Raw genomic sequence first — 126,386 nt, 5'->3', positions numbered from 1 at the left:
CGAGGGGTGTGCGTGATGCGCTGGGGCCTCAGAGTGTCGGGGGCTTCTGCAGGTGGGTGAGTGGGGGCTGTGGCTGGTTAACAGGGAGCTCGGGCCCTGGGTTGGCGTCAGGTCCTTAAGTGTCACCTGCTCTGAAGGCTCCCTGCACCGCGGTTGTCTGCCTTGCCACAGCTACCGGTGCTTCAGAGCACCTGGTTGCAGGGACTCAGTGCCCCCAGGAGGGAAGACAAGAGTGGGCTGTGGTGAGGGTGGGTTGGAGATGTCGGGGGACGTTAATGTGAGCAAGTTGCAGCCAGCCCAGCCTCCTGTGGCCCACACACAGCCTGCCACGTTAGGGTTCCCAGCTTCCACGGTGGGTGCCGTCACCCGCTGTCCTCTCGGAGGTCCCTCTGGCTCTAGGAGTGTCCTCGCAGGCTCTGGCAGTGGGTAGACGGCAGGCAGCTCCCTCCTGGTGGGCTGTCTGCTGCTGCCCCTGTGGTATCCCCTGACCCCAACGGGATTGAGGCAGCCTCGGGCCAAGGCCCCCAGCCGGACGACTGCCTGTCTGCGTCCTGGCTCTGGGCCTCCCTGTGCCTGCGTTGGAGCGGCAGCCGGTGCAGGGACGTGCCCTTGCGGGCCCCCAGCTCGCCCCTGGGCGCCCCCTGCGTCAGCCCTGCAGCCTCTGGTGCAGCCTGTAGCTGCTTTTGACGGTGGTGGTGAATTATTTTTTGAAACCAACTGGTTAGAAAAACATTTGGTCCCAGCTGGTGTGGCTCAGTGGACTGAGCGCCAGCCTGCAAACCAAAGGGTCACCGGTTCAGTACCCAGTCAGGGCACAGCCTGGGTTGCAGGCCCGGCCCCCAGTGGGGGTCACATGAGGCAGCCACACATTGGTGTTTCTCTTGGTCTCTTCCCCTTCTCTAAAAACAAGTGAAATCTTTTTAAAAATTTTTTTAAAGAAGAGGCATTCTAACAGCTGTCCCGCACCACGGTTCTCCTGTAATTATTCTTTCTGTGGAGGAGTCGCACGGTGACTTTTTGGGGCTGAAAGAATACACTGCAGACTGTTTCCTGTCCGGGTTCATCTTTATTTCCTGGAAAGGGCCCAGAGACGAAGGCCCAGGTGAAGGGGAGACTGCCTTCCGAGCAGGAAGCCGGACGGCCTGCCCCGTGGGTTCTGCCCGGCTCTGCTGGGAGGGGGCTGGGGCGGGTGGTTCCTGTGTCCAGACAGGTCTTCCTGGCTCCGGGAGGGCTGTCCCCACAGGGGACATGGTTGGATATTGCCCAAGGGTCAGCTGGGGCTGGGGACTGGACTGATGTCACACAGCCCGCTGACTCGGCCTCCCACAGTCCACTCAGCTCTTAGCCCTGTCTCTCCGGTCTCCTCAGCATGTGGTCACCCCCCTGGGGGCACGTGTATCTCTGAATGACCACTGCGTGGCCACCGTCCCAGGGGGTCTGCTTCCTCTTCATTCTGCTCACCCACCCCTGCTGTGGTACCCACCTGAAAATAGGACCTCCGTCCTGTGAGAGTGGGGGTGATGGTGATGGTGATGGTGGTGGTGGTGTTGATGGTGAAGGTGGTTATGATGGTGATGAAGGTGACGATGGTGAAGGTGGTGCTGGTAACAGTGGTGGTGATGATGGTGAGAACTGCTCGCCTTTACTGAGCAGACGTGTCTTAGCTCACTCTCCAGCACAGATGAAGAAGTGAAGACCCAGAGATGCAAAGCCTGCGGCCGCCGGTGCCCAACAGCTGAGGGCCGCCCCTCCTGCCCTATGTCATCAAGAGGCACGAGCTCTGCCCCAGGCTTGGCTCCCACCAGGTTCCTGGGCAGAGAATGAAGAGCCCTCAGCAGCTCCAGGCCCCTGGGAGCCAAGTCGGTGGTGGCGGGGGCCGCCACCGCCACAAAGATGGCCTCCGGGCCCCCCGCTCTCCAGCTGGCGCTCGAGTGCCCTGGCCGTGGGCCTTCCGTTCCTGCAGACTCCACTCACACGGGGCCGGCTTCCGGGCTCGTCCCAGACCTCGGTCCCAGCCTGGGGCTCTCGGGAGGATCCAAGTGGTCCCACAGCAGGACAGCCCCGGCGCCATCCCCATGTGTCTGGAGCCCTGGGCACAAACCTGTGGGAGGTGCAGCTCTGGTGCCAGGCAGGAACGTCAGGTGGCTGGACTTGGGGTCCAGAGTGGTGTCCCCTCCAGGTGGTGATCCTGGGGTCAGCCGTGCCAGGAGGCCATGTGGTCCCTGGAGAAGGGGGCACGGCAGGGGGCCCACAGGCATCTTAGGGCAGTTTGGCTGACTGCTGACTTGGCTGCAGACCTGGCTCCTTTGAGCAGACAGGGCCTTGCTACCTGTTACAGGGGCTGGGCCCTGGGGAGGGGCTCAGCTGCCTTGGCTGCTACAGGGCCTCTTCCCCATCATTTCTGGCACCCGGTCCCCAGCACAGGCCTGATGCCCGCCCTGCCCCCCTGCTGTGAGCTCCCTGGGGCTGGGGGCTTGGGGCTGAGCTGGGCCTGCTTGGGTGGGTGTCGGCCTGGGATGCACAGGTGAGTGCCCATTGCTGTGGCCATTCTTTCCTTGGCTACCGCTGCCAAGTGCAGGGACATGGAGTGCTGTAGGACATCGTGGGGGGTAGGTTTCTGGCCATGCAAACGCATTCTTCCCAGGCCCCTCCTCAAACACGCCCCAGCTCTTGGCTGGTGGCTACCTGGGCAGCCTCTCTCCTGGGCCCCTGGGAGCTACACAGACCTTTCTCCTTTGTGCAGAGAGAACAAACAGGGTGCTGAGAGGGGAGGTGGGCCAACGTGCAGGGGCGGGGGTGCAGACGTGCAGTGCTTTGGTCCGAGCGGGGCGGCTCCTGCTTCCTCACAAGGGGTGAGGGCCTGGGGTGGGGGAGCATGCACACGCGTGCGTGTGAGAAGACCGCACCCCTTTGGAATAGGGGCCCTAGACTGAGGCAGACCCTCCCCTCTCCCATCACCTCCAGGGGCAACCCCCCACCATCTCTTACCATTCTCACAGTTCCCCCATCAGCTGCTGGGAGTCCAGGGGTGAGGTCTGGGCTGATGCCCTCGGGGTCCCAGTCCCCCACCTCCACACACACTCCCGCCCCGTGTCCAGGCTCAAGCCTGGGCCAGGGGTAGCCGGGCAGACAGCCTGAGAGCCTGGCTCCCAGCCTGGGGCTGTACTTGAGGGGCCCTGCCTGGGAGGTTGGGGGCAGTGGCCACCCCAACGAGGGCTGACCCCTGCCTGGCCCTCCTGCTGCTGGTGCAGCAGGCCCCCCCGAAGCAGGTCCCCCAGGGGGCATCTGGAGGAGCTTGGGAGGGGGCCATGGGCCGTGGGCACCAGCCTCAGCTGTTTGTGGGGTTTTATTCAGAGCAGCAAGGTGCTCTCTGCAGCGCTCGGCCCTTGGGTCGGCCAGGTTGGGAGTGCCTGGCTGTCTGCTTGTGTCCCTCTCTGGCCCCACACTGGGTGGTGACCCCTGCTGGATAGCCCTGGGCTGGACCCCAGGCTAGTGCCCAACTGGGCCTTGGGGTGTTCAGCACCCACCCAAGCTCGCTGCCCCTCAGTGGGACTCCCCAGCACCTCGGCAGAACGCGTCCAATGGGCCAGGAGCTCAAGGGCAGTGAGCATGGGTGGGGGCCCAGCGACCCCTCTGCAGTGGGCACAGGTGAGTGCGTGTGCGTGGAGTGAGTGGCCGTGGGAGGGAGGGAGGCTGAGTGTGGACATGCAGGGCCGTGCTGGGCACAGAGTGCAGGTTCTGGGCATGTGAACCAGCCCGCACTGCGGCAGCTGCCGGGTGAGGTCTGCTCAGGGGAGGCCCAGGAACTCAGCAGAACCTCGGACCTGCCCAGGGGCCTGGGGTGCAGCGCGGTGCCTTCAGGCTGTCTTTGGGGGAGGGATTAGGGGAGGAAGCTGCCCAGTTTGTTCTGGGGGGCCCTCCCCAGAGACCGACCAGCCCAGGACAGTGCCAAGGGCCGGCCCTCCTCCCTGCCTGGCTGCCTGCTCAGAAGACCACTCTGGTCAAGAGCCCTGTTCCCAGGAAGGGAGGTGGATGGGCGAGGAGGGCAGAGCCGGGGGACGGGGGCCCCTTTCCCTCAGAGGGGCCTTCTGAGCAGCCCTGGGAGACGCCTCAGACTGGACAAGGGCCACGCTCCTTCCACACCCAGCAGGGACACCAAACCCTGCTGCCCCAGCCCCCTCCACACACCCAGACCAGAGGAGCCTCTGGGGTGCTGTCCACACCCCTCGCAGGGGAGAGGCAAGGAAGGGCCGCCATGCCCGAGGCGCAGCATGCCACGGACATTCGGCTGGAGAGGGGCAGGAGACAGAGGGACCCTGGCTGTGGGCTCCTGGCGGCGCTGCCCATGGAGGCCCCTGGCTTCTTCTGGGGCCCAAAGCGTGTCCCGGGAGGGGTGCAGGTCTGAGCTGGGGGGAGAGGGCGAGGGGCTGCCTGACACCAGAGTCATCCTTTCTGTGCCGGTTTTCTGTCCCTGGCCTAGGGCCCTCGAGCCGGGGGAGTTTGGGGGGAACCGAGGCCCTGCTCAAGGCTTGGAGCCTGGCCAGAGGGGCTCATCCCAGCACCACGCAGAGGAGAAACTGTGCAGCTGCAAAGCAGGCTGGGGGCTTGCTGAAGGGGGCGGCAGATGCCCTCCTCTGATCCTCGAGGAGTGCCCTGACTTCCCGAGGCAGCCCGTGACCCAAGGGCAGCCGGGGATGGGGACCCGGGTGGGTGCAAGGAGGCAGGAGGGGCCCTGGACAGAGCACAAGCCAGGTGGCCTGCAGGTGGCGCCGGCTCCGGAGGACAGAAAAAAATGCCTGCAGCACAGCCGAGTGGGTGTCACTGCGGCTGTGGAGGGCGGGGGAGGGGTTGCCACCTTCCTCGCGCTGCGCTGCTGCGGAACCTCACGTGCCCGCATCCTGCAGGCTCGGGAGTCCGGGTCAAGGCGCGCTGTGGTCGGGCGCACCCACCTGCCCTTGTTTGGACCCCGAACGCAGGTGTTGTCTCCTCCCCCTTCCCCGTTTTGAGTGTCGTCCTCGAGGCTGGGGACAGCAGCAGCAGCTCAGTGAGGTCCACCCCCACCCCGCGGCCCAGCGGGCACTAAGGGAGGACAGACTCTGCAGGGACCTCGGACGCTACACCGCCCCGTCGTTGCCATGGCAACTGCCCAAGGCGCCCAGGTTTGGGGCAAGTGAACCTCAGGGCACCACTAGCCCCGAGCCCGTGGCGCTCCTGTCCCGCGGGGCCGCCCCACCGCCAGCACCGCGGACAGCTCCCCGACCCGCCCGCGAGGTGGCCGGACCTCCCCAGACCTGGGCGGACCGCACCCCCCGCCCGCCGCTGCTCCCGCCGCCCACTCCGCCCGCCCCGCGGACCCTGCCTTTGTCTCCGGGCCCCCGAGCTTCCTCGGACCCCCGCCCGGTCCCCGGTGCCCGCTGCAGGCTCCTCGGCGCTGCGCACTGCGGACGCACGTGGCCGGGGGCGAAGCCTGGTGGCCGCAGGCTTCCCCCTCGGTCGCCCCCACCCGCCTGCGACGCCTTTGTGTCCCGCGGCCAGGTCCCCGGCCCGGCAGCTGGGCCGCCCTCTGGGCGGGCGCATTGTTCGCCGGATTTGTCCGCGGCGCGAGGGGCCGCCGGGGGCCGGGCTCGCCTTCCTCCCGCGGGAGGGGCGCCGCGCTGGCCCGGCTTGCGGGCCATTTCCATGAGAAAGGAGCGGCGGAGGCGCCTCTCTTGGCATTCACCGCGTGCCTTAATTGTATAGACATTAAATCAAGGTCCGCTGTGAACACGCAGAGGGGCCCTCAGGGCTGCGGCGGGCGCCCGGGGCGGCCGGGGTCGGGGCCGCGGCTCCGGCTCGCGTGGGGTCCGCGCGCAAAGGGCGCGAACGCTCCGGCGTCTTCGCCGCGGGGCGGGCGGGCGGGGCGCTGCGCCACTCCGACGGTGCTTCTCGGACTCCCGCCCGGATCCGCCCCCAACTCCGAGGAGCCCACTCTTCTCTCCGTTCCGCATCAGGGAGGGGCGCCCGGTCCAGCCCTCGCCGCGCGTCTTGGGAGCCTGGCGCCTTGCGAAGCGCGGCGCGGAGGCGCCGGGGCCGGGGGTGAGCGAGCGTGTGCGCGCCCGGCCGCCTCCCGTGGGCCGCGGAGAGGCGCAGAGCCCGCTCCGACAGCGCAGCGCCGGCGTCCCTCCCCGCACTGCCGCCTCTCCGACCCGACCCGCGAGCGCGCCACCGATGCGGGAACGAGAAAGAGTTTCGATGCTCGGAGATGAAAACCAGTCTTTTTACAGCCCAGCAGCTCGCCCTCCGCGTGCGCCCGGGCCCGGCGAGAAGGCTCTGGCGCTGTCGGCGAAGAGAAATACGGGAGACCCGGAGAAACCGCCTGCCGGGCTCCCCCCGGCCCGGCCCGAGCGCAGTTACCCGTCGCGGGCGGGAGCTGCCGCCGCCGCCCGCCTGCCGTTCCTCGGCCGCCGCCTCCGCTCCCAGCGGCGCCCGTTCCCGCCTCCTACTCGGTGCCTGTGGACCCCGCACGCCGCTGCCCCGAGTGGAGGAGGGTGCGAGGACGGGGCAAAAGGAGCTGGGGCAGTCTCCACCGCCGTCGGCCTGCTGGGAGCCGAACGTCCGCGGAGACAGCGCTGCGGGCGCCCAACCCCTGCTCGCCCGCCCGGCCGGGCACCGCTGTCCCCGCGCCCGCCGCCGCCGCAGCTGCCTCCGCGCGTATCCGCGCTAGGCTCGGGCACCGGGCGATTATCACTGGGGCGCGCGGTGACGTCACCCGAACACCGGCTCCGCCGCCGCCTCCCCGAGGTGTCCTTGAGAACTGCGGGGCACGCGCGCCGCGCACACGCGCACACACGCGCCGCTCGCCGGGTGCCTCCCGCGCACCCTGGCCTCATCCCGCCCCGCGAGCTCCTCCACTCCCACGGACTCTGCCTTGGAGTGCCCTCCACCGTCCCGGCGCCCTTGGGCCACGCGCGAGGCCACGGAAACGCCTGTCTCTCACGCACAGCCTCGGACCCCTTTGGAGTGCCACCCGAACCCACGAGGACGCTGCTCCCGCAGCCCAGCAGCTGCAGCCCCTCTGGGCGCCCACTGACGCCCAGTGGCCGCACCTGGCCCGCACCTGACCTGGCCCACACCTGACCTGGCCCGCACCTGACGTGGCCCCACCAGGGACACACCTCCCCACTCCGGCCTGTACCACAGGTTCTGCCTCTGGTGTTGGGTACTCGGCCCCTCGAACCTCCAGGGACTGAGCTCCACACCATCACACCCCAGGGGCCCCTCCAGCCTGGGAGGAAGGGTCTTTCCGAGAACCACACCACTCTGGCCGCAGCCCTAGAAGCCGTGGGCCCTGCTGGGGTTTCCAGCCAGGAGGGAGACAGGATCCAGGGCTGCTCCCCGGTCTCTCGACGTGCTGACTGGGGTGGACAGTTCTGGCCCCCAGGCACCTCAGAAGCACATGGCCTGACGGCCCAGATCGGGACCTGGATCCACCCCTCCAGGGCCAGGGGTCAGGGGCTTCCCTAGGCCACCCCAGCTCCCGTGTCCCCCATGGGCCTTTGTTCTGGGGCAGAGAGAGGGACCCGCAAGCCCAGGCCCGGCCTGCAGGCCTCTGCCCCCTCCTCCCCTCCAGGCCACCAGCCCTGCCCCATCTGCCCTCAGAGAGGAGCCGCCGACCTGCCCTCCTCTGGCCGGCGCACCGGCCTGCTTCCTGCCTTTCCGCTCACCAGCCTTGGGGGACCCTGGAGACTGCTCCCTGAGAAGGAGGCCGGGACTCTGCCCCCCAAACCCGATGGCCTTCATTCCCCCGGGACGCCTCTCCCCGTTGCGTTTGGCGTCAGTCTGACCCTGCCCTGCCCCAGTTTCTTTGCAGGGTCAGGGCGGGCCCTTCTCTCCTGCAGTGGGTCGCAGGCCCCCCACTGTCCCCACACACACGGGAAGGCGGCGCCTCGCCCACCCCCAGCCCAGCGCCTGGGAAGCAGCCCCAAGCTCCCAGGCTGACAGCCCAGCAGGCCTGACGCAGGCAGGGGTGGGGGTGGCGGGCAGGGGGTGCTGGGCAGCCCTGATCCAGCTTCCTCAGACTTCGAGGGGTAGGCCCGGCACCTGGCCCAGGGCCGCGGGGCGGTCCCCACGCCGCAGGGCTCGCTGTCCATGGTGTTGAAACCCAGCCCTGAGCCCCAGCCTCAGGTCCTCCTGCCTCCCTCTGGACTTCCCGCCCAGTCCTCTCCCAGGAAGGGGGGGCGGCGCAGGGGGATCTGAGTGCAGACCCCCACCTGCCCCAACCTGGATGGGCTCAGCCCGCTCTGGCTTCCAGGTCTCTGGGGATTGTTTGCGTTCTACGGGGAGGGCTCCCCGGGTTTACAGACCCAAAATGTTTCCTCAGATGCCATTTCCGACAGGCTGGCCCCGCCCCAGGCCAGGGGAGGTCTTCACAGACCTGCTCCATGCCCGGGCTGAGCACCTCTACTCTGCTCCCCCCGCAGGGCCGGCAGACCTCTCCCCAGGCAGGGCAGGAGGGGGCACCCCTGCCCTTGGTCACGCCGGCCTTCTGTGCACACCCAGCACAGCCCGAGGCATTTCCTCTCGCCATTTTTACCTTGCACACTCCTGGCACCGACAGGGTCAGAGTCTTGCCCCTTCTACTCTCAGCAATCTGCGGCCCCCTGGGCATGGTGGGGGGGGCGGAGCTTACTGGTGGGTGCTGTGTGGGGAAGGGTGCCACTTCCAGCCTTTACCCACCCCCCTCCCTGTGCTAGCCAGCTGGGGACATTCCTGGTGGCATTGGCAGCTCCATAGATGCCATAAAAGTCAACTTACCGCTGCAGGTCCCAGTGCTCGACTGCTCCGCTGGGCCCCTCGGGGGCCAAGCCTGGCCGGCCCAGCCTTCTGCTCTCCACCGATGCCCAGGCTGCGGCTTCTCCCCGGCACAACGAGACTCGTGTTCGTGGGTGTAGTGAGCTGCCTGCCCCTGGAATGGGAGTGAGGGGTGCGGGAGCCGGCAGCTCAGGCAGGGCTCTCAGTTCCGGCGGCTGCCTCGGTGCTACAAAGGCCCGGAGCACAGGCCAGCAACTTGGATACGGGTCAGGTGGCTCCTTGGGGCGGGGGCAGCGAGGAGGAAGGGAGGGACCCGTCCGGACCCTGTCCCCTCCCCGTTCCTCCCCTCCCTTGCCCTCCCCTCCCCTCCGCCACCATGAAAGCCCGAAAATAGCGTGGGATCAAACGAATCCCCAGAAACCGGCTACGAGCCCCCTCCCTCTCTGCTCCTGCTTTCTCGTCACACCGCCACCCCCTCCTGGGTGCCAGGCCCGGCACTCCTCCAGAACGGGGTGGGGCTGTGGCCACATCTGGGAACAGCTGGCTCCTGGCCTGGTGACCCTGCCCTCCTCCTAAGGTGGGGGAGGAATGGGACGGGTCTTGCTGGAGGCTGGTGGCAGGGGCCTGCGGTGCAGATGTGCGTGGGGGGAGGTGTGGGCTTCCGGAGGAGGGGACAGTGCTGGCTGGGCACAGGGCTCCAGGCCCAGCCCCTGCTCTGGGTCCCCTGCAGCCTCAAAGTGGCCCAAGGCTTCCTGGCCCCGGCTTGGGTGGTCCCGGCAGCTCAGAGGCCCCGACCCTCTCACCCGTGACTCCAAACCTTTTCCTGAGGGCAGCATCCCCATGCGGACGTCTCCCACGGTGGGACCCTGGCACCCGGACATGGAGCAGGTGGCAGATGTCGTGGCACGGCTCCACAGGACCCCGCTGGGACCCTGTGCTACCCCCACCTCCCTGCTCCGGGGACACGTCACCTGGTATGTCACTCTGTGTGGCTGGGGGGGTCGCCTACACTGCACGACCTGCCCTTCCAGCCCGTCTCCTCAGGATCTGAAGAGAAAGGGATTTCCTCCCCTCCCCTCCCCTGCGAAGCGGGTGGGGGGCCGGGACCCCTGCCACCATGAGTGCAGAGGGCGGGAGTGGCCACCACAAAGGCCTCAATTGTGAGCAGGGCCAGACTCACGAGGGGGCGGGGTCTCAGGGGCCAGGGGCAGGCAGGGAAAGGAGGCCTCGGCCCTCTCCCGCCACCCCGCCCCCTCGCTCCCTCCTCCCCCACCCCACAAGGAGGGACTGACGGACAGCCCAGGGCCCTACAGCTCCAGAGGTTCAGCCACCTCCACGCCACCCCGGAGACATGGGTCACGGGACCGTGGGCCAGGGGACCTGCTGGGCCGTCATCACGCTGGGGAGGCCAGGTGAGCAACGCAGTGCACCAGGCCAGGTGCCTGGCTGGAGCTGCCCTTTATCTCCTGGGCGCCCCTGCCTGGCAGAACCAGGGCCCAATGTCCTCCCCATGGGCTCCCAGCCCCACCTCCAGCGAGACCCCCCCACAGGCTGGGCCCCGGTTTTGGAGCAGCCCCCATGGCCTCCAGGTACAGCCTGGGTCCCCAGAGTGTGTTATGGTGAAGGGACCCAGGCTGGGCCCCACTGGCCACACCGAGGGGTCTTCGTGTCAGTGAGCCACTTCCAGGCGTGGGGGGGACTTGCCTGCAGCCCCACAGGACCCTGGGGCAGTGGGCACCCATTTAGAGGCGCCTTCCTTCTGCAACCTGTCCCCACGTCCCCAGCTCGCACCCAAGGGGACAAGAGCCCGTGGCCAACCCCTGGATGCTGGCAGCCCCCAGGGAGGCCCGCCGGCCCGCCCGCAGGATGCACCCTGCTCCCTGGGCCTCGGGGTCCCCGGTGTGCAGGACCCGATGCCGGAGTGGCCGGCATGGCATTGTGGGGCCGGGGGAGGCCCCACTCTGCCTCCTCCTGGGTGACGGGCGTCCCCAGAAATGGCTCCACCCTGGCGGGAGTGATCTGGCCTCCTTGGCCAGGCTCTCGGGCCAGGTTTGCCCCAGGCTGCTTTGCCCCAGGCTGCTTTGCCCCAGGGCAGGGGCCAGAGTGGCCTCCCACTGGGCCTGGCCTCCAGGGTCCTGCCTCGCCCTCCCTCCTGTGTCCCCCCATCTCCGCCTCTGAAGATTCTTCCTGCTTCCCAGCCTGAGGGTCGCTGCCTCTCCTTCCCTCACTCCTCCCTCCCACCCCATCCCGGTCTCTGTCCCCTGCACCTCCCCTCAGTCTGAGAGACTCTGTCTCCCTTTTCTCCTGAATCCACACCTTCCTCCAGGGTCCCTGCCCTCTGCTCCCGGGTGACCCCAGCAGGAAAAGGAAGGAGGATCTTTGGAGGGGCCCAGGAACACTTCAGACTCCCACCTGCTCTTAGGGACAGGACGGGGACGGTGACGGTGACGAATGTACCTGCAGGAGGCAGAGACTGGACACTGTCCGCCTGCCCATGTGTCTCCCTCGCCTGTGGCCATCCCTGGCACCACTCAGAAAGGCTCTGTTTTCACGGCCTCCAAGCCTACTTTCTTCTCCCCGTAATTACCTTTGGAAGGGGTCCCGGGCACCAATTCTCACTAACATGTGACTGACTGCCAAGATGTGCTGTTTCCCTTCCAATGCAGGTCCCTTCCTCTCCCCTCCCGCCTGTGGGGTGTATCTGGGGGCCGTGTGCCCGTGGCTTTCAGGCGGCCTTGCACCGGAAGGGTCTGAGGGAGGAGAGCGCAGTGAGCTGTCAACTTCACGCCCTCCTTTCGGGACACCGTGTTCTGGACGGGCACGCAGCCTAGATCACGCATGTCTGGGGCTGCAGTTGGCTTCCCCAGGAGGGGCCGAGTTAATGGAAGGCTTTCCTGCCCCCACCCCAGACCAGAATGAGAGAGACTGGGGCCGCGAGAGGCCTCCCAGGGTCCCCTCCAAGGTCCAGGAGGGGGAGACCAGCCTGCTGCTGAGGGGGGTGGAAGGACAGGGGCGCATGAGGGCACACTCCAGGGGCAACGGCAGGGAGTGGGGTGGGCCTGGGTGAGGACGAGCCCCTGACGGCGCCTCCGGTCCTCTCTAAGCCCCACCCGACAGGGTGGCTGGGTCTCTGGAACCGAGAGACTCAGCACCCAGGGGTCGTCCTGCAGGGGGTGGGGAGGGGCTGAGCACCCCACCGACACCCCAGGATTCCGAGGGTGACTCAGGGGACGCTTGGGGCTGCCGCAGATGCTTCCGAGGGCAGACACCCACCACGGCAGGCTCCTCCTCCCGTCACGCCCACCTTCGGGGGCCTGTGGCAGCAGTGACGGCCAGGCAATTCCCAAATGTGCCGAGAGCCAGGCCCGCAGCCTGACCCCACCTCCGAGGTGGGGGACGGGGAGGGGTCCCAGCTGCATGGCCCGGCTGTGCCAGGACAGGAACCAAGTCGCCACCTGTTCCGTGTCTGGAATCAGCTGAGAGAGAGTGGGGGCTGTTACAGCCGTGCCCGGGGTGCAGGGTGTGGCCAGCCAGCCTCCCGGCGACTCAGACTCCCGGCGACTCAGACTCCCGGGGACTCAGCCTCCCGGCGACTCAGCCTCCCGGCTTTGCTGCGAGCAGGGTGGGCCCCCGGGCCCACGGCCTGCCTCCTTCAGGGGCCGAGCCGGGTGACTGTTTTCTCTTCTAAAGGCGACACGCTGAACAGCCGCCCTGCTTGTCCCTGCTGACCCTCCCCAGGCCAGGCCCCGGCACCGCCTAGGGTGCCACACACCCTCCGTGTGCTGGGCACAGGAGGGGGACCCTTCTCCCTGCAAATGGGTCACAGACGGGGGAGGGACAAGCCAGGTGCTGGGCAGTGTCCTCCAGGGATGGGCTGCTTTGCCCAGGGTCCCTTGGCTGCCCGATGTGGACAAGGCCCTCAGGGACCCACTGATCCTCAGCCACAGCCCCTCCGTGCTCCCCGAGGGCTGCTCCCGGCAGCTGCACGGGCCCCTCAGGCTGCCCACCCCGCCTTGGGCGGCTTGCTGGGCCGAGTTCATGTTAACAACACTGATGAAGACGATCGACTCCAGTGGAGTGAATGACACCCTCACGCTTCCTTGTGGCTGCAAACAGATTTTTTTGTAAATCATCTCAGAAGCGGACGACTCCCGGGGGAAGGGCACCACTGCGTGAGGCTCCCGCCGGCTCTCTCCCCGCCCTCTGCCCTCCGCCCTCCGGGTACCTGTTGCTCCAAGGTCCTTCCTGCAGGAGCCTGGCCCTGCACCCGCCCCCTCTCCAAATTAGGCCAACTCGGAGGGGCGTGTTGTCCGTGAGGGGTCTGGACACCGTCTCCCCGGGCTCAGCCTCAGCCTCAGCCATCTTCGCGGGGCCTGTTCCGGCCGCCCGAGAGCGGCTCCGGGACTCAGGTGGGCGAGCTTCCTTCTGAGCCGCTCTGAGTCCCCCTGGGCCTGGGCTGAGAAGTGGGGGCAGAAACAGCCCCTACATGGGGAGGATGAGGACAAGCAGCTGTTTCACTTGTAAAAGTGATGTTTTGATGAAAATGTGCCCGTCTGAGCTACTGGCCACCCTGGACGGCTTTATGTGTTCAAACCCCCTCTCTGCCGTTTTGAGGGTCCCGCCTCGTGTAAGAGTCCAGGTTCCCACACAGACGGGGTGAGGGCAAGGGCAACGGAGGCGGCCCTAATGGGCCTGGGGGTGGTCCCGGAGCGTGGGCCGCCGTAGGAGCACTGGCAGCGGGAGGACAGGGGTGCTGGGTGTGTGGGGGCTGCTGCTTTCTCCCCTCCCCAGACCCATCAGGCCACCATGGGGACCCTGGGTGAACCGAGCTGCTAATGAACCTCCAGCCACAGGATGGGGAGGGAGGACCCCCAAGAGGTGAGCCCAGGACCTCTGCCTCCCGGGGTGGGAGGAGCTGTCTGCTGGGCACTGTCCGAGGTGCTGCCCAGGTGGTCGGGCTCGAGGAAGACACACCCTTGGGGCATCCTCTGGGTCACAGCAGTGCGGTGACAGACCTGTCAGGACCACCCACTGGAGGGTAGAGCAGAGGTGGGGGTCGGGCCTGGACCGGCGGACCACACAGACGCACCTGGTCTCAGGCACAGGCCTCAGCCCAGTCTCGGGCCAGCAGCTCACCTGGCCACCTCCAGACCTGGATGAAAGGCCACCACCCAGGGAAGGACCTGCCTCCTCAAGTGTCCCCTGAGAGCACAAAGGAAGGGGTACAAGTCAGCTCCCAAAGGCTGAGCCTGGGCCAGAGGGAAGGGGAGATGGGGGCCCGGGGGGCTCAGGCAGAGAAGCCCACTGTGCCCCGGGGGCCACTCTGAGGGGCAGACCCTCTTCCCAAACCCTCAGGAGGAGCCTGGCCCTCGGTGGCATCTCTGCCATGGAGCTCCTCTGGGGTTCTGGGGCCTGTACGTCTTGCCTCAGGCCCTGCGTTCTGGGCACCTGGGCCGAGATAGGCTGGGGCCCTGGGAGGTGACAGGGTGTCACCAGCGAGGCTGGCAAATGCCTCGGCCGCTGCCGTCACTACCCTCTCTGGACAGAGGGAGGGTGTGAATGGTTGGAGGGTGAGATGGGAACCCTACTGTGGGTGCTTGGCTCCTGGTCGGGAACTTTAGTCCTGTCGGGGGTGGGGCGCCAGGGGCCCAATTGCAGGGTGGCGGGGACACCCAGTATCGGGGCTGGAACTGGCTAGAGCAAAGGGTCTAACCGTGCAGAGAGCTCCCAGGGCAGCCAAAGTCTGCGTGCCTGCTCCTGAGCCCGCGGTTAAAAAACGGAGAATGGATCTGAGAGAAATCGAGGCTCCAAATGGTTAATTGGCTTTACCTCAATCAGTGCAATGAATATTCATGAGATGCGCGGCCCTCATCAGCCTTGGTCTGCGCCCGCCCCGCCGTGCTGGAGCGCGCAGCCGCCTCACTCCCCTCCTCCTGCGATGACTGACAGCAGCCTGCACTCGGCGCTGATTGGCCCAGCAGCTTTCGGAAATGCCATAGCAACCCCTGGCTGGTTGCCTAGCAATTCTTCCCTTCCTTCCTTTTTTCCCCCCCAAAGCCCAAGCCAGTAATCCATAGGCTAGGGTTGGAAATGCCTTTGTGCTGCGGTGCGTGCATGCGCACATGTGTCCACTCGCAGGTGTACAGTTACCTGTGGGTGGGCGTGCAGGGAGGGGGCTGGCAGGGAACGTCCCCTCCCCCAGCAGATCCCAGGGACTCGGGGATGAGCTGTGCCCCCGAACTGGCCAGCTTGCCCGCCCAGACTCAGTCTGGGTGCATCCCTTGCTTGGGAGGAGACAGCCCCACAACCCGGGGCAGGCGGGATGGGGCGGCTCAGCTCCCGGCTCCCTACTGGCGAGGGGTCGGAGGGTGTCGCGCAGCTTGGTCCAGGAGACAGCATGTCAGGTTCCCGGCGTCCACCGCCCAGGTGGCCTCAGAAGTGCCCACTTGGCTTGGCCGGTCCCATCTGTAGAGGAGGAGGGACCCTGCTGTGTCCTGGACCGGCCCCTCGGGGGGGTTTCCAGAGGACATCGAGGGACCAGCCCCTTGGGAAGAAAGCAGTGGGCTTGGCATTGTCCCTCCTTCTCTCAACACAGACCGAAGGGGGATTTCAAACCAGGGAAGTTGGAGAGGCCACCCAGATGCGTTTTGGAGCCCAGACCTGGGATGGCAGCGGGGAGCCCGGGCCTGCACCTGGGTCTCCTGCAGCCCACCGACTTGTCCTGGGCTACCTTCAGGTCACTGGGATGGCAGTGCCTGGCCACCAGCCTGCCCTCGGCCGTCAAGTGTTCAGACGTGCATGTCTGGGAGAGGACCACCACCGGCAGCAGTCAGGGGTCACTGGGGACACCGGGTCCCATTTGCCTTGCCCGGGGCAAGCCAGGCAGAGCAGGCAGCCCTGGAAACTCCAGGGGCTCTCCGGCCATGGAGGATGCTGGGTGGGTGGCCAGTTCTCGTGTCCAAACACGTGTGGGGGAGGGTGACTTTTTCTCCTGGGAGAGGGTGGGTGAGAAATCTCAACAAGCTCCCTGGAGGCCCGTTACAGTCCCTTTATTTCGGGACGGCAAAGATCTTGGATGTCCGCGGCAGACGCACCAGGACCAAGAAATCAAGGGAACTGCACCCAAAGTCACCCACTGACATTTCATCACAGCATCATGAGACATAAGAAAACCAGCTGCCTTCGGAGGCAGGTGCTGCTGCCTAACCCGGAGGCGGCGTCACCGCCGCTGCGCCCAGGACCTCGTGTGTGGGCCGTGCAGCCAGACAGCGCGAGGAAAGCTGGTTGGACGCCCCTGGTGACCAGCAGAAGCAAGCAAAACGATTTGCGTCCTGTGCTGAGCCCCCGCCGGCTGCCCTGTTCCACAGCTGAACTCTCTGATGGAAAGCCAGTAACGTGGCCAACATTGGTGGCCAGGGAAGGAAGTCGGCTGCTCCCCCGGGTCCCAGGAGCCTGGGAGCAGGTGTTCTGGGCATGTGGCCGGTCTGTGGTGACAGGATTAATGTGGGGTCCTCCTGGGGCAGGAGGGAGCCCCTGGTCAGTTACTGCTGGGCACCCTGCCAGTGTCTCCCAGTCCCCTGCCCATGCGTCGGGGGGGGGGCAGCCAGCATGGTGCCAGCCCAGGTCCCAGTTCCAGACGTCGAGGAAGCCTGCTGGACAGAAGGAAGTGTGGGCTCCATGGAGGTGCTCCGGGTGGGGAGGCTGGGGTGGCGGCCCCCCAAGAGGGTCCGGCCACCCTTCTCCTCCTCCTTAGGCACGGAGCCCCTCGGGAGTGAAGAAGAGGGGGACAGACAGACTGTGCAGGGCCAGCTGGGCATCTGGGCTGCCTGGTTCCCCAAAGACCTCCCGGGAGCGATGGGCACCCCTGGGACCAGGGTGGGAGTTGCAGTGCCTGGGAGGGACCCCTGCCTGGGGCTCAGGCCCACACCTCAAGGCAGGTGGTCCGGAATGGCCACCCCTCCCGGAGGGGAGGTGCCGCTGGCAGTCCCCTCACTCCGCCCTGTTCGCTGGTCCTGGCCAGACCCCCCTGCTGTGGTGTGGAAACTGAGGGAGAAAGGCCGTCACCATGGCGACAAGGTGTGTTCGGAGGTGAACCTTCCTGGGTTCCCTCCCCTCTCTCCACTGCGTCATCACGCATCGGCTCAGGGGCGGGGCCTCGTTTCCCCAGGCAGAAGGGGCCTCGGAGACGGCAGACGCCTGAACCCCACCAACTGAGGGCTCCCGGTCCCAGTGTCCCCTGATCTACCACAGGGGACCACAGCTGGCAGGTCTGGCGGGGGAGTTCCGCGGGCTGTGGAGGGAACCCGGGCCACTCCCAGCATGGAGCCACCCGTGGTCCTGCAGGCTAACCCAGGGCCCAAAGCTCGGTCCCCAGAGGGGACCCAGGAGGGAGCTGCAGCCGCCACCCACGGGCCTTTCCGGAAGGAGAGGACGGCTCCGGTGGCTCCTGGTGGCATGTGCCCCGGCGGGCAGCCCACCAGCTGGCAGGCAGCAGGGCGGGGGCGGACGAGTCCACAGCCCCCCAGCTCCTCACTTAATCCCTCCCGATCCCCTGGGCCAATGGCACCACAAATAGCACCACTCGCACCGTGGGCTTTGTCCTCAGAAACTAATCCAGCTCAGAGCAGAACTAACCAGGACATCCTTTCCGAGAACAGTGCCCAAGGTCAGGGGACCCCGGGGCTCCACATGGCAGGCTGGGAAGCCAGGGCCCTGGTTTTCTGAAAATGGGGGCCAAGAGCAGCTACCACCGTGGGGCAGGGGACTGGGTGTGGGTGGGGAGAAGTGGACAAAGGGGCAGAGTGCGGGGGGGCAGAACAGAGGTGAGGCCAGGCTTCGGGTCAGGGTGGGGGTCACAGGCATCCTTGCCTGAAGCCACTGGGACCGGAAGTGTCTCCCTGTGCAGCTGGGGCAGCTGGAGGGGCTACAGTCACAGGAGAGGGTCTAGAGGTGGGAGGCCTGCAGGGGCCGGGAACCTAGGCGCCAGGGGCCCCCCAGGCGGAGCTCCTTCCTGCCCAGTGCACAGTGGTTCCTGGGCCGGGCCCCGCAGCCGCCCTGCTGCTGACCGGCGCACCTCGGGCTGCAGCCTTTCCTCCCCACCCCCCGTGGCAGGTGCACGTGGGCGTGGCCCGTGGGGAGACGGATGTCCGTGCCTCAGACTGGCCAGGTAGAGCTGCCCCCGAGGAGCTTCAGACACCCCCCTGCTGCTGGCACACGCACCTGGAACCCTGGGAGCCCCCCTGGGGGGGGCCGCCCTCTTCTGTCTCACTGGCCGGCCCAGCCGGCCTCTCTGGGGGGGGTTCAGGGTGGGTGGGACGTGTCTGCAAGGCTTTTGCGGGGGGAGGTGGATCCCCATTTCTGAGAAAACAGGGTTATTGGCTTTAGTCTCTCCTGGAACTTAGGGTGAGTGGAGATCGCTCTCCTGCCACTTCCAAATGGTTCCATCCTGGGTGGGTTTCGGAAGGCACCCTTTGCTACCTTGAAAACCGAGGGCAGCAGCCGTGTGGTCCTGGCTGGTCCCAGCTCCCCACTCCGGCCCCTGCAAACAGCAGAACAGAGAAGGGGGAGGAGGCGGGGAGGGCACAGGAGGGGCGCCAGGGGTGGCAGGCCCGAGGGCAGTGGATCAGCCCCATGCTGGGCTCTGAATGGATGTGGGGGGGAGGGTCCCCAAAACCGCACCTAGGCAGTGCTCTTGCCCCCATCATTACAGATGGGGGAGCTGGGGCCCCCACTCCCACCCCCAGGCCCCCATCTTCCTGGCACCCCAAGAGCCACTGTCCCAGCTGGCTCCTCCCTATGGCTGCCCCTCCCAGACTGGTGCAGGCTGACCAGCCAAAGGGCAGGCAGAAGGGCCTGGACAGCTGCCCACGCTGTTCCCTCCTTCCCCTCCCCCCCATTCTTCTGGCTCTGCTTCCCCTCCCCACCTGCCTCCCCATCCCTGTGGTCCAGCCGCTGGAGAGGACAGCCCAAGGCAGTTGTGTCCCTGGTGTGGCTGTGCACGGCCACCCACCGCTCGGGTCTCTGTCCTCGGAGAGGGCCGGCGTGGCCGAAATGAGAGGGCTCTGCATGGATCCGTGCGGGGCTGTGGCTGTGCGTAGTGACCGGACAGATCCTCACTATGTCTTTGTCCATTTTCTTAGACTGATTGACAACCTGGCTCATCAGCCGCCACAGAAGCCTGTATGTCACCGGGCACCTCGGCGCACGGATGCGAGGGACGCACCTGTGGGGGGACTGCCCTGCCCCCACGGCCTTTATTACCTTGTCAACTTGGAAAACAGGTCATGGGAAATTAAATTGCTTAAAATAGGTCACCAGTTATAACTCCGCATTTTGTTAAAGGAGAACATCTCTGAAATCTTGATTCCTTTATGGTAATGAAAGGCCGGCTACTTGGAGGTGGAGCCTTGCCGGCAGCGACGCTGTGGCCACGCCCCTGCTGGGCGGGGCAAACACGGGACTGACCCCTGTGTGGCCCAGGTCCCAGCAGGGCAGAGGACAAAGCAACAATAAACATATTTGCATTGCTATGAGCACACAGGAGACCAAGTTTCATCCCTCAGTGAAAGGGGGTCACTGCCCTGAGAACACCCGCCCCTTCCCCCCACGTGGAAACTTGGCTCTCGGGTCCCCCAGCCCACACATGGCAGCCTAGGGGGCTTTTCAGCCTCTGTGATTGTGGGAGCCAGCCCGTGTATCGATTGCTTATCTGCCTGTCCTCTGTCTCTCATCTGTCTGTCTGTCTGTCTGTCCAATTCCAGCCGATCTCTCGGGACAGCCAGCCTGCCTGGGCACAGACCCCTCCTGGTGGGCCGTGGCCCCAAGTGCAGTCCTGGCCACGGCGGTAGTCACCCGTTCGCTGTGCGGCTCACTGAAGTCACCTGCCCGATGCCTCATCAGGGACACAGGGAGGGGGGCCCGGCCCTCTCCAGGCTTCGCACCTGTGAGTGAGTTTTCGTGAAACGCTGCTGCACTGACCGGGGTGGTGGCTCTCGTGCCGTCTAACCTTGAGAGATGGGGTGGTGCTGACTGACCAGGGTGGGTTGGTCGGGGGCGTGAAGCCGCCGCTCCTTCTCCCAGAAGACACCCATGTGCCCCCTCTGAACGCTCCCCCCACTCTGAGCGCCCCCCAGAAGACGAAGGTCCCCTTTCACGATGCCCTTGACAGAAGACACCTTTGGTTTCAGCAGGTCTGGGAGCCAGAGGGCAGCGTCTCAAAACCGCCCTTACTGAGGGAGCCTGTTGCCGCATAAGACCCTGGCACCCCGGCCACAGGTGTGTTCGGCTGAGCCCCGCACTCTGCTGTGTGCGGCCTCGCTGGTGAAGGGCTGGGGACAGGAGGGCTGAGTGGGGGCCTGGCCTCGGCAGGCACTCAGAGCATCGGCCTGAGCACGGGGCCAAGGACAGAGCTGTGGGGGGATAGGAGAAGGGGGACCGGTGATGGGACCAGGTGGGCGTTTGGGAGTTTCGCCAGAGGGAGCAAAGACAGCCAGGCCCCCAGGGCAGGGGGGCACTTGGCTGGACCCCAGAGTGACCCGGGGTCTGCTCAGGAGCAAGACTGACGTCCTGCCGCCTGAGGGCCCGCTGCAAAGTGTCCGCAGCCAGACTGCGATTCAATGGAACAAGGAGCGTGATTATACTCCAGTCGTCCCCACCGACACCTGTTAGGGTTCCAGCAGCTGCCCCTGCAAGATAACGTCGGCTGCAGCATCCCTGAGTGTCCGCCCTGCGGCCAGAGAGAGGCCCTGACGGCTGCGGTTGAAAGGCTCGGCTCGGCCGGGCACGCTGGGGCACCGCACTGTGGCCACGACCTGGGGACCCTCGCCCCCGTCTGCGTCCGTCTGGAGGGCCTCGTGCTGAACTGCACTGTAGGACCGCGGAGCCCGTGGAGCCCGCGGAGCCTGAGGCCAAGTGGTTTCCTGTCCCCCCCACCCCCCCACTTCACCAGGAGACGGTCGTGGGCGGCTCTTGCTGCACAAGCAGATTTAAAGATGGCTGCTTCGACTGTGTGGCTCCTTTGTGATTTTGAGTGAGGGATAAGCGATCCCGGCAGAGTGGTTACCGCACGTCAGATTGTTCCAGTGCCTGGCAGCGCCCGCTCTTCCTGCAGCTTGGCGACATCTGCGGGCATTTGGAAAAACACCTCTTCTGTCGAAATAACGGGACCAGACTCCCAGGAAGCTGCAGACAGGTCACACATGGGCGTCCCGAGCAAGCTCGTCCTCCGTGACACGGAACATCCTCCGTCACAGCAGAGCATCGTGCTGGGCGTTGCGGCATGCACTCTGAGTGTTCGGTCCTCCGTCTGTCACACACGGGGCTGTCCTGGGCCCCTGACATGACCCAGGTTTCGTAGCCGCCCCTCTCTGCCTACCTCCTCCCGGAAGGTGCCCACACCTTGCAGCCACCAACCTGCTCTCCAGCTCTGCCATTTCGTCATGTCGAGAGTGTAGTGTGAACAGAAGCAGACATACATGTGTATGGTCATGCGTGTGTGTGCACAAGATGTGTGAGTCCCTTCGGAGCAGCCCCTGAGCATGGCTGGCATGTGGGCACCAACCCCGGGACCCGGTCTCCCCAGGACGGATGAGCCCATGAGACCTGGGGCCCTATCGCGGAGGAGACAGCCTTTCATACATGGGCAGGGGTAGCCCTGGGCCTGAGCAGGGGGTGAATCCCCCGAAACACGGCAGGTGATGAACAGTCCACCTTCCCCCAAAGGAAGAATGAGGTAATGTCCGAGACCGTGTTTAATGAAGAGAATGGATCAGGCTTAACCGCCCGCTGCATCTTCCAATGCTGGCTGCCGCTCCCCACCGGGCGGGAGTTGCCAGTGAAGGACAGCGGGGATCCGGGGCTGTCCACTCCCACGGTGCTCCCAGCCCCCGCCCAGCAGCTTCATCTGGGGCTGGGGACAGAGGCTCTGGGGAGGTGGCCTCGCCTGCACTGGGTGGCCTGAGTCCAGGGTGAGCATCGACGCCCCCCGGGCCGGCTTTGCCTTTTGTCGCCTACTCAGGGAAGCCCTTCCTGCAGTGTCAAGCTCACGCCATGGCTGACGAGAAACCAGCGAGCACTGCCCTTACCCTTGGTCAAGCAGCAGTTATGGGAACACACCCCTCTGCCAGGGGCAGCGCCCCTCACAGGGTCAGGACGAAGCCCACAGGGGCAAAGAGCCCATGTAGGACCCTGGCTGTTGTGGCTTAGTGGGCTGAGTGTCGTCCTGCAAAGAAAAAGTCATGAGTTCGATTCCCAGTCAGGGCACATGCCTGGGTTGCAGGCCAGGTCCCCAGTAGGGGGCACACGAGAGGCAACTGATGGATGTTTCCCTCCCTCTCTTCCCCTCTCTAAAAATAAATAAATAAAATCTTTTTTTTAAAAGGAACGCATGTAAGGAAACACATGTAAGGACACGACACCAACCTGAACACACGTGGCCCAGTCCCCCACAGGCCACCCTGTGCCCGTGCCGGTGCCAACGGCACCCCCGGCCCCAGGAAGAGGGAGAGTCGGTCCTGGGTGCGGGTGCCATGCTCAGCTGGGGTGTGTGTTTTGCAGGTAATGAAACAGCCCTGGGGTTTATTTCCTCCAAAATGGGGCTGCAGGTGGTGAAGTTGTCGAGAGGCCCTGGGGCCCTGGGGCTCTGGCCCCTCTGAAGTGGCCCCTTTGGTCTTTGAGGGCGGGGCCGTCCCCAGCACAGGTCCTGGGCCAGGACCTGCACGTGCCCGGGAGGGAGGAGGACAGTGTCGGGTGGTGGCCGCCGGCTCCTTGCCTAGGCAGGGGAGGGCTCGCTCTGCATCTCAATGGGCCGCACTAACCCACCTGCAGGCACACACACATCCCTTTGAGCTGCGAGGGAGACAAAAGAGGATGCGTGATTGTTACTCTCAATATACAGATGTTTGCCCCCCCACCCCCAGCCTCACTGCTGTCTAGTCGGTGACGACGTAAGTAGGACGTGTCTCCCGAGGCTTTGTGTTCGGGGACAGCAGCCTATTATGATGTCACGCGGTGGGACAGTAATAATCCCCCCACCCGAAAGCCGTAACTCAGGGAGAAGTGTGGTGTGGGGGTGGGGGACCTGGTGGGCTGCTGTCGCCTCACCCCAGCCCTCAGGACTGGCGAGGGGGCTCAGCCAACTCACACCCAACACCCCCCCCCCGCACACGTTTAACTAAATTGCTCCCATCAGCAGCAGCCCCCCACCTGCCGGGTGGAAGCCCTGAAGTCCGGCTTCCAGTCCACCCACAAGGGCAAAGCCCCCTAGAGATGCCCTGGCCGGTGGGTGGCCCAGAGCTCCTGCCTCACCCGCCCACATGGGCCCTGCTCTCCGGGGGGGCCAGTCTCCTCTGCTGAACCCCCACTCGGGGGCATCGATGCCTCAGCCTCGGGTCAGCCGGGCTCGGGCCCCAGCCTGTGGGTCACAGGAGGGGCGGGCCACAGGGGGGTGCGTGTCCCAGGACCCCGGTGCCCCTGGGCCCGCTGGCTCAGCTGCTGATCCTCCTGGCGGTCCTCACCTGGGGGCACCGGGACATCTACTGCCCCCCACCCCAGCCAGAGGCGGTCCTGAGGGTGCCTCTCCCAGCCCCCACCCCACCCCCACCTGGCGGGTATCAGGGTTGTTAGCAGTGCCCGGCAGGTGAGGACGCTGGCGCCTGGGGGTGGAGGCAGAGGAAGAGGGCGCGTCCCCCACCCTCCCTGGGACCCCCCACACGGAGGCTGGACTTCGCTGCCACCCAGGTGGGGAGGGTGAGAAGGAAACAGCGGCCACAGACCTCGTTCCTTTCGTCCTTTGTTCTGGGTGGTGACAAGGGCTCCCGGAGAGACGCAGAGTGCGGCTCAGTCGCCCGCACCCCCGAGGCCAGGGTCCCCCCGGCCGGCCGAGGGCACCGGCACCCAGCTGGGGGCAGGTGGGGGAGCTGGGGCGCAGGCCTGGGCCTGGGAGCAGAGTGACAAAGAGACAGTCTGTCGGTCCCACCTTCTTCTTTACCCCCCGGGGGGGGCGGCAGCTCCCGGCCCAGTACCCCCAGCCCCATGACAATGCTGGGGTCCTGAAGGGAGGCTGGCTCTGCAGACCCCCCTTAACTGGCATTTCCCAAGCGCTGGAGCCAGGAGCTCAGAACCCTCCACCCTGGCCCTAGGCCCCATTCTCAAAGGGACTCTGTCCCCAACTGTCCCCTTCCCTGCATCCCAAACCCGTGCACCCCCTCCCACACCACCTGCCCCATGGCCGCCACCCCCCTGGGAGAATCTGCAGGCCTGGCTGAGCTCGGTGCCCGGGGCACGGCAGCACCCCACTGGTGTTCGGGGCCAGCGGGCCCATCACTGGCCGTCCGCTGTGTCTGGGGAGGTGCCCCAGACAGGGGGGTGGGTGAGGGCCCCTCACGTTGGGCAGAAGCTGCAGTGGGCTGAACAGTGGCTTCGGAAATCTTTGTCCAGATCCCAACCCCTAGAACCTGTGAACGGGATTCTATTTGGTTGGAAAAAAAGTCATTCCCGATGGGGCCACCCTGGGGTTGGGTGGCCCCAAACCCAGCGATGGTGTCCCTCTGAGAGAAAGACAGGAAAGTTGGAGACACAGAAGCAGACAGATGGCCACCCAAGGACAGACTCAGAGATGGGGATACCGAGTCTGCAGGCCCAGGGTGGCCCCCACTGTCAGGAGTGGGGTGGGGATGCCTGGAGTCGATTTTGAGAAGGAACCAAGGCCGCCCACACACAGACCTTGAACTTCTGGCCTCCAGAACTGAGGGAGTAAGTTTCTGTTGTGGCCACCACAGAAACATCAGGCCGGTGCCAGGGGCACGGGGTGTAGACCCCGTTTACACCCCTCACACCAGCCTGCCCCCAGTCGGGGAGGCAGGTGCTAGGGGACGTCACGCTAAGAGCACAGGTGGCCCTATGGCGGGACGCCAAGTCTCTGCCTCAAGGTCATCTCACTTTGAGAATTCCCAGCCATCCTGAGCCCACCCCCAAGTGCTCCCAGCACCATCTACCATCCGCATTCAAAAGCACCCTAAGTCGGTGGCCACAGGCCAGCCTGTTCCCGAGAGTCACCCCGGCCCATGGGAAGGGACAGGAACCTAGGTGTCCCTAGGCTTGGCCAAGTGCCAGACCCTGCTGGAGAGCCAGACAATTCGCAGGTGTGCTTACTTTTCTCTCTCCGCATTTACACGGGACTCTGCTGGCGCCCACGCAGGCTAGGTCACAGGAAGGAGGGTCGAGTTCTTTCCACTCGACCACAGTGATTTATTAGCTCCTTCTGCGCCCCGGCTTGGAGTTAGTTACAGGGGCGGACTGGCCGGCGTGGCTGTGGACAGGGGCAAAAATGGGTTTCTGAGCAGGGAGGTGGAGAAGATGCGGGAAGGGGAACCAGTGACTCAGCAGTAACAACCAGGGACCCAGAGAAGCTTGTTCCCAGTGTACAGCCAAGGGGACTCAGAACGGGGCTTCCTGAAGCAGACACGCTGGCCCCAGAAAAACTACACTCACGGTGGCTTTGGGCAGCCCCCCACCCTTCTGACCCTAACCCTGGGACACCCCGAGAAATCAGGAAACTCGGGAACCACGGCAGGCGCTGTCCGGGGTGCTGAACGCTGCCTCCTGGAATCCCAGCCTCGCTGGCCAGACCCTTGGCACCTGGTCCCTGACCTCGGCCTCCCATGGACCTGGCTCCGCCGTTACTGTACCTGCACAGCCATCCGCTCCTCACAGGTGCGCCCACTAGGGCGGTGGGTTTCGCTGCCACAAGCTCCACTCCAAGTTTACCGATTATTCTCCGTGCTGGTATGTGTGTGCCGGCATTTCACCGCACAGAAGGAAACGAGACGTTGGCCAAGGGCTGAAAGTTGGGGTGTTGTCATAGTCTGCCTGGCTCTGGGCTGCATGGGGGTTCGGGTGGGAAAACCCCAGGGCTGGCCCCTACCCGTCTGGAGCTCACATCTCGCCCCCGACCCCCAGACACCTGCTAGGGAGCCTGGCCTGGGGGGCCTGGGGGCCTGGGGGGCCTGGGGTCGTGCGCAAACCCAAACAGGCCGCTGGCTTCCCACCCGGGCTCGGCCGGTGCACCAGCGACGGTAAGGCCACAAAAATGCCAGAGCTGCGCCTTTCGCCCTGCCCCCAGAGGTGTGTCCCGATGCCTGTGAGAGAGGCCAGGTGTGTCAGGAAAGAGACCAGGGTCCCCACAGGGGGTGGTGGACATAAAAGCAGCCTGCAGACATGGGGAAGCTCACAGCCGGTCGGAGCAGAAGCTCAGTGGATGTGGTGGGGGTGCTGACCCCTCACTGCACCCTGAGCTCCCACGGACAGACATCCACCTCCTGCCGGCCCGGTGTTGCTGCTCCGGTGCTCCTGGCCTCAGCGGGGCAGGCCGGGGGTGCACACACCTTGGCTCCTCTCCTCCTCGGTTGGGACATCCACAGGGCACCGCTGGGCTGTCCCCTGACCTCGCCACCTCGCCACTGGCTCCTACCACACCCCTTGTCAACCGCCCACTTCCCCACACGCAACCGGATTTCCTAAGATCACCTCCACATAAGCGTGTGTGCGCATGCGTGACCGTGTGTGCCTGCACAGGCTGCTGGGGGCCCACAGTGGGCAGCAGGTCTCAGGCACCAGTCCTAGAAGGTGACAGGCCCTCTTCCAAAGCATCGTCACCACCTTGGGAAGCCCGGCCTCCCTAAACCAGCCATCTCAGAGGTGAGCGTGGCACCTTGTTTCATCTGCTAAAAAGAAGGGAGGAGAGAGGGAGGGAAAAGCCCACTGGAAAGAGGGCGGACACCCGCCTTGAAACTGCTGGCTCTTAAGGACAGTGAAACGCCTGAATCTGCTTCTCCTGCGAAGGTTTTTGAAAAGAAGATTTTTTTAGAGCCATATTGGGTTCCCAGGTAATTACTTTTTGGAGTAGCTTGGAGAGGGGGAGGAAGGGCAGGAATCGGAGTCAAACCCGACAAAGAGAGCGTTTCCGGGGCGGGGCACCAGGCCTGGCTCACGGACTCGCAAAGGGGGTGGAGGGTTGGGGCGATCATTCCAAGGGTTTCTGGGACCCCCACAAATTCCCCCAGTCTGATGGGAACTCTGGTGCAGTCCTGGCCGTCTGGGGTCGGGCAGCTGCAGGGAGACCCCACCCCCGCTGCTCTGTGGGGGCGGGAGGAGCAGGGGGTGGAGGAGCCCTGCCCAGCAGAGGTCCTCGGTCAGGCTGTGAGTCTGGCGAGTCCATGGCAGCGTCCAGGACACAGCAGCTGGAGGCCCTCTGCCCGGCCGGGGTGAGGGCCGGGTTGTCTTCAGCACAGAAACGTCACATCCTGTCCCCTGGTCTGCAGTGTGAGCCCAGCCCCCGAGACGGCAGCTTCCCCGACACCTTACCCACAGGGCATCGGGGACCCGAGGACCCACCGAGAGCCCCTGGACGCCCGCTTACCTGTGGCCAGGGCCGCACAGGGTTGGAAAGTAACAGGCATCGTCTGGAAACGCAAACACGGTGCTGGCTGCTCGCTGGGCACCGGGCAGTGAGCACCCTCAGACCGACCGCGAGATACTCAGAACTCTAACCGTGTGAGCCCTGGGGTGTCGTAGTGCCGGACTCCGGTGCCTGGAGACCTGGTGGACACCTTGTTCTTCAAAACGCGCTCCGTGTGGGGGGCAAACCCAGTCAGGAATCCGTGGGGACAAGGCTCAGGGACTCAGTCCGGTGCTCCTCGGCCACAGGTGTCTGGGAGGTGGCGCCCCTGGGACTCTGCGGTGTAGGGGCCAGCCAGCGGGCCATCGGGGGTGTCTGAGCCTCAGGTTCATTCATTCGAAGACACGAAGGAGCCCTGGCCAGGTGGCTCTGCTGGTCGGAGCGTCATTCTGTCCACGGGGAGGTTGTGGTTTGACCTCCGCTCGGGCGCGTACGTGTGCTGCCCCCGCGTCTGCCTCACAGGGACACTTCTCTGTCCCTCTTGGTCCTTCCCGCTCTGTCCAGAATCAATACACATATCCTCGGGCGAGGGCTTCAAAAACAAATACATAAAAATAAAGACACAAAGGACTGGAAACAAATAAACAGAGTGTCCCACGCACCAACACCGACGCAAATCTGAAGGGAGAAGATATATCAAGAATTAATTGTGCAGAAAGCAAAGAAGCAGCAGAGAGGCCAGTAAAACCGACCAGGGGGAGAAAATAACAGAGGGAAGAGAGGATTTCAAAAACAGGACACACAAATTACGAGGGCATCTGCTTGTGGGCACAGTGGAGATTTTAAAAACCGCAAATCACGCCGAGCACTTGCATGTCAGTCAATGTGAAAATGTTGATGAATTGGTTTAACAGAGAAACGATGGCAAAACTGAACTGAAAATGCAGAAGAAATGAATGAACTGACTCCCGTGAAATAAATCGGGTCCGTGACGGAGCCTCTCTCCACCCACACCTCACCATCGGCATTTTACAGGCAAGTTTCACCCGATGTTCCAGGAATAGAAAAGTCACCTGTACGAGCATTTCATTAAAAAGATAAGAAGATCACCCACATAATTTTGTGAGGCTGAACTATCTTGATTTCAGAACAGAACAAGGGCCAAAGAAAGTGCCGGCAAAGCCGGTGCACCGGCGCAAAACAGCACGCCGCTCCCGGAAGGCAGAGCTGGCTCGACCTGCAGAAGCCTCCGGCGGCATAAAGCGCGTCAGCCCCCGAGCGGAGAACCGCGTGCGACTGTGTCCCCGTACGGCCCACGGACCCGGCCTTCACATCCCGCTCGGCCGGCCCGGAAGACAGCAGGGAACACAGCGCGAGCCGGGAGTTAGAAAAGACAAACGCTCTGACTTGCGTGAAGCAGAGTGCGCAGCAGCTCGGGGAACCGGGCTCACGCACCGCGCGCCCTGGAAGGGCCTGTGCCGGGCAGCCTCGGGGGCAGCGGCAGGAGAGGCCCCAGGTCCCAGCTGCACTGCGGGTGCCTCTGGGTGGTCCTGCCGTTAAAGCCGGGCGCCGCTGCCGTGCGGAGAAGGGGATTTGCATAATTTAGAATTGAAGAAAATCTCTAAATACTTTAATTTTGATGGAAACTGTTTCCACGGCTGACATGTGTCTACACCTATAATTTCGGTTGATAAATTGCTGTAATCTCTCCTCCATCCGTGCTCTTTCGAACATTAATTGTCAGTTGCGGAGTCAGATGCTGTCTCGGAGACAGAGCCACGCCAGGCGCAAGCCTCGAGGGGCGAGGCGGAGCTCACAGAGTGTGTGGGATGCCCAACACGCACAAACAGGGGCTCAGACATGAGTGCGTGTCCCTGGCTCTGAGCCTGCCCTTTACCACTGACCTGAGACAGGTGACAAGGAGGCCGGGGGCTGTCCAGAGTGGGCTCCGAACCCCGCGACTGCTTCTCTCCGATGGGTCCCAGCTCCCAGCATCTGCGAAGCTGGGCTGGGAGGTGCCCCCCAACCCGGGAGTGGTTTCTGGACCCACTAACAGCCCTCGGCCCCCTGGGACCCCACAGCCCTCCCGAACCCCACATCTGACTTGATGCGTCTCTCGGTCACATGTACCACGCCCGCCGCTGGCCCCCTCCCCGTGGAAGGGCTTGGGGCCAGTCGGCCCGGTACTGGTTTCTTTTCTGATAAAGCAGAAAAGCGGGAGAATGTGGGTCACTGTCCCAGCTCTGAGCGCAGGTCATTTCCCGACGAAGCTGGAGGGCGATGGCGAGGACGTCACGGGGGGTGTGGCCTGTGGTTATGGCTCTTCTGGTCACCTGCGGCTTGTCTGCGTCACAGGATGGCCCACAGCAGACCAGGGGAGCGGGAAGCGGCCACCCCGCCTCCAGGTGCGGCTCAGCCGACACTGAGCATTCCAGACGGAATCCCAGCAGAGGTCCTGTCCCCGGCAGGGACAGACGCCCCAGTGACCTCGCTCGGGCACTCGGGCTCTTCTCCCGCCAACCTGCAGATTTTTCTGAGGAAGCGTCTTCAGATTTGGGACCCCCTAAAAAGTGCCTGCAGGCTTTGTCCCCGCCTGGGACCACTTGGCCACGCGGCTCTGAGTGCGGCGTGTGAACAGCCTTTCGGGGAGAACCGTGTCCCCCAAACTGTCCCCCTCCTGCCAGGTTCAGTAAGATGTTATAATTAATTTCTTCAGCAAGAAAGCAAAGCTGTTTTTAAATTGCACGCCTGATGAATTAACAAAATGTTAGACAATTAACAGGCCAGCTTTCTAATTTTCTCCTGTCCTTTAAAATGCAGATTGAATCTCATTTTTCTGCCACGTGTCCTCAACGTCAGTGGAAGGGGCCGAGGCAGGGGACGGGCACGGGATCGGAGGTGCCACTGCCCCGTCCTGGGCTGCCCCGAAGCGTCGACGTGCGGTTCAGGGAGGGCCCCCTGTTCCTGCGTCTCGGCTCTGAACCCCGCCCCGGTGTCCGGCATTGCTCCCGCTGAACCCCCACCCGCCTGCCCTGTGGAACGCCATCCACTCCTCTGGGACTGGGGACGGGGAACAAGGGGCCTCGGTCCTGGTTCTGTCAGCAGGCGGGAAAGGTCAGAGTCTGGGAGCTGCGGGGCCAGACCTTCTGACCCTCGGGGCAGCGTTTGGCACTGGGCCTGGGGGAGCCCGGGAGCCAGGGCAGCCTCTGCTCTAACCTCCATCCGCCTCCCTCCCACTGGGACGCTTGTCAGTGGGTGCAGGGGCCCCGACCCAGGGCCCAGGGCCTCAACTGCACCGATAAAGACCTTTGCCCAGATAGAGTCCCACTCATGGGTTCCAGGTGACACACCTTTGGGGGCACCATTCCACCCCGCGCTGGGTGACATCAGCTACTTTTGACGTATTTATGGGTTGCGCCCCCGCCAGGGAGTGGGTGGGGGGCAGGCCACCGAGGTGCCAGGTGACGCTCATCCTACTCTCCGTACTGGAAAGCTCTGGCTTTTAAAACCTCAGTGATTTAAAAAACAGTTTATTGAGGCAAAACTCACGTGACACAAAAGTAAGCATTTTAGGGGGTGCAGTTTGGCGGCACCTAGCAAAGCCGTGTGATCGTCACGGAAACCGTCCCCACAAGCACCCGCCCCGCCCCCACCCTCGCTGGCAGGCTCGGAGCCCTTCTGGGGGCTGGCGTGCTCCCCTCACGGTGGCCAGGGGGACCCCGCCTGTGTGGCCGCCCCACCCCCACCCCACCCCCACCCCCGCCGCGGAGCCCACCTTTCCGGTTTCCTCCGGCTGCTAAAGAGGGGGTCTCCCGAGTGTGTCCCTGACAGAAAGGAGGCGGTCAGTCTCATTTAGGACAAACATTGGTCTTTTCTTCTCGCCCTTTTCTTTGTGACTAAATTACAAGGTGCGGCCGGAGGTGCCTTTCATGGTGTGGCACCCAGCCACCCTGTGTTGGTGCCCCCACTTCTGCCTGGAGTTTAATTAAGGGGGGGCGGCCTCACTGCCCGGGGAACGGGAGAGATTGGGGGCGCTGCACTGGGGTCTGTCGTGGGGACGAGGGGCAGAGGGACCTGGGCTGCCGGGGCCCCATGTGCATGCTGGTCCCCAGAGGACAGAGGGGGGCCACACTGGGGTCCTGCGTGGCCGTCTGGGGGGACCCACGGGTGGAGTGAGACGTCTCGTTCCGGTGTGAGAAGGCTACAGGAGCGTCCCCCCAGATGACCAGATGGCTGGAGGGCGAGGCGGCGGGCGTGCTGGGGAGACTGTCCCACCAGAGGGGGACAGGAAGCAGGCCCTTCGGGTCCGTGACCTCAGAGTCCTGAAATGGGAAGGGAAGGGAAAGGGCCGGGCCTGTTCGGGACAGGCCCGAGGCCACAGCAGCACCCCACCGGGCAGCTCCTTGCCCACACAGGGAGCGCCTGCTGAGCCGGACGGGGTGTGGGCATCTCCGGGGGACACGGAGCTCCAGACAGAGGGACCAGAGGCCACGGGGACGCGCAGCCAGGGTCCGGGTCTGGTGCCCTGGTCCTCAGCGGGCGCCCGAGGTGGTGGTGTTCTTGTCCTGGTTACCGCTGTCACCAACAGCCCCCCTGACGAAGGGGACTTGGCAGAACAGATGACTTCCCCAGGGCCCAAGGGCCCAGAACTGTGGCCGATGGACCATGGCCTCCGGCTCCAGGATGAGTTTGCTGTGGCCTTGAGCTCTCCGCAGTCTCTAAAATAACCGGGCACGCGTGTTGGTTTGGAGCATCACAGAGCACAGGCTGCCACTCTTCCTCCTTTGTCTGAAGTGAGAAGACCGAGAAACCAAGACATCGCTGGAGGCTGCGTTCAGCCTTTGAGCTGCTCCGGCCGAGAGCTGCTCCCCGACTTCAGCCGGGGAGGGGCAGTGAGCATGTACTTTCGTTAGAGTCACTAAACTTCGGTTTGAGCCCGGCGTTCAGGCGCCAGGATGTGGCCGCTGCATTCTGCTGGGATAAATGCGGCTGGGTCCCAGCTCCCCCTGCAGCGAGCCAGGGGTCCGAGCTTTCCCTCCAGACTTTAAATGCACCTCAGGACACCCCCCAGCTCAGGTGGGGCCAGCACACCACCAAGCACCCCCTCAGGTGAGGCCAGAGCTGTGGGTTCTCTTCTCTGGGAGATCCGGGCTCCCCGCTCCCACCCCAGTGGTGGCCCTGACCCTCAGCCCTCGCCGCCCAACAGGGCCCCCTAGATCTCGCGGGCCGATCCAGGGGAGCCCGCACCCCAGTCCCCATCACAGCCCCTCTTCCAGGCTTGCGGGATCCCAGGGGCCATCGGGTTGTCCCTGTTCAGAGCCTCTTGCACAGAAAAGGTGATGGGGGTCGGGGAGCTGGTGGCCGGGAGAGCGTGTGGCCTGAGGTGACCAGCGGCAACAGTCATCATTCCGCCACTAATTAATTCCCAGCTTCTTTGCATTCCCTGCGGCTCGTTTGTGCGCCGGCTGATTGGATCAAACTCATCTCTATGCTAATAAACGTGTCTCCCTTCCTCTTCTCGGCTGAAGGGAAAGGGTCCCCTCTTTCCACATTTTGACATTTACTGGAGAAACCGGAGCTAATTCCTCTCTGGTTCTAAGGTTGTGGGAAGGATTGGGGGCCAGGCACCTCCCGCCAGGGGGTCTTCCTGGGGTGGCCGAGCCCTGTACCCCATGTGGGGTCTCCCTCCATCCCTCACCACCTGCCGAGCAGAGGAAGGGTGTCCTTCCCTGTCCTCTTGGGTCACTGCTGTCCCTGAGAAAAGGGAGAGCGGAGAGGAGGCGGTGGGAGAGGGGGAGGAAGAGAGCGGCCAGGTCAGGGATGAGGTGAGAAGGCTCAGGGTCCGACTGAGGACAATGCACGGAGCTCGGTCCCCAGAGACACGCGGGCAGGACCGTCACTCAGAGCCTCCGGTGTCTTCAGCACCGCGGAGAGCGCCCCGGCCCTGCTAGAGTGTGACAGCCCCCCCACCCCACCCCAGAGCAGTGGGCCCAGCCCTCTCCAGGCAGCGGTGCGGCTGGTGGCTTTGCCAGCGGGGAGCAGGCCGGCCCCTCCTCCAAACGGGCTGTCCTCCACGGGGCCTCTGGCACCACCCCGCCGCGCCGGGACAGCTCGGCTCCCTCGGGGTCAGCAGGAGCCTCCTGCGGCATTTTAACTGGCCTCTAACCAGGGCTTGTCCTGGTGCCAACGCCTGGCAGCGGGCAAGGGAGGGGGCAGGGGCAGCGGCGGCACTGTGGACCCGGCTGTGGCTGCTGAGCGCCCCCGCCCTGCTTCCTTGGCACTTGTCTGTCCCCAGCCCCCGACGAGGTCTGTCGGAACACAGCTGCTTCCAGCTCGTGACAGTGAGTCCCCAAAATACATGAGGGAGGGAGGAAGGGAAGCAAGGGGCACCCGAGGAAGGACACCCGTCTCAGGGACAAGCAGCACGCGCCCAGCAGGTGGCCCCCCTTGGGAGGAACCGGGGAGTTGGGAGGCACAGCTGGCCTGCCACGGCCGAGACAGAGTCTGAGTTCGGGGGGACCCGAGAGCTGCAGTGGGCCGGAGCACGCCCAGACAAGGCCCAGGCAGAAAGAACCCTGGAGGTGGGACACCGGGGGCAAGGATGCAGCTGGGCACCGGGCCCATCAGAGAAGCCAACAGAATGGGCCGTGTGCCATGCGCCAATGCAAGGAGAGCACTCGGCATGCACTGTCCGCGGCCGCCCCCCCACCTCCCAGGGGTCTCACTGCTCCTGGGACCCCAGGCAAGCGCCAAACCCCACACAGGGCGTGCCAGCGGGGCCGGGGAGGCTGCCACAGGAGCGTGGGAGCCGCCACGCGGAGCCGGCACCTCTGGGTGCAGCCCCCGGTCTATTTCTGTCCGTCCCTGCCGTCCGCTGGCGGAGTTATTTTAGCATCTCTGACGACGGCCCAGGGCTTGTTTTTAACCATGAAAAGCAGAGCTTGCGATGAACAATAGCTTCTAAAATTATTTCCGTTCCGACAGTCGGGGAGGAGCCGGCTCGCTGGCGGAAGGCACAAAGGCACGGGTCTTCTCGTTTTCGCTTCAAGATCGTCCCCGGAGACGGGGACGGCGCCCACAGGGTCCCAGCGGAGGCTGGGCCAGGCCCTCCCACCGCTCCCACCGCTGTGTGTTTGCCGGGCCGGAGGCTCCGCAGGGGGACAGTGGCCACTCCTGCGGGCAGTGTTCTCCTTCACGCAGGTGCAGGACATGGGTACACATGCCCACAGGCGGCAGCATGGGCCTCGTCCGACACGGACCAAGGCCTGGGCCAGGCTCCCCAGCTGCCGGGCCGCCTCTGCCGGCCCCTCGGGTCCTGCCGAGCGGAGGCCAGGGAGGGGGCCCGCCCACTCTGCGGCCCCCGTCTGGGAGCTGATGCGTTGGGTCATTTCTGCTCCCAGGTCACTCCCACCGCTGCTGCTGCATCTACGTCCTTTCCGAGGGGCTGTTTCAATTCTCACATGTCGCTTCGCCCCCCCTGGTGGCCACGGCCCTGCTTCCCAGGGTGAACGCCCGACTCAGGGCACTGACGGAAGGCTGAGGGTCGGTTTCTAAGCCCCATCTGACCCGGAAACGGCTTCCGGACAGAAGCTGGTGAAGAGGCGCCTCAGGCCCACATTTGGGGGAACACATGTGAGTATTTACACCTGCCTCTCCCGAGCCGGGTCAGGAGGCCGAAAGGGGAGCCCAGGTGCTCACAGCACCTTGGAGGAGACAGACAGCGCCTGCGCAGCGTCAGCCGCTCAGCAGAAATCCTGAGAACATGCAGACGTCTCCTCACAGGGTCCTGGGGCCTACGTCCGTCCGTCCTCACAGGCAGACTCGGGTGAGAATGCATCTCCCCGAGAGGTACCTGTCTTCCGGGCGGGGGCTGGGGTGGGCCCCCAAACCAGCCCTGCCAGTGCCAGCTTCCAGAAGCTTCCTGCACTGGCCACACCCCCAGAGTGGGGCTGCAGTGACCTCCAGCCCTGGCTGGCAGGACCGCTCCCCTCAGTTCTTCGGGGCTGTGCGGCCCCAGGCTGCAGCCCCACTCGGGTCAGACCATCAAGGCCAAGTGCAGCCTCTAGCTCTCAGAGTGCAGCTCCCCGCTCAGCCCTGGGGCAGGGGGCAGTCTCCTCAGGAAGCTCTCCAGCCAGACCCACCCCACCTGCCCTCGGTAGTGACCCGCGCAGTCAGGCCTGGGGCCTCCGGAGGCCTCAGCAGGGCCATCTCCCCGGTCATCTCGCCTCCACTCCACGCACCTGGCTCTGACCCTCCACCGTTCCACACCTCCACCGGAGCTGGGGCGGGATGGAGTTCGAGGCCCGCCCTGTACTCCGACCCGTCTGTTCTGCCGAGGGTCCAGGGTCCTTTGAGGGAGGATGGCAGGTGGAGACAAGGCCTCACACCTCCATCTCCTCACGCCCTCCGCCCCCCAGACCCAGGGCAGGATCTGGGGAGCCATCTGGACCACAGCCGCGGGGGGGGGCAGTAAGCCCTTTGCCACCCGGCTCCCCACCCTCACCCGCCCGCCATGGCTCAGCTGGGGCTGCAGGAACGTCCTCCAGGTGTGCAGGCCCCAGGCGGAGGGTCGGCCCGTCTGCACTTTTGGGGGAGTCACTGCCAGCAGTTTGGAAGTTTCCCCCTTCCTCCCGGCCTTTTCTCTCCTTTCTTTGCAGATGAACTCCTCGGGTTGGAGAGGACGTCACAGGTTTGTCTCCCTTGTAGCTAAGGTGCGCTGGTCGGAGGCCTGGAGGGAAGGGTTCCGGTGCCTGATGGAGGAGGGGATGAACGCATGGACCGGTGAGTGGGGGTGGGGACCGGCGCCCGCCGCGGTGGCTGCCCTCCTGGCCCAGTCAGCAGCCCCCTGGCCTGTGATCAGCCCGGGACTGTCACTAAGCCAAGCTGGGGGCCACGCAGGTAGGGTCATAAAGCTGCACCAGCCCTGTGAACGCGCCAGCTAAGGGCTGCTCCTGCCTTTTGGGGGAACGCGGAGACCCCGAAACGCAGGGCCCACGTCCAGCAAGGCCCACTGTCCCTGCCCAGCAGAGCGCCTACCGGCCAGCGCCCTCTGCTGGCCACACCCACTCACCGCACAGGCAGGAAGGTGGAGGGACTGAAGGCAAACAGCGGGTGTCAGCTCCCGTCAGCGTCAGGAGCCGGTTGCCATGGCGACGGGAGGGTTGGGGCGGAGGGGCTGCAAGAGTCGTCTGGAAAGCAGAGAATGGGCCATCCCCAGCTGCAGCCAGATTCCTCACGCTCTGCCTCCCCAGTGCAGCCCACGTGGCCACCCAGGCTGGGCCCCGGGGCAGGGCAGCCGGACGGGCCTGGGCCCCACTGCTCCGGGACGGCCCCCACCCCAGGGGGAGCACCCAGGCACCACCAGCCTGGCCCTGCTTGGGACACGGTCACCACACGCTCCTGCCTCCTTACTGGGGGGGGGATGTCCCTTGAACCCTCTCGAAGGCCACTCCCCCTCCCATGGACCTGGAGGACGTAGAGGCGGTCACCTGTGACAGTCGTCACTGGGGGCCCCGCCCCCACCCAGTCACCTGGAGGATCAGGGCCTCGGCCAAAAGCGGAAGCCCGGGATGCTGACCCAGAGCGGGGCCCTGGATCCGAGCCAGGCGTGGGCCCCTTCCTGAGGTGACCACGGGGTCCCTGGAAGGAGGTCTCCACACGCACGGGGCCACACTGCAGCCTCCAGTGTCACTGGCACCAAAACCACCAGGTTCGAAGCAGGGGCTGAGCTTGGGGCCACCGTCCAGGTGGCCCGGGTACAACAGCCACAGGAGATGGTGCCCCACTGGAACCTCATGTCGGGTGGTGTCGCAGGCCCTGGCTTGGATCCCCGAGATCTTCCTGGACTCGGGGACGAGAACAGGCAGGGCCTGGCCAGCTGCCCCTGTTCTCCGGTGAGCAAACAGGACTCCCCGGCCCCCAGGGCAGGGGTGTAGACTGTGAGTCTACATGTCACGTTCTCTCCTGCTGTGGGGTGACCTGTCTCTGGAGGGGCCACGGTGGGCACAGTGTAGGCGAGACAGCGTCGTCTGCATATCTGCAGAAATGTCTAATTACTAACCCACAATTAAAGGCTTGCGTGTCTGCAAATGAGACTAATTAGATACATTCATTTATGAGAATCAGCTTTCTACAAAAAAACAGATGCCCCTTCACTTCCTTCACAGGGAGATGGTGCAGAGGTCCCCTGGCCGGTGGCCAAGGGAGGGGCCTGGTTGGAGGTGACAAGGAGGGGACTGCAGCGCCCTCCACCCCAGCTGGCCTGGTGCACGGGCCCACTGGCCGCCTGGCCCTGGCCACGGAGGGTGTCTGGGGACACAGGGCAAATGGAGGTGGAGAGTGGAAGGTTCTGGTCTCGCAGGGTTGAGGGGTGTGGAGAGGACCGCCTCTGGGCAGAGAGGTTCGGAGAAGCCCAGAGAGTTGCACGGTCCTGGGGGGCTTCTGTCCCCTGGGAGGAAAGTCAGGTGCGTCCCCACGGCAGGCGGGGTGGGTCAGAGCGGCACCCACGGCAGACCGAAGCGGCCCCCCAAGTCACAGTCACTGCACACGCCTAGCCCACTAGCTCAGACCCCCAACTCACACAGCCCCACCCACCTCCCCGGACTCCCAGCCGCCTCCTACTGTGCGCCAGGCCCTGTCTGGGGACAGGACACCTCTGAACGCAGTACGTGAACAGAACAGCTGCCCTTTGAACCGGGGCTCAGGGCCAAGGCGGCAGGCACAGGTGAGGCTCTGCAAGGCTGCGTTCGGGTGGGGTGCCCAGGCCGGAGTGGGGCCGCCGCCCCCGCAGGCTCCGGGGACTGGAGCCACGCACGCTGACACGTGGAGGGAGTCCGTACACTCACTCCCTTCCCGACGCCTCCGCACAGCCATGCACTTTGGAGCCTGGAAAGCCTTTATTTGGAAAAGACGTGACACCCGGTTTCCGAGGCAGAGCAGCTCTTTAAGCAGAAAATTATCGGGAGTGTGAGAGTGAGTGGCCGAGGAGGCCCCTGCAAGGACAAAGGCGTGTTCACCAGAGTTGTCCACCCCCCCTGAGCCCCGAAGGTGGGTCTCCTTTCTGTCCCCAGGTGAGCCAGGGGCGGGGGGTGGGGGGAGCTGCGGGCCTGCACCCCCAAGGCCGGTCCTGAGGGCCCCGTGCGTCCCGCCTCTTTACAAACCCCTGGGCTCCCAGCTCCTTTGGATGCCGCCTCAGCAGGTCCCCCTGGGGCCGATGGAAATCTAATCAGGCGGCGGGCGCCACCAAATGTCCTGATTTCCCCGATGCCGAGGATGTGAGCATGTTTCACTGCCGGGCCCCCAGGGCCGCCGGGCCCAGCAGCCTTGCTCTCCAAGCCGATCTGCGGGCACGTCGAGGTGATGCCCACGGGAGCCCCTAATCGGTTCAGAACCCCTGATCAGCCTGGCATCTCGGACGGCACACACAGCAAGCTCGGCGTGAGCGAGCCCAGGGCGGGAGGCGCTCCTCCCCGCGAGAGCAGGTCCTGTCACTCTGCAGTGCCCAGCAAGGCTCGGGTGCGTGGCTGCAGAGGGGACCCTGCTGAGCACCCACGGCCCCAGCCGGTCAGGAGCGGGGCCTCCAGGGGCTCTGTCGGCGGGGCTGCACAGGGAAGTGGCCAACCCATCCCGGGCAAACCCTTGTGCAGCGTGGCTTCCTGCGCCGGCACAGGCCCACGCGTGTGCAAACACGTGCACACACACCGCTCTCTACCCACTGGTTCAGGGACCCCTCCCGAGGTCGTCCTGACTGGCACGTGCGTCTCCAGCCTGGGTACCTGGACACGGGCCTCACGGCCCCCCCTTATCCAGGCGCTTCTCGCAGGGACCCTCACACCAGGCAGTCCCGCCTGCAGGTGGCCCCCAGTGAGTCCCCAGGTCCCCGCTCGCCACCTCCCAGCTCCGCTCACCTGTGCCTCCGCTGTGGCCTCTGAGGGTCTCCGGCCGAGCTGTGGGGCCCCGAGCCTGGGGCGGGTACAGGGCTGGCCTCTGCAGCCTGGGCCAGGTGGGTCAGCCCTGACCTCAGGGCGGCTGTGAGAAAGAGCAGTGGGTGGTTTTCTCACTTAAAACAGGGGCAGCAGGGTCACGGCCCTCAGTGCACATGGTTCACATACTGGTCAGTGATGGTGATGGTGATGGTGATGATGATGGTGCTGCTGATGGTGGTGGTGATGGTGATGATGATGATGGTGCTGCTGCTGATGGTGGTGGTGATCGTGGTGGTGATGAAGGGCGTGGTGGCGCACAGGGAGGCCCCCAGGAGACGCACAGGAGAAAAAGCAGGAAGACAGCACTGCTCACTCAGCGGAGAATGGAGACGGAAAGGGCACGGGAATTAACTCTGCCAATGAGACTGACGCGGAATCCCAGAGTTTCCGCAGAGAACTCGTGCTGTGGAGGAGACCCCACCATGGCCTGCCGCTCTGGGGGGAGGGCGGCAGCTTCCTGATCACCGTGAAATGGGGGTGCAGACATGCCCCGCCCTCCCGCCACAGCTGCTGTTAGGAGGCGGCACCGCGCCGACGAGCGGCCCAGGGGCACCTCCTCTGAGCCGGCTCCACGGCGGGGTCTTCTCCTGCCCGGGGAGGGGCCCGTAGACAACGACAGAGACCCTTGTGCGTGCCGTGCGGGGCCTTGGCAGGTGCTGGTGCCCCCGGACCTGAGGAGCCAATGTTAGCCGATGTCGCACAGCTTTGGGGGGCCGGGGCCCCTGGTGAATGCAGCATCAGGCACCCACGTCTCCCTGGGTTTGCTCAGGCCACCAGGCTGGACCACAGCCCAGACCCCCGTCCAGCGCTCCCTCCACCCTCCAGGTGGCTCCAAACTTCCCACGGGCCAGACAGGTGCCTGCGTCCAGGCCCCCCCCCAGCACAGCTGCCACGCACACACAGCGGTGCACCGGGCAGGCGGAGGTTCCCCCTGAGAGGATGAGGGAGGGGACGCTGCAGGCAGGGCCCCCAGTCCCTCGGGGGAAGCCTGTCCTCACTGGGGGTGGAGCTATTTCGTGTCCCCCGACCCTGGCCCGGGCCGTGAAATGTTTCTTCTTCCTCGTTGGCCTCTGTGTGGAAGCCACTGCAGACCAGCTTCTGAAGGGCCACTTAGGAAATTGTTCCTCCACAGCCTCGAACCCAAGACCAAGGAGGAAGCTGCGGCAGGTGTGTGTGCCCAGAGAGCCCCACCCACAGACCCCAGGACACTGCCCCAGCCCCTGTCCAGTGGACATGCAGGGGACAGAACTGGAACGCACCCCAGGACCCTGTGATCCAGCCCGGGCTGAGAGGTCAATGTGAAGGAGGGGGGTGTGTAGGCCTGGGCCGCAGAATGAGACCTGAAAGGCTTGCAGAGAAAGGTTGGAAGTGTTCAGAGCCTTCACCAGAGATGGTAGAAATTGTCGCCAGCAAGGAAATGGCCGGGGCCTCCATGGAGCTCCTGCTCAGACCACAGTGGGGCAGCCTCTTGTGTTGAACAAGGTCCCCACCTATTCTGAGACCCAAGCCTCCTAAAGCCATTGTTAAAAGGAGGGCACCCCCGTCCCTACATGAACTTCGCAGAGAGCAGGTTGGGGAGCAGGGCGTGTTCTGGAAGAGCAGGGGGTGACCCTCAAGCTCCCAGGCCGAGCCCCACCTCCACCCCCACCCAGGACAGGCTGGAAGGAGCCGCCAGCTCAGGCCTGGCCCTGTGTCCTGAGCTCTGCTGTCCCTGCCCCGCACCTGGCAGGTGCGCGGGGCCCTTGGAAAAGGGGCACCCAGAGCACTTCATTCTGGAGCCACACCTTCCGCAGAAAACGTGGAATAATTCTGCTGTCCCGCCCTGTTTTTAAGTCCTCATATTTGCCTAATTTGGAGACTGGGGGTGGAGTCTACTACTGTAACTGTCTTGCACGCCCTCCGAGTGGTGCCAGGGTGGTGAGCTGCCCTGTCCTCCTTGGGCCCTGCCACCCCCCAGGACCCCGCTGGTGCTGGGCCACCCAGCTGGCTGCACCTCCTCCTGGCAGCCCTGCTGGCTCTGAGCTGGATGGTTTCCGCCATCTCAGGCACACACACCTGTACAGCCCTCATTTTCTCCATCCCGGCTGGTCTTTCCCTCCTCACTGAGCAGAACTTGGGTTGTCAGTCCAAGTGTCTGGCTGGTTGGCATGTCCCACCCACTAGGACAGACCAGGGGAAGGTCCCTGGGGCCAGCTGGACGAGGGCTAAAGACAGTGGCATTAAGCCCAGACACGGAGTGGGGCTCGTCCTAGCCCCCGGACCCTGCGGAGGTACAGAGGGGGTTCGTGCTGCGGGGGGAGGGGCGTGCTGTGCAGGGACCGGAAGTCAGAGGCAAGGCAGAACCCATGCAAAGCAAACCCAAGCAAACGGCACCTCCAGCCCCTGCCAGGTTTGACCCAGAGGTGAGAGCGCACCTGTGCCGCTCTGGCCCCCAGGAAGTGGGAGGGACGGCGGCAAGACAGCAGCCATCTGCCCAGACAGGATGCCCCCCAGTGCCACCTCCCCCAGGAAGCCTTCCAGAAACCAGCTCAGATGAGGGCCCCTCCACCCTCCCACTGCCCTTCCTGGCCGGCCCAAGGGGCCCGCAGGGAGAGATGGGGCCTGTAGGGGTATAGGGGCAGCTCCAGGAGCAGACTCTTGTAGGAGGTGGAGGAGGTTCTGATGTTCGGGTGCCTATCCATGTAGTGGGGGGCAGCCATCCAACCACAAGGGTCAAGCATGTGACTCAGGCCAAAGGAGCGCAGATGCTGGGAGGGCAATGAGGCGCCTGCTCCCTCAGGGGAGCGGCCTGGGAAGACAGTCACCTGCCTTGCGCTGTGGGGTGAGGGAGAGCAAGTCCTCACACCACCACCACCACCACCACCACCACCACCACCAGGCACCCAGATCTAGCTGTGCCTGAAGCTGTCACTGATCCACGCCACTGAAAACTCTAGAGGGTGCTTTTTCTTCCAGACCCATTCAACTTAGTCAGGATTCCTTCCAGCAGGTCATGGCTCAACGAGAAGCCAGACAGATGTGCAGTCGGCACTGGGAAGTAGGGTCACCATTAAGTTACTTCCCTGAACCCAGATCTGTGGGCCTGGGGCCCCCCAACCCCACTTGGGGGCGTGGAAATGGAGGAGGGGTGGTGGGTCTTGTCAGAGGCGATCCTTGCGTTGGTGAGCCAGGCAGGAGCAGGAGACCCCCTTTGTCTGCCTGACCCTGGTAAATGGCAAACGCCCACTTAGGGAACAACTGTGAGCCCCCAGCCCACACACCGGCCCCTAACCATCACCCGGGTCTTTTGAACAGTGCCACGAGCCTGGAATGCCGCCTTTTTACTTTCATACACATTCTCCTTTCACCGCAGCCATGCGCAGGATTTCATGGGAGGGCGTCAGCCAAGGGGAGGAGGGCTGGTGACCGGTGACCAGTGACCCGGTCCACTGCTCCCACCGTGTCTCCAGGGCGCCCGCAGGGATCAGGCGCTCACGGCGGCTGCAGTCTCCCAGGCAGCCAGCAGGTGGCGGCATCTGACCATAAAACGCGTTTTCTGGCTCGGTTTGGGGTCCCCGACGCCTGCCCCACACCCACACGCCTCCAGCCCTTCTCTGGGACCTTGAACGTGCTTCCCTCCGACACTAGCCCAGAGCCTTTGCTCACTGGCCCGGAGTTTGCACATCCCCACGGCCGGGCCTGCTGCACACTGACCATCCCCTGGGCTGAGAGCCATGCACTGGATTAATTTAATCTCCCTCAAGAGATGCTCTGGCCTGCAGGAAAAGCCAGTCTCCTTATGCCCGTGACCCCACCTGACATTTCCACGCCCCCACAAATGGCGCGACACCTCCTTCCCCGGGTTCAAATGCCCCCCAGCGTGTTCATAGCGTGCCCTGGCCTCAGCCCTCGACCCCGATGTCATTGGTCCCCAGGCCCCCAGCAGCCCCCACTGCTCTCGCCATCCGGGGCACCTGCAGAACTGGCTCATCTGTCTCCACGTCCCCTTGCACCCCCAAGACTCTGCCAGGCCGGCAGGTGCACCCAGGAGGGAGCGCCCCAAGCCCTGACCACAGCATCCCTCCAGGGATGGAGCGCCTGCGGGGGAGGGGGTGGGACAGAGTCAGGGGCGCGCGGTTTGCCTCTCGCGTCGTGCAAACCCCGGGCTATGCAGCCGCTGGGCGCCCCGCACATACTCGTGCCTGGCGGTCAGGACATCCTCGGTGTGCCGCGCGGTGCCAGAGGCGGTTCCTGCTGGAGGGACTGAGGGCTGAGGACCGGACAGACAGAAGTGGGTGTCCACGGGAGACGAGGGTGCCTTGTGGTGGCAACCTCAGGGGTGGCAGGACGCAGCAACGAGGGGGGGCGCGGTCTAGAAGCTGGTAACACGCTCGTGGGTCTCCCGCCCCCACCGCATCTCCATCCAGCCCCCCAGCCCCCTCCGTCTCTGCGCTGCCCCCACACTGCCCGTCAGGTCTGCGGCGCGGGTGGAGCCCGGCTTGGGAAGAGGATGTCGCCAGGTCCTCTCTGATTGGACGGCCGCGAGGTCCCACCGGGGCGCCGCTCACCTTAAAGCGAGAGTGAGGCGCCTGGGCGCTAGAGCCCGCCTCCGGGCCGGCAGCGCGGAGCGGGAGGCGGGGCAGGGGCGGGCCGCAGCGGCCCGGCGCGCAGAGGCACCAGGACCCACAGACGGCCGGACCGGCGCGTGCGGCGGGAAGCAGCGGAGCGGCAGCGGCCATGGCGGAGCTCAGTTCGCTGTCGGGGGACGGGTACCTGGCGCTGAGTCAAGGCTACGCGGCCGCGGCGGCTGGCCTTGCCCTCGGGGCGGCCCGGGGCCCTGAGGTAGCGCGCGGCTACGGCGCGCCAGACTTGGGGGGCGACCTCCCCGCGGCGCCCCGCACCCCGGCCGGCGTGGCCGAGAGCAGCGGCGAGCAGAGCGCCGACGAGGACGACTCCTTCGAGCAACGGCGGCGGCGGCTCGGGCCGGGGGGCGCAGCGGACGCGCGGCGGCGGCCCCGGGAGCAGCGCTCGCTGCGGCTCAGCATCAACGCGCGCGAGAGGCGGCGCATGCACGACTTGAACGACGCGCTGGACGGGCTGCGCGCGGTCATCCCCTACGCGCACAGCCCGTCGGTGCGCAAGCTCTCCAAGATCGCCACGCTGCTGCTGGCCAAGAACTACATCCTCATGCAGGCGCAGGCCCTGGACGAGATGCGGCGCCTCGTGGCCTACCTCCACCAGGGCCAGGGCCTGGGCGCGCCCGTGGCCGCCGCGCCGCTCACGCCCTTCGGCCAGGCCGCGGTGTACCCCTTCTCTGCGGGCGCCGCGCTGCCCTGCCCAGACAAGTGCGCCGCCTTCTCCGGGACGCCCTCGGCCCTGTGCAAACACTGTGAGGAGAAGTGCTAGGGTCCCCGGGCCGCCCCCTCCTTCGGCACGCGTCCTGGATTTCACGTCGCCCACGATGACTGTGTCACCCGGACCTCGCTCCCAGCCGGTGCAGGCTGAACAGCTTGGGGCCGCAGGAAACGCACAGGCCCTCCGGACCCAGGATCCAGCTCTGAGTGCGGCACTGGAATCCTCACCCGCGAGTCAGAAGCGTCCACTCGGCACCTTCCCAACGCCCCCAGCCGTGGAGTGGGGGGACGGGTAGTGATGACCAACAGCGCTTTTTGGGGTGGCGCTGCTCACCTGCAAAGGAGAACCCAGGTTACAGCGGGAGGGCGGCTGCCGAGACCCCTGGCGGGTGGTCCCGCGGCAACAGCCCGAGCTCCTCTGGGGGCTCGCGGAGCGCAGGGACGCAGCGTAGCTTGCTCAGCGGGTCGTGGCCCTCGCCTTGGGGCCGTCCTCGTCCCGGTCTGCTGCTCTTACCGCGCTGCCCGGCTGCGCTCTGGGTGGGCGGGATCCCGAAGACGTGCAGCGCCGGGCACCGCCAGCTTCTGCAGGCTCCGCGGCCCTGCGCCGCGGGATCCCATGCGCCCTCAGCAACTGCCCTCTGCCGAGGAGCTGGACTGCGAAGCCAAGGAGAGCCCGGTGCTGGCTTTTGGGCTCTCCCAAGTCCCAGTGCGTTTATCTTCTTGCCTAACTAACCTCTGGAGGTGAGTGGACGCCAACGCCGGCTGCCTCCAGACCTGCGGGATTTGTGCGCGGAATAGCCCGTGGACTCCCCAGGGGCGGCCCCGGTGGAGTTAAATGGCGACCGCCCTGCGCCCTCTGCTTCAAGGCGGCTGCACGTAGCAGGAGTGAGCCCCTCCTGCGCCCACACTTGGCCGTGGGGCGTCAAAGGAGGGCCTGGTGTAGCCCCGGCGATCCAGTAAAGCCCCCTCCCCACCAACCCCACAGGTTTTCGGGGGAAGAAGCTGGGCCAGGGGTGAGTACGCGAGGGGCCCGCGCCCCGCCCAGGACCCAGGAAGAATGATGGGGGAGGGGTCTCTTTGACGTGGTCTGGCAGCTCAGAATTCTGCCCGGCCGGGGCCCAGCCCCACATACCCTGCCGGCGCCCGGGGGACGGAGCTGCTCCGCCGGTGGGTGCGAGGCTGCTCTGCCAGTCTCCGGCTTCGCTAACCCCATTTTCCCGGCTGTCGTTAACGCGATGCTACCGGGGAGGGGCCGGCCGCCCTTTTAGAAAGCGCCCTGTCGGCAGCATTTAGCTTTAATTCCTACATTGCAGAGGCCCTTTTCAGTTTGCAAAATGAAGCGTGTGGTTCAGTTTTATTCATCAAGACGGGTACGTAATACCGGTGTCTCTGCTCCTTCGCGTTTCCATTTTTTTTCATGGCCTTTTTCCTGCAACAGACACCGGTCTGGGTTTAGCTGAGGGTTGGAAACTCTGTTTCAAATCCCCTCTGGAGAGAGGCCCACCCGAGGTCCTTCCTGGGGGGGGGGCGGGGGTCACACCAAAGTGACCCCCCTCATCCTCACAATCTGACCCGTGTCTGCCGCCCCGTTTGACTTCAGAATAAAGTGTTTGGTGTCAGCTGATTTGTTTGAATATGATTCCATTGCAGCCCCAAGTTGGTGTTCGTTTGCGAAGCTCCTGATGTCGGTTTTCGGGCAGCGTGGGCTACAGGCTCCTACACCGGAGTGTCGGGGTCTCTGAGTGTGAACGCCTCCCTGCAAACAGCACATGAAATCAGGCAAAGTAAAGGGGAAAAAATCTCTGTTGGGTGAAAAGTAACAATTTCTAAGAGAACCATTTAAGTGATCAGAGTAAAAGTTAAATGAAATGAAAAGTTTTTTTCCCATGGCAAAGCTGTGCCTCCCCTCTTCCCCCGAAGTCAGCCGCCTTCCCCTGGTTCAGCTGACGGCCTTTTCTAACAGAAGCCCCGCCGGTCCTCAGCAGCGCCGCTGACCAGCAGGCTGGTGCATTGGAGTGGACGTCATCTGGCGTCGCCCCAGGTGGCACCACGCACTCCCGGTTCTCCCACGACCCAGGTGCTGGAGAACTCTCTCCACGCCAAAGGCCCTGCTCCCCACGGTCCGCCCGCCCCCAGCACGACCACCCAGAGGTGCCGGATTCCGGCCGAGACCTTCTGGGAACATCAGCGGGACTCCAGCTGTCGGCCCCAGGGCCCTGCTCCTGCGGGGCGGGGGACCCCCCGCTGCGGGTCCGCTTGGAAGGACGCCCCAGCCGCCTGGCCAGCAGAGGCCCGGCTTCTGCAGCCCTGTACGGCCAGTGACAGGAGGACCCGCGTTTCCTCGGTGCCCACGCTCAGGTCCGTCCCCGACCCAGAGGGTGCCTGCCACACCTTCCAGTGCCGAGGCGGACAGAGTGGATTCAGAGCCGCAAAAAATGAATCCGATCTATCCGTGTTAACGGTAACTTTATCAGCATACGAGAAATAGAATTTTTTCAACATGTTACCCACACTTTTAAGTGATTAGGGAGACAGTTTGCTCTGCTTTCATTCAAGGGCTTCACAATCTAGTGGGCCTTCCCTTCAGCACCAGCCCCCGCCCACCCCCGCCCACCCCCGCCCGCAGCGGCTCAGTGCCCCCCCCCCCCCTGCAGCTGTAGCCTGGAAACGTGAATGTCTGAAGTGCCCTATTTCCTTTGCTGTGATAATAAGTAACTGATGCAGGCAGGCGATTCTGGAGCTGGACACACCCACGCTTGTTCCTCTTCACTCCTGGCTCACGAGTCTGCTGGGCCAGGGCAGCGAGCGGAGCCACGGCCCTTTCCTACCCCGCACTGGTGGCCATGCGTCCGTCCACCTGGTCACTGGTTCCAGGTGCCTCCCAGCATCATGCTGGCCAAGCTTCACTCCAGCCCAGGTCAGGAGCCCGGAAGCCGGGTTCCTGGGTGCTTGGGGCAGGTGGCTCTGCAGGGGTCCCTTCTGGGGTCAGGAGAGGGCAGCAGCCCGGCCATGGCCCTGCACCCCGACTCCATTCACTGACGGGTGTGCCTGCTAGCCCCCTGCTCGCCAGGTGGGACTGGAGGACCCGCAGGTTACTGAACAAGCTGCTTAAGCTCAGACTGTCCCGGGACAGCCCCGCCGCCCTTCCTCCACCTCCCTGAACAGCCCCTGCACACGGGTTTCTGCCACAGCCCTGGGGTTTGCCACCCTGGGGTCAGGACCAGGCCAAACTGCTGGCGAGAGTTTTGCCACCTGCCCAGGGGGGCCCCAGGACGTTTGGTCCCAGCGGTGCCCTGGACCACTAACACCCCGAGAACCGTGTTTCCTCAGGTAGGACATTCGCTCCCTTAAAACCACATCCCTGCTTTTCTGTATCAGGGTTTGGCATCCAAACTTGGGGAGCAGAACTTGACCCAAACCTGCTCTGTCCCCAGGGGCGTCCCCTGGTCCTGCCAGCCGGCATGGGTTCCAGGCAGACTCCCGGACCAGCCACACTGCTCCCAGCTGTCAGCTCTCGTCAGCGTCACCCCCCACCACAGGCTTTCTCTGCAGTTTCCCCGAGGCGGCTGCACCGCGGGGAGTCTTACAAGGAGGCTAGTGGGCGTCCCAGGCCAGAAGCCCTTGCAGGTTGGGGACATTCAGGGAAGGACAAGAGTCCTGTTTTCCTAAAAGGACAGGTCAGATGCGCACAGCCTCTCCCCGCCCTCTGACAATTTTGGGGTGTGGACAGGCGGGGAGCAGAACCTCCCAGCCCCGGTTAATCCGGCTGAGTGATTACAGTTCATCTCGTGGATTTGCTTGTGATACGTTTTTTCAGTCCGTAATCGCTTTTAGCATCCCATTTGAAGGGACAGAAGTAGAGGGATTTACGGTGTATCAAATTATTTCTGCAACAATTACCTCTCTGGACTCCTAACTCTGGAAGTTATGTTACAATCTCCCAACGGAAGTCGAATCCATAAAACTAGAACGTTAATACGCCTTTGCAGGCTCAGCAGCCCCAGAGGAGCTGAGCCCGTGTGACCGCAGATGCGGAAAGGCCCGGCTAATTAGCACAGTTCCCTTCGATTCCGGAGTCTTGCCTGTTTTAGAATGTGGGTTGTGCGGGTTTGGTCCCCGCCTGGGTGTCCAGGGCCCCTGTCTTCGGAAACGCTTGTACACGCGGCACGCAAGCGTGGCGATCTGCACGGGAAGCCAGCGGAGTCGCTCTGCCGGCACTGAGCAGGGCTGGCCTCGGAAGACTCGCGTGGAAGGGGGTCTCCGAGCGAACCGAGGCACCCGCTCCTGCCAGGCCGGCGTGTGGCACCGCCCGCTGCTGCCTGGACCTGGGGCGCAGGCTCTGGTGGCCTCTGCCCTGCCCCCGGGGACGCCGCTGGAGGGTCTGCAGAGCAGCGTGCCCGCGGGGCCACAGGAACCTGCGGCTTCCCCGCCACAGGGAGCCACACCCCCAAGCCCCGCGTCATCTGAAGCGATGAGCCCGCAGTGGCTGCCCTCCGGGGCCCTGATGCGGTCTGACCGGAGCCCCGGCTTGCCTGGTCCATTTGGGCGGCCCCCCTGCCCTGCTGCAGCTGCGGCCAGTCTGGGAGCTGGCTGCAAACCCCGAGACACAAAGGGTCCACCACGCTCTCTGAGGGCCACAGGCATCTGACGGGACAAGTTTTGTCAGCAGGGGCTGGCTCTCGCTCGTGTCCAGAGCTGCGTGCCCCCAACTCTCCCCCGCCCCCCTGCTCTCTGATGACAGACTGCACTGAAGTCACAGAGCACCCCCCCCCCCGGAACAGAGGGCCTCCGCCCGCTGAGCGCGGACAGAGCCTTCCATTGCAGGCTTCTGCCCAGGGGCTCCGTCTGGGTCACAGTGGACCCAGCGGGTGTGGGCAGAAGCCAGGCCTCCTCTGCCCAGTGTCCCCAGGGCCCTGGAGGGATTGTGTAGAGCAGACTGCTGAGGGCCCAGCTCAGGCGAGGAAACACCCTGAATTTAGGAACGGGGATTCCCCGCCCCCTGCGTCTGTGAGTGTGCGGGTTCCGGGGACCACAGGTGGGGGTGCTGACCAAAGGGACCGTCTGCTCAAACGCATCCCTCACCTGCGGGGGGTGGGGGGGACCGGCCACTCCAGGGGCCCTCCTGGCTCCCAGCGACCCATGAGTCCACGAAAGGCGCCTTCATCTCAGACATCACGGACAGGCGGGGAGGTGCTTATTTCCTATGTGGGAATCTCGGCTTCCAAAGTAAATAAAATGCCTGCACTGCCCTTCACCTCCTCTTGCATCCGCCCTGCGGCTGGGCATCGGCAGCCCCCTGCAGCACGAGTGGCCCCCTCCACAGCTTTCTGTCCCCTCCTCTGCCCCAGGGGCTCCAGGGCCACAAGGGCCTGCACCCGGCCTCCCCACACCCCCACTCACCTCCTTGTCCGTCTCCTCCCTCTGTCCCTCTCTGTCTCCGTCCCCCGCTCTGCACCCCCTGCAACTTCTTCTGGGAGGAACACAAGCCCCCAGTCCCCTCTCTGGTGGCCCTCTGGACCCGACTGTCACACGTGCTCCTCAGGCAATGGGAGCTGTGGGGGTCTCGAGACCCTGGTCGCTGCCCCATGTGGTCTGAACCTGGCTCCGGGCGCCCTGGCCTGCCCGTGGAGGAGGAGCGAGCCCCGAGAACCGCTGACTGGTGCACTCGGCCCAGCAGAAGTGGGGGGACCGGGGGCGAGGACAGGCCGGGGCCCGTGTGCTCTGCCCGAGAGCGTCACCTGAGTTCACGTGTGTGCGTTGTGTTCATGTGAGTGCAGACACATCAGTGTGTATACATGAGCACATGTGGGCACGGGCGTGCTGCGAATGTCCTGTTCGCGAATGCACACGTGTACATACATGATTGTGTGGGCATGTATGTGCACGCGGTTGTGCATGTGGTCATATGTGTGGGGGCGTGCTGTGTGAGGGCTGCAGGGAGCAAGGACAGCACAGGTGCCATTGCCAGGGGTGACTCTGAGAAGAGGGGACAGGAGGGGAGGGGTACCCTTCCCTGAGCTTCCCTTCCTGGCTCCCAGCTGCTCACCCCAACTTGCCTGCCCAGCCTGGCCGGGGCAGCACGGACCCCCGAACCCCTCTGGGTTTTGAGGGGCGGAGGGGAGGTCCTCCCTGCAGGGGCACCGCCTCTGGAAACACGGAGCTGGTGGGGGGGATGGCCCACGGCTGACCATGTGGGGCAGGGGTGTGGACCGTGGTCGGAAGCCCCAGTGAGCTTGTGGTCGGGTGACTTCATTTTAGTTTTCCTGCTTGATAGGACCGGCCGAGAGTAACTCCGAGGGGATGCACCGCCCCCCGAACCCGTTAGTTGTCCTGATGAGCCTCTCCGCTGCGGCAGGGGACCCGTGGTCAACTAACGCCGTGCCGGAAAGCAGCGGCGCTGGCGGACGAGGGACACGGGTGGACCTACAAAGGCACTGGCCTCACCGAGCTGCCTCGTTCCGGCCACGGGACGGCTAAGTGGGTGGTTCGAAAGGACCCTCAGCTTTCAACCGCTCGCCGCCCTGCACCCACCACCTGGTGAACAGAGTGTCCGCGGATAATCACAGACCACAAACAAACAAGGTCAGAGGCGCCTCGGGGCCAACAGGCCTTCCTCTGAGCACCAGGTCTGGACAGTGGGGAGACACTCTGAGGGCCACAGGTGCGGGCAGCTGTGGGGGGCGCAGGGGACACCCAGGCCCTCGGCCTAGGGGACAGTGAGGACAGTGACGATGAACCAGGGGCACTGAGCCAACCTGAGGACAATGTGGGGATCCCAGATGGGTTCCACACCCCAAAGGGAGGCGCTTCCCCCGGGTTGGCTGTTCTTCAGGCCTGACAAGGTCACGGGCTCCAAGAGGGCGACCACGCAGCTGGTGGCACTTCACTGAAGACCACAGCACCGCACCGCCCCACCACCACCACCTGGAGAGCCTGCCGGAGCGCAGAAGTGGAGGCAGCATTTCGGGTTTGCAATGTGACTGCTTCCTCTTCGTTTTTATTGTTGTAAAAACACACTCATCCCGACTGGTGGGGCCCAGTGAGTTGAGCACCCGCCCGTGAATCAAAGGGTGGCAGGTTCAATTCCCAGTCAGGGCACATGCCTGGGTTGTGGGTCAGGTCCCCAGTAGGGGGCGTGGGAGAGACAACCACACAGCGATGTTTCTCTGCCTCTCCTCCCAGCTTCTCCTCTCTCTAAAAACAAATAAATAAATTATTTTTTTAATATTTTATTTATTTTAGAGGGGAAGGGAAGGAGAGAGGGAGAGAAACATCAATGTATGGTTGCCTTTCATGCGTCCCCTGCTGGGAACTGGCCTGCAGGGAACTAGTCTGCAACCCAGGCATGTGCCCTGACTGGGAATCGAACCGCGATTGTCTGGTTTGCAGGCCCGCGCTCAATCCACTGAGCTACACCAGCCAGGGCTAAATTATCTTTTTAAATGAAGCCCATATTCTTTAAAAAACACTTAACACAAAACTTACCATTTTAACCATTAAAAAAAATTTTTTTTGGCTTTTACATTTCCTATACTATTCTTAGCCCCCGCCCCACCTGGTGGGTCTATTTTCTACCCACCATTTATGCTACTTATTCTCTGAACCTTCTCCCACTCCCACACTGATAACCTTCCATGTGATTTCCATTCTGTGGTTCTGTTCCTGTTCTAGTTGTTGGCTTAGTTTGTTTTTGTTTTAGGTGTAGTTGTTAATAACTGTGAGTTTGCTGTCATTTTACTGTTCATATTTTTTGTCTTCTTCTTTTTCTTAGATAAGTCCCTTTAACATTTCACATAATAAGGGCTTGGTGATGATGAACTCCTTGAACTTGACCTTATCTGAGAAGCACTTTATCTGCCCTTCCATTCTAAATGAAAGCTTTGCTGGATGATGTAATCTTGGATGTAGGTCTTTGCCTTTCATGGCTTCGAGTACTTCTTTCTAGCCCCTTCTTGCCTGAAAGATTCCTTTTGAGAAATCAGCTGATGGTCTTATGGGAACTCCTTTGTAAGTGACTGTCCCCTAATCTCTTGCTGCTTTTAAGATTCTCTCCTTATCTGCCCTGGCTGGTGTAGCTCAGTGGATTGAGAGTGGGCTGCAAACCTAAGGGTTGCTGGTTTGATTCCCAGTCAGGGCACAAGCCTGGGTTGCAGGCCAAGTCCCCCAGTGGGGGCCACATGAGAGGCAACCACACATTGATGTTTCTCTCCTTCTCTTTCTCCCTCCCTTCCTCTCTCTCTAAAAATAAATAAATAAAATATTTATTTTATTTTTTTTATTTATCTTTAGAGAGGAAGGGGGGAAGGAGAGAGGGAGAGAAATATCAATGTGTGGTTGCCTTTCATACATCCCCTGCTGGGAATTGGTTTGCAGGGAACCGGCCTGCAACCGAGGCATGTGCCCTGACTGGGAATTGAACCTTGATCATGTGGTTCGCAGCCCACTCTCAATCCACTGAGCTACACCAGCCAGGTAAAATATTTTTTTAAAAAAGATTCTCTCCTTATCTTTAATCTTGGCTAATGTAATTATGATGTGCCTTGGTGTGTTCCTCCTTGGGTCCACCTTCTTTGGGACTCGCTGAGCTTCCTGGATTTCCTGGAAGTCTATTTCCTTTGCCAGATTGGGGAAGTTCTCCTTTGTTATTTGTTCAAATAAGTTTTTAGTCTGTTGCTCTTCCTCTTCCCCTTCTGGTGCCCCTATAATTCAGATGTTGGAACGTTTAAAGTCATCCCAGGGGTTCCTAAGCCTCTCCTCATTTTTTTTGAATTCTTGTTTCTTCTTCTTTTCTGTTTGGTTGTTTCTTTCTGCCCTCTGGTCCACACAGCTGATTTGAGTTTGTTTTCTTCCCTGTTGGTTTTCTGTACATTTTCCTTTATTTCACTTAGCACAGTCTTCATTTTCTCATTGAATTTGCTACCATATTCAACCAATTCTATGAGCATCCCGATCACCATGTTTTGAACTGTGACTCTGATGGTTGCCTGTTTGTCGCTTAGTTGTATTTTTTCTGGCGCTTTGGTATGTTTTTTCATTTGGGCCATTTTTTTTTCTTGGCATGTTTATTATGTAGTAAGGGGCGGAGCCTTATGTGTTCACCAGGGCGGGGCAACCCACCTGGCTGCATTGTGAGGCTGTATTTGGGGGAGGGTCCGAGAGGGAACCAAGCCGCCTGCTGGGCTCTCTGCCGGATTTCAGTCACTTCCCCTGCTGCCCACAAGCAAACCGGGCCCTTCTGGTGCTGGTCCCCGGGTGGGTGGGCTTGTGTACATTCTAGGACCCTGTGGGTCTCTGCAATGAACTCTCCTGTGAGGCTGGGAGTCTCTCCCAGCACCGCCTCAACCCCCACAGGTGTTTTCAGTCAGAGGTTGAGGCTTTGTTCTCAGAGCTGGGACCCTGGGTCGCGGGTCTGTCTCGCTCCCCAGTTGTTCCTCCTGGTTTATCTGCACATAGATGTGGGACCCCCGCTCAGCCAGCAGCTCCCCACCACGAGTCCTCTCTGCCCGGCTGCCCATCTCTGCCCCTCCTACCAGTCTGGGTGAGTGTTTCTTCTTTAACTCCTTGGTTGGTCAACTTCCATATAGTTCAATTTTCTGGCAGTTCTGGTTGTTTTTTGTTTTTAAATTTGTCGTTGTCCTTTTTTTGTGTGAGGAGGCCCAGTGTGTCTACCTGTGCCTCCATCTTGGCTGGAAGTCTTCTTTTGACCATTTTTCAATGTACAAATTCAGCAGCACTAAGTCCGTTAACAAAGCTGGAACTGTCTCTTTCTGGGAATTTTTATCACCCACCCTTTGATTTTCTAAGTATATTTTATTGATTTTGCTATTACAGTTGTCCCATCCCCCCCCCATTCCCCTCCCACCCACATTCCCCCCTTTAGTTCATGTCCATGGGTCGTACATGTAAGTTCTTCGGCTTCTACATTTCCCACACTAGTCTTGCCCTCCCCCTGTCTATTTTCTACCTACTATCTATGCTACTTATTCTCTGTACCTTCTCCCCCCTTCTCCCCCTCCCACTCCCCTGTTGCTAACCCTCCATGTGACCTCCGTTTCTGTTGTTCTGTTCCTGTTCTAGCTGTTTGCTTAGTTTGCTTTGGTTTTTGTTTTAGGTGTGGTTGTTAATGATTGTGAGCTTGCTATCATTTTCTGCTCATATTTTTATCTTCTTTTTCTTAGATAAGTCCCTTTAACATTTCATATAATGAGGGCTTGGTGATGATGAACTCCTTGAACTTGACCTTATCTGAGAGGCACTTTATCTGTCCTTCCATTCTAAATGAAAGCTTTGCTGGACAGAGCAATCTTGGATGTAAGTCCTTGCCTTTCGTGACTTGGAATAATTCTTTCCAGCTCCTTCTTGCCTGTAAGGTCTCTTTTGAGAAATCAGGTGACAGTCTTGTGGAAACTCCCTTGTAGGTGACTGTGTCCTTTTCTCTTGCTGACTTTTTGATTCTCTCATTTTTAATCTTGGCTAATGTAATTATGATGTGCCTTGGTATGTGCTTCCTTGGGTCCAACTTCTTTGGGACTCTCTGAGCTTCCTGGATTTCCTGGAAGTCTATTTCCTTTGCCAGATGGGGAAGTTCTCCTTCATCATTGTTCAAATAAGTTTTCAGTCTGTTTCTCTTCCTCTTCTCCTTCTGGTGCCCTTATGATTCAGATGTTGGAATGTTTCAAGATGTCCTGGAGGTTCCTAAGCCTCTCCTCATTGTTTTTTCATTCTGTTCTGGTTGGATGTTTCTTTCTTTCTTTTAAAAGATTTTATATCTTTAGAGGGGAAGGGAAGGAGAGAAGGAGAGAAACATCAATGTATGGTTGCCTCTCGTGAGTCCCCTGCTGGGAACAGGCCTGCAACCTAGGCATGTGCCCTGGCTGGGAATCGAACCGTGGTTGTGTGGTTCACAGGCCCATGCTCAATCCACTGAGCTACACCAGCCAGGGCTGGTTGGATGTTTCTTTATTCCTTCTGGTCCACACCACTGATCTGAGTCCCAGTTTCCTTCCCATCACTGTTTGTTCCCTGTGCATTTTCCTTTATTTCACTTCGTGCAGCCTTCATTTTTCATCTAATTTGCGACCAAATTCAACCAATTCTGTGAGCATCCTGATCACCATGTTTTGAACTGTGCCTCTATTTGTCACTTAGTTGTATTTTTTCTTTCATTTGGGCCATTTCGTTTTTGTCTCGGTGTGCCCATTACGTAGTGGGGGCGGAGCCTTAGGTGTTCACCAGGGCAACTATGTCGCTGGGTTGTCACGCTGTCTGTGTGGAGGGTCTGAGAGCTTGTTCTCACTGCCAGATTTCAGTCCCCTCTGCTGCTGCCCACAAGCAAAGTGGGCCCTTCTGGTGCTGGTCCCCGGGTGGGTGGGCTTGTATATGTTCTAGGACCCTGTGGGTCTCTCCAATGAACTCTCCTGTGAGGCTGGGAGTCTCTCCTGCTACCGCCTCAACCCCCACAGGTGTTTTCAGTCAGAGGTTTGAGGCTTTGTTCTCAGAGCTGGGACCCTGGGTCTCGGGTCTGTCTCGCTCCCCAGTTGTTCCTCCCGGTTTATCTGCACATGGATGTGGGACCCCCGCTCAGCCAGCTGCAGCCTCACAGGGAGTCCTGTCCCCCCCACCCCCGCTGCCTGACTCGGCCCCTCCTGCTGGTCTGGATGGATGTGTCTACTTTAACTCCTTGGTTGTCAGACTTCCATACGGTTCAATTTTCTGTCCTTTTTGGTTGTTTCATGTTTTAAAATTGTTGTTGTCCTTCTTTTGGTTGTGTGAAGAGGCACAGTGTGTCTGCCTATGCCTCCATCTTGGCCAGAAGTCCCTGATTTGTGTTTTATTTAAAAAGCAAAAACAAATCAGGCAGAGACCCCACACACCGTCCATGCTGCCGAACACCCTCGGGATGGGTCAACCACCTCCCTCATTTCCTGTGTTCTTGCAATGTGTCCCCCCGGATTAAAACAGCTGTGCTGGCCTGGCTGTGTGGGGGGTGGCTTCCCTGGCAGGTGAGAGGCGAGGGGGGGGCCGGACGGGTGCGTCCTCCCCAGGACAGCCCCGACTGAACTGGGATGACAGCCGTGGTCAGGGCGGGGCCCCTGGGGGGGGGCTGGGCAAAGGGGTGCCCAAGATACGGCTTTCCCAGAGCTCAGGGCCCTGGGCTGCTGGTGGGCGGCTTGTTAGTAGCGTTTACCGGAGGCGTGGGCTGAGGAGTGATGGACAGGGAACCCATCCATCGTGAGAGGGCCCTGGGCGCAGGTCACAGCCTGTGACGCCAGGGAGGAGGGTGGGGCGCAGCCCACATCCCAAGCAAGCTGCACACCTCGCCGGCCGGGGACCTCCGCCCTTCCCACCGTCCTCCTCCACCCACTCGGCCCCCCTGCATCCCAGCACCTGAGACCGTGTGGCTGTGTGTGTGGCCTCAGACTCTGGGCCTCCTTCACTAGGAGAAAGTTCCAGCCCGGTTCACGGATACAAAGTATCAAAGTGCAGCGCCTTTCCTGACACGTTCCATTTCTTCTAAATCTTCTAAACTTGGAGGATTACAAAGTATGAAGGGCCCCCACCCTTCCTCCTCCCGCAGGTTCGGGAGAAGTCTCTCTGTGCATTTATTTTCCAGAGGGAAACGGTCCCCTCCCAGAGACCAGCACAGGCTCAGGGGGAGGGTGGCTTCTGCTGCAGACCCGCCCGGTGTCCTGGCTCCAGCTCCCTGGCTCTGTCCTCGAGTGCTTCCATGCCTGTGTCCTTCCCCCCACGGAGGCTGCAAGGAGCCGGGCAGTGCAGGCAGAACAGGGACTGGGGACCAGAGTCGAGAGTGCACCCCAGGGGCTGGTCCCCGATGCACGGGATCTGAGTCCTGCCCTGCACAACGGCGTCACCTTTGGGAATGGACCCCTCACACTCGGTCAAGGGACCCTGCGCAGGGCGTCTGCAGGAGGTGCCGCGCTGCCGGGGTGTCTGCCGAGCCCAAAGGTGGCAGGCGCGCCTGTGCCCTGCAAGCCGAGGGCCTCACTGAGGCTCGGGGCGGTCAGCGGCCGGTCTGGGCCTCTGGACAGCGCAAGGCAGGGGGAGGCCGGACGCCGGGTCTGGGGCCCGAGGGCCTTTCCAGTTCCCAGGTGCGGCTCCAGTGTCTGGCCCTCAGAGTGTCCCAGCACAACCCGGGCTTCGTTTCAGAGCAGTGGGAACTTATCAGAAACCACAGAGGGGATTTCGTCACGGCCGTTTCTGGGTGGGACCGGCACAGCCAGTCCTGTGATAAAGTCCCTGCTGTTGACCCCGCGCCGCCCACCAGCACGAGCGTCTGTTGGAGGTGATGTTGGTGGGTGGCTGCGGCCCTCGTACCTGTGCTTCCTGCCCCCAGTGCTCAGCAGGGACTCCCGGGGGACCCTGTGGGGACCCAGCAAGATGCCGCGCTGAAAGCTGGGAAGGGCAGCCTCCCTCATTTGCCCAGAGCCTCTCACATCCGGCACGACCCTGGCACTGAAGATGGGCTGAGGGGACAGACAGGGCCCAGAGGACAGAGGTCACCACCCTCGAGGACGGTCAGCGATGACCTGCTGAGGGAGGAGCCGATTTGCTCTTGAGAAGGAGATCCCTCTGACAGACGCTTGTTGGGGGCTCCCTCTGGCTCCAGACATAGGGGGCTCGACGCCTCGCTCCCAGAAAGGAACATCGGAGGGGGAGTCCAGCCCCAGGACCCCGTGGTGGTTGTGGGGACACTTTTATAAGTAGGAGGGGGCAGCTTTGGGGCATTGTCTTTTAACTCCTTTGAGCAAACCACCCCAGAGTGATGGTTTCACACAGACCCGAGGTCAGGCTTTCTGCAAATTCCGACAGGTGTTCCGCCTGCTTGTCCTCCGCTCGGCCCCTGCCCCCCCACACTCCCTCACAGGGGCTTCCTCTCCCTGTGGGTCTGGAGAGGGGTCTGCCTTCACGAGGGCCTGGGCCGTCCCGTCCCTCTGCCCAGGTGAGGACCACGGCCTCCGGGGCCCCGTCTCACTCGGACGCATCCACGGCCTCGGGAGGCAGAGTTTGCCCAGAAACGGTGAGAGCGCAGCCACCAAAGCCGAGAGCCGTGGCTGCCGCCGCTGCCTGCGTGGACACAGGGAGCGCTGCCTCTTGACAGCCCCGCCGCAGAGACCCGCCAGCTTTGTTGCAACAGACGGACGCGCGCCTTCCGCCCTCCGCACCCGCCGCCCGCACAGAGGGGCACGGGAGGCCTTTCATGCCAGCACTTGCCTCGGGGCTGCTTCTGGCCCCCGCTCTGGCTTTCATCAGCCAGACGCCTCAAGCACTTTGTCAGCTTGGACATCTGGTCGCACATTTCAAATATTTTTATTTGCTAAACAATACTTCATAGCATGGCGGGGGTTTTGTGGGAGAGTGGGCACCCACGGCACCCGTAGACCGACACCAGCCACTGGGCGAGTTCTTCTGCAGCTCCGCGCACTCAGGCCTCCGCACAGCTGGCCCTGAGCCCCGAGCGCCCTTCTCCCATCTCACCCCCTGATCCCAGCCAGGTGCCTCCTCCTCCAGGAAGCTGCTCTGGCCTCCCCTGGCCCAGCCAGCCCCAGTTCTCAGTCCCACCAGCAATCCAGGCCTGCTTCCTCAGCGGACCCCACGGGTCAGCACCTTGGACAGGGCCCGAGAGCCCAGCCAGGATCCTGGGGTGCAGGGGGCGTCGTGCAGTTATCACCCCAACTGCTGGTGCAGACACCAGTCAGACGTGACTTCCCACCCACAGAGAGGTGGCCCCATGCGTCTGGGCCAGAGGGAGAGGCAGGGAGGTGGGCCCAGGGACACAGGCGCTGCAGCCGGGAGGCCCACAGCGCCCAGCGAGGTGCCGTGTCCTGGTCATGGGCTCTTCAAAGGGTCGAGTTCCCTCTGGAGGAGGCGGGCCCTCCTTCCCCATCCTCCCCGTGAGCTTCACGCCCCTGCAGAGGTGCCGAGTCCACACGAAACGTGCCTGCCTGGCACCCCCCCTCCCCCTCCCATGTGGCTGTGTCCAGGCCGACCCCGGTCACCTGCACCCCCACCTGTCCTCCTGCCTAGTGTCTGTGCCCACCCCGTGGGCCCCCGCCGCTGCCACGCCAGCACCCGAGCCTGGGGTCTGGATTCTGCCGTCTCCCTCACCTTCAGATGTTCCACAGCATGAATATTCTTATTTTTTATTTAAAACTAATTTGGAGCTCTCGCTCTCCAAGGGGCTTCTAATCACCAAAAAGTGCCCACGGCAAGAGCTGATTGACAGGCCAACTCGGCCACTTCTGAAGAACCAACTGGCCGTCGGCGGGGCCGCAGACAGGGAGACGCTGCGGGCTGGTTATTTGTGAGCGATTAGGGGGCGGGCTCCTTGCGTCTGTCTGCTCCCCACACGGCGAAAACACCTGTCAGGCATCAGGAGGCGTCCAGACGCCGCGTTTGAAAGCCAGTTTGCTTTAAAAGTCATTAGAATTGAGTGTCAGCTACAACTTAGGAAAACACTGAGTCTTCAAACACCTCTGGGTCGTGCTGGTGAGCCCAGGACGCTGCCACTCTGCCCAAGACGGACGTGAGTCTGTGAACAGGGCGCTGACGCCCCAGACGGAGCGCGGCGTGCCCAGGGTGCCCACCGCAGCGCCGGGCAGGGGACGGCCAGGTGGACAGGGCTTCCCCAGGGCCTTCTCTGTAGCCTGCGCTTTCCTGCAAATGAACTGAGCACTCTCGCTACGTCTGGACAGCAGCAGCGTGTCCCCGGGGTGTGGCCAGGGACAGGGCCAGCTGCCCTGACTGTGTCCACACGCCAAGCCGCACGCTGACCGTAGTTGAGGCCACCCCCCGTCCCCCCCCCACACTGAGGAGGCCTCCGTGGGTCCCTTGTGTTCATCTCTCAGCGAACTCCTGGGAAGACACCAATTAGGGCTGATTCTGGAGGCAGGTCCGTGACGGGGCCCACGGGCCGGATGGGGACCAGAGCAAGGCACTAATTAGGGAGTCAGAGCAGGGCCAGGCCCCTCCGAGGGGCCACCTGCCCCCAAACAATAGAAGGAGCTCAGAGACAGAAACCGGCCGGAGGCCTGGAGCCGCCTGACACCCTGACATCATTCAGACAGAATATCGAAGAGGAAGAGGTTTGCTCGGGGGGTGGGTTGGTGGAAGTCCCTCCCCGATCCCCACAGGAGGGAGGGCAGCGCTGGGCTGGCCGCAGGGACTTGTCCCCGACCATCCTGGATGGCGGGGAAGGACGGGGTCAGGTGTGGGTGGAGGCAGGAGCCACGCTGCTGTGGTTGGACTGTGTCTCCCCACCTTCGCGCATGGGGGGCCCCAGGGTGCACCTGTGCACGGGAACAGGCCCTCACGGAGGTGGTGAGGGCGAAGTGGGGCCTTCGGGGGCCCTGACCTGCTGTGACTGTGCCCTCGTCAGGGGAGCAGGTGAGGTCACAGACGCACTCACAGGGAAGGCACGCTGGTGTCCTCACCGCTGAGCCTGTCAGGACCGTGGCCCTGCCACCAGGGGGTCTTCCCTGGGACCCTTTGCCCGCCAGCGAAGGACCCACCCACACACCCGCCCCAGCACTCCCCGGGGCGGGCTGCCCGCTGGTCAGCCGTCAGTCCTGTCCTTCCCTGTCCGTGTCTTAGCTGCCACCCTCTGTGGGCCGAGGGTTGGGCTGTCACTTCTTTGGCAGGAAGGGGGCTGTGACAGAGCAGGGGCCCTGAGGTCTCCAGAGTCAGAAGGGTCTGCCTGCTGGGCTTTGGCCACTGTCAAGTGTCCCCGAGCCAGGACTGTGGGACAAGGAGGGGACCCACTGGCAGGCAGCGTCCTGGGTGGGGTTCTGGATGAGCAGCTGCCAGCTCAGGGCAGGCACAGATGCCAAGCCCAGTGGGGTGGAGGGCTCAGGGACAGCACCACCATGGGGACTTCTGTCCTGCCGCTGGCCTCGGCAGGCACATGCAGCCTCCGGCCCCTACGGGCAGGGTGCTGCTGCCAGGCTCCCGGGCCTCGGGTGCCACTCGGGGACAGCACCCAACTACTGGGGCGGTGACCCCACACGCTTCTGCACGGCCTCCGGGCTCAGCAAGACTGCCAGCTAGACTCCAAGGGGGACCTCCAGGGACCTCAGTTGGGAAGGTCAGGGGCCAACTGGCGGAGGACACGGAGCCCCAGCCTCTCTGCCAGCTGCTTTGAAAGTTGGGGGTGTCTTCTGAGTTCCAAAGGCCAAAGGGCCGAGCTTGCCTTTAATTAAAATGCACGTCCTTTAATTAAAGGCACCATAACACATGGAGGACATGCACTGAAATGCGACGCGTGACACGCTCATTTCCCTGCTGTTAATTACTAATTAATGAACCTATTTCAATTAATAGCTTCCCCTCCCCCCACGGCCCGGCGCCGGTGGGTGGGTTCCGCCGCCCGAGTCTGCTGCCTCTGCGTTGAATATTCATGCCAGCAACTGCCGCTCTTTTCAATTAAACATGAAACGGAGGACCCCGCTTGGAAGTGTCCCCGAAGCACAGCCCGTCCCCGGCTCCCCTCACAGCAGCCCGCCGAGGCGGAGGAGACTCTGCGCAGGCGGCGGGGACCGACCCCGGAGGCGCCCCAACCAGGGGCACCTGCTCCCCCAGGGGCCCCCCCACCGGTGCGTCCTCCCAGCCCTGACGGATGACTGCCCCCGGGGACAGATAAGCGGGAGTCCCCAGGGGCAGATGGGGGCCCCCAGGGCTCTGCGGTCCCTCCGCTGAAGGTCAAAGCCAGAGTGGGGGACAGAGAAGGCAGCCCGGGGGGGGGGCCATTACCGTGCTAATTATGAATAATGAGTGGTCATTAAAGACCCCGCACTAAAGTAAGGACAGAAAAGTGTCGCTATGGTGACGGGGAGGGGACAGTGCTGCCTGTGAGCAGGGGCCTGGGGGAGGGCACCCAGGGAGGCCCCCATGGGGCTGGGGGAGCCTGGGCGGGCCCAGTGCAGGGTGTGGACCAGGACCCGCGATGCGCCCAGCCACCCCTTTCTGGCTGCTGCCTGCCCAGGTGAGCGGCAGCCCCACCCCCGAGAACCCCTCTCCTTGGGGAGGGGATGGGGGACCACCCCAGGCCTGGCCCTCCCGTGTCCCTCTCCTCCCGGGTCCTGAAAGAGCTTGGGGGTGGGGGACTGGGGCAGGAGCAGACACGGCCCTGCCATGGTGCCCTCTACTGGCCAGCCGCAGGGTGACAGCAGCTTCGCCCTCCTGAGGGGCCTCCTGGCTGTGGGCTTGCGGTGGCAGAGTCCCTCCCTTGGGAGGGAAGGGACAGGTTGGGTTTGGTGTCGGGGCCCTGCTGCTCCACCTGACCTTGTTGCCCACACTCAGGGTCCCTGTTGGCTGCTGGGGTCCCGCCAGGGTGGCCGGGAGCGGGGGCGTGTTGGAGCCTGGCTGCGGCAGATAACACCAGGCAGGCGGGCCAGGGCTGCCCCCCACCTGTGGGACCGCCCCGTAACCAGCACCCGCCCCGCCGGCAAACACTCCCCAGACACCCTCCCAGGGCTCAACACCCACCTGGGGAGGGCTAAGGAGGCTGCCCCCAGTCCAGGGTGACATTCCGGACCTGTCTGCTATCCTGGGCCCTGCACCCCCAAACCCCAGACACGGAGGCCAGGACCACAGTGTCCCCACGCCTGCCTCTGGTCCCCTTCTGCACAGAGCCCACGGTCACCTCCAGGGCCCTGCATCCCTCCAGGGGCGCTGGGTTCCCGAGGGGGTGGGGCACCTCTCAAAGAGCTTAGTTTGTGGTGGATGGAAAACAGGGGCCCCTCGCACACCCAGGCTCGCGGCTGCCTCTTCACAACAGCCGGGTGTGGGCAGCGCCCGTGCCCACGGGTGAGTGGACAAGCACGGCGTGGCCCCTCCGAACGCGGGCTGTGTCCAGTCTTCAAAAGGAAGAAGTCCTGACCCCGGCCACAGCGTGGATGGACCTGGAGGACATTACGCCCAGTGACCTGCCACTAAGGGACACCCACCGTGTGACTCCACTGAAATGAGGTGCTCAGAGCCACCGAAGTCAGAGCGCAGCTTGGGGGGTGCCTGTGTCCCAGGGGCACTGGGTGTTTACTGGGGACACAGTGTCCGTTTGGGAGGATGGAAAGTGCTAGAAACTAGAGTGGGGCACCCCTGCTGCTGAGCTGCCCCCTTCCTCGTGGTCATGAGGGGGGTCCGCCCGTCCTGTGTCCGGGACAGTGTCCGGGGCTGGGCTCCCAGCTCGGGCTGCAGGCCCCCGAAGGCTGCCCCTGAGGCTGCTCACACAGCCCCGGCCGGGCAAACCGCAGGCCTCTCTGGGGACCAGACGGCCCCTGCGCCTCTGCACACGGGCCCGGGCTGCGGAGGCCCGACTCACTCTGCAACTAAGAATCTTTCTTTCTGGGTCTTTCTCATCGGTGTGGGGAGACCGCAGGGAAGCCTGTGCTTCAGTAGAAATGAGGTGCTGTGCCTCCCCCCGGGGGGCTGTGTGACCTGTGGGGCGGGGCTGGGGCCTGGCAGGGAGCTGATAGCAGGGCCCCCCCACCCCTGCCCCTCCACGTCATCCGCTGCGGGCGAGCCCGTGCCAGCTGGGCGTGCCCGGTGCCGGGAGCCCAGCGCCACCATGTGCCCATTCAGGGTCCCATCTGTAACTGTGTCGGTTCCGGAGTTTTCCTTGGACCCGTCAGTGACACCTGGCTGGGCTCCTGGGGAATGAATCTGATACATCTTTATAACAAGTATCTGTTCTTTAAAACACGTGTTAGAAACGTAACCATCTTCTTTTAAATAGTTTAATGGTCATCATTTAAATAAGGCGCTGGTGTGGTTTTCCACATTCTTTTCTCCCCAGTTCACCCAGCCACGCCCCTCATCAATTCGGGAGAGACGGCCGCTCTGAGCGAACGGAAGGTGGGTCGCCTGGTCCTGGTCAACGCCGTGGGACGCAGAGCACATTGCCTGTGTCCAGGGATCCACAGGAGGGGGTGCTGGGGGTGGGGTCCCCAAGGATGGCCACAAGGCCGGAGCCCACTGCCCAGAGCTGGGGTCCTCACCCGGGGGCAGCTGTCCAGAGGACACTGGTGGTATCGGGAGACAGTGTTGGGGGCAGGGTGGCCCTGAGCACCCCACAGCGCCCAGCACGGCCCAGCACAGAGAACTGCCTGGGCCCCAAGTGCCCGGAAATAGAGGGACTCGGGTCGGGGGAGAGGCCGCCCGGACCCTGCGGATTGGGCACAGGGTGGGCGGGCCGACTGCCAGGACACTCCTGACGCTGCAGGGAGGCGTGTCCGGGTGCGTCGACCCCACTCGCCCCGGACGGTCCTGCAACACCAAGAGGCCCGCAACCCTGAGGACACTGGGCAGAGGGGAAACCTAGGCCCGGCCAGGGCCAGGTGCCGGTGCCGGCCCTCCGTCCCCCAGCTCAGCTGGGGCTCGGCTCCGCTGTCACACGACGGGGGGCAAGAGGAAGAGGCTCTGACACCGAACCCTTCACCCCAAGGCTGGTGGTGCGGGGTGTGTGGGGTCCGGCTGGGGCGCGGCTAGAGGTCCTGGTGGGTGGGGCCCAGGTCCACCCTCTGGGCCTTTCCAAACACCAGGAAGCTGCACAGCCCCAGGCTGCTGATGGCGGCCACCAGGTGGAACAGGGACGTCCAGGAGCCGGTGGTCTCGATCAGGTAGCCACCCAGGCCCACGCCCACAACACCTGCATCCGAGAAAGGGGACAGGCGGACTGAGGGACGGGCTGTCGCCAGGGCAGTCTGCGGGGAGGGGCTGGCCTGGGGTGCCTGGACCAGAGGCCAGCCTCAGTCTCGGAGGGGCAGAGACCCCACCGAGCAGCCGCCACCACGTCCCTCTGTGCCCTCCACAGGGGACAGGGGCAGCGGGAGGGGCCTGGCTGGGGAATGAGCCCGACCCCCATCCAGGCCCCCGGGCACTGGACCTGCGGGGACCCTGGGCCATGAGGACCGGACTCACACTCGCAGGCGGGCGGGGTAGGCGTTCTCTGCTCGGACCAGCTGTGAGGCCTGCGTGCCCCTCCCCACTGATGCTGCCACACTGGGTGGACCCGGGGGGGCCGCCACGCCCACCCCGCAGAGCCAGAGGGCAGCGGACCCCAGCCTGCCTCTCACCTGCCAAGGCCCCAGCTGTGTTGGCCACACCTGTGAACAGGGTAGAGACGAGGAGGGGCGGTCAGAGCCGTCCCCTGGTGACCCTCCCACAGCAGCCCACTAGCAAGCAGCCCCTGTGGGCTTGGGGGCGGGACGAGGCCTGGCGAGCGGCCCAGGCGGGTGGGGGAGCAGGCAGCTGCTCCGTGTGCAGCCCTGGGCCTGGGTGCTCACCAAAGAGAACGCCAGCACAGGACGGGGCCAGGTCCTGGATGTTGACAGAAATGCCACTGTGGGGAAGAGGAAGGGACAAGGGCAAGTGACCCTCCCGCCTCAAAACCTACGCCAGTCCTCTGAGCACCCGGAGCCCGGATGGAGACCATCGAGGGGCCGCCTCGGACTAAGGCCCGCCTGGGTGCTCGGCCACACTGGGGCCACCTGAGCCCCCCACCCCAGCTGTCCCATCTCAGTGGTGGCGCAGCGCAGGGACCCTCTCCCAGGAGGACACATGAGAAGGCAAGCTCAAGTGCACACTCCTTTTCCGTCCACAAATGTTTTTTAAAAAGCCTTCAATGGCCAATTCTGGAAATGACTCCCTGTGAGGTTTTTCTGACACAACGGGACTGACGCTGGGCACTGGGCGGGGGGCTGGGAACCCAAAGACAGATGCAGACCTCGCCAGCGCACCTCGGTCCAGACAGAAGCCGCGGCCCCGAGCTCAGCGCCTCCTCCCCGGCCCCTCCCGCTGCGTGGTGTTCGCTTCTCCCGTGGCCCATGATCACGCCTGCTGATACTCCGACGCCCTCTGCCTCCCTGGCTCACGGGTGGGGACCAGCCACACGCCCACCCTCCACGGGCCTGGGAGCCAGGAGACTGCGCCAGAGCACCCGGGACTCGCGGCGGTGCCGGAGGCGCCCAAGGGCAGATGGGGCGGCTCTGGTGGGCGGGGCAGCTCCGGTGGGCGGGGCTTACCTGTGGTTGAAGGTCTGGAGGCCGATGGAGGCCGAGGCAAAGAACACGGACTTACAAAAGCTGGAGGTGTGGCCCAAGCACAGGGCGAAGACGCTGGACAGGCCCAGGCCCATCACCTGCGGGGCAGACGGTGGCGTCAGGTGAGGGCTGTGCCTGCCCACAGGTCTTCCCCCCGCCCTCCCGCAGCCAGGGCCTTGGGGGGGGGAGTGGGCATGAGAAGCCGCCCCTGCTGGTCGGACCTCCAGACCCTGTCAGGTGGGATGGAGCCCAGAGATGGGTGCCCCCCACCCAGCGCCCCAACTGCCCTGGTGCGCTGGCCGCCTTCTGGATCAGGGGACTTGGGGACACGACCCTCGGGTCCCAGGAGCACACAGGATGTCCTGAGAGAGCCATCCGGTGACCCCTACCTGCATGAACTTCCTCACGACGATGGTTCTGTAACCTGGACAAGAGGGAGACCGGCACACGTCCCCACCGCCCGACGGCGCCGACCCCCCTCCCCGCAATGGACAGCACCCACGGTGGGGACCCCAGTGGGGCTGCCTGGGGGCGGGGGCGGGGCTGCAGTGTCCTGTGTCCTGGGAGGAGCAGGAGCACCTGCCCTGAGGTCCCTCTGCGCCCGAAGGGCCCAAGGCCGTGGTCAGGCAGAGGGTGAGAGGAAGGCCATTCGACGGCCACGAACGTGCGCTGGGGGCTCTCACTTGGCTGTGACCTCCAACCCCCCCACAGGTGCCCTTCTCACACTTGGAGAGGGTTGGGGGCTGCATCCCGGCCTCGGGAGGTAACTCCCCCAAACACGGGGGACTCAGAACCTCTCACTGCACCCCAAGGCCACCCTTAGTGGGGAAACTGAAGCTGGGGGGTCCCTTGTCGAGTGGGCTCCCATGGGCCCCCCTGCGCTGGCGCCGAAGGGCTGGGCATCGCACTCTCCCAGCTTGGTCTTTGGGGGCGTGGCCTCTCCCCATCACTGTACCTGCCCCTGGAAGGACGCCTCCCGCCTCCCAAGGTGAGGCGAGGCCCCGTCGTGGCCCCTGGCGTGTCCGGTCCCCAGGGCTCACCCTGACTGATGAGGTGGTCAGAGAGAAGCCCGCTGAACAGACTGGCTGGGACTGCCACCAGCCAGGGCACCACGTTGAAGACCCAGCCCTGCAGGAAGTGAGGAGGGTCTCAGAGGCACCCACCCTGCTCCTGGGGTGAGCCTCCCTAACCCTCACGCATCCCCCCAGGGCCGGCCTCTGGCGGCAGACGCCCGGCCTTCCCGACAGGCGGAGGCCAAGCCAGGCCCGGACGCGGCCCGTGTGTGACGAGGCGTCCCAGCGCCACTCGCCTGCAGGTGTCAGGCGGCCGTGGGGCCAGGCGGCAGGGGCCCACCCCCCACCCAGTGTGGTGCCGGCCACGTGGCACGGCCTTGACCTGCAGGGCCCATGCGGCCCGCACCTGGGAGCTGGGGAAGGTCTCCCTGAAGAAGGTGGGCAGCCAGGACAGCAGGATGAAGAAGGAGCAGGCGGAGGACAGCTGGGAGAAGATGGCCGCCCTGCGGGGACAGGCGCCGCTCAGGGCCACCGTCCCCAGCACCCGAGTGACCGAGGCTCTGTGACCGATCAGGGCTGGGAACATGCACGGTCCCCACCCCCACTCCTGCCCCCCAAGGTGACCCCACGTGGCCGGCTGACCAGACGGAAGGCTTCCGGAAGAGCTGTCTCCAGGGGACCCTGGTGTGCCGGGACATCGGCAGGCCTTGCACCAAAACGTCCAAGGCCAGGACAAGGTCTGGGGGGGGGGCAAGGTGGGCCCATGGGAAAGCTGCTCCGAATCAGGGGACAGGCTGGCTCCCCCGGCCCGGCAGCCCACCCCCACCCTCCCCTGCTGTGTCCAGCATCTTCAAGGGTCCAGGTTCATGTCGGGTTCGAACAGACACCCTTGGCTTCCGCCCGCCCAGCCCCCCGAGTGCCCCAGCCCCTTCCACCACCGGACTCACAGCTCCCCCACCTCTGCCCTGTCCCCGGCCGACCTCTTGGCACTAAACGTGGCGGAAACCACAGCCCGGAGCCCAGCACGGGCTTGTCCATTAGTCTGGGGCCGAGCTGCGGCCCCAGGCGCCTGAGCTGTGGCTGTGACTTTCAGGGTCGGTGGCGGCCGCAGGGGCCCAGGCTCTGGGCCCTCGGCCCTCCGGGGCGGCGCGTTTGCCGGCTGCGCCTGCCCGACCGCGGTTACCTTGTTCGCTCAGCAGGTACCTGTACACGTAACACACCCACAGCAGGGTGAGGCCGCCGGAGAGGTAGAAGACGCTCGGCCAGCCGTACCAGTCCAGGAGCAGGGAGCCCACCGCCCCCGTCACCAGCGTCCTGGGGCGACAGAGGACCATGGCCATGACCCTGGGCTGCATCCAGGCAGGGAGGCACCGGACGACCCCACACGAGTGCCCAGAAGGCACAGGCCGCCTCCGCCATATCCACCAGAGCAGACTGACCGAGGTCGATGGTGTGACGGCCGCTGCCCCAGCCAGTGCCACCTGCTGCCAGCACCTTTGCACAGCAGCGGGAGCGGCAGCCCCGCCGCCCCAGAGCACAGAACCAGCCAGACCCACTTCGCTCCGAGCCGCAGATGCCCCCACGTGGCCGCCCCCCACCCACGGGGCTCTGCCTTCCCACGCCCCCGAGGCTGGCACTCACCCGACCTGGGAGCCAGCCCCCACGGCGCTGTAGGTGAAGGCGCGCTCGCTCTCCGGAACCTTCTGTGACAGCAGGCTGGTCAGCGCGGGGAAGTACACCCCTGGGGTGAGCAGAGGACTCAGGGGTCTGCACGGCGCTGGCCCCTGCCCTCCCGTTCCAGGGTGAGAGCCAGGCCGGAAAGCGCCCCATCGGTGATCATTCTGCTTGTGGTGTCCTTCCCACTCCCATCACCCAAGGGACCAGCAGTGACACTCGGCCAAGGAGTCTCTCAGCTTGGGTCCCAGCTGCCACTGTCGCCTGGCTTCCAGGCCACAGCAGCTCCGAAGTCCTGGCACACGCGCGTGACACGCCCACGCGCACAGGGACCCACGCTGCACACAGTGTCACACACGCCCACAGCGCACACACGGCCAGTGAGCACTGAGGGGTCTGCGGGGCCACTGAGCTGGGCCCTGGCTGAGACTCTGCCCTGTGGCTCCGCGACGTGTCCCCACAGGGAGGAGGGGAGAGGGCACAGAACTTCCCTGTGTGCTTTTCTGCAACTTCCTGCGAATCTATAATTATTTCAACGTCTAGTTTTAAGAAACTGCCTTGGGGACTTCCGATCATGCCTGTAATGCTGTGTTTTTCTCCAGGAGCACCCGGGGGAGTAAGGGGCGGGGGCCGGGCAGCCCTTGGTCCCTGCCTTCCCCTCAGGGCCCTGGACATTGCCCACTGCCCCGGTCTGTCCAACGGGCCACAGAGCAGCCACACAGAGAAGCCCTGTCCCTCCTGGGAGGACGGGGAGAAGCAGCCTGGGCCCCGGGACCTGGTCTGCAGGACCAAACCACCAGCCACAGCCACACGGAGACCTCGCGGGAGGCTCACAGGAGCACAGAGGCTGGTCCACTGGGACCACCCACAGACCTGACCAGTGGGGCTGGTCAGAAAATAGGCACAGGCCAATTCTGGGAGACCTGGGGGCCCCAGGATCTGAGGGGCCACCAGTGGTCCCTTCCGCAGCAGGTGGGGTGACGTGGTGAGGAAGGGTGGAGGCGGATCACATCCAGGAGATGGACGCTGTCAGGTGCCAGGCTGCAGCAGGCACGAGCTCAGAGCCCATCCAGTCCCTGGGGGCTTGCAAGCCACCTGCCACTGGCTCCCCTGGGCCGCAGGGGTCTTTGGGGGTCCTCTCCAGAAGTCTGGCGCCCCTGCTGTGCCCATCAGCCTGCTGGTGCTGACTGACAGTTACCACACAGCAGCCAGGTGGCCACCCGGGTACCCGGAGTAGCCTTGTTGGCATGGAGGGCACCCAACACTAGAACGTGCCAGACTGAGGAATGTTCTAGAAACGAAGTTGCTGAGGTGCCAAGGCATCGTCAGGCCAAATGCCCACCCGCCACACACAGGCACACGTGGGCACACTCGGAGCACCGGCCTGCATGAACATGCACCCGAACCGAGCACACACACATGTGCTCACACTCCTGTGACTGAGGGCCGAGGGCTGGCAGCGTGAGGGAAGCCCCCGGGACGTGCCTACCTTGCAGCAAGCCGGTGAGGATGCGCGAGAAGGTCATGAAGACCAGGTGGGCGCTGCCCAGGTGGGCGAGCAGCGGGGTGGCGGCAGTGATGAGGCCCCAGGCAGAGGCCGACAGCAGGATGACCTTCTCACCCCCGATCCTGCGGGGCAAGAGGGCGGTGATGGGGACGCTGGGCAGCTGGGCGGAGCTGCTGGACCGGCGATCCTGCCACGGGGACACCCACCCGGGTGGGGGGCCTGGGCCGTCCCTCCGCAGCAGCCCCGGGTGGAGGCCGAGCATGAGAGCACAGGGCGCCCTCCGTCCGTCTGCCCCCACTCCCCCAGGGCGCTCACCAAGGTGCCGAGCTCCCCCACCCTCCCTGGACCCAGGGTCTCCCAGATCCCGCTTTCTCTGGGGGGACCGTCCCCACAGGAATTTCCCAGCAGGCCCCCCAGAGCACCCCAGCTCAGTGGGGGGAGCAGGCGGCGGTTACCGGTCCCCCAGGTGGCCACCAGCGACCTGGGTCAGGCAGTAGCCCCAGAAGAAGCTGCTGAGCACAATCCCGGCTTCTTTCTTGTTCCAGCCGAAGTCCTGGCTCATGGAGACAGTGCAGATGGGCATGCTGACGCGGGCGCAGTAGAGAAGGCACGTGCCCAGCAGCAGCGTCCCCGTCCATGCCTGGCACTCGGGCCTGTGGGGCAGGGGGTGCGGGTCAGGCCACCTCCCAAGCGTCTAGGTGCCCTGCTGATCCCCAGGAGAACGAAGACAGGCTCTAGGAACGACGCCCCGAACAACAGGGGTTTGGAGCAGCCCATGCAGAGTTGGCCATGGCTGGGGTGCTCCCGCCCGGGGCCAGCAGCCCCAGAAGGTGCCCAGGTGGGAGCTGACAGCTGGTAACTCACAGAAGGGGCAGCGGGCTGGACAAGAGGACCCGGCCGAGGCAGAGAGGGAGGAGCCCCTGCAGCAGGACCTTGGGCGGGCGGTGCTGGGCAGACATGGGGCTGTGGGGCCCCAGGAGGAGCCCAGGCAGTAGGGAGGCAGCCCCTGCTGCTGGAAATGTCACCAGACAAATGTGCACAAAGTGAGCGTCCACAGAATCCTGGCCGCCACTCCTCCACTGCCTGTCACTAAGGTGGAGAGCGGCTGGAAAGTGCCGCTGCCCGGAGACCAGCCATGAGAGCCGGCACAGCAGGGAGGAGCTGCAGACCCCGAGCCGCTGTGGGCTTCAGTTTGCAGCTGTGCCGGCACCGGCCTCCTGCCCAGGACCAACGCAGGACACTGGTCTCAGGTGTGACAGGTGGGATGGGGGCCAGCGTGGAGCCCAAGGGACACTGAGCCACTGTCACAGAGGTGCAGCAACTCCACAACTTTCCCACCGTGCGCAGGTGGGAGTGGGGACCGGGGACGGAGGCCTCCCTGCTGACTTGCGTGGAGGGGGCGACAAGTCAGGGCTGTGACCAGGCCCGGAAGGAGCCCGCTGGGGGTTCAGGGTCCTGGCTGCCCCCAGACCCGCCCACCTGCCCTCCCTGGGGTGATGCCACAGGGGGAGCTCAGGCTGTGGGAGGGGCCTGGCCAGGCACTTGACGCCTTCGTGCCCCGGAAGGTCGCTGGGGAGGAGAGGGTCAAAGGTGAGAGGCCAGGGTGCTGGACAGAGTGCCCGTGGGGACATCAGTCACCCAGGAAAATGGCGGGACTCGGTGGGGAGAGGAAGGTGGGGCAGCGAGCCAGGGACCCTGGTCCTGCCCTGGGCCTCAGTTTCCCCCGGGTACAGTGAAGAGGTTGCACTGGACCTTGGATTTCAAGGTGGGTCCCATAGGTGGGGCCCCAGGGCACCCTCTGCCACTACCTGCTTCACAGGAAGGAAAGTCCTCCGACCCCTGTCCCCACAGTGCTGTGCAGCAGGAGCCCCACCTGGCCACACCTCTGCGGAGGCCAAGGCAGGGCTGTCCCTGGAAAGGGCCCCGGGGACCACTCAGCATCCGCTGGGAAGGGACCCCGGCTGCCTCGCCGCCCTGCTTCCTGGTCCTTAGAAGGCTTCTCTGAGGCCAGATGCTGGGACATGGGGCAGATGGGACAGGCCTCGGGGCCCCTGTCTGAGAGGCCGGGGTAGAGGGCGGGGCTCCCCCAGGTCTTCACAGAGCCAAGGCAGCAAGGTGGTCAGGGCGGGGGCCAGGCATCCACAAGGCCCAGAAGCTCTAGGCCCAGCCTGCCTGGCACCTGTCTGCCTCTCGGACGTGGAACCCAGGAGCTCCAGGGGCCACGGGCCCCCAGAAGGGTTCTGGCCGATCACGGCGATTGTGCCCAGGGCTTTGCCTCAAGATCGGACAAAGTTTGCCCAGAGGTCACGGGCCACCCTCCAGCGCCCGGTGTCCTGTCCCAGGATGTGGAACTGTCTGGGACTTTGCTCCCTTTGTGCAAACAGTCCCCCTGGACTTCCCAGTGACACACAGAGCCCCGCCACCCTGGCTGCCACCCAAGGGAGCTTGGAGAGGACTCCGTGACCATGTCTGGTCCCCAGACAAGTGTCCTGGGGGGACCCACACAGGCCCACAGTCTGCTTTTCATGGCCAGGCAGACCAGGGGAGCAGAGGGCACAGGAGCAAGGCTGCCAAGCACCCCCCAAATAGCCACCATCCAAAGGGACATCATCCCTTTAGGTGCTCAGGGCAGCGCAGGCTCCCCTGCACCCAGCACACCCGCCCCCCACAGGTGCACCTTCACCGTGACCCGGGGAGCCTGGCTCCCAGGGGCCATCTGCTTTCCTGGGGCCCCGGCCCTAAGCCAGCCAGGCCATGACAGGCAGGTGAGCAAAGGGCTGTCCTTCACAGCTGCTGGGCACACAGAAGGAGGATGTCTGGCTGGAGGCCTCCTGCCTGCCCGCCATCAAGATGCTCCCCATCTGCGAAGCTCCCAGAACCCTCGCTTCCTGCCACAGCCCCTGTGCGAGGAGTCCACCCCTGGGGAGCAGACACAGTCACATGGCCCCTTGGTTCGGAAAAGGGAACTGTGCTGCGGGCGCCCAGGGCCGGGCGGGCAGCGAGCTGAGAGGACATGTGGGTCCGGGGCTGCTGGCTGCCCGCGCCCGGCACGCCGCACCCGGCACTCGGCTGGAAAGCGAGCAGGAGGAGCACAGGCGGGCGGTCCAGGCAGCACACGCAGGGGCGATACGCAGTACCGATCATTGTCGTTATTATCATCACCCACTCAGGGGAGAGAGAGAGAGAGCAGCCTTCTCCCCACACCGAGCATGGTTGCACGCAGGACCCCAGGGCCCCTCCAGGACACCTGCCGGCCCTGCCTGTCACGGTCCTGGGGCTCGGTGCCACTTTCACTCGGAGCGGGGGAAGCCGTTACGGTGGCCAGGCTAACACACCGCCGCCTGAGAGGAAGTGTGCGGACTGTTCCTTGGCCCTGGGCCACCGCCCTCTGCCTGCTGGCTGCTACCCGGCCGAAGAGGGGGGTGAGGCCCCACCTTGATAACAAACAGGGTGGAGGGGGAGGAAGTGAGGGACGGGCTGGCCGAGGGCACCCACCCCTGGTTCAGGCACACCTCTAATAGTCCCTAATCTACCCCGGGGTGCAGCCGGGGCTGTGAGTGGGGCTTTGTGGTCCGTTCTACTGTGCCAGCCCGCTGCTCCCTGCTCCCTGGGCCCTGTTTCGACTCCAACATGGTGGGGGGACTGCCCCTTAGGGCCTTCCTGCCACCCCGTGCTGGGGGCAGGGTGGGGAAGGTGCCATCATCCGCAGGCGACAGGGAGGCCCTGACAGCATCTTCCCTGGGGACCAAGGCCAGAGGCAGACAGACCCTGGACCTCTAAGGCCCACAGAGCTGGAGCAAGGGCTGAGCCATGCAGGGGCTCCTCGGGCGTTCCCCTGGGGCTCCGATCTGGTCCCTGGCTACAGGCAGCAGTGAACACAGATGTGGAAAGCAGTGGGGCACTTGCCAGAGTCCTCCCTCCCCCCAGGGGACCTCGCTCACATCATGAAGCTTTTGGTGGCAGGGCTCAGCTGCCCCAGGAGAAGCAGGCCCCAGCGTGGGACGCCTGACAGCCCCTTGGGGTGACTCTGAGGTGCCCTCTGTGTTCTCAGGGAGGGTCCCGCTGTGCCGCCCTACCTGGCAGGGCCAGTTCCCGGACTCCAGGCTATGCCGGCGGGCGGTCCCTCCTCCCCAGCCAGATGAGGCTCAGACCCCAGGCAGGCCTCCCAGAATGCCTCCCTGCCTGCATGCCCCCCAGGCCCCAGCGGCCTGGACAGGGCTCAGGGGACACTCGGCCCTGGGGCTGCATGGGAGGTTGGAGGTACTTGTGGACGCCCCCCCCCCCCCCCCCCGTGGTGCCTGACCTCAGGACCAGCAAAGAAGCCCCTCTGGAGGACTTGCGCGGGGGGATGCGCCGCCTCCTCCCCTGACCCCTCCCCTGACCCCCTGCGCGGCTGCACCTGGACCACTGAGCGTCCTCCGCCGCGTCCCCACGGGCCTGGTCTGGGGGCAGCCGCGTCGGCTGCATCGGACGCAGCGAGTCCAGAGCCGGCTCCCGCCAGCCAGCCCACGCGGGCAGCGCCGCCCAAGTCCACGTGTCAGTCCCAGCGGCGCTTCCGTCTGGCGCTCCCAGGACGTGTCACCCCCGGACGGTCAGCCACCGCGGCGGCGGCGGCCGGGGGCGGGGGCGAAGGAGCAGGCGGGGCGCCCGCCCCTCTTGGTCCCCGCCCTGGGCTGGGGTCGGGCACGCCTCCGAGGCCAGCGCTCCGCCCGGGCCTCCTCACAGCTCCCGGAGCGCAGCCGGCTGCCATCCGCTCCCACGGCAACCCGCCCCCCCGCCCCCACGACGGTAGCTCGGGGCTCCCCGGCATCGTGCGAGGCAGATGGTGCTTTGGAGGTGCCCGGCGGGTGGCCTTCCGGGTCCCAGACGTGGGCCTCGGACGTGCTGTCGAGCCGGGGAGCCTGCTGCCCCGTCCGTAAGTGGCGGTCCCCCCCTCACAGGCTGTGTGCTCATCCGGGGAAAGCATGGCAGTCTCACCCGGAACAGGGACAGAGTAACTGTTCATTTTCGAATAGACCTGGGGCGGGGGGGGGGGGGGCCCTCCAGCCTGTGACCTCGAACCAGGTGCCAGTGCTGGGCCCCTGGAGCGCACCCAGCTGGCACTAGCTGACGCGGCCGAGTGCTTCCCAAAGGTGATCTGGGCCTGGAGAGAGAGCCAGGCCTGGGCTGGGGCCCCGGGTCCTCACGCCCACGTGGCAGACACGGCTGCTGGGGAGGGTGGGGACCCCGGGAGGAGTGGCAGGGGCAACTCTCGGAGATGCCCAGGCCCAGGGCTGCAGGGGCCAGTGGAGTGAGGAACCTGTGAAGGCAGCGGGGGCAGGGCTGGCCCCACAGGCCCGGGAGGCCAGGGGGAGGCCCACAGGGCTCGGGGGGCGGGAGCCACTGGAGGGCCGTGGTCATGGATCACCTGCTGAGGCCACCAGGGTGGAGGCAGAGAGGATAGACAAGGCCACTACTGTCCCAGGTGAGGATGGGTGCTCTGGCCAGGGTGGAGCAGTGTGGGCTGAGAGGGGCCGCGTGCCAGGCCTCGGCGGGGGGGGGGACAGAGGGAGGGCTCGGGCGGAGCACCTGACGCCTCTGGAGACCCAGAGCTTGGCAGGGCCTCCTGTCCTGAGGTGGGAGGTTCCCGCAGCAGCCAAAGCGAACACCCCGGAGGGAGCCCAGAAACAGCGGTGCTGGCAGTGGCCAGGGCGGGCGCCCACTCCCCCCCCCCGCCTCTCCCCAATCCCGGGAGCTGCCCACCAGGGCAGGACCCCTCCCTGGTGTGCAAGAGGGGGCGGTGTGGGTGACTGGGCCGCCAGCCCGGCAGGGCTCCGGCTCCGCAGCCTCCTTGTTGGGGCCCTTCTGGCTCCCTCCCACCTTCCCCAGGTGACAGCCCTTGGGGGCTCCAGGGCCACACCCAGCAGAGCTTTCTCTGAAGGGCAGACCCTGCCTCCCCCACGTCACCTCCACTTCTTTGCACCCTGCAAGGGCAGTTCCTCTTCTGCAGGTAACAAATGATACCCGTGCATTGCTGACAGGTAAGAGTAAGCAGCGAGGAAGCGGCTCTGGACTCGATTTCGGGAGCTGAGGCGAGGGTGGGGCACCTTTGGAGGGGAACAAGCACAGAACGGGGCACATGGCCCCCGGGGACCCGACGAAATTTGTGGTAGAACGAGGGTCAGTGCAGCGCGGGCCCCACACTCAGGACTGAGGAGAGATGGCGGCAGCTGCTCTCAGGGCCGCTGAGCCCGAGGGCCATTTGGGTTCAAGGCCAGTCATCTCGGTCTCACACCGGGAGCGAGCTGGGTGCCCGGAGCAGAGATGCGCCATTTCAGGAGCCGGTGGCCTCAGAGACCTGTGCCGACCCGTGCAGTCCTTGCCCCCTCCAGGGCCGTTCTGCCCACAAGCGGGAGTCCTGGCCAGTGTGGGGCGCGCTTCACTTTCAGGAGCCAGTGGGGAGAATGGCTGGAGTGCGTGGGGCAGGAGACCTCCAACGTGCGAGCGAGCACAGCCTGCTGACGAGGCTACTGAGCAAGGCACCCGGCCAGGCCAGGTGGGAACTGTGCCGGCCTGAGGGGCCCGTGCTCTCTACCTCGTCACCAGGCTCACCCAGGGGCACCCCAGCCGTGGCAGCCCCACACAGGGTGGCTGGCAGTGTGTCTCGGTGCCTCGCGGACCGCCGGCGCACGCAGCCGGTCAGCGGGGCTTCGGGGGGACCCGCCTCAGAAACTGCAGCCCTCAGAGAGGCCCCGGTTGGTCCCCACCGCGCCGAGGCCCGGCAGCACCACCCCTGGGCCGGGCCCGTGGCCGTCCGGCTGCAGGGCCCACAGGGAGAGCTCTGCTCACACACGAGCTTTGTTCAAGACAACTAAACTTTGTCCAGAGGCCGTTTCAGTCATTCCCGAAATCAAAGCAAAACCTTTATTTTCAACAGAACTGCCCGGAAGAGATGGTCTGTGGGTCCACCAGGAGTCTCTGACCACATACAGCACCAAAATATATATCTGGGAAATTAAAAACACACCGTCCACCCCTCACACTCGTGCCCCCAAAGCCACACGGCGCGGCCCGAAGGAAAGCGGACCGGGCGGTGCCCTCGCACACAGTGTCTCCGAGTCGGGACTCCCGGGGCTGCAGTCTTGCTGTGGGGGCCGAGAACACGCGGACAGGAGGGCTGCTTGCTCGCGGAGACTCGGGAGGACGAAGACAGCGGCCGGGCTTCTCTGGGCTCTGGGGGTCACGGGCGTCCCCGCGGCGCAGCAGCCTGGTGCCGCCGCCCCCAGCACACTGCGTGGTCGGCACGGCCTCCGAGGACCAGTCTCTCGCCGCGGGCCATCTGGCATTTCCAGGGGCCGTTCTTCCCATCAGAGGAGCCAGGTGAACAGAAAGTGAGGGGGTCTCAGCTGCAGGAAAGCCCTCCGGTCACAGTCCCAGCCAGTCCTGGGTGGCACCGCATGGGGCCCCGGGCGCACAAGCCTACTTGGGCTCCTCGATGACACCTTTGCTGAGGTCTGTCATTTTGGGATACTTCACTTTCTTCTGGTCCAGCTCATTCTGAGCCCAGAGGAGGAGCTTCAGCAACTTCGCCAGCTTGGGCGTCGACTCTCGGTTCTCGTAATCCAGGACGGCCTGGTTGACCTCGCTCCACACCTGGGGGACGCGGGCGGCCAGTGAGATGCCAAGCGCAGGGAACTGCGCCCCTGGAGCAGCCTGCCATTCCCGAGACCCGCGCAAAGCCCCGAGCCGGGTGAGCCCCCTCTCCGGCGCAGAAGGGGCTCACGGCCTGTGGCAAATGTTCTGCCTGGCCCGGGAGGCAGGACAGAGCAGAGCAGGGTGACAAATCCATCCTCCAAAGCCACGGAGGACCAGCCCTGGCCTGAAGAACAGGGGTGGGGCCGGGGGTGAGGGAGGGGCAGGGAGCTTCAGGGCAGAGCTGGCAGTGTCGGTAGAACACTGAGGGTCCCCGTTTCCAGGGGTGTCCCCGAAAGCAGGAAGAGCGGCAGGGGCTCCAACACAGCTGAACCCTGAACGGCGTGGGCTCGGCCACACGGGCCCACCACACTCGCATTTTCTCAGTGCGCGCAGTCAGCCCTCTGCACCCTGGGTCCCCACCCAGCACACCCGTCACACTCGACCTCGAGAGCCCCCGTGTGAGGTCACACCCTCACCTTCTGCCGCTGCATCATGTTCAGAAGGTCCCCGAAGGGCGAGTCCTCGGGGCTGTCGAAGGCCAGGAGTGCCAGCGTGCGCTCCATCTCCGTCAGGCACTCCCTGCTCTCCTCCCCCTGCTCCGCCAGCTGCGTCTGCGCAAACTCCAGCGCCGCCTCCGTCTCCCGCTGGCGGATGAGCTCGATCAGGTGCTGTTGCTGGGCAGGGGGAAGGGCGCGGGCTCAGACACCTGTGCGGGCTGCTCTCCACGCCGAGAGACACCCTCCAGGATGCTTTCTGGGCTGCCCGCGTCACTGCGGTTCCGATTCAGACCCACTGGAGCCCCTCCCCCCGTGACAGAAACCACACCGGGTCAACAGGCCTGCACTTCCCAACCCGCACGCCACCTACCCAGGGCCCGCGCTTCCCCCCACCGCTCACCTGCAGGTGGAAGTACAGGTAGCGGTTGGTGTCCAGCAGCTCGGGGTGCAGGCTGTTGATCAGGGCGATGGCCTCCTGAATCTGCCCCTTCAGGATCATCTCGCGGATTTTGATGCGCTCGTCCAGGGTGTCCAGGTCCACACTGGGCTCGATCCCGGACTCCATCCGGAACTTCTCCGCGGCCTCCTTAAAGCCCTCTGGGGGGAAGAGCCAGGCTCAGGCCGCCACTCTGGATGGCAGCCCGGGGTCAGCACACAGCCCCTGCGCCACCCTAGGTCCGTCTGCCTCGAGCAGACAGCGCTGTGTGCGCCGCACTTCCTCGGGGGCTGGGTGTCAGCGCCTCTGCCCTTGAAATACAGGAAACGAAGCCCCACATGCCAGCTCCCTGAAGGCGGCTGCGACCCAGGGCAGCTGTGGGGCCTTGAGGACCCAGCCAAGCTCTCCCCTCCAGGAGCCCACAGCCCGCCCCGTCAAAGCACCATGTGTCCCTCTTCACCCCCCACCCACAGCCACTGCCTCACTGTCAAAAAAAAATCTCCACAGAGACTAGCAAAGAGGGGGAGCGGGGAGGAGACATGTCCCTTCGGGAGACCTCTGGGTGCCCCGCTGCACGCACGACCCCTCTCCTTCCCACTGTCACAGGGAGGGCACGGTGCCACTGTGGTGTCAGCACCTGGCCCCTTGTGTCTCCCTCCCGTGGGGGGGTGGCTGTGGGCTTTAGATGCACACCGGCACCCTCTCGGCAATCATGGTTGGTTGTAGACGCCTCAGGAGCCCAGGTCCCAGTGCCTGGGAACAACGGCCTGCTCCCAGGAGGAGAGATCTTTAACGTGCCCAGGGTGCCAGAACCGACCTCACCTCGCACGGAGCTCAGCAGGGAGCCTGCAGCGCCCGGCTGCAGGTGCTACCTGTGCCCGGGTAGTCACCTGTGACCAGGTAGTTTGTGATGAGGTATTACTGTGCCCGGGCAGTTACCTGTGACCAGGTAGTTCATGATGAGGCGGTTCATGTCTGCACGCTGCACGTGCAAGTTGTTGAGCTTCTCCATCCACTCGTCTTTTGTGACCTCGTCGGGCTTTTCCGTGTAGCTCATTCTGACTCACTCCTACAGGACCAAAGCGAGTTGGAAAGCGGTGGAGGACTCTCCGACAACTGAGACCCTCTCAGGGACACAGCCAGTGAGGCAGCAGGGCGCACGGGGAGCAGGACGGCACAGGGACCTAGAGAAGAGCCTGCTGCCTGGGAGCGGGCGGGTGGCCCCGAGGCAAGATGGAGGTGAGAAGGAGCCGGGGGACACAGATGTCCCCTGGGCACCACAGGCAGTGCCGGAGGGGTGAGCTGAGAGGTGCACACTGTGACTAGCAGGCTCACAAGAAGCCATCGGCCCCCAGACCGGCAGAAATGGAGAAGTGACAGTCCCATGATACAGGCCCGGAGCTGCAGCCCCCCAAGGGCACCCCCACCGGGCCTGCAGCCGCAGAGCCATGCCCGCCAGGTGGAGACCCTGAAACTCTCCCCACCACCAGGCAGACAAGCCTGTTCACAAAAACTCTGTTCAAGACAGCAGGAGCGGGGAAGCCACTGGCCAGATGTCCCTCCAACAGCTGCACGACCCCCGACCGGGGCGGGTGTGTTCCAGGATCCGGAACTTTCCAGATCACAGGAAGACGGCATAGCACAACCTACACTACAGTCCTCTGTGTCCTCACAGGGTCTGGGGTGGTGCCCCATAATCCAGTCTCATTTCTCTGGGGAAGCCTCTGTCAGGTCAGGCTTTGCCAGCAAACAGGTTAAAAACAGCCCTTGGTTTTCAGACCTATTTGGATGTTAGGCTGCTGAGAGGGGTTGTGAGTATGTGTTCACGGGGCAAACACACTAGAGCAGTTACGGCCCAGGAAGGTCACAGTCATGGGGACGGTTCTCAGAAACAGGCTGCAGGCACAGCAAGCTGCGGCGGAGGCCCCAGTGCAGCCAGCGGCTTAGTAAAGAACAAAACAAGGAAAACAAGGCAGACTATGTAAAATCTGGAAGTGAACACACATGAAATGGGATTCTCAAGAGATGCTACCAAGGAAGCAGGGGCAGACAGGTGCCAGCCCAGGAGCACCACCTGGGCTCCAGGGACAAGCCAGCCCACCACGGTCCACCTGGTTTTATCCCTTGTCACTGACCTGCTCGTCAAGAATGCTACTTTATACACAGCGAACCACTTGCTCAATGCTTCAACAAACTTTAAAGCTAAGAAACAGCAATGTGGGTGGTGAGAGCTGAGCAGGAGGACCAGTAAGAAGCCACTGGACAAGAGGGACCCAGGGTTGAAGTGTGGGCCTATCTGCTGGACCGAGTGTGGAGGGATCAGAGGACCAGGGGAGGGTTCAAGCTGAGCCCGTGAAGGACTGGGCCACAGACGAGGAGGCAGGGCTGAGACGCGAACAGGTTTGGGGAGCAGGGCCAGTTTGGGCTGCCTGTCAGGGCGCAGCTGAACTCTAGTAGGCACCTGGACTATAGATGGTGAGCTCAGTGCTGGGAACGTTAATTAGGGAAACCTAAGCATGGACAGCCAAGAATCCCACACAGATCACCCAGGGAAAGAGTGGGGAGGGGAGCAGAGTGAAGCAAGGCAAAGTCCTGGGCTCCTGGAAGATGCGGACAGGCTCTCAGGACGCAGCACAGGACAACCGGCACCTAACACAAAACCAAGTGGGGACGTTCCTCAAACACCCATCCCTCGGGGGCCACTGCCAACCGCGCAACTCAGATCAAAGGCTCGTTTCCACATGGGACAAGAAGGCAACTTCCCTGAGTTCCCGTTGGGCCACTACACCAGCTGCACCACTCCAGGGTCGCGTGAGCGACTTTCGAAAGCGACCACTTTGGAGAAGTCCGCGGTCCGACAGCGGACACAGAATTCAACTTCCCAGCTGCGAGGAGGAGCACTTGCTTCCCAAGCCACAGTTTCTGTCCACGCCAGGTCGCTTCTGCTAGAAGCAGTTGTTCTAAAAAGCGACCTCTTGGCTGAAATATCCGTGCGTGTATCGATACTCCGGTTCGCGACCACTTCCGAACGCAGAGCCGCCCCTGGCGATGATGCCCCGGTGGGGATCGCTGCACCCCGCAACCGCTTAGGCCAGGACTAACTCGCAGTTTGACTTGCAAAATCAGGGAGTGCCCCGGCCACCCGAGAACAAGTCCCGACCAGACATCTGCTCGGACCTACGACCCCCTGGGAACTGGCGCGAGTCTGGCCCCCTCCCGGCCCCACCTCGCTCCCGCTCGGCCCGATCGCCTGGGCCCGCCGCGGCCATCTTACCGTGCGGATCCCGCCTCCCGCGCTGCGCAGTCTCCGCGGCCGCTCGGGGGGCCGGGCCGGGAGGCGGCACGAAGGTGCCGGGTAGGGAGAAGCGGAGGCGAGAACCGCGGCAGAAGCGGGGGCGGGGGAACCGGAGGGCCGACGCACCGGCGGCCGCCCCCTCAGTCTCCTCCCGCGAGATTGAGAGGTCGCGAGCCGTCAGCCAATCGAGAGCCCCTACGAGGCGGCGAGACGCGGCGGCCGCCCGGAAGCGCGGCACTAGAGCTTCCGTCCTTGCGCAGAACCCCTTTCCGGGCCCCCGTTCTACGGGTTGGCGCGAGAGTCAAAAAGCTTCATCCGTCTCCGGGATAGATAGTTACCGTGGAGGCGTCGCTGTGGGGGGACTTCGCACTGGTAACGCGGCACTAGATTGAGTCCGAGGCGAAGGCCCCTGCGTCCCTTCCGTCATTTGTGTGAGCCCAGAGGGCACGGGGCGAGGGCGGGGGCGGGGGCCTGGCGCTGGGGCTCCGCGCCGCCCCGAGGCACCGGCCGGGGTGGAGTCGCCAGAGCGCGGCCGGCTAGAGCGCCGGGTTCGGTGGGTGGGGAGGCCCGGGTGGACGCGGCAGCACACGGACCCCCAGGCAGGGTTTGCTCGTCGCAGCCCATCTGCTGGAGAAGCAGGCAGACTCCGAGCCGGGCCCGGGCTCCCCGTCCCTGCAGAGGGAGGTGGAGCGATTTCGAGCGTTTCGGGCGGCAGTGGAGGGCGGCCCGCTTCGCGACCCTTGGGACTCCGACGGATCCTCGAGTTCGCAGTCAGGGGTCCGGGGTTCCGCGCGGGTGCTCGCAGGGACGCTGAACGCCCAGGTGGGGCCAGACTCCTCGCGGAAAGCCGACTCGGCAGATGGGTTCGACCGCGACAGCAGGTCCCACGAGTGGAGTGAGCGAACCTGCGGGACACAGGCCTGTTTAAAATGCAGATGACCTGCTCCTCCATCCCTAACACTCGGCCACGACTTAGTCCTGTAAACACTGCTAGGCGCCCACCGAGCGGCGCGCTGTTTTACTGTTGTGTTTAACGCCAGCGCCTTGCGGACGCGGCCCATTCTGGTCCAATGAGGCTCCAGCTGCGGGTCCCAGGAGCACGGTCCCTCCCCCGGCAGCCAACCGGCGATTGATCTTGCAAATGCTGTGCTCACCCTGGCGGCTCTTCCCCGCCCAGGGGCCCTGCTGTCTGCTGGCTGTCGCCTGCCCAGCAGGCCGCGAGGTCTCCATGCCCCTGCCCCGTGCACACCCCTCGGAGACGCCGCCTCGCCGCTGCAAAGCACGCGCAGCTGAGCCCTCGCCGTCCCTGCCTGCCCTGGGCCTCTGCTCCAACCGTCCGCGCCCCCACCAGCTGGGCTCTTGGTTAGCTTGCTCCTGGGGTTGTGGAGGACGTCCCTGAACAAAGCAGGGCGTCGTGTCTCCCCTATGTTCACGCAGTACTCACAGTCTCCCTTTGTGGCACCCTGTTTTGTCACTGTCCACTGATGGCATGTCGTCATTCACCACGAGTGTGGGCTTCCCGGAGTGGAAGCGTCCAACATGGGGCGGGGGTTCCCCAGCCGCCTGCCGGGAGGGCGGAGGGATGAGCGGGACACCCTTCCCTGGGGGCACCCTCAGCGGAAGGGGCACAGGAGGCTGCACGGCTCCACCGAGACAGTCTGGAACAAGGGCCCCCGGAAGTGCGGCCTCGGTGTTGGTGTCGGTGTTGGCGCTGGTGGCACCCGCTGAGAGGAGGGGACGCGTGCACCTGGGCCGTGTGGCATTGGAGTGCCCAGAGCCCCAGGGACAGAGGGGGGCTGAGCCGAAGTTCGGAGACAGCCCACAGAGGAGGTGTGGGTGAAGGAGTCCAAGACCAGAGGGATGGCCGCCTGGAGCCCGGGCCACAGCTGCCCAGGCCGTGGATAGAGGAGAAACAGCTGGAGAGGCCGGCGGGACCGGGTTCCCGGAGGCGTCGCAGGGCACAGAGTCACCAGGACATGTGCTCAGCAGTGCCACAGGCAGCAAGGACCAGTGTGGCATTCCCCAAAAACGATCCCCTCGGCATCCACTGGTGACAAGTGCGGTGGCCTGGTGGGCATTGGTGGAAGGCAGTGAGCTGGGCAGGGGTGGGGATGAGGGGAGACAGCCCCGTGCTGAGTGCTCTCAGGAGAGAGCCTGCCCCGAAGCAGTCGTACATGAAGTGGAGGTGGCGGGGGAGTGGGTGGGCGGCTGTGGGGCCAGGACCGAGGGGAAGGTGAGCACCGCTAGGGGGAGCTGCAGAGAGCACACGGAGTGAAGCGGAGGCCTGGGCCAGAGCCTGCAGACGCCGGCATTTAGGGGCCTGGGACCCTGGAGGAGGTGGGTGGGCGCAAGGCTGCACTGGTCACCCTGTGGGATAGTGACCAGGCCGACCCAGATTTCAGCCTGGCAGGACCACTACTCTCTGAGCTGCTTAATAGGAGGGAGGGAGGCAGGCCCGTGGGAACGGGGAGCGAGGGGCTCTTCAAGCCCAGGTGGAGTCTCCACTGGGCCGATTGGCTGGCCTCTCTACAGGGAGGTGTGAAAGGTTTATTGGTTTTGAGAATGTTAAAGAGCTTTTTAAAGGGGGAAGTAACTTGAGAATAAAATGCAGGCTGCTTCCTTTCCTCCAGCCCCAACTGTGCAGAACGGCCAGGTTTTACACAACCACAGCGTTTCTGTGGCTGCGTCGGTCCTGCTCTCAGAGCAGGAGAGAGCACGAGTGAGACCCCTGCACGCCGAGCACCGCATCACAGCCTTAGCCGAGCCCAGCCGACTCTGCAGGGGCAGCCGCTCTGCCTCGGACCACCAGGCGGCGGTAGTGCGTTCTTCTGCGGGCTGGTTGTGCGCGCAGGCGCCTTGCAGCACAGCCGCGCTGAGACCCGGAGGCTCTTGGGGAGGGGTGGCAGGTCTCCCCCCTTCCCTGCATCCTTATCTGCTCGTGCTTCCCGTGATGCCGCCACCACTCCGTCTCAGGCATTGGTCGTGTCCTCAGTTCTTTATCTGAGTAACAAAGCAGTGACATTTTTCCCGATTCCCTTTTTAATGCTCAACTGCTGAGGCTGTGCGGTAAACCACGTCCAGCACAGCGCCACCTGAAAACCCCGAAAACAGGGGGCGGGGGATGGTGGCCCTGCGCCACCCTTGGGCAAACTCCGCATTCAGTTTGCCCGGTCGCGGTTTTGTGCCGCTTCTTAGGGAGCTGACTGTGGCCTTCAGACCTGGCTGGCTGGTCGAGGGTTCGAGATTCACAGACTGGTTTTGGGAGTTGACCATTCTTTTCTGTTTTCTCAATTTAAGTTAAAAGATAGATGGACCTGTGTATGTACAAACACGCATATCATACATGTTTATGTCCACATCTGTCTGCAATAAAGGTTTTTGGTTTTGTTCCTCCCCTACCCACGTCCCAGATGTCAGGACAGAGGCAGAAGCACCGAAGGAAGGGGAGACAATTTACAGTTAATGTCCCTGTTTTTCTTCTTAAAAACACGCTTACAGAATATTTCTTTTGAGTTTAGAATCCTCTTACCATCACGCTTTATGTGCTTGCTTCCGGTTAGAGCAAGAGGCACTCACTCGTGTGTGAGGGGCCCCCCAGGTTCCTCCTCCCGCTGCACAACCACAGAGGGAGATGGGCTGGCCCCCCACGTGTGTGGACAGATTTGGGGGCCTGTGTGTCTCCGTGGCTTTCTAAGTCTTAGAAGCAGTTGGTTCGATTTGGAGCTCTACACCACCTTGCTGTGGAAGGGCATCGTGTAGGTGCCGGCTTTGCGGCTCCAGTGCAGACCGAAGACCTTCGGAAGCCCCTGGTAGCTCAGCCCCACCGTTCCTGGGGCTCCCTCAGAGCTTCCGCTCTCGCCCCATTTGTTTTAGGGGCCGTGCGCGAGCAGGGACGAACTCATACAGTATTTCCACTCTGAACAAATCCCAAAGGCCACTGTGAGAGCTGACTAATCAGTCCCCCTCTTGACGTATCTTCATTCTGGGGAAAACACCTTCAAACCGCAGCCCGTCGGATTGCAGCTGCACCCAGAGGCCAGGGCTGATGCGCAGAAGACGAAACTGCCTCATCTGAGCAGCTGCCCCTCACCCCTGGGCCTGGGAGGGTCCCAGCCTTCCCGAGGACGGTCCCCTTCCTCCGAGGCACACCTGAGGGCCCACAGTCATTGCAAGGCACCACCACCTTACAAAGGGCCTGGCCGCCCCAGCCTTGCCCTCTGCTGCGCCCCTTCCCAGACTGCCCGGGTGCAGGCAAGCAGAGAGGCGGCGCAGCTCTTGGGGATTCCTCCTGAGGCTGACCAACTTGTCACAGAACTCACAGGATACCTGGGCATCTCAGAGGTGGCGCCTCGCCCCAGAAGCAGAGCCGGGGCGGGGCTCGCCCAGAGAGCAGTATCCCCGCTTCAGCTCCGCCTTTCCGAAGGCCTCTAGAATGCGTGGGGCGTGCGGGCAGGCGCCCCGAGGGTCGGTGCCTTGACTACTGCTCGGCACTTGCACCCCGTTTGGCTGCACCTCCTGCTGCTCTCCGAGGGCTGCCACCCGCCGTGTCCTGTGTTCGGTCGCCTCGCGACGCAGCAGCTGCTGCTGTCAGTGCGGAAAAGTCAGTGGGCAAGAACACTGGTGCTCCCCTCGCCTGGTCTTGCAAGGGTGTGGTTCTTTGGCCCAAAAGGCATCGTTGTTGTGACTCCCGTGGGCACGCGGCTGCCACAGCCCACTGCTGTCTCTTTGGGTCTGCAGTGTTGGGCACAGACTCCAACTTCTCAGTCCACCTTTCTCCTTGTGTCCTTGGTTTTTCTGCTGGCTTACCTGTCACCCTCGACTCTTGGGCACTCTGCCCCCGGAGACGGGGAGGTCTTGGAACAGCACCCTGCGCCTGCTCGTACAGCCGGGGGGGGGGGGTGCCGCGGCGGGGCTTGGCCCTTCACTTGGGGGCAGTAGTCCTGAGTTTGACTGCAGACTTGCAGCAGTTAAACAGAAATTTAACTGTAAGCTTTTAGTTTTTTTAAATTTTTATTTATTTTAGAGAGAGAGAGGGAGAGAAACATCAATGTATGGTTGCTGCTCATGTTGGGGACCTGGCGTGCACCCAGGCATGTGCCCTGACTGGGAGTCAAACCGGCGACCCTTTGCTTTGCAGGCCGTCACTCAGTCGACTGAGCCAGGGCCTGAAAGGCTTTTTTAAACAAAAGGGTTTATCATCAGGCCATTGGTAGCCGAAAAAGACAACTGGTCTTGGGGCAGGGAGTCCGAACCGCCCGCAACCCGGCTGAGAGGACAGGAAGGACAATAGTCTGTCTGGGTTTTGGTTGCTTGCATTTTTTTGTCCATTGGGGTGGGGGAGGGGGAACCTGAGCCTGTGATAGGATTTGCAGTAGCTTTGGATGGTGGAGGGGGGTGGGGTGCTCCAGGGATTAGCCTGGGCTCTGGACTTGGAAATTCAGGTGCAAATCAGGAGGGAGGGCTCCTGGGGTTCCCCGGGGGCTGGCTGTCCCTCCTCCCTCTGTTGGCTGATCTGGGAAGTGGCCACCTGAAAGTCACCCCTCAGTCCTGACGGCTGTTCGGGGTGTGAGCAGGCTGGTGCACAGCGTGCAGTGGTGGGGACCAGCTCCTTAAAAACACAGCACCTGAGCTTTTGTTAACCGTTTAAACGTTACTAGATTTATCTCTTCCTGCAAACTTGAATTCCATTGCCCGGGAATGGCAGGGGTGTATTTTTGTAAAAAGCTTTTCATTCACGTGTGTAACTCCCCAAGTGATTACCTGCACAGCCTCTGGGTGCCATGCACCCAGATAAGCTCGGTAGGAAATGAGGGAGGCGTGAATGAGAAGGGTGGGCGCACCCTAGGGCAGCCCCCAGGGGAGTGGGAAGCCTTGAACCTAACTCTCCACTGAGACATTCCACTGCCGATGGCCCTCGGAGCCTCGGGCCTGGCTGCGAAGTCAAAGGGCGCTGGCAGCCTTGGCCATTCTGGAAGAATCTAATGGGTTTTCCCAAACTGCCGACAGAGGTCAGGGAGAAAGCGAAGGGGTCTGACCTTGGCCTTTCCCCTCCCCCTCATCCTCTTCCCCACCCCCTCTGCTCCTGGGCCCAGCCTCTGGGCGGTGCTGGGCTGCGGCTCCTTGTCTCGAAGTGAGAGTAACAATAAAACTACTTGTTGCTTCCCTGCTTGGTTTCAAATTGTCCTTGGAAAGGGCTGGAACCTCCCTAGGGGTCAGGACCCCTAGGTCCTGGGGTCAGCGTTGCGCTCGACCCCAAGGGTGCGCTGCTTTAGGGTTTTCATTTGGGATCGGGGTACTCTGCCCAGGACCCTGCTTTGCAGCAGGCTTTGATCCGGGGTTGCAGAGGGGCTGAACACCAGGAGGCAAGTTTTAAAGGACTGGGCCCGCATGGTGCTCCTCTGCCCTGAGACTGGCACGAGGTCGGGGGGAGGGGGGGGCCGGCAGGCCCTGGTGAGGGCCACACCAATCGGAGTTTTTCCGAAAGATTCAAACCCACCGAGGCATGGAAGCCTGTGAAGCCGCGTGTCGCCTCTGGCCCTCTGAGCCATGGGGTTTTGTGGCACATTGGGGGTATTTAGAGTAGAATTCTAGACAACTGGAGACTATTTTAAATTTGGCCTACCTACCAAAGTAAGTTTGTTAGGAGGAAGTGTTCCTTAGCTGGTAGTGTTCAACTAAAAACATCCAGTCCAAGTTTCAGAAACGTCTTTTTGCCCAGTGAGAAAGAAGCAGCTCCCAGGAGGAGTTGCGACCAGTGGGCTGGAATCACCTGAAGAGGCCAGAGGGGAGGACCTGCGGCTCCCACGGGAGGGGCGCCCGCAGCCCTCAGACCCCCCCCCCCCCCCGCGCGCTCTCCTGGGAGGTCCCCGGAGGTCCTCTGGAACTGCAGTGTCGATGGGAGTGGAGGCTTCCTGCACTCGGTTTCCCATCCTTGAGCTACCGCAGCACGCCTCCTAGCCCACTGCCAGCCCTATCCTCAGTGCCGTGCACCAGCCTGCCCTCGGGCCTGAAACCGAACCCAGGGTTAAAGGACATTGCTGCTGACTTGGCTCCATTAAGGACCCTCAGCTGAAGAGAAGGGGCAGGTCCCTGTTCCAGCGCCCATCCTGGGGGCTCTTTGTAGGGGGCGGCTGGCGAGCAGCCCCAGGGCCCCAGCACATCAGCTGCTTTGCAGACAGCATGTGCTGAGGTCCACCGCTCTGCGTGCTCCAGCCAGTTCCAGCCCATTGCGTCTGGTCTCCGGCCATCCCACTAGCAGACCTGAACACAGGCGGAAGAGTGTAGAGCCAGTCACTGCAAAGCCACAAAGGTGGCCCCAAGGGAACCCCACCGCAGAAGCCAGCTGCCTGTTGCTTTTACAGAACATGACAGGCCTTGAGGTCTTCAGAGGTGTTCACTGACCAGCACCTCTGGCCCTGCCTGGGTGGCTCCTAGGCTTGGAGGGTCCTCCCAGGCACCATGAGGTTGTGGGTTCCATCCTGGGTAGGGGTGAGTACGGGAGGCAGCTGATCGATGCTCATCTCCTCCTTCATTTGTCCCAAATCAATAACCACATCCCCCAAGGTGAGGACCTCAGAAGGCACCTGTGCCCAGGGTCCTGGTTCTTGTGCAGGGAAGCACCTGGGAGACCTGGAATGTCTGCTGCACATAGGGCGTTTCTCTGCTTTTTGCTAAGGGGATTCTACTTGCAAGAACAGGAAGCAGGTTTGTAGGGGCAAGTCATGGGGTCAGAAGTCAAGGAGTTACTGCCCTCGGGGCAAGTGTCCAGTGCCCAGGGAGCCCCAAGTAAGACGAAATTCCCCTGAGGCCGGCCGAGTGGGGCAGGCAGGTGCTGGGGCGTCACTGGTCAGCACTAAGCCAATTCGTGGGGAGGGCTGCGCGTCCGCCAGAGCCCTTGGCCTTACTGGACGGTGACCGTCTCACCTTTCCCTCCAGCCCATGCGGGCAGTGTGCCCAACTTGTTTGCGTTCACGTGTGGGCCGAAGGGGTGGGCTCCTCTGCCCCGTGGGCTGGAGAGGAAGAGGCGCTGCGCCTCGCTCCTTTACCCTCAGAAGCCCGCCGACAAGAACCGGGCCACCGTGTGTTCCGCTTGCAGCCTTCGTCCCCGCCATTCGCGCCCCCCAGCTTTGGCCCCTGGGCTCGGCACGCGGAGCGCATGCGCGCGGGCTGGAGCCTGGGCCTGGCCCTTTTTTTTGGTGGTTGCCGCATGGGGGCGCCGCTCACGGCGCGGGCGGCCTCTCTAGTTCCCTGGCATCTCGGTGGCTGGCGTGCTCCTTGCGAGGGGAGCGAGGGTGGGCCCTCTAGTCCCTGCATCTCGGTGGCTCACGCCGACCCCGCCCGCGCGGTCGATCGCTCGATTGCTCGCTTGCTCGCCCGCCCGTTCGCTCGTTCTTCTGAACTCGGAGGAAATGGCTGCAAGACTCTAGAGGCCTGGGAGCGGAGGTCAGTGGCGTTCAGGAGCCAGGCGGAGGGGCTGGCCGCCGAGGGGCCGCACTCGGGCGCAGGCGGCAGGGCAGGGGCGGCGGCGCCCGAGCCTGGCCTGCCCAGAGCCACGGCCTCGGCGCTGGGCCGCGCTCCCGCCGGAGAGAGAAGATGGCGGCGGCCGGGGTGCGGGGGAGGGGTCGGGCCCGTGGTGGGGGTGGGGGGCACAGGCTGTGGGCGCCTGGTTCGGCCGTGGCGCCAGCGGCCTGACAGGAGAAGGAGCAGAGCGCCGCCCTGGGGCGCCAGCCAGCTCCCGGTGCGGCGGCCTGACTGGTCGAGACGACTGTTGCCCGCGGCTGTGCGGCGGGTAGGACTGGCTTCCCCGTGTGAAGACGGTGCCCGGGACGTCTTGGGGACGAGGTTCCGCTCTAGGGCCGGTTCCGGGCGTGCGTTCTCTTGGTTTCCCCGGAGCCGGCTGGTTGCGGCGTGTGCGACGTCCGCGAGGCGGTGCGGCGTGTGGGCCCCGCGAGACCGGCCGGGTAGCGCGGGTGCCCCGTTGGTTGTGTGGCCTTCAGTCGGGCGTCTGGCCGAGCTGGGGTGAGCTGGGGTGCGGCGCCCCTTCGGGTTTCCGCCCATGGGCCCTCCGGTCCGCCCCCCCTCCGTTCCCGCGCGCGGCATTGCTGCCGGCGGGGGGCCCCCGGGCGGGGGCAGGTTGTCTGCTTTGAATCTTGCCCCGGGCACTGGAGCAGGGAGGGGCGGCCGTAGTGCGGCGACCTGCCTTGCGGTTGCTGAGGACACTCGAGCGTTGCCCGGGCTGTGGGTGGCAAGGTCCCTGTCGTTGGCTCACTGAGGGGTGAGGTTGGAGCCTCGTGCCCGGTGGTGCGGAGTGACAGTAAAGGTGGGTGTCGGGGTCCTGTGAGCGCCTCTTCAGAATTTGGGTGCGGCGTGCCCGGCCGGCTTCGCGATGACAGAGCCGCGCCGGGAAGTGCTCTGCGGTTTTCCTGGAGCCTCGATCCCGAGAACCGAGTTTTGGGCCCTGCCCTTGAGGGCAGGATGGCCTGCGGTCTCCGGAAGGAGCCCCCGATTCGTGTGTGTTGTGACCTACGGGCGCGTGGGGTCGTCTGCCCTGCCGCGCTCTCCCGACCCGCGCGCTCCCACACTGACTTGAGCCGCAAGTTCAGAAGCGGTGATCGGCGTTTCATTTGCTTCTCGGTTTGAAGGCCTTTACTTGGTAGCACTGGGTTCGATTCAGGCTGTTCTTGTGAGGAAAGGGGGCGTAAATCAGGTGCGGCCGGCCGCTCCCCTCTCCTTCCTGTGGCTGCTGCCCGGGCCCCCAGCGTCTTCCCTGGCCGAGGCTGCAGGCGCGGCCGTGTGCCCTGGGGCCCGCAGCTCTCTCTGGCAGAGGGTCGGTGGCTCCTGCCCGTGGTGCTCCAAGTCTGTCCCCGCAAGCAGGCAGAACTGACCTTCCGCAGCCCTGGACTCTTCTTCCTGGTCGGTGCTCGCCCCGTGTTCCAGGTCATAGGTCTTTTTTCTTTCTTCCTCAAAGTCTTATTTATTTAGTTCTTGGAAGGGAGGGAGAAAGAGGGAAAGATTAGTTTGTGAGAGAAACATCTGTCGGTTGCCTCTCAGCCAGGGAACCCTGCCCACAACCCAGGCTGTGTCCTGACCGGGGATCGAACCGGCGACCCTCTGGTGTGCAGGCCAGAGCTCAGCCCACTGAGCCACACCAGCCAGAGTTTGACTCTCTGTATGTGCTTCCGTCCGATGGTGCCAGGTGACTTCACTGGGCTCTCGAAGACTGGAGACGGTCCCGGGCCAGCTCACGGTTGTCCTTGGGTCGCTGCATGCAGCTGTGGGTCCTGCACAGGCCCACTTCCTCGTCCACCGTGAGGGCTTCCCGACCAGCCTCACGCTTGCACTCAGCTCGTGCAGGTGGCGTGGTCTGGTATCAGATGTCGGGGGTGGTTGCATGCTCAAGCCATTTTTTTGCCTTCAGAGCAGCAACGTCCGGGTTGAGCGGGTGGCTGTTGGCCCTGTAGTCAGAACGCCTGTGGCCCCAACTGCAGACCGGGGGTCCTCGGCAGGTGGCAGCGGCCGTGGAGGGTGTCGTCCATGAGGCAGGCGTTGCTCTCTCCAAGCACCAGGCCACACGGTCTTGTTTTCCATGTGCCGACAGACGCCGAGGTGGTCCTCACCTTCCCACACCAGTACACGGGTGAGGATGTTCTCGCTGTACTGCGCGTCACAAAGATAAATACTCAGATACAACGTTGGAATGACACATGCTTGCGAAGGAAGCGGGAGCACCAGCCGGGCACCAGCAGAAGCTCACATCGAAGCTCTCCCAGCGTGGGTGGGCCTGGACTTGTGGCTGCTGAGGGCTGGCTGGTGACGCCACACTCCTGCCCCAGCCTCACAGTGCCCTGGCACAGGTGCTCCTTGGCCTTTCGAGCCAGTTGCCTGGCAGCAGGCACTTGAGCCCTGGAGGAACACCTGCCCCTCTGGTTACCCACCAGGGCGGACGGAAGAGCCTGTGTGACTGTCGGGAAGGGGCAGTGCCCACAGCTGGCGAGGGGCCTGGAGGAAACACTGGTCAGACAGACGCTCCGAGGGGCCGCTCCTGCCGCTCACCTGCACTGTCCTTGTCCTCACTAGTGCCATCCACCCTTGCCACGCTTGCCTGGGGCTGGCGCTGCTGCCTGGTCTTGACATGGTGACGTTTCAGATGCCATTTTGGGAGGCTACGCGGTCACAATTGTCCCCGTTTCCCAGGCCAGAAAACATAGCCCAGAGGTGATCTGCTGTGAGAGCTGCAGCTGGGGTTGAGGCCAGGACGTTCTGGTGTAAAGCCACTGGGCCCCTCAGCCCACAGTGCATTAGAGGACTCCGCCCACTTTGGGGGGACCACGCTGCAGCTGGGGGGAGGGCTCTCCTGGGTGCCGTTGTCACGACCAGGGATGCTCAGTGGTCCTGGGGAGACGCACGGCCTCCCCCACACACACACACCCCATGGAAACCCTGGGCCAGGTAGCACCCTAGCCCTGGACCCAGGGTGTGGGTGTGAATGGCGTTGTCTCCCTCTAGTTGTCAGATGGCTGCCCCCAGTGGCAAGGCGGGAGCAGGCAGTGGCCTCACACCCAGGCTGGGCCCCCAGACCCAGCTGCTCACAGACCTGCTCAGACGCCCCGGGAAGCCCTGTCGTCCCACTGCTTCACTGACACACTGAGTCTGAGGGGACTGTCCCCGCTGCCCCAGGACGGAGCCCAACGTGGGCCTTGCTGGTCTCAGGGGGGAGAGACCCCAGCTGAGACAAGCCGTTCGTCCTGGACTTGTCCCTGAGATCCCTGAGCAGTCTTCCTGCCCCGAGGCTTGGGCCGGACACTCTGGCGCCTCCAGGGTCACAGCCCTGCTTGTGCAGCGTGGCGCGTGCAGGCCTGCAATTCCTCTCCAGCCCCTTGGAGCTTGGTGTCCGACGCGTCCCTGCGGGAAGTGACCCAGTCTCCGAGGTCAGAGTGCCTGGGGGCCGCACAGACCTGGTGCTGCTCCTGCCTTGTTGTCCTCCCGACGGAAGGTCACTGGGTGAAGGGGCGCCCTTCCCAGCAGTCTGACACCGGAGTCCCGCACACCCTGCGGCGCTTGTCACCTGAAGCGATGTCGAGTGGTACTTGCCACTCTCGGCTTTCACAACAGGCTTCCACATTCACTCACCTTAATCGGTGACACACTTGCATGTCACCAGGGACACTTTTGACGGGAAGTGTGTTCCAGGACAGAAACAGCGGAATGAGGAAGGTGGTGTTGCTTTATGCTTGTGCGAATCCCTCTTGCGGCTGGCTTAGCTGACAGTAGCTGGGCTCTCACATCTGCTTCTGGAAGATTCCACCACGTACTCCCAGTGAAGAGGGCAATGAGGTCTCAGTGTTGGGTGCCCAAGATGACTTAGCCTTCTTGGAAAAGGCTGGGGGGCCACATCTGGAGCCTTTGCTCCCGCCAGTGGTTGAAGACGCCCACCACCGAGGAGGGCAGGGCCGCCAGCCTGCCACAAGAGACTCGAACTGGGGACGGGGCTCCTTGAGGAAGGCAGGCAGTGTCTTTGCAGTTTTTAAATTGGCTCAACCACACTTTTTCCCACAAACTTATGTTTTGGGGAATGACTAGTTAGTTTGTGGCCACAGGTGGGCCACTGGTCAAGTGAGGCCAGGGTGCAGGGTAGGCATGGGCGAGGCCGTTGGTGACCGGTGGGTGCTGTGCCATGCAGCGCGGTGCCTGAGGGGGGCAGCACTGAGACTGGGCGTCCGACAGGCGGCCCCCAAGGTGCCAGAGGAGGTCCTGTCCAGGTGACTTCGAGCCCAAGGATGTAAAGGCAGCAGGGTGGCCTGTTGAGGGTCAGGGCTCTTTTTTCTTATTTCTTGGACTTTATTTCCTTTTAGAGAGAGGAGAAGGAGAGGGAAAGAAACACCAGTGTGCGGCTGCCTCTCACACACCACCACTGGGGACCTGGCCTGCAACCCAGGCCTGTGCCCTGACTGGGAATCGAACTGGTGACACTTTGGCTCGCAGGCCAGCACTCAGTCCCCTGAGCCACACCAGCCAGGGTGGGATCAGGATTTTTAATCGAGACCTGCAGGCTTGGGAAGCAGCCCCTGAAGTGCCCAGCAGGGTAACGGGCAGGCAGGCCCTGTGTCCTGGGAAGGACTCGGGCACCTGGAGCTCCTGTGCGCCCGCACCTGAGGGCTCGTCTGTCTGGGACTCGGCCCCTGCTGTCCTCAGGTGCGCAGCGTCCCCACACCTGTCCCACAGGGCAGGTCTTTTCACGTGCCCGAGAACCCAGACCAGTCACGGGGTCCCTGAGGCCCAGGTGATGGCCTTGTCTGAGGAGCACCAGTTTCCTGGGGGTGGGGGTGGGAGGGCTGCGTGAGACCAGGCTTTTCTGTTCACTTTTCTGTTCACCTGGGGGGGGGACAGGTGGCGCTTGGCCACCGGGGCTGCCACGACAGAGTCCAGGGAGCAGGGCTTACGCACGGCGCCGCGTATTCCCCACCGCTCTGGAGCCCCAGTCGGTGTCGGTGGGAGCAGAGAGGTGAGGGAGCGAGCTCTCCGGGGTCCCTTTCTCAGGGCACTGGTCCCGTTCACAGAGCCCAGAGGCCCCCAAACACCCCTGTGGGGGGTAGGTTTCCACATAGGAGTTGGGGGCACACATGCAGACCCCCGCAGGAGCCCACTGGAGGCAGCAGTTGAGGAGACACCCGCACTGCTCTGCGAAGGGTGCCAGCCCGCGTGTGCACCAGGACGGTGGGGGCGGGGGACAGAGGGCCGTGCAGCCCCCCGGGTGGGCCAGCCCTGTCCGCAGAGCATTCCGAGTGATGGGGTTGGCTCTCATCTCCACGCACCCGTGCAGGCAACACGCCCGAGACAGCTGGGACCCCAGGGCTGTTCCTGGGCTACCCCTGGGGCCCCGAGGGGGTCCGTACAGCGGGCTCTTGGCTTTGTCAGGACAGGCGCTCGCGTAGTGCAGGTGGGCGCCTCTGTCATGTGCACCCGTGGGGTGGGCTGAGGGTGGCCACTGCTGGTGCTTGGGGTGCGGCCCTCTCCGGGTGTCCCGAGTGACGGGACTTGGGGGCTTGGCGGTTTGGCGTCTTTAGTGACTGACTACCCATCAGGAGGAGCCTGACTGGGAGAGGCTTGTTTGGGGATCCTTCCTCTTCCTCCTCTTTTTCGTAGCTTGAGGATCTTCTGGCTGGTGTTCACGCCGTCCCTCCTCATCCACAGGAAAGGGGCGGCTGTCGGAGCCTCAGACTGACGAGCCTGCCCTGGGGCTCCGGGACGTGCTCAGCTGGCAAGTCCCGGCCGTCTCGGGATTTAAATGGGGTGAGAGGTTTGGACACACGTAGGGCTGCAAGTGAGCATTCAGAGCTACATGGCCTGACTTTCGTGGGTTGCATGTTAAATGGCACACGTCCCGTCTGGGAGGGCTCTTTGGTTCTGTGTTAAGAAGTTCACTTTGGGCAGCTCAGCCTTTTGAGAGGCGCTGGGTGGAGGCAGAGGGCGGTTTGCAGACCCTTCCCTGGAAGGCAGTGCTCGGGTCACCTGGGCTCTGACGCCCAGGTCCGAGTCCCAGTTTGCACGTGAGTGTGTCCCCGGCCGCCTGGAGCCCCTGGGCCCTTCTGTGGTCAGGAGGTGAGGGCTCCTGCTGCTGCGGTCGTTGCCCACCTTCTCCACTGAGTGGGCAGTGGGTCAGAGGCGCTGCCTTCCACGCAGCTTCTGGATGCCCGGGAGGGAGCGGACAGGGCGGCCAGAACCCACATATGCAGCAGCCCAAGCAGGCGGCGTCTGCGACAGGCGGGCGGGTATTTCCTCGGAGCTGAGGGCGTGAGTCTCAGGAAAGCAGCTGGCAGTGTCTGTTGCTCGTGACAGAGTTTCAGCTTTCAGGTGAGCACCAGCTTTTTGAAAAGCTTGCGTCTGCCATTGTGAGCCTTCTCCGAGGCTTCCCAGTGGTGAAGCTGAGTGAGGAGGTGGGTGTGGCGCCGTCAGCGGGTGTGTGTCTGTCCTGTCCTCCTCGTCTCCTGGTGGGGCGTGCGCCTTCGCATTGGGTTTGCTGGCGGTCCGCACCGCTTCTGTCGCCACGCAGCACCTTGTGCTGGCCTCGCGACTCCTCAAGGTGGGGTGGGATGCCCTTGACCGCTGGAGAAGTCCCGTTTGCACATGGGCCGTAGTGACAGATTCCACGCAGACGAGCTCTTTGGGGCCCTGAGTTTTTAGGGGAGTGAGGAGGCCCTGAGACCCAGAGGTTGGAGAGCCGCCTTTCCAGAACCGTGAGGGGCAGGTCCTGTTCCCTGGCCCTGCTGGCCCAAGTGCCAGTGGCTGCTGTCCCGCCTGCGCTTTGATGCTAGCGGAGGCCTTGCAGCTGGGAGAAGATGTGCCTTAGGGGCGTGGACTGATGGTTTCACTCTCCTTTCTCGCGTGGTAGACTTTCACCTCCGGGGCCTCACTCTCCAGGGGTCGGGCCGTGCACCTCTTACCCTCGGGAGAGACTTGCGCGGTGGTGGGGTCGCGGGTCTGCGATCAGGGCCACCCGCGGGGCTGGTGGTGCACAGGGCTGCACACGTGTGCAAGGCCGCAGGGGTGCGGCGCTGGATTGTGGAGGTGCTGCCTTGGTCTTCCCACGCGTGAGCTGGCGTTTGTGTTGAAAAGGAGTCGGGGGAAAGGAGGCAGTTCTGCAAATGTAAAAATGTCCGAATAAGTTAACCAAATTATCTGAAATTATCTGGTCGGATTTGAATACGGACTTGATCTCATTCCACTCAACAGAAATAACTAAACTTTTCTGATGACTTTTCCAGCATTCGTGTCAAATCAGGATTATCTTTCAGAGTAACGTGGACTTAATTTTTTATTGCTGAAAACACGTCACGTCTTTTTCGGGGGGCTGTGAAATGTACCAGTGAGGTTTGCTTCCAGTTCCTTCGCAGACACCAGGTTGCTGAGACACTGGGTTTGCCCCGTTTGAGTGGTTGGTGGCCATGATGCAGTGAAATGGCCACTATCGCTTTAAAAGGAGGGGCTTCAGAATGTTTGTCATTGTTCTGGGTCACTAAGGAGACCACAGTTGCGGAGGCAGTTGGAGCGGGCAAGGTGGGTCTGCGGGGCGGGCCCTGGGGGGCTCTGCCAGCTGTGATGTGTGGGGAGAGCAGGGCGTTCTTCTCGAGTCTGGAACAGGCAGGGAGGCTCACTCCTCCCCTGGAGGAGGGCATCTCGGGGGAGGGGTCCTCGGCCTGTGTGGGTGGCCTGTCCCCTGCTGCGAACGAGCGGGGAGGCGGGGGCTCCTGAAACCTCTCCAGTGTCTGACTGTGGTGGTGGCGCAGGGGGGTGTTCACAGTTTGGCAGTGGCAGCATCTGTGTCATTCTGCTGCTCAGCCTTTTCACCGTTGGTGTGCACCAACTTTGTTGGGCTCTGTGGAGCCCATTGGGCTGGGCAGCAGCTGAGGCCTGGTTCCTGGGGGCGGGGCCTGTCCTTCCTGCCAGCATCTTCCCGCCTCCCTTGGACCCACGGGATCGCGTGTTTGCGTGTTCGCGTGGTCTGAGTCACAGTGCTGTGAGCGCAGTCTCATGGCCGCCTGCGTCTCGTGGGGCCACAGCCGGGGCCTGCTGTTGGCTCGGGCTGAGCACCTGCCTCAGCCGGGCTCATGTTGCATCAGGGACTTCTGGGAAGTTCCAGCTCTCAGTGTCTGGCAGGTAGGTGTCCCTGGTGGTAAACGGCCTCAGCCAGACCTCGAGAGTGGGCACGTGTGTTTTCTGGGCCTGGCGTGGCACTGCATTGGAGGAAGAGGCGTCTCGGCACGCCTGTGCGCCCGAGGCTTTCTCCGCCGTGGCCGTGGGGGGTCTTTATCTGTGTGCGTTCAGTTAAAAAGAACTTTTCCAGGGTTTTTTGGTGGCCGTGTTCAGCATTCAAAAAATGAGAAAGACTTCACAAGTGAAACAAGTTAGCTCGAGCTGGAGAAAGTAGCAGTTTGAGTGGAGCATCCGTCCTTCTGTCGGTGGCTCTGCCAGCTGTGTGCCCTCTCTGTGCCGCAAGCCTTTGCAGAGGTAGTGCTGCCTGCAGGGCACCGTCCCCACACGGGGGCGCTGGCGCAGGCCCCGCGGTAGAACTTGAGAATGTCACGTGAGACCAAGGGCATGGCCCTCTCAGGGTGGCCGTCAGATTTGCTGGAAGCTCACTTGCTGGAGTAGAAACACTTCTCCTAAAAGAGTTCCAGGTCAAGGGGTCAGCAGTTTTAACAGCTCCCAACACACACTCATGGAAGGAGTGTGGCCCTGCTGGGGGGGGGGGTGCTGCGCTGGGCTCTCGCTTCCAACCCCATGAGGCTAGCACTGCCTCCTGGGCACCAGCGGTTTGGTGTGACTTGGTCAAGGTCACCAGCCAGAGTACTCTGCTTTGGAATCACCATGAGCACCCAAGTTTGGGTCTGCCGTCACCTCAGTGACCAGAGATGTGGAGTGGCACCCAGGCTGATGTCACAGCCATTTTGGCAAGCTTCGGAGTGGTTGGGGGCGCAAGGCCAGGTTCCCCGGTGCAGGGCCTGTGGAGCTGGGCAGGAAATGGGGGACAGCGCTTGGTGGGAAGCGGAGAGGGTTGGGGTGTGTGCGCGGTTCTAAATGGTGTGTCCTCTGTCTCCTGAAGGTCTTCGTTCTACTCCAGCCGTCCCCTGGGATGGAACGTGGTGTGGTGTTGGAGGTTCCACTGGTGTCTCAACAGGACTGAAGCCTGTACGGCCTGGACAGGCGCGCCCAAGGTACACTGCGTCTGGGCCGTCTTGCTCAGGTGGGGTCCGGTTTTCGCAGGCGTGGCCCTTCCGTGGTCTGTTAGCAGGAAAGGGGGAAAGAGGAGTAAAGGGAAGAAAAGCTCTCGTCTAGCTTAACGAGCGTCCAGGTTACCTGCTGCTGCATTAACACTGCCCCAAACTCGCCCTTTTGTGTCTTAGGAGTCGGGGCTCAGGGCCCAGCAGGACCCACACCCCGTCCGGCCCGGCGGTTGGACTTCTCACACTGCAGCTCAGGGCTCCAGCCCCTGGACAGGAGCAGCCAGTCCCCTTGTCTGCTGGGCCCGGGACTGGCGCAGTGTTCTGTCTGCCGCGCTCCGCAGGCAGAGCCGGCCTGACTCAGGGAGGTGCGGGCTGTGCGACTCCGCACGAGCATGCCCGCGAGCCGGCAGCCACCCACTGTCCACAGAGCAGCCCCTGTTCTCGTCCCGTCCTTGCCCCCGAGGCTTACCTGTCGCTTCCTGCTGCCTCTTTCATGAGGCCTTGTTTAAGCAGCTAAGTGCAGTTATAGATTTGTTTGCTGGCTTTGTTTTTCTTTTTATGTATTAAAAGACTTTATTTTTAGAGGGGAAGGGAGGAAGAATAGGAGAAAAACATTACTGTGTGGTTGCTTTGTGCTCGTCCCCCACTAGGGACCTGGCCCACAACCCAGAAAAGTGCCCTGACCGGGAATCAAACCGGCAACCTTGTGGTTTACAGGCTGGTGCTCAATCCACTGAGCTGCACCAGACAGGGCTGTTTTTCTTTTAACATTCCACACGTAACAATTATGATTTTCCTCGAGAGTCACTTTGCATTATGTCCCATAGCACACTTGAGGAAACCCTGGTTTCGGGACTTGCCCTTAGGGGCCCTTTGGCGGCTGGTGGGCAGGAGAGCTCTCCTGTGGCACGTCCGCACACGGGTGGCCCGAGGCCGCGGCCCCCCCTCCCTCGCTGCAGAGCAAGGCCTCGTTAACGCTGGTCGTGGTTTGGTTGCATCTCCCCATTAGGTATGGATGAGAAAGGTGACCCGAGCAATGAGGAAGCCCCCAAGGTCATCAAACCCACCAGTAAAGAGTTTAGGAAAACGTGGGGGTTTCGGAGGACCACCATTGCTAAGCGCGAGGGCGCGGGGGACGCGGAGTTAGACTCTGTGGATCAGCAGCCCCAGCAGCAGCAGCAGAGCCTTTCCTTGCGACGCAGCGGGCGCCAGCCGAAGCGGACCGAGAGGGTGGAGGAGTTCCTCACGACCGTCCGCCGCAGGGGGAGGAGGACTCTGCCTGTGTCGTCCGAGGACCCCAGCGAGCCCGCCTCCTACCCAGTCACAGATGCGGAAACCGCCTCGGAGGGGAGCGTCGAGAGCGCCTCTGACGGCAAAGGTGGGCCCGGGGCCAGCCCTGCAGGCGGCAAGGAGCGCCCAGCCTCGTCTGCAAAGGCCAAAGAAGGTGACAGCGAGGACGACACTTCTGGCAGCGACAGTGATGGGTTGACCTTGAAAGAACTTCAGAACCGCCTTCGGAGAAAGCGCGAGCAAGAGCCAGCTGACCGGCCCCTGAGAGGCGCCCTGAGTCGCCTGAGGAAGAAGCGTCGGGAGGAGGACGCGACAGAAAGTGCAGAGATGGAGGCGGCCGATGCCGCAGACAGCTCCCCGCCACGCCAGCAGGAGCCTGCAGCCGAGCGGGCAGCAAGGGACGGCCGAGAGAGGACGTCAGAAGGGCGTGTGGCCCCGGGGGCCAGAGAGGAAGGCCCCAGAGGCTCGGGCAAGCACAAGCCCGAGTGCGAGGTGTACGACCCCAGCGCGCTGTACTGCATGTGTCGGCAGCCTCACAGCAACAGGTGGGTCCTGGCGAGGGGCTGCCGGCGGCCTGGGGCCGGCGGAGGTCCTTGTGGGGAGGGCAGGGGAGAGGCTGCCGCCCAGTGCCACAGCTACAGGGCCGGCTGGGTGAGCAGCCATGCCGTTGGACACGAGTGAGCCTCATTCTAAAGGGTTCTGGAGCCACACGCTGCGTGTGCACACTGTGGTTGCCACCGGACCTGTGTGGCCCTTTGCCACCTGGTCTCACCAGCCCTGTGTGGCCTGGGGCCAGTGTGGGAGGTGGCAGACTAGGCCGTCGCCGTCATCCCAGAGGTCTCAGGGCACTGCTCCGGTGCCATTCGGGGGCTGGGGTCGGGTCCATTGGGTGGGAGAAAGGCACTTGCTGTTTCGCAGAGATGAACTGAAGCAGCGGGGGTCGGGGGCCAGGAGGGGAGCGGGCTGGCTGCTGTGCTGGGGAAGGGCGGGGCCTGCCCTCCTGTCCCCTGCCTGTTTGTGCGCGTGCATTCCTGTCATGGGGCTGGGGCTGGTTGGTGGGCGGTACGTGGGGTGTCGGTGGAGCACGGCAGCACACGGGTGGTGCATCCAGGACTGAGTGTGCACGTCTCGTCTCCACTCCTGCCTCCTCCTGGTTGCAGGTTCATGATCTGCTGTGACCGCTGCGAAGAATGGTTCCACGGCGACTGTGTGGGCATCTCCGAGGCCCGTGGGCGGCTCCTGGAGAGGAACGGGGAGGACTACATCTGCCCCAACTGCACCATCCTGCAGGTGCAGGACGAGCCTCGCCCCGAGGCCGCCGACCCGCAGGAGGCCAGGCTGCAGCCCGCCGACCCTGAGGGCGCGGAGTGCACGAGCATGGGCACCGTGGAGCAGAAGTCCAGCGAGGACCAGGGGATCAAGGGCCGGATCGAGAAGGCCGCAAACCCGAGTGGCAAGAAGAAGCTCAAGATCTTCCAGCCGGTAGGTCCTGCCGACGGGTCGTGGAGGGAGGGGGACCGCACAGCTGGCACTCTGCGGAGAAGTGCCACGCCTACAGGAGCCGCTCTCTTCTGGGGGCGCTCTGGGCTCCCCAGCCCCCACACAGCATCTGCGGAGGGCGGGCTGGGAGGAAGGCCGTCCTTCCTCGGGCTCTGCAGGTCTGCCCAGCTGCTCCGTGTGACTGTCCCGCCCTGGCACTGTTACTGGGGACTCGGCACATCCCCAAAGTGGACTCCCTTGTTAGAAGGTCCCTCCCACCGGTTTCCCGACGGACCCCATGTATTGTGGCCCTGTGTCCCCGCGCCATCTTGACAGAACTGGTGCCCTGGCACCACCCTTGCTGGAGACGCCCGGGGTGGTGGCTGTGGCAGCAGCACCTGTTGAGCGGCTGCCTGGGGTGATGGACAGCCTCAGCCGGGCTGGCTCCCAGGCCGCTGTCCGCGGCTCCCATCCTGTCTGCCTGTCTGGCCGTCGACTCCCTCCTCCTCCAGCTGGTGTGTGGGGCCCTCCGGGGCTGTGATTTCCCATTCTCTCGGGTCCTGCTGCAGGGCCGGTGGGGAGGGTGCCCGGCAGGCGCCGCCCTGCCCCGAGCCTGCCCTTCAGCGGGTGTGCAGCGGGCGGAGGGCTGGGAGGGCCATGTGGGAAAGCGTCTCTGCCCTTGCAGCTCATGCTGTGTCGGCTGCAGTGCGGGGGCCGGGGCTGGAGGGTTCGGGCCGCTGTCACAAGGTGTCCGCAGGCCCCAAGGGCAAGGGCGATTGGGAAGGTGGTGGAGAGGGTGTCAGCGGGAAGAGTCCTCTGACCTGCATGTCTGTGTCGTCCGTGCTGGAGACACTCTCATTCCACCCGCAGCAGGACAGGGTCTGTGGAGGAGAGACAGTTGTCTCGCTCGCTGCACGTGGACGTGAGGCTTGGCTCACGTGCGTGTGAGGGTGTGTCTGTGTGTCTCGTCTTGACCAGCAGTCCTGCTCCCGGTGCTCGAGGGGGGCACGGGCTCCGGGCTCGGGGCTTCGTTTCTGGGAGCTGGAGCCGGAGTCCAGCTTGGCCGGGCCTTCTGCTGGGGCTCCCTGTAGGCTGCACCGCAGTGGCCACTGGGGGCCGGGCTCCCGGGTTAGGCGAGGGCAGAGTCGCCTCTCGAAATGCTCACATGGTTCGGTGTATGTGACAGGTCCCGTGTGGTTTCCGTGGCACCTGTCGTTGGTCTGGGGTGCAGACTTAACGGAGTGTCCTGGTTTCGCCAGCAGCCTCGCCCGCAGAGCCCGGTTGTGGGGCCCGCGTGGTGGGGCTGCTCCCCTCAAAAGGAGCACCGCCGCCGCCGGTGCTGTGAGAGGCACGGTCCCTCCACTGAAGGCTTGTCCTTCAGTCGGACGCATTTTGTAATCTCAGCACCATCTCATCTGGGGCCCTCGTCACGTCCACAGGAGTGTCCGTCTGCCTTGTAAGGGGACCTCACTGGGTGTGGAGTTGTCCTTCTGCAGAGGGACACAGGCTCTGTGTCCTGGGGGCGAAGCCCTGGGGCTCCCTTTGAGCGTGTCCTCCAAAGGTGGCGAGAAGGTGGCGGTGACGTGCACGCCTTCCACAGGGACGTGAGCGTGCTCTGAGCAAAGATGCGTTTCGCTCACGTCGAACGTGCTGCTGGTGTTCCTAGACGAAGAGCCGTGCCCTGGGCACCGGGAGCCGCGGCGCACAAGTGCCATCGCTGCTGGGCCTGACGTCGCGTGTTCTGTCCTGCAGGTCGCAGAGGCTCCTGCCGCCGCCAAGTGCATCGGGCCGGGGTGCTCGCGTGTGGCGCAGCCCGACTCCGTCTACTGCAGCAGCGACTGCATCCTGAAGCACGCCGCGGCCACCATGAAGTTCCTGAGTGCGGGCAGGGAGGCCAAAGCCAAGCCCAAGGAAAAGGCCAAGGCCAAGTCAGAAAGGCTTATTCTCCCAAAATGCACTGTTCAGGTAGGCTGGCTTGGACCCCCCACCCACGGGCCCCGTCCAGGCGTAAGTGTCCCCTCGTTCCAGCTGGCTTGTTTGTGGAGAGCAGGGGGCGGTGGTGTAGGTGTGGGTTGGGTCCTGTCCCCCTCCCCTTGCTGTGTGTCCTCCCATCCCCCCCACCAGCCCTGTTTCCGAGTCACCAGGGAACATGTGTTCTCGTCCTTCGGGCAGCCAGCGGGGTGGGCGTGGGCCCCTCCCTAGGCAGGGCCGTCCCACTGTGAGCCCAGGCCATCTCGGTCTCGGGCACGTGTGATCTGGGGAGGGTCCGGGGGTTTCGGAAGCAACGGGCACTCGCCCTCCTCTCGAGGGCTGTCCTGGCCGCGTGGTGACCGCCACTGAGCTGGTGACTTGCAGGCTCAGGGGGGGGCCCGACTCGTCCACCTGCTCGTTGAGCCTCCCAGTGGCCTTGGGTTTCACGCTTGTGGTTTTGGACCAGAGCTGCTGTATCTGGCAAGAGTGACCGTGCGGGGTCGCTGGCAGAGAGCACAGGCCTGTGGGGACCCTGATCTTCTCACCCAGCGCAGGCACGCACGCACCCCCGCCCCACCCCCCGTGCGTTTTTTCACGGCCTGCTCAGGCGGCATGCTCTGTGCTGCCCTGGCTGCCTGGTGCCTCAGTGGATGACAAGTGGCTCTGTGTCAAGCCTCGTGTCCCAGGTTGAAGTCCTGGCCCCTGCGACTGGGGTCGAGTTGCAGGGGCCAGGACTTCCACCTCTGAGTGCCGTGAGGCTTCACACAGAGCCACGTGAGGGGCTGGTGACGAGCAGAACTGAGCGCTGCTGCTGCTGAGTGGGCACAGCACCTGCACAGGGAGGGGCGCGGAGTGGCCCCGAGTGGCCCTCGCGGGGAAGGGAGGCGGGCTGCGGCGCGGTCCTGGTCTGCTTAATGATTGGGGTTTGCTGACTATCCAGGCAGGCGTCAGAGTCTCCACCGTGCAGAAGAGACTGGCCCCAGACAAGAAAGAGAACACGGTGAAGAAGGCGGTGCTGGCCCCTGCCAGGAGCGAGGCCCCGGTGAAGGAAGCCCCTTGCGAGAGCAGCACACCGTCCTGGGCCAGCGACCACAATTACAATGCAGTGAAGCCGGAGCAGACCGCTGCCCCACGGCCGTCACTGTTGTGTAAATGTATGTATCACCTAGGGGTGGCCTCTGGACCCTTCCCTGTCTCTCTGCCCGGCCGTCCCCTCGGGACTGTCCAGAGCTAGGAGGTGTAGCCACGCTCAGGGCTGCAGTTCCAAGGATAGAGGCGGACGCCCTGGAGCTCCAGGGGCTCGCCACAGCCTGGGCTCCACGAAGCCCTGCAGGTCTCAGAGCGGAGTGGGCCCAGCAGCAGAGGTCTGGTCTGTCTGTGTTACCAGGCGGTGGTGAGTATCTGTGTTGTCACCCACAGACAGCAGTTGAGTGGGCGTACCGGCCCGCTGCTCCGAGTTCACTGCCACTCCTGGGCAGGTGCCTTTCTGTCCCAGCCCCATCGGCTGTGCGGGTGTCCCGCGCTGCCCCAGGGCACATGTGGCCATCACTTTTTTGTGTGTGGTGGGGTCTCTTTCTGCAAGTCAGCACTGCACTGAGAGCCAGCGGAAGTCCCGTTTCTGAGCGGACCAAGAGTCCCCAAGCCCAGCCCACACAGCACACACCCACATAACACTCACCGCGCACCTCGGCCCCTCCCCAGGCCCTGCTGGTCCCAGGTAAGTGGGCACTGGGGCCCCCAGAACAGACGGCTGCAGGGCCTGGCCCCTGACCTCTCTGGATGCCAGGCTGGCCGGGTGGCGCCCCACCACCACCCCCAGCGAGGGGTCAGGTGTTGCCAGGGGTCTCAAAATGTCACGTCTGCTACACAGCGGTGTTTCATCTTTCCTTTTTCAGCCCCTCTCCCCAAAACTAAGTTTCGGGGATCAAAGTAGATCTACGGGGCACGTCTCCTTCTGTTACTAGAATCATTTTTACTCCATTTTTATCGAGCTGTCTTTTGTCCTGCTTCATGCCCCTTTCTAAAGCTCCGAAAGGTTAGAAAAGCCCCGAATTCCAGGGCTGGAGAGGTGTGCGGCCTCCTCCGTCCAGTCCCCTCTGTCACTGGGGGTGGGGCCGCGCAGGCAGGGCTCTGAGCTGGTGGGTTAGAGAAGGTGAAACTCGAGACTCACTTCGAGGATGTCAATGGCCTGAAACCTACGTAAATTGCAAAGCAATACTAGACTTTGAAATGCAATTTAGAAATGAGCTGTTAAACACAGTTACCTGCGTGTATTAAAGTGAGTTTGACACACCTCAGGTTGTCGAGCTAAGACTTTCATGCTGACAACATTGTCTCAAGTTTTCATTAAGTTCTAGCACCTCTACAAAGTAGCACTTTTACTGAGGCCGTGAACATACGTGAACATACGCATCACTCAACGTGTGAGCGGGTGGGGGTGGTCACGCTGAAGCCCTGTGTAGTGGGCCGTGCTCTAGGTGGGTCACAGGCACGCGGCAGAATCAGGAACCTGGTACAGCAGCCGAGGGGATGGCTCTCCTCCCATGCTCATCCCCTAGTCTTGAGGGAGGAGAGGGCCGGGGGCTCCCCAAGGGCCCGACTCCTGCGCACGGACGGGCGTTCGTTTCTTCTCCCCTCCCCTCCCCTCACACCAGCTCCTCACTGAAGCTCCCGGCTTCAGGGGGCAGGAGGTTGCAGCAAACTGAGGACTGACCCTTCCCCCCAGCACACTGGCCTCTCCCAGTACAAACCAGTGGCACCCAGAACTGACTGCATAGGGGACATTTTTGAGCTAGTTGCTTTTGGTTTTGTTTTTTGGGAGTTTTTTTGTTTTTGGTTTTTTTTGTTATCTCAGAAATGTCATCTTCCCAAAAGATGAGTGGTGGGGGGACAGTGAGAGGTACACTGGGAGGGTGCCGACCGCCCACAAGACGCCGCTGCAGGTCTGCCTCCGTCCCCTCAGCCACCCTGCCGCTCCTGCGACAGCTGATAGGACGGCGGCAGTGCACACCACCGACCTGCGCCCCGAGAGGGCCCACCCGCCCACCTCCTGTGCCAGCTGCAAACCGGGCTTTGCTGGGCTGGCCCGGGCGCCCGGACCCCTGCTCAGCCCAAGAGCCCGCATGCACTCCATGCACTCCTGGAGGCGCTCTGCGCGCTCCCCTTCCCAGTCCCTGGTGCTGACCTCGGATCGTGGGCACAAGGACAACATGTCAGTGACCGTGTCACTGGAGGAGGAGACAGGCCCGCCCCAGCTAACGGAGGCCACCCCGGCATGGTCACTCCTCTTCCCGTGAAGAGCATCGGCAGGCCCTCCGTGTTCTCAGGGTGACTCAGTTTACAGCCGTCCCCAGTGAATTTTTAAAGTTGCTTGTGAGGCTTCCTGTACCTGTGGAAACATTTGTTTTTGGAGTCTCCCTCCCAAACCCATCGTGCCTGTGCTTTTATAGCAGTGGTTTTTCTCCTCCCACCACGGGCCCTCCTCACGGCCCTCGGGGTGCGGAGAGCAGGCAGAGCTGAGCGGGAGGCCCTGCCCTGGAAGGCCCGGGTGTGGGCGGGGCGGGGGGGCACTCACAGGCATGGGTCCATGCATTTTGGACCCTCACATGGCTCCTTAGGTGACTTACAGGCCTGGGGATCTGAGCAGATTTTGACTGAAACAGGAGTTTTGAGAACGAAAACAGGAAGCCCTAGGAGGACCTGGGCACCCCAGTCAGGCCCGCATCGTGCCCCTGTACGGCAGGTAGCCCTGCCCCCAGTCCGGTGTGTGGCCCTGCTGACCTCGGACAGCCCGTGCCACACCGAGGTGCACGGAGAGCGAGGCCCTGCCGGAGGCGTGGGCTCCGGGAGCACAGGGCACATCACGCCGGGGCACACGCGTTTCCCATAAGACGTGTGGCGGCTTCTAGAACCCAAGCACATTTTGTAGACACTCAGAGGGGGTGGTGGGGCTCCTGTGTTTTACCAGCGGCGTGAGCCATTTGCCCGTCTCTTCTGGAACTGTCCGAGGCAATAAAACGTGGCTGGAGACAAAGCGGGCTTCACACTCAACACCAGGTGCCCCCCCTGGAGAGCGCAGCCTGGCCTGGCGGAGGGCCCTGCTCAACCTCCACAGGCCCCCCGCATCCCTCGTTGTCGGGGACGTTCTCGGTGTTTAAAGTGTGCTTTTTACAGCACCGAGGTAGCCACCTCCCTAGGAAATCAGCTCGGGGAGGAGTTTCACACACACATAAACTTGAACACTTGAGATGAAACCCCTTAGCACTGGTGCTGCTGCCCCCAGGGGAGGCCCCCCGCTTCCAGCAGACAGGTCTCACCTGCTCGTCAGTGACCTTCATGTGACCTCATGGCACTTGGGGTCCACCCTAGTGCAGAAGGGCGGTTCCCCGCCGCATCAGTGTCTGTCAGGCCCCTCTGGAGCTGCCACAGCCCCGCAGGGGGCCTCAGGGGTCTTGGGGGCTCTCGGGCGGAGTCCGGAGACCCTTCCCGGCCTTGGCCTCTGAGGCAAAACCATGCACATAGTTCTGTCCTGAGCCTCCTGAGAATTCTCGAAGTAAACGCGGAAGACGGATAAGCTCCGCCACTCTCCTTTGTTTGAGTGAAGGTTGGGGCGGCTGTCCGTGTGCGGGCGGACCCCGAGGAGCTCCGCAGGAAGAGCGCCCAGGTAACTGATGCTGCCCAGCTGCCCGGGACCCCACCCCAGGACCCGGGGGGACCCGCAGTTTGCAGGGAGGGTGTAAGGCCCCTAAGCCCCATCCCGAGGCAAAGTGGTCAGCGGTGGGCTCAGCTGGCAGTGGTCCGAGTGCAGCCAGGGGGCCGCCCTGGGGCCAGCCACGGTGTCCGGAAGGCACTGGCCAAGCTCCCCGGGCCACCACGCCACTGGGTTGTCTGCTGGTTCCCTTGAGTGACACGCCCGGCTCCCGTGAGGCCTTGATCATACATTGCCCTAGTCATGTTGAGTAATTGGTTCTTTTTAAAAAAACATTTTTAAAGATTTATTTTTAGAGAGGGGAAGGGAGGAAGATACGGAGGGAAGCACCAATGTGTGGTTGCCTCTTGTGCGCCCCCTACTGGGGACCTGGCCCACAACCCAGGCATGTGCCCTCACCAGGAATTGAACCAGCGACCCTTTGGTTTGCTGGCCAGCGCCCAATCCTCAGCCACAGCAGTCGGGGCTGGACCAGTTTTTTCCTGTGCTGCCAGTCCAGCATGGATGTTTAGAACCTCATGTGAGGCTTCAAACAGGAAAGGCTAGGTGCTCGTGGGGTCTTTGGCATTTCCCGGGGAAGAGTCCTGCACACCTCAGCGTTGAGGGTGAGCTCGCCGAGGGCAACCTCAAACACGGCAACTAGCAGAGAGCTGCACCTCCCAGAGCCTCAGCCTCCGGGAGCGCGCTCGCACTTCAGGGCTCGGGGGGCCGGCGTGTGCCGCCCGGCGAACCGGTGCTTTGTTGTGCTGCTGGGAGAGTAACTCAAGATACTTAAGCAAACGCACAAAAGCGAAGTGATCTCTCGCTGCTGTTCGTCGGTTTCTCACGCCAGGAGGGTCCTGACCGGAGACGGCGAGGTTCCTGGGGAGCTTCCCGTGCCCTTCCCACTGGGCAGGCAGCAGGACGGGGGCACAGCGGACAGGGTCCCTGCCCTCCCGCTCCCACCGTGGCCCCCACGGTGGCCATGAGTGCGCGTCTGGGTGACAGCCCATCCCCGCAGGGGGCAGCTTCCTTGGTTGGCAGGGGGGCGCGCGGGTGTGGGGCTGCAGGCCGAGTCCCCGTCTGGGTGGCTCCGGGGAGGGGCGCCCTGCAGGGCCTCCAGTCACTCCTCCGCACCTGCAGTGGCTGGGCTCCCTGTCGCCCTACACGCTCGCTCTCGGGCAGTTGCAACCAATCGACTGTAAGCAGTGGCCGCCACAGGCGTCGGCATGACTGCCTGTGGCTGGGGGTTTCAGGGGAAAGGGCCTCGTTCGGGTGGGACGAACTCAAAGGGAGTCTAACGGAGGGGCTGCCTGCCGGGTGCGGGTGCTGGGCCTCTGCTGCGCTGCCCGCCCCCGGGTGGGGGTGTGGGGCTGTGCTGGTCGGTGCGCCCCCACATTTGCTCCCAGTCCTGCTACGACTCCACCTAGCCACAGCCTCCACAGGGAACAGGGCAGCACCGCTGGTGGAGACCTGTGGCCTCGAGTCTCCACGGAGGTCCGCCGGTGCCACCCAGTGGCCATGCAGTGCCACAGCCCGCCTCTCAGGGTGACAAGGGCCCCCGCTTCACGCTCACTGGGAAATGAGCCAATTAGAGTCGCTGAGGTCTGGTTCTTGGGAGCACCAGCCTGCCCAGCTCTGCTTGGCCTCACCCCGGCCTTCCCATCTCACCACAGACCGGGCCTGGCCCACAGGTGGCCTCACCTCCCACAGCCGCTAAGGTACCAGCTGGCTCCCCAAGTCAGCCGGGGCCGGGAGCTGGCAGCAGGCAGGCCCAGGTGTGGAAGCTAAAGGCCCCTTGGCTGCCAGGGGAGCCCAGTCGGGTGCGTCCCAGGGCGGCCTCTGCCCCCACTGCTGATGCTCCCAGCGCTGTCACTAGGCCAGCGGGGACCGCAGCAGCTCATGGGGTGGCCCCTGTCCCTGAGGTCACCCCAGCATGGGATGTGCTGCTGCTTCGCTGGAATGGGTTCCTTTTCCATGGTTGCCAAAGTGCTCCCTGCCCTTCTAAAGAGCAGCAGGAACCAGGACAGGCAGACAGATCTGGGCGAGAGTTTTTGAACTTGTCATCCACTCAAACAGTCATGTTTCTCGCCGTCAGGACCTCCCAGCCCTGGGCCAGGGTCCCTGTCGTGCGCACATGTCCCAAGTGCAGCTTTCAGTGGGGCCACATTTGCCAGCAGGGTGGGGGGCAGTTGTTGAGTGAAGGTGTTCACATGTTTTAAATGCCCCTTCGACATAGAAGGGGGCGTGGCCAATTTGGAGTCCACCACCTTAGACATTTTACGCACGATTCCTTTAGTGATGTCTGTCGATACCTCTGGGGGCAGGTGGAGCCAGTGAAGACTGACTTTGACAAAGCAAGAGTTTTATGAAATGCCCTGGCGGTTCAGGAAAGCTGTCCCCTGCACTGTAAATAGGTCACACGTCTTCACTGCTACTCCTCCTGGGGGACGGCCATTTCCATCGTGTGCCGGGAATGTCTCGGAAGGGAACGATGGTGGGTTTTCCCTGAACGGGGGAGGGACCACCAGGCTGACCAGAACTACAGACCTTGGGTTCTGACCTGGAGATAGGTCCAGAGCAGACATCGCTGTAGGTGACACCGTCTGCCACCCGAAATGAGAACATCGAACCACGAGGCCTGTGCAGGGCCCACCATTGCACAGGTGTGCTGGGTGTTAGAATCAGCCCCCAGGTGCTCAGAAGCACTGGGGCTGGCCTTGCAGAGGTGGTCACAGTGCTGCCCCGATGCCCCACAGGGTGGCACCCGTGAAGGGCAGTGCTGAGCTGCTGTCAGGCCCCCACTGGTGTCTTCAGTAGCCCACCCCTCTGGCCGGTGCCTGGGACGCTCAGGCACCTGGCCCCTTGCTGTGCTCCTACCCACCCCAGCCTTTGCCCTCTCGCTGAACCTGAGCCGAGGCCCTGTAGGGAAGGTGCTGCAGCCCTGCCCCACGTCCCAGCTGGTGGAGGTGGGCTCCCAGGCGCTGACCTGCGCTGACTCCTGTATGTGGACTGGATCTGGCGGCTCATGTGGAAAGCGTGCTTTTGTCTCATTCCGGCCGCCTCGTTTCTTCATCCGACTCCAGTGGGCTTCACCTAGAGATCCAGTCGCATGAGAGCGAAGCCTTTAGAGTTGTGACAGCATGGGTGACGAGCAGGGTGGGTGGGGCGCCAGGGCAGGGCGCCAGGGGCTGTGAGCGCTTTGGGAGGAAAATCCAGCTTGAAAGTCAGAACTGATGCTGGAGACCAAGGGCTTGTAACGCTCTCCTGGCGTTTGGGGCCAGGTAGTGCTGCCGTGAACTCTGTACAGTGAGGTGGTCTCGCCCCTCCTGCAGGGCAGAAGGAACGTGAGGTCCCTGTGTGCTGTTGAGCCCGTGCTGGAAGGGGAAGTGCTCCCAGGTGGCGGCCTGGCCCTCTGCCAGGTTGGGCACAGCTGCTGGTGACGGCTGCAGGGGCCAAGTTGTGGGCAGGGTGCGGCCCCTCTGGAGGCTTCAGACGTCCCCATTCACTGGGGGTCAAAGGGGGCCCTGGCGACTGGTGGTTGAGTGGTTTTTCATTTCTGGGTGAAGTCGACAGATCGCCAGAGCATCTCCTGAAGCCCCCGCTCGGGGGCCGGAGCTTCAGAGGCCCACTGCTGCCCAGGCAGTTAGAGAACAGCCTGCACCTGGCTAGGTGCCTTCTCTGCCGACTCCTGTGCGGCTGCTCCTTGTTCTGGCTAGCTCCCTGGGCCCGCCTGCTCCTGCCGTGAGCAGTGGCCTGTCTGCGCCAGGGCCGGGCCCATGGCCGCATTGTCTCCCTCGTTCCCTGAGACACGAGTTCTGAGGGTCTGACGGGTCACCGCAGTCGGTGCAGAGGCAGTGCCAGTGCAGGAACTTCTGTGCAGGCCAAGGGCTCTGACGGTGCTTCAGGCCCCGCCTGCAACTCCTCGGGTGCCCTGCACGTGCTGCCACGCGGTCCGACGAGGACTCGAACGCCACTGGCGTGTGTGGTGGCGGGTCAGTTCTCATCTCAGCGTGTCGGTGACCAGCGCTCCCCGTGTGGCAGATTCCTGCCAACTTTTCTGTGTCTCATTAATGTCACTGTGCTGACTTTTGCCCGAAAGAACAATGAATACCTGTGGGGGACCCCCCACCCCAAGGACTCTCACTAGTCTTTCCAGAGGGTCAGGGGAGGGGGTCTGGCTCACCCTTCCTGAAAAGGTGTTTTTCAAAGTCATGTTTGTGAAGAAAGTGCACTTGAATTCTTAGTGGAAGTGCTTCCCCAAACCTGCCTGTGTTCGATGTGCCGTTTGCCTCTTGTCAGGCTTAGCTGGTGGTGCAGCACAGCTCTCGCCTGGGCCCGCTGGCCCCTGCGGCGGGTGCGGCGTGACGGCGCAGGCACGGGCTCTCGGAAGTGAAGTGTGGGTGCGGGCCTCGGGCGTGCCACCAGCCGTCAGACGCCATGCCCTTTCCAGGGCTCCCCCCTCGGTACTCCCCGGACCCTGGCAGCTCTGCCAGTCGCTCCATGGCCCGCGCTGCCCCCCGGCCTCGCTGATGGTGCCTGTTCTTGTCCTTTGCAGCTGGGAAGGAGGACCGCCCCGTGGAGGAGAGCGCAGTGGCCTCGGGGCCGAAGAAAGTGGCCGCCCCGAGCCCCGCCGCGGGCAGCAGGCAGCCTTCACCCCGGAGATTCCTTCAAAAGAAGTCGCCTCCTTTCTCGAATGCGGTCAAGCCGGCCGTCAGGAAGCTGCCCTCGGGCTTCACGGGCACCGTCCCCAAGCGTCCGTGGCCCTCGGCCACCCCCTCGAGCAGCGCTCCCTCCACCAGGCAGGCAGGGCCGGGGCCCAGCACTGCCACAGCTGCTTCCAGAAAGCCGCCGGGCTCCACCACCCTGGGGGGCGCCTCCAGGAAGCCCATGGTGGCCTCTGTCCCCCTGGCCTCCCCAGCTCCAGGCCGCCTGGGGACCTCAAGCGCCGCCCCGTCGCAGCCGAATTCACAGATCCGGCAAAATATAAGGCGTTCCCTGAAGGAGATCTTGTGGAGGAGGTGAGCGCCCGCTTGGTGGTGACCGGCCGCCGCCGAGGCGCATGGGCAGGCGCTCACCGTGCTTTCCTGTCCCTGCAGAGCCAGTGACAGTGACGACTTGACAATGACAGAGAGTGAGGTCGGGAAGGTCGCCCTCCACATCGAGAAGGAGATGTTCAGCCTGTTCCGCGTCACTGACAGCCGCTACAAGAGCAAGTACCGCAGCATTATGTTCAACCTCAAGGACCCCAAGAACCAGGTGGGTGCCGTGGCCCAGGCCAGTCCACCTGCCCCCAGGGGTGTGCCGGGCTGTGCAGCCGAGTGCCACTCCCCCGGGCCGCCCGGCTCTCGGAAACACTCCTGCCCTCGAGTGGAACCAGAGGGCATTTTTACTGCCTGCCCTGCAGCCCCAGGTCCATCCGTTCGTCGCCACACTTGTCTCCAGGTGACACTTGTCCTCACACACCTGGTGGGGAAGCTGCCACACCTGGGTGGCCCCAGAGCAGAGGTCACACCCTTTGTGGGACGGTGCAGGTGCCCCTCACGTCCAGGCAGCTTCGGCACTGTCTCCGCCTTACGTGGCCCAGCGCCAGCTGAGGTCTGCCTGGGTCTCCTCGGCTTCTCTTTGCGGGCTCCCGTGGGGCGGGCGCTGTGGGCACAGTGAGGAGAAGGGCACTCAGCTCTCGCAGCAGCTGCGGGTGGGTGCTGCCGTCCCCACGGGTGGCAGTGGGCCAGCTGCCTGCCTAGAGGAGCTCCTCTGACCCCTGGGCCCTTCCTCCCCTTGGCCATCGTGTCTCCTTGGCCCCTTGAACTCACCTGTGCCCAGGAGCCAGGTTAGATGGGAAGCTCTGGCTTCCGCCTGCCTGGGAACCCGCTGGCAGAAGAGGTGTCTCCTTTCCTTTGCTCCTCGCATGGCCTCTGGAGCAGGCCTTGGTCTCACTGGGGTCTCTAGCAGCTGGTGCGGCGTGGGCCTGCAGTGAGCAGGGCTGCCCCAGCCCCAGTGCTCCCTGGGCACGTCTGCCCCTGTGGGCTCTGGGGGGCTGCATACTGCCATGTCCCTGCTGCACCCGGCCCAGTGCTCCAGCCTATGCCCGCCTGTCACTGTGCCTCCTGCCGTCCTCTCCGCGCCTCCCCCCCCCATCTCAGAGACGGTCTGTCCACTCTCTGGTCCCAGCTAACGAGACGCCTGTTTGCAGGGCCTCTTCCACCGTGTTCTGCGTGAAGAGATCCCTTTGGCCAGACTCGTGAGGATGAAGCCGGAAGAGCTTGTGTCCAAGGAGCTCTCCGTGTGGAAGGGGAGGCTGACGAAGCCTGTGAGTGCGGGGCAGACAGCCTGGGGCGCGGCGGCTGCCAGGCGGGGGGCGGGGGTGACGGGGCCCCAGGAAGGGAACAAAGGCTGTGTCTTCTCTCAGGTGGCGGAGCCCAGAGTGAAGGTGCAGCAGGAGGGCAGGAAGGCGGCCGCCAGGCAGGAGGCCGTCCCCGACATGGAAGACTCCCCGCCTGTGTCCGACTCGGACGTGAGTGCCTGGGCCCCAGTCACGCAGCCGCTTTTCCTCAGGGGCTGGTCCTCGGGGCTCATGTCCCTGGCTGGCGGGGCAGCAGTGACCCACAAACATCCCTTCTTTTCCCACAGGAGCAGGAGTCGGTGCGCACCGTGCCCGAGAAGAGCGCCGCGCCCCCCCTGGACGTCGTCAGCAGCATGTTGAAGGACACGACGGGCCAGCACCGCGCTCACCTCTTCGACCTGAACTGCAGGGTTTGCACAGGTGAGCAGGGGCCGGGGGCAGTGCTGCGTTCAGAGTCGCGACCCTTCCTCCTGTGTCGCTGGTGTGTGGCCCAGGTGTAAAAACTGACGAGGCTGGGGCAGCCCCGGAGTCGGCGAGCCAGCCCCTGCCTCTGCAGGAGTGGCCGTCCGCAGGCAGGCGGGCTGCGCCCCGAATGGTGTCGGGCCCTCACTGACCCACCGCACGTGCTCCAGGTCAGGTTTCGTCAGAAGGGGAGCCGGCCCCAAAGAGGCAGAAGTTGTCGGCGCCTGCGAAGAAAGAAGAGCCCAAGTCCAAGTGCGACGGTGCCCCCTCCGAGCCAGCTCTCAGCTCCGCGAACGAAGTGGCGGCAGACATGCTGCCCAAGGACACGCCCACAGTGCAGCCCGAGGGCGCGGCCCCCTCGGGGAGGGGCCTCCCCGTGGCTCCGGGAGATGGCCACCCTGAGCCCTCTGCCCCAGAAGGGCCCTCTGGCCCAGCCCCCAGCGGGGTCGCCATGGTCACAACTGTCACCGTGTCCGGCCGAGACCCCAGGACTGCACAGAGCGCGGCGAGCACAGCCCCGACCCCCGACAGCGCCCAGCTGGCCGAGCCCCCGCAGGACGTCCTGAAGCCCCCCGTGCTGGTGCCCAAGTCCATCCTCGCCAAGCCGTCCCCCTCCCCTGAGCCCAGATACCTGCTGTCCGTCCCTCCGTCCGTCCCTCCGTCCCCGAGCATCAGGTGCGGCCTCTCCCTGTGTTTCCACTCCTTGTAGGTGAGCAGGTGGGGGGTCCACCCTCGCTCTTGCCTCCCGGGACCGCGTGGGTGTCTGAGGCACCCTGCACCGGGGGCGCCCCCGCCACTCCGAGACGGGGTCCGGAAGGCGGAGACTCCATTCATGGCCCCTGGTTCTGTCACCTGTTCCGCTGCTTTTTTTGTCATCAGAACGTCCATTTACGTCCCAGTGCTTAAAGTCGCTCTCGCGAGAAAGGCGGCTTCCAGCCGGGCCCGAGCTCACTCCCGTCCTCTGGTTGTGCCTTGCAGTGCTGCGGAGTCTCGGTCTCCGCCAGATGGGGACGCGCCGCTCTTCCTGTCCCGACTCAGCACCATCTGGAAGGGTTTCATCAACATGCAGAGCGTGGCCAAGTTCGTCACGAAGGCCTACCCCGTCTCGGGGAGCTTCGACCACCTCAGTGAGGTGCGGGTTGGGCGTGTCCGGGTGGGTCCACCAGGCAGGCAGTTTGGACAGAAGTTCCAGCGAGACCTTGGGCCTCCCAGCTTCTAGTGAGCAGCCAGGGTCCATCCCCCCTCTCCCATGCCACAGTCAGGCGCTGGCCTGCTGTGGGGCATGGCCTCACCCGCAGTGGACAGCAGGGGCCCTGTGCCCTGGGCGGGCAGCAGCCGGCACGGCTGGGATATGCGTGTCCCTGTCAGGAAGGTGCCGGCAGTGTCCGCCCTGGCGTGCGGTGTGTCACGCGGCTGTCCTCACCCCATGGGCTGGGTAGTGTGGGTCCCCACGTCAGAGAACCAAGAAGTGTCCGAGACGACGAGCGCCACACTCTCTGCCACCACTGTGGCCTTCCCAGTGCACCGGCCGGGGCCCCGCGTGCCCGTCACTCAGCACGTCACTCGGCGCCGTGTCTCCTTAGGACCTGCCTGACACGATTCACATCGGAGGGCGGATCGCGCCGAGGACCGTGTGGGACTACGTCGGCAAGCTCAAGTCCTCCGTGTCTAAGGTACGTGCACGGGCAGCCTTCGCCCACAGGAGGAGGAGCTCTGCCCACCCTCCCCGTCCTGGCGGCTGGAGAGGCCAGCCTGCTGCCTCTTGGCCGGTTCCAGGCAGAGTGGGAAGCCCCGCCCTGACTTAGCCCAGGCCGTGCAGGTCGGTGTGAGCAGGCGGTCGCTCTCTTGCCTGCTGTCCCTGCAGGCGAGGCGTGGGGCGTCTGCGCAGACTCTGCTCTGGAGGCCGGGTTGCCCCGGCCGCAGGCTCAAGGGGCTCTGCCGGCCTGCGCGGGGGCGTCTCCGCGGCTCCCCTGCGCGGGGCTGTCTCTTTGCTGCAGGCGCTGCACGGCCGGGCAGGGGTTGGAGGGCCAAGGCCGCGAGCCCAGTGCTCCGCCTGCCGGCCCGTCCCTGACAGCGGGGTGGCGGGGCTGGGAGGTTCAGGTCAGAGCCCCGCACCCCCTCGTGTCGACCGCGGCCGTTTCTCGGCACCGCGGCCCACACACCGCCCCGTCTGCCGCAGGAGCTGTGCCTGATCCGCTTCCACCCGGCCACGGAGGAGGAGGAGGTGGCCTACATCTCCCTGTACTCCTACTTCAGCAGCCGCGGCCGCTTCGGCGTGGTCGCCAACAACAGCCGGCACGTCAAAGACCTCTACCTGATCCCCCTGAGCGCCGAGGACCCGGTGCCGTCCAGGCTCTTGCCCTTCGAGGGGCCAGGTAAGCTCTGGCTTCCGGGGGCAGGGGGAGTCGGGCCCCTTGGGTCACGTGGGTCCCCATCCCCGACACCGAGTCTCCCCCTGCTGACACGGGGACAAGCCACCACCCACTGTCTGGGAGCAGGCGGGTGCATAGGGCAGCAGTTAGCAGGGAGACGGCGCTGGGCTGGGCCCTGGCCTTTGGCGTGAGTCAGAAAAGCTGTACGAAGGGAAAGACCAAGGCATCCAGCCTCTCATGGCCTGGGGTCAGTGCCCGGCTCAGGCACACAGGGCCTGGGGGTGAGCCTGGGAGGAGAGGAGACCCGGCCGCTGGTCGGTCACCGGTGCCTGCCGCGGCCGGGCTTCTGTCGGGGTGCAGCCGGAGGTGCGCAGGCCCCGGGCTGGTGCCGCCCACCTCCGAGGTCAGAGGGTTCCTCTGTCATTTGCAAGATGCTCTGTGTTCGCTCCTTCCTTGCAAAGCGCTGCGTTTAAAGGGCCACCTAGAAACCAGCCGTAGAGACAGTGGAGACTTGTCCAGGGGGTGCGGTCCGCAGGCCCAGCTCCCTGCATCCTGCGAAGCTGGTGGAAGGCACCCAGAGGGACATGGCTCCTCGGCTTCGGAGGGCTCTGTCCTCCAGGCGGGGCCAGGCACTCCCAGCAGGCCTTGACTGGGGACCACGTGAAACACAGGGTGGGCTTGGTATGCCCACTCCAGAACTGGGTCCTCGGGGGCATCGGGCCCCTGGGTCAGCCTTTGCTGGCACCACACACGGCTCTGTGTCCGTGCCACACACACCGGAGGGGCCCAGGACATGAGGATGTCACTTTCCTATGCTGGGGGGTGAAGAATGGCCCCTGGCAGGTGGGGGGAAGAACTCGGTGGGGGTCCGGGCCGTCAGCTCTGAGAACAGCCATCCAGCTGCCTGGAAGACCGTGAGGGGGGCACCCTTGCAGGTGAGGACACGCTGACCCCTCGGATCCCACCTCGGGTCAGTCTCAAGTGGGGCGCTAGGGGCCCAGGGAGCTACTGGTGGGGACAGAGGTGGTCTGAGCACAGGACCTTGGTGTATGCGGAGGTGGGTGGGCGGGCCCGGCGCTGGGCCCCAGGGCAGCGGAGATGCCATCCTCCTGCCTCTGACCTGCTGTCCCGGCTGCAGGGTGAGAGGAGAGGGCTACCCCCACAGTGGGGAGCTGACCGCAGGACGTGCTGGGGACTTGGACATGCCCCGAGGGGACACCCAGTGGGCCCGAAGCTTCTTATCCCCCGTAAAGGAAAAACAGCATCAAAGGCTTTAGAAACTGGGACGTTCTTGCCCCTAAGCTCTCCCAGGTTTTTTTTTAAAGGACGGGCTTCCTTCTGAGCCTGTGGATCCAGTACGTCCCTCCGGTGCCCTGGTCTGACCCGTGTGCATTCACACCTGTGTGCATTTGCACGTCCCACACCAGTAACACCTGGGCTCCCGGCCAGGGTCTCTTCCCCACCCTGTCACACGCACGGCAGGACTTTCACGCTCCTGTGCAGTGTGCGTGTGTCCTGGTTCCTCGCTCTGTGTGTGTGTGTCTTGCGTGCACGTGTGAGCCTGCGGAGGGAAGGCCGGGAGGGGGTGTCCCTGTGGTCGCCGTGGTCCCTGCCTCCCAGCGCCGGTCTCGGCACAGCCTCAGGGTGACGGTCACGTCCCTCCGCAGGCACTGGCCCTGTCACCCTCAGCCCTGTCACAGCCCCGTGCTGTCTGTGGTTGTCACTCTCCTGAGGTCACACCCAGTGAGTGTCAACCAGGGCTGGCTGTCCCCAGGCCTGCACTCTGCCCACATCTGCTTTCAGGGGGGACACAGTGCCGGCTTTGGGAGCTGTGGTCTGCGTGGGCCCCTCCCACCGCTGGGGGGAGAGGCTGCTGCGAGGGGGTGCTGACACGCATGCGCACAGGTGCCCCGGCCTCGCCCGGGACTGGGAGACGGGCCGCTGAGCCCTTGCTGTCCGCGCAGGAGCAGCAGCGAAGACAGTGCGGGTGCACCCACACTGCCGGACCGAGCGTTAGCTCTCGGCCGATGCACCTGGACGGTGCTTATCCTGGTCACAGCCATCAGCAGCGCGGGCCCACTGGCCGTGACTTCCACACCGGCCACCGGGGAACCTGCCTCCTGGGGGGGGACCGCGTCCGCCATCCCAGTTTGGTTGATGTTGCGTTTGGGTTCTGTGGTGGGTCCCTAGTCCACAGTTGAGCGTTCCGATGTTCAGCTTCTGTTGCCGCTGTGGCCTGGGCTCGGGCTGGAGGGCGGTGCCTTCCTGGTGTGCATGCCCAGCAGACACCCAGCTCCTCCCCGCACCCTGCCCCCCACCCCCCGGAGCTAATCAGTGCTGCGCCCCCTGCCCCGCCGCCTCTGCCACCCTGTTGCCTGAGTATTAGGGGCACTTCACAATGGGAGTTCTGGCAGTTGGGGTGAATTTACTTGCAAGCGAACCCTTGGTCTGGGGTTTGGGACCCAGAGGTAAATGTCTTTTGCAGTGAGTTCCTCAAACGCTGGACTGCATCTCGCCCAGACTCTGGCTTCCGCCCACAACAGCCCCGCTGCCGCCCTCACTGAGCTGGGCTCATGCTCCAAAACCTGCGTCTTTTGTTTTTCAGGCCTCGAGTCACCTCGTCCCAACATCATCCTCGGGTTGGTGATCTGTCAAAAAACAAAGCGCCCTTCCACTGCTGGGGAGCTGGACAAGACGGAGGAGAAGCGGGCCCGGCTGCAGGCTCCGGGAGAAGCGGACCTGGCGGGCTGCCCCAGAATGCCTCCGGCCTCGCAGTCCGACAAGAAGCCCCCCAAGTATCAGCTCGGCTCTGGGGACACAGCTGTCAGTGGCACCCCCCCGGGGTCCCCTCCACCGCCACCCCCTCTGCCAGAACCACCAGCTTCATCCTCATCTTCCTCATCGTCTTCCTCATCATCTTCATCCGTGTCGAAGACTCTGCCGTCCCTCAAACCGGGTTCCACCGGTACCATCCCGGCACCGGCTGTCCCGGCAGCGGTCACGGCAGCCGCCGCCTCTGCCTCCAAGACGGCCTCGCCGCTGGAGCACATCCTGCAGACTCTGTTTGGGAAGAAGAAAGCATTCGACCCCGCGGCCGTGGAGCCCCCGGAGCCCGTGCCCGCAGCCCGCCCAGATGCCAGGGTGGAGAGCGGGCTGCCAGCAGCGCCGTTGCTGGACCCCATTGTCCAGCAGTTTGGCCAGCTGTCCAGGGAGCGGGCGCTGGAGGAGGAAGAGGATGACAGGCCATATGACCCCGAGGAAGAGTACGGCCCCGACCGGGCCCTGGATGCTCAGCCCGGGGGTCGAGGGAAGCGGCAGGGTGCGGAGAAGGCCCCCGAGAGCACCGAGCGTGAGGAGGTGGCCTACGACCCCGAGGATGAGACGATTCTGGAAGAGGCCAAAGTGACCGTGGAGGACCTGCCCAACAGGATGTGCACGGACACCCGGGGCGGCGGTGCCGCCGCGCCCTCCCTGGCTGAGCAGCAGCAGATGATCGAGGAGCTGAACCGGCAGATCGAGGAGCAGCAGCGGCAGGTGCAGGAGCAGGAGGAGGCCCTCAGGCAGCAGCGGGCCGCCGTCGGGGCCTCCATGGCCCACTTCTCCGTGTCGGACGCCCTGATGTCGCCGCCTCCGAAGGCAGCGCTGCCCAAGGCCGAGCTTTTCCCTCAGGAGCCACAGGCTGTTGGAAGGGCAGCAGGGACCCCCAGCAGTCAGGGGCCCGGGCCGGGCTCAGACCCACGACAGAATCGAGACCCCCGGCAGGCCCGACGGCTGGCCGCGGAGAGCGGTGAGGGCGAGAGCGCGAAGGCCCCCGCCGGCAGCACGCCCGGCACCCTGCCCTCCAGAGACGTGCCCAGCGGGGCCGCCGTCAGTCAGGGGCTGGCACCTGCCCCGGAAGAAAAGGAGCCGAGCCCTCCGGCCTGGGCTCCAGGGGACGAGGCCTCCCGGCCCGCCAAGCAAGAGGGCGCCACAGGGGAGCCCTCAGAGAGCCGTGGTCCACCGCCCACACATGGCGGCCCTCCCCTGGCAGGCAGCCTTGGCCCGGCCCGGCCCGCCCGGAAGGTGCTGCTGCCCACACCGCCGAGCGCCGCCTTCCCACCCGGCTTCCCCGTGCAGAGCGAGGGGCAGAGCTTCGGCTCCCCTGCGGGGAGGGACCCCTTTCTGAATCCAGCCGTCGTGTCTCAGGACAGAGCCTTTGGCTCGTCCCCATATGAGGGCCTGAGAAATGCCCCGTTTGCTGACAAGAGCGACCGCTCAGCCACTGAGACAGAAGGAGACAGAGAGCCCCCAGGCAGACCGGGCGAGGGGCCCGCCACCGGCCCCCCGCCGGGGCCCCAGTTCCAGGGCCAGCGTGAGCCCCCGCCCCGCACTTTCGGAACGTCAGGACTTCACGGCCCCAACTTCCCAGGACCACGGGGGCCTGCGCCCCCCTTTTCAGAAGAGAATGTCATTTCTAACAATGATGGTCCGAGAGGCCCTCCTCCGGCCAGATTCGGGGCCCAGAAGGGGCCCATCCCTTCCCTGTTCTCAGGGCCACGTGGGCCACCCCCCTATGGGGAGAGCAGGGGCCCTTCCCCCTCGCACCCTGGGGGGCCCCGAGGGGCAGCCCCACCCCCATTCGAAGAACGTAAGGACCCGCATGGGGGGACGAGAGAGCTGGAGGCTCCTTACGGCGATGCAGCTGGGGCTCCTGCCCCGTTTGAGGGTCCGGATCAAGGCCCCCCGATGGGAAGCAGAGGCCCAGGCCCATTCCAGTTTGGGGGCCCCCGGAGGCCTCTGCTGGCCCAGTTTAAAGGGCCCCGGGGAGGCCCCCCTCCCTCCCAGTTTGGAGGTCAGAGAGGACCACCCCCTGGCCATTTCGCGGGCCCGAGGGGGCCGCATCCTAGTCAGTTTGATGGACCTAGAGGACAAGCAGCAACTTTCATGCCAGGACCCAGGGGCGTTCAGCCTCAGCAGTTTGATGAGCAAAGGGTCAACTCCCCGCCCAGGTTTGCCACCCAGAGGGCTCCGGGACCCCTCCCATTTGGGGGCCCTCGTGGGTCTGCACCTTTTCCCGACAAAAATGAGCCTGCCCCTCCCCGGTTCCACTTTCAGGGCCCTGCCCCTCAGGGGGTGAAACCAGCGCCCAGGCCCCTGCTGGAGCTGCCCAGCCATCCGCCCCAGCACCGCAAGGACCGCTGGGACGAGGCTGGCCCAGCCCCCGTCCTGCCCTCCGGGACGCCGGGCTCGGGCCCGGAGGCTGAGGCACAGTGGGCCGCACCCGATTTCCGGGAGGGCAAAGCCCCCGAGTACAGAAACCAGGCGGGCCCCAAAGAGAAGCCGCTGGAGGAGCCCGAGACGCAGGCCGAGAGCCGGCAGGGCCGCGCCTTTGAGGACCGCAGGCGCGAGCGTGGCCGCAACTGGAGCCGAGAGCGGGACTGGGACCGAGGACGCGAGTGGGACCGGCACCGGGAGAAGGACTCCTGCCGCGACCGCAACAGGGACCGGGAGCGGGACTGGGAGCGGAGCCGTGAGCGCAGCCGCAACAGGGACCGCGACCGTGACCGGAGGCGGGACCGAGAGAGGTCCCGGAGCAGAGACCGGGACCGGGCCCGAGAGCGAGGCCGGGACCACCGGGACCGCAGCAGGAGCAAGGAGAGCGTTCGGGACCCCAAGGCTGAGGCCGCCCCTCGAGGGGCTGACCCCGCCCCCCACACGTAGGCTGTCCCTCTGGGTCCCTCCCTTTGAAAGCCAAGTTCATAGAATGTGTTGGACAAATCGGTTTTGAAATCGCTATGAACTCAGATGAATAGAACATTCTGGACTTCAGAAATTACTGTAATTTTGTGTATAATGGTTTCTTACAAATTTCCCGTCTTTACAATTCTGACGCTTTTTTAAAAAAAACTAAAGGACTCTTAACATTTCCATTGAGAATTACCGAAATGGGAAAGTGTCTACAAAAGCATATTGCTTTTTCAGATCATACTGTTATCTTTTCCAGCACCTGACCGGGTGAGTTGGGGAATTTCCGTGGACCTCAGCGCCGCCACGAAGCTGGGAGCGGGCACGGCCGTGCCGGCGGCCCGGGGCCGGCCCACACTCGGGGGCGGTGGGAGCAGCACTTGCTGGTGCGTTTTTCTTTTTTCCTAAAGAAATTTGACTTACAAATTTCAACCAGGAAACAACATGTTTCTTAGTTTTGCTCAGTTTTTATATATCACCTTATACTTTTTTCTCTCCAAATTAAAAGCAACATCTGAGTACAAATTGTCACATTTTAAATAACACTTGATTGGAAAAGGCTTCCAGTTTTACCCAAAAGTGAGGAGGCAGACCAATGACGTGGACTTGGAAGGGCGGGGCTCTCTGACCGCAGCCGTCAGGAAGGCGCCCTTGAGCTTCGCCTTCTGCCCGGTGCCTCCCGTGCCCCGGGCGGGGGGAGAGCGCTCCGCTCCGGCCACGGCTGCCAGGGCGGCTCTGGGAGTGAGTCTGAACGCGAGCGCGGCCCTCGGCACCTGCGCTTCCTGTGGAGGGCGCGACGAGAAACCCCTGCTAACTCATTCGGCCGTACAAATAACACTTTGATGTTTTTTTACATTTTCATAAACTTTTGCAGATGTACAATGAGAGGTGTCCTCTGCTCTCCGGGGTCTGTTCTTCGTTGCGCATCGCTGCCCACCCCCCTTCCTCCTGCAGACGCAGGGCCGCCCGGTGAGGCCCCAGCGGCGAGGGGGGGGGCCACTGTGATCAGTGGGCATCCGACCACCACGGTGTCCAGTCCCAACAGCTAATACGATGTGAAGGGTTTTTTACATGTAAAACAGATTTTTCTAATTTAAATACACAAATGTAAAAATCAAGTGTGTTTCCTTAGGTTGACTCAATAGATTTTTCTGTAAATTGTATTTTATATGGCAAAGTATTATATCACTGTCCATTAGCACATGGAACTTGGTAGGTTTTGTTACTTGAAGTAGAATAAACATCGATGAGGCTTTCTGTCCGTGTGATCGCGTCCTCTCCGTGGTGGGGGGTCGGGGCTGGACGGGACACCTCGGCCACCCCCCAGGTGCCAGGTTTTGGGGCATGTGCGGGGGCGAGTCCCCTTACAGCTGGCAGCCAGAGGCACCTGCTTCAGGGAACTGTTGCGGTGCCGCCGGGCAGGGTGGGACGGAGCTCCCTATGGCGGTGGTTGGGCAGGCGCGTGGCTAGAGGCCCACAAATGAGGGGGCGCCACGGGGCAGGCAGACAGCAAGGCAGGGTTCCTCAGTGGAGGGTCAGCCCAGGGCTCAGCCACCAGCCTGTGGCTTAAATGAGCCTCTGGCGGGGAGCCCGGGGGGAGGCGCAGTTGGTGGCCCGGGATGGGTGCCTGAGGCTCGTGGTGGCAGTGGCAGGGCCGTGGGCAGGCAGCTCCCAAACCTACAC

The 126,386-nt window shown here is 63.8% G+C and overlaps 4 protein-coding genes across 12 annotated transcripts; 2 read left to right on the top strand and 2 right to left on the bottom strand.

Annotated features, from left to right (window-relative positions):
- The first annotated feature begins 43,884 nt into the window (after window positions 1–43,884).
- On the top strand, window positions 43,885–44,553 carry BHLHE23 (basic helix-loop-helix family member e23). The gene has a single exon (XM_037153515.2). The coding sequence runs from the start codon at window positions 43,885–43,887 to the stop codon at window positions 44,551–44,553; it is 669 nt and encodes a 222-aa protein (XP_037009410.2).
- A 19,685-nt stretch (window positions 44,554–64,238) lies between these two features.
- On the bottom strand, window positions 64,239–75,360 carry SLC17A9 (solute carrier family 17 member 9). Of its 7 annotated transcripts, none has more exons than XM_053671332.1 (13): window positions 75,150–75,359; window positions 71,206–71,403; window positions 70,733–70,872; window positions 69,216–69,310; window positions 68,773–68,883; window positions 68,212–68,308; window positions 67,976–68,072; window positions 67,512–67,684; window positions 66,946–66,980; window positions 66,539–66,654; window positions 65,801–65,856; window positions 65,591–65,620; window positions 64,239–65,163 (listed from the first exon to the last, which is right to left on the bottom strand). In XM_053671332.1, the coding sequence occupies exons 1-13, from the start codon at window positions 75,215–75,217 to the stop codon at window positions 65,000–65,002; spliced, it is 1,380 nt and encodes a 459-aa protein (XP_053527307.1). In that variant the 5' UTR covers window positions 75,218–75,359; the 3' UTR covers window positions 64,239–64,999. The 7 variants fall into 7 exon arrangements, 6 of the variants coding, with proteins under 6 accessions (XP_053527307.1, XP_037009447.2, XP_053527306.1 ...); XM_037153552.2 differs by having other exon boundaries at window positions 67,597–67,684; window positions 68,753–68,883; window positions 69,211–69,310; window positions 75,150–75,356; XM_053671331.1 differs by having other exon boundaries at window positions 65,037–65,163; window positions 65,436–65,620; window positions 75,150–75,360.
- A 2,261-nt stretch (window positions 75,361–77,621) lies between these two features.
- GID8 (GID complex subunit 8 homolog) lies at window positions 77,622–82,848 on the bottom strand. The gene is made up of 5 exons (XM_037153580.2): window positions 82,632–82,848; window positions 80,297–80,426; window positions 79,322–79,518; window positions 78,901–79,098; window positions 77,622–78,382 (listed from the first exon to the last, which is right to left on the bottom strand). Exons 2-5 carry the CDS (start codon window positions 80,412–80,414, stop codon window positions 78,209–78,211), a joined length of 687 nt encoding a protein of 228 aa, XP_037009475.1. The 5' UTR covers window positions 80,415–80,426; window positions 82,632–82,848; the 3' UTR covers window positions 77,622–78,208.
- Window positions 82,849–82,924: 76 nt separating this feature from the next.
- DIDO1 (death inducer-obliterator 1) lies at window positions 82,925–125,960 on the top strand. Of its 3 annotated transcripts, none has more exons than XM_037153575.2 (16): window positions 82,925–83,083; window positions 100,252–100,363; window positions 101,382–102,207; window positions 102,823–103,144; window positions 104,894–105,106; window positions 106,053–106,266; window positions 114,358–114,820; window positions 114,899–115,058; window positions 115,996–116,112; window positions 116,212–116,316; window positions 116,433–116,565; window positions 116,778–117,282; window positions 117,586–117,739; window positions 118,191–118,280; window positions 118,787–118,982; window positions 121,585–125,960. In XM_037153575.2, the coding sequence occupies exons 3-16, from the start codon at window positions 101,384–101,386 to the stop codon at window positions 124,677–124,679; spliced, it is 6,591 nt and encodes a 2,196-aa protein (XP_037009470.2). In that variant the 5' UTR covers window positions 82,925–83,083; window positions 100,252–100,363; window positions 101,382–101,383; the 3' UTR covers window positions 124,680–125,960. The 3 variants fall into 3 exon arrangements, with proteins under 3 accessions (XP_037009470.2, XP_037009471.2, XP_037009469.2); XM_037153576.2 differs by lacking the exon at window positions 82,925–83,083 and adding an exon at window positions 90,969–91,094 and having other exon boundaries at window positions 100,252–100,392; XM_037153574.2 differs by lacking the exon at window positions 82,925–83,083 and adding an exon at window positions 90,970–91,094.
- The last annotated feature ends 426 nt before the right edge of the window (window positions 125,961–126,386 follow it).

This window comes from Artibeus jamaicensis, unplaced genomic scaffold, assembly GCF_021234435.1.
Source record: "Artibeus jamaicensis isolate MK-2021 breed Jamaican fruit bat unplaced genomic scaffold, CSHL_Jam_final contig_685, whole genome shotgun sequence".
Taxonomy (NCBI): domain Eukaryota; kingdom Metazoa; phylum Chordata; class Mammalia; order Chiroptera; family Phyllostomidae; genus Artibeus; species Artibeus jamaicensis.
Note: the sequence above shows the minus strand (reverse complement) of the source record. Positions and strands in the feature narration are given on the sequence as shown.

What these genes read in the sequence shown, in the direction of transcription:
- SLC17A9 (XM_053671331.1), bottom strand. Translation starts at nt 75,217, where the DNA reads ATGCAGCCGACGCGGCTGCCCCCAGACCAGGCCCGTGGGGACGCGGCG. An exon ending in GAGGACGCTCAGTGGTCCAG is followed by an intron (nt 71,404 to 75,149) that starts GTGCAGCCGCGC and finishes CCTGCCCCACAG; the next exon opens with GCCCGAGTGCCAGGCATGGA. An exon ending in CTGTGCTGGCGTTCTCTTTG is followed by an intron (nt 65,621 to 65,800) that starts GTGAGCACCCAG and finishes CCCTGTTCACAG; the next exon opens with GTGTGGCCAACACAGCTGGG.
- GID8 (XM_037153580.2), bottom strand. Translation starts at nt 80,414, where the DNA reads ATGAGCTACACGGAAAAGCCCGACGAGGTCACAAAAGACGAGTGGATG. An exon ending in CATGAACTACCTGGTCACAG is followed by an intron (nt 79,519 to 80,296) that starts GTAACTGCCCGG and finishes TCTTCCCCCCAG; the next exon opens with AGGGCTTTAAGGAGGCCGCG. An exon ending in ACATGATGCAGCGGCAGAAG is followed by an intron (nt 78,383 to 78,900) that starts GTGAGGGTGTGA and finishes CGCGTCCCCCAG; the next exon opens with GTGTGGAGCGAGGTCAACCA.
- DIDO1 (XM_037153575.2), top strand. Translation starts at nt 101,384, where the DNA reads ATGGATGAGAAAGGTGACCCGAGCAATGAGGAAGCCCCCAAGGTCATC. An exon ending in AAGGAGATCTTGTGGAGGAG is followed by an intron (nt 114,821 to 114,898) that starts GTGAGCGCCCGC and finishes CTGTCCCTGCAG; the next exon opens with AGCCAGTGACAGTGACGACT. An exon ending in TCAAGGACCCCAAGAACCAG is followed by an intron (nt 115,059 to 115,995) that starts GTGGGTGCCGTG and finishes GCCTGTTTGCAG; the next exon opens with GGCCTCTTCCACCGTGTTCT.
- BHLHE23 (XM_037153515.2), top strand. Translation starts at nt 43,885, where the DNA reads ATGGCGGAGCTCAGTTCGCTGTCGGGGGACGGGTACCTGGCGCTGAGT.